Source organism: Lampetra planeri, chromosome 5 (assembly GCF_965212315.1).
Source record: "Lampetra planeri chromosome 5, kcLamPlan1.2.h2, whole genome shotgun sequence".
NCBI lineage: Eukaryota > Metazoa > Chordata > Hyperoartia > Petromyzontiformes > Petromyzontidae > Lampetra > Lampetra planeri.
Genome location: NC_136111.1, coordinates 10,184,586 through 10,328,764, shown reverse-complemented (window position 1 = coordinate 10,328,764; position 144,179 = coordinate 10,184,586). Strand labels below are relative to the sequence as shown.

General features: G+C 45.1%; 4 protein-coding genes across 7 annotated transcripts; 2 read left to right on the top strand and 2 right to left on the bottom strand.

Moving 5' to 3' along the window:
- The first annotated feature begins 29,224 nt into the window (after positions 1–29,224).
- On the top strand, positions 29,225–35,674 carry CCN2 (cellular communication network factor 2). Its single transcript, XM_078594404.1, has 5 exons — positions 29,225–29,410; positions 30,000–30,216; positions 31,935–32,195; positions 33,151–33,362; positions 33,859–35,674. Exons 1-5 carry the CDS (start codon positions 29,360–29,362, stop codon positions 34,159–34,161), a joined length of 1,044 nt encoding a protein of 347 aa, XP_078450530.1. The 5' UTR covers positions 29,225–29,359; the 3' UTR covers positions 34,162–35,674.
- Positions 35,675–37,225: 1,551 nt separating this feature from the next.
- On the bottom strand, positions 37,226–80,829 carry LOC144718837 (venom phosphodiesterase CdcPDE-like). 2 transcript variants are annotated; one of them, XM_078594402.1, is made up of 25 exons: positions 80,479–80,829; positions 77,076–77,157; positions 72,014–72,187; positions 70,937–71,062; positions 69,684–69,744; positions 68,082–68,179; positions 67,440–67,519; positions 64,342–64,461; positions 62,939–63,048; positions 62,208–62,273; positions 60,959–61,031; positions 59,990–60,098; positions 58,991–59,119; positions 58,097–58,128; positions 56,569–56,696; positions 55,314–55,383; positions 47,289–47,376; positions 45,639–45,814; positions 44,066–44,114; positions 42,745–42,899; positions 41,295–41,427; positions 40,833–40,904; positions 40,415–40,547; positions 39,057–39,207; positions 37,226–38,333 (listed from the first exon to the last, which is right to left on the bottom strand). In XM_078594402.1, exons 1-25 carry the CDS (start codon positions 80,557–80,559, stop codon positions 38,163–38,165), a joined length of 2,667 nt encoding a protein of 888 aa, XP_078450528.1. In that variant the 5' UTR covers positions 80,560–80,829; the 3' UTR covers positions 37,226–38,162. The 2 variants fall into 2 exon arrangements, with proteins under 2 accessions (XP_078450528.1, XP_078450529.1); XM_078594403.1 differs by lacking the exons at positions 37,226–38,333; positions 40,415–40,547 and having other exon boundaries at positions 39,065–39,207.
- Positions 80,830–96,458: 15,629 nt separating this feature from the next.
- RTCA (RNA 3'-terminal phosphate cyclase) lies at positions 96,459–114,689 on the bottom strand. The gene is made up of 11 exons (XM_078594389.1): positions 114,382–114,689; positions 110,149–110,249; positions 106,885–107,028; positions 105,757–105,880; positions 105,364–105,422; positions 104,433–104,574; positions 103,189–103,313; positions 102,398–102,456; positions 100,775–100,869; positions 98,614–98,718; positions 96,459–97,603 (listed from the first exon to the last, which is right to left on the bottom strand). The coding sequence occupies exons 1-11, from the start codon at positions 114,427–114,429 to the stop codon at positions 97,505–97,507; spliced, it is 1,101 nt and encodes a 366-aa protein (XP_078450515.1). The 5' UTR covers positions 114,430–114,689; the 3' UTR covers positions 96,459–97,504.
- Positions 114,690–115,093: 404 nt separating this feature from the next.
- DDX1 (DEAD-box helicase 1) lies at positions 115,094–135,132 on the top strand. 3 transcript variants are annotated; one of them, XM_078594388.1, is made up of 26 exons: positions 115,094–115,136; positions 119,038–119,089; positions 120,100–120,163; positions 120,318–120,347; positions 120,690–120,786; positions 121,512–121,559; positions 121,696–121,779; positions 122,219–122,302; positions 122,652–122,728; positions 124,028–124,100; positions 124,277–124,353; positions 124,847–124,961; positions 125,471–125,609; positions 126,187–126,247; positions 126,495–126,593; positions 126,810–126,899; positions 128,273–128,461; positions 129,128–129,179; positions 129,332–129,478; positions 130,189–130,280; positions 130,589–130,661; positions 130,793–130,865; positions 130,955–130,997; positions 131,167–131,262; positions 132,188–132,308; positions 134,448–135,132. In XM_078594388.1, exons 2-26 carry the CDS (start codon positions 119,040–119,042, stop codon positions 134,579–134,581), a joined length of 2,208 nt encoding a protein of 735 aa, XP_078450514.1. In that variant the 5' UTR covers positions 115,094–115,136; positions 119,038–119,039; the 3' UTR covers positions 134,582–135,132. The 3 variants fall into 3 exon arrangements, with proteins under 3 accessions (XP_078450514.1, XP_078450513.1, XP_078450511.1); XM_078594387.1 differs by lacking the exon at positions 115,094–115,136 and adding an exon at positions 115,230–115,387; XM_078594385.1 differs by lacking the exon at positions 115,094–115,136 and adding an exon at positions 115,714–115,800.
- Positions 135,133–144,179: the final 9,047 nt, after the last annotated feature.

The following is a 144,179-nucleotide window of genomic DNA, read 5'->3' as shown; positions in this document are numbered from 1 at the left end:
TGCCACCTTTACGCTATCTCACTCCGATGTTTTGTCAACCAGGACATGCTCGCAAGATTTCCTGATAAAAGTGAAAACTCAACATGGTGGATGGAGTCTTTTGCAACGTAAAGCACACTCTGCATTTCTTATCTGTTTTCTCTCTCACTCACTCTCGCACACTTTAGGTCGTTTCAGAGCGGTAAACAAACACAGTTTTGTCCGGAGAAGAAAATGGTCAAACATTTCAACACATTAACCTTTTGCAGGTTGCAAGGATAGCTTACAATCGCCATAATTAGCCAAGCAGAGCATGAAATAACATACTGTACCCGCAGGCGATGGAATGCCTAAAAACGCATGGTAGAAAAAAGCCAGCGGACTAAATCATCTAGAGTTTCAGCCGTTATGCATGACATTCTTACTATTTCCCAAATACAGGTTTGCCAAGTAGCAGTGACTTGCAGTGAATTAAATGGGGCTCTTTTTTAATCAATGTAGCCCCTTCTTTTACGTTTTACCATTGGTTGTAAAACAGCAATTGCAGATGTCGAAAATCATCTCAATTGGGCCTCGTTCGCAGTGGTATAACATTGTTTATCTCATCAGATTTCGGAGATTTATTTGGTATGCTTTTAGAGATATATTTTGCGCGAAAAATACTCGTGCCGTTTAGCGTTACCTTTTCTGCGCACGTCTTGTATGCATTACAAATGTCACCATTGTGGATTCACATACATGCCCCTTGCACAAGACACATTTGGAAATGTTTCACGTTCATTAAATGTGGGTGTGAATTTACGTTTTATGGGAAACACCAAGTTAACTTTTTTTGAAGTTTTATTACATTTCTGGAGATTTTGAAAGTACCCATTACACATTCAGTGCAGCCCCTAGGACGGAATATATTTTTACGTCGCTCAATAAGCCAAATAAAGTTGGGTGAAGGTAGTAAAAGTGCAGTGCAATTATTTACTTACGCCACGCTGCTGGCAGAAGGGCTTCGACTCGAGAGGGTGTTGTTGTCTATTCTTCCAGGCTCGCCAGATCTCTTTGGAATGATGTAAGTACCCACACTACCGGACCACACGTGATCTGCCTCCCGACTCACTATAATATGCCCATGCATATACTCATGGGTGGACAGAGGTGGGGAGGATTTCAGAAACTTGCACCATTGTTTGAACTGCTGCGCAGGAAGATCGAACCGGACATGACTGGATTGCACGTCCAGTGTGCTGACCATTCACCACAGCAGCATAACATATGTTGATAAAATAACGAGCCTAAATTGCTCACCTTGGTTGAGGTGAGGCACAGTACATCACTGTGAACACCGTGAATGAAAGCAATGGCTTAATAATAGCCTTGCTAGAATGGCGGTTAATATACTTGATGTGTAAAATTTGACTAAAAACTTTCGTGACTGCAGGAATTAATATTCTTGGTTCTTTCGGTAAAGTCACGTAGATAGAAAATAATGAATAAATAAATAAGTAGCTTTTAAAATGAAAGCAAAAAACCACGACGTTTCGATCGCAACACGAGTGGTCTTCATCAGGCGAAAGAACCAAGAATATACTTGATATGTAGGTGAGGATATTTAGTAAATAAATTACTCTCAGATCATCATATGCACAGGACACCCCTTGGCTGTACTACGAAGGGGAATGTGGAATTCAGTATTGAATCAGTTGAATTCCTCCCTGTAAATAGTGCTTAGTGCTGTCTCCTCGCATGTGTGAATAATCTCCAAGCACTCAAGCTTTCTCTCACGTGCAAAAAATACTCAAAGAAATAAATTGCGAAAAGCTCCGTACAGCTCCTTCCTGCGCATTTGAGAGACTTGGTACCAGGGGCTCAATTTCCGCTGGGCCTCTCCAGGTAGGGGATCCACATCCAGTGTTCATCTTGCTGTGGCTGTGGCTATTCGTCACGTTGCCTACGCCAGTTGACCAGTGACCTATAAACTATTCATCGAGAAATGAAGCCCTGCTTGTGTCTCATTATCGGAGGCTTTCCTTGGTAAGTTGAACAAAACTTAATTCTAAACTTGCGTATAGAAATACGTTCAGGAGCTTAACGTCAATGTCGAGGTCTGTTAGTCAAGAGAGGGCCTTAGGAGGAGCGTGTGTGTGTAGTTGTTCTGTTCTTCAACCGTTGAAGGAGCACAGAGTGCAGTGATTTGCCTGTGGACCATCGTTTGGGTTGATTGGCCGCAATCGCGCTATAGCTTGTAAGAATCACGATTAAAATGATTAAACAGCGTGTGAGAACGCAATAGGTGAAAGGGGGTGGTGTGACCAGGCTGGGGCTCTGTCTAGACTCTGTCGATCGGTTTGCAAATCATTCTCGTGAGGTTTGGTCAATGTCAATATTTTGTACGTTGCAGAGTTGGACCGTGACTCCATCAGCGGCTGGGGGCCAGCACTGCGTTCCGGGTTTCACTTTGCAAGTAAACGAAATAACTGTCCGTCAATTGGCACAGCACGCTGACACAAGCTGAACGTCCCCAGCTCACAACGCCGTGTGATCATCCCCCGTGCGTCATCATTTACTGCCCTTTGCATCCTCCTACTGCGTCAGTCGTGGCAGTTGTTTTGCTCGTCAGTTTCGGGTTGGTGAAGGGGGACAGCCCAGAATTCGTTCAGATACCACTCACCACTGATGTTAGCTGTGGTCAGAACTCGAACTCAGGTTGGCAGGTTCATAGGGCCATGCGTTAACTATTGCGCCATCGTTCCACCCATGTAAGTGTGAAGCGTCAACAAACAGAATTCGTGTGTCCACATGCCCGAATGGGCATCGGGCGGTGGTTTTATATTTTGACTTAAAGCTTTCGTGACTGCAGGAATTCATATTCTTTGGGTCTTTCGGCAAAGTCACGTAGAGAGGTTAAAATTACTACAAATAAAATAAACAAAAAACTACGACGTTTCGATCACAACACAAGGAAAACAGAGGGGGAAAGCTGGTAAAAGCAGACTGTTTTGAAACAGTCGGCTCTTAGCAGCTGTTTTGTTTTAAAACAGTCTGCTTTCAGCAGCTTCCCCCCTCTGTTTTCCTCCTGATTACGATCGCTTGTGTTGTGATCGAAACGTCGTAGTTTTTTGTTTATTTTATTCGTAGTAATTTGAACCCGTCTACGTGACTTTACCGAAAGACCCAAAGAATATGGTTTTATATTGTCAAGTCAAAACTCACAGTCACATTTCTCCGTGCGCAATTACATATTTGGCAGCGCTAATAACAATTGCTCACTATGACGAACCATTCGCGGAAATTCCACATTACCACGGCAGAGGGAATTCCCTCCATGAGGACAGCCACTTTTCAACTTCCCACAAAAGTGGCAGTTATTTTAGCCAAACCTGGAGTGATGATGGCCCAGGATTTCAACTCTACACCTGCGAGTGGAGCGTTCAGCATCCCACCACCACCACCCACGCAGTTAAATATAACTCTGAGACGGTGGAAAAAAACACACGCGCACGCACACGGTCGCACAAGCCGTTTTGTGTTTACCACCACGGCATCCGCGGAGGCGATGTGCTTAACGTGCCGTGGGTGCACGCGTGAGCAATTGCCCACGTGCAGCAGAGCGGCCGCATGGTTTTCGATGCTCAACGAGAGGTTTTTTTTTTGCGGAATGCAAAAGTGCAGCACTAGGGAGGGCCACGTGGCAGCCTTCTCCAGGACGCGACGAAGTTTTGCAGGTGTATTTTTGTTTGGGTATTTACATTTTGACATATGGGCTTGGGAGCCGAAATGTTGTTTCACCTGGTCAGGTTAGAGTGAATTTTCCTATTTTCTTTGGGAATGCCTGGGCAAATTCCCACTGACCTACAGCCTGCGAGTGGCATTGCAGATATATTTTTAGCCTCTCACCATATGTGCGCTTTCCATTCCCCTCCCTCCCAAACCCACGCCATCCCCCCCACTACTCCACGTGTTTATGCTGACAAAATGTAAAGAGGGCGATTTGACACAATAAACATGTCACTGGCCACCTTGCTCCTTGTGGCAATGTTTACACAAATGTAAATAATCAATGTGCCCTGAATAGCACCAAGTATTTAGGATTTTGTTTATTTCATTTTCTATATTCCACAGGGTGGACTGCAGAGTTGCAATTCCAGCACACGTGCGTTCTAGTCACAACAAAGGAACAAGACCTGCCGTTTTTTTTCTTTCATGAAGCCTCATATGCGCTCTGCATTAATGCGCCATACATCAGAGCTGTTTCTGGTGGTGTGTATTTAGCTGCAAGGCGTCTCCTTTACAATTAGCGTCTGTTCCCCCCTCTCAGATGGTCGGACATCCAATATTCTATGGAATCCGCTGCTTGGATAATTTTTAGTGAAAATGTTTTCGATCTACTCCACCGCATCCAGGCTGTTTTTTTCGTATTTGATTGCATCGTGTTATTCTTTTCCCCTCACCTCCATTAGATGTCTCAATGTGCTTTTTAACTAGAGGGGTTATTTATTATGCACATGGTTATTTTTGTTGTAAAATTGCTCTTGTGTGCACTCCAACAATAAATTCGCAACTTGCCAAAAATGCTTCAGACAGTTGAGGCACAACTCAAAATATTTTGGAGAAATTACTTGCAATTGACAGAGCCTGCATGAAAGATGTGGCCTGCATGCAAATTGTGGACTGCCATTCAGATGACTTGTCTAAAACTTTGGAGCTGCCCCTCCACTGGCTGAATTATTTTGTAACACATCTCCCTTGATCAAGAGACTTGTAGTCTCAATAAACCATCACCTGGATGAAAATAAAGACAATTAATTAATTGATTGAATATTTGATTTGTTGATTCACACATTAATGCAATCAATAGCCACATTTTCCGTATATATAATAAGAATACATTATTTACATCAAATACAACAACCACAAATTGGAGTTAACTGCTTGTTTTCATGAATTATAGTTAAAAAAACAAACGTAAATTAAATGTGTTGCTCTGCAAAAGAGAAAAGCCCAAATTCGGTTACCAGTTTTAACCGATTCAACAATGAACAAGAGAGCGGCTTGTAGCTGCCCTGCTGACAGTGAATATTGCCACTACCAACTTTGAGTGTTTTCTCCATCACCGTCGTTTTCACCCGGCTCATAGTTGTAGATGCAGTCATTAAAGAACTGCCAATTCCTGTGTTGGTTTTCCATACAATATTTATCTGGAATTGTTACGTAACAATATATTATTCAAACATGCCTTTACATTTAGAGTAATTGCTCTGGGAAAAATGAAAAACTTATGATAGGAATGTAAATATGTTTTAACACACAAAGCTTCCATTGTTTTTTTTTTCCATTTCTGCATGGCATTATTTCCACGTGTGCTCTTAGGAGGTAAATCCCAGCGTACCTTAATCTGTTACTTTTGAGGTCGTTATATAAACCTCCTCAAACTTGGCTCCCATTGAGTAGCGCTGTGTGAATTCACGAAAATATCTTGCTAACGACTATTAAGGATGGAAAAAACGCACCGTGTTAAAACAATTATTCAGTGGGAATGTGTTCAGAACTCCATGTTGGAAAGATTATATTCATATGTTGTTGCCAATATATTTTTGTTCAAACGTATTCTTACCATCAAAACATCTACAGCGGTGTAATGTTTATCTGGAGGTGAAGACGTACATTCGAAGGATGCCATAGCTAATATAACATTTATTCTGAAGCAGAAACAAACTTGTAAAATGCTGGGTGTGGTTGTAGGTTATTTATATATATATGGCATTGTGAAAAGTGGAGGCAAAAAAATAAGAATACAAATGACAGTGCTACTTTACTAAGTGGAGGTGTGAGCAATTTGGCAGTGGTTAGCACACTGGGCTATGAACTTGGTAAACCCCGAGTTTTATTCCTGGCCACGGGTAATATGAGTGGCGAGTGATATATCAACTGGTCCAGACCAGTGTGGGGAAGTATGGACATACCAACCTCTATGATCGACGTGATATTCGGAGGCCTTAATCTAGCAGTGGATTTCAATAAAATTGTATGCTAATTTATACTCTACAATGTGCACATTAATAATAATAATGATACATCTTTTTTTCGCCACAAAACCTGAGCCTCAACAATTTGTCAGTTGGGCCCAGCAATGGAATGTTTGGGAGAACCATTAATGCGTGTTTAGAATGTAAGGAGAAACCATAGTAGCCAGAGAAAATCCACTCGTACCGGTTGAAAGTGCTCAAAGTCCACGCAGACACATCAGTCGCTGCACTGCCACTCCCTTGCTCTACCAAGCAGCATGGGAGTCTTACACAGCACATGACGGTCTCTGCTTGATCCAACAATCCCACACGATGGATTACAGGTGCGCCCCACAGCGCCAAGGTTTATTGGCTTGTGCCATTTTAAACTGCTTAATGATGAGAGAAGATATAGCAAAATGTCACTTTAGAATCTGCAACTTGTGGTCGCTGGGCGCCTCAGAGGTCAGATCATTGAGCTGGCACTGCTGAGATGAGATCCTAGGTTCGAATCCAGGCAGACATCCACTTCTGATCAAATGGAGTTCTCAGGTGCAGTGAATTGATGGTTTCAGCACAGTCACCAATGACTGCACTAAACAAAATATGACATTAAATTTGGTTCATATTTAATTTGTCAAAATTCCAGCTTCGAGAATAAAACATTGTTTTGGTTTGGGTGGCAGGGTGTGTGGTGAAAGTGATCTGTGTTAACCAGTGGTCCCTTGAAAGTAAAATCAGAGGTATCCATTTTACAACATGAAGGATTGCACTTTTTCTGCGAGAGATCTGAATGGATACTTAGTTTCGTGACATGACACTGCTAGCACATTGGGATAAATATTGGTGGTAAAAAAAAAACATGCAACTTGTTTTATCCATGCAACTTGTTTTATCCATGCATTGTGGCTGGAGCGAAGAAAGGGCCCCTTCAATTATCAAGTTGCGTTCATGCAACCCCGGGTAAGACGACCCGTAAATGTGGCCTAATATTTCCATTAAAGTCGAATATTCATCATGCCGCCAACGGAGACAAACCCACGACTGTCCCACGGCGAGAGCAAAGCCACCAATGTAATTGAGCCTCCGACACGAGAACGTGCATGTGCGTAACAAGGGGCGTTAATTCATTTACAAAGTGCGAAGTGGATTAGGCGACGCTCCAAAAATAGGTTACCAGCAGACGGGCTCCCATGACAACTCTAACAGAGTCTCGTTATATGCGCTAAGTAATTGAGCGGAGTAATTGAGAGCTTCCCCAGTCTCCCGAGTCAGACCTTAAGCGCTTAGCAAACACGCACGTGACGGTGCGCCGAGGCAGACATGCCTGTCGGCAGGGCCATGCCAACGCGAGCAGACGCCCGCCATCCGTGCACTGGCACGTACGCTGCTGCTGCTCAAATACGCGGGCACACGCTATTCACGCACGCGCGCGTTTTTTTTCTCTTCCAGGGGTTTCCCGGGCTTCCTCCGTAAAAATGTAAGGGTGCTTATTTGCTTTTCCTTTCAGTTATGCAAGACTGTTTAACCAAGGCGGGAACGTTTGGCACTGCATTGTCAGGTGGTCCCGAAGGCATTATAAAAAAAAATAACGCTTTCAAATACAAATGTCATCTTGTGATGCTGAAATTTAATTTAAATGTGGTCTCGCCCCTATAAAGTGTTTCGTATTTTTTAATATATATATCATAGCTATTAATATATCAAGACCAAAAGTCAAAGTTTTTCCTTGTTCGGACAAGCATTTGGAAAAGCAAATTTTCATGACCATTCAGGACCCGTGGTGGAAAGTACAAAGTTGTGAGAGGTGCCAATCTATTTATAGGACATTCACTATTGGTTTAAAATAATTATAATGAGCAGAATCAATTATAATGGTAACCTTCCAGTTGTGATTGAGGTTCTATGCCACAGTGCCACCAAGTCTGATATATGAAGAAATGTTAACAATGTACTCTCTTAAATTTTGATTTAAAGCTTTCGTTACTGCAGGGATTCATCTTCTTGGTTCTTTCGGTAAAGTCACGTAGAAGGGAAATAATAAAATAATAAAAATAAAACATAATAAAATAATTCTCACGACGTTTCGGCCACAACGCAAGCAGCCGTCCTCAGGTGGAGAGCAGGTCTGTCGAGTAGACATGTCTGTCGAGTAGACAGACCTGCTCTCCACCTGAGGACGGCTGCTTGCGTTGTGTCGAGTAGACAGACCTGCTCTCCACCTGAGGACGGCTGCTTGCGTTGTGGTCGAAACGTCGTGAGAATTATTTTATTATGTTTTATTTTATTATTTCCATTCTACGTGACTTTACCGAAAGAACCAAGAAAATGTACTCTCTTGTACATATTCATTGCATTTTGTTTACACAAGTTTAGTATAAAATGAGTAAGCTGCAATGTGTGACTAGTTCCTAAGCTTCGTTTGATCCGTAAAAAAACTGTAACGCCTATGCCTGTCATGTGGTTGCCATTTCGCCACCCATGTCAACAGATGCAATGCTGGATGTCCGATTTGTTTTGCACAAAACCACCCATTTATTCCCAGCGTGTGAATCACAGAGGGGAGTCCCAAAGAGAAGCCCCAAAGTGACCGCCACCCATTTCCACAACCGACCAGAAATCCTACTCGATACAGCCTTGGTGTTTATTTGTGCATCTCTATCAGTCATCTGTGCCCTTCCACATTTTGCATGCTCCATATCCTCCACGTGTCATGAGCTGCTTTTAGCAACGAGGTAGGTAGCACATGTCAGTGAAGCATCAGGTACACAGGGAACATTGAGTTTCTTCCAAAAATATACAGAGCCTTTTCAAAGGGATGCATTTTTGCAAGTTGTTATGAAACTAGCAAGTCTTTAAAACACAACTCATGTTGAAATATCTTTACGTGGATCATTCAAGTGTATTGTCCCGTTATGGCTGTAATTGCGATTAAAGCAATACAATTAAAATACGTAAAAATTACGTGCTCCATGTTTTACATTTTGATTAGAAACGACTTCTAAGAGCAAAATTAAATTAATTCGTGGCTTCACATTAGTGACAAGACGTACATTAAAATGCTAGTTCTCTTTTGTCCAGCCAAAATTTCTCAACAGCTTGTTGACGTAATGCACAAACATTGGCCACAGCACAATTATTAACAACCCATATGAGAACTGGCACGTCACATTTATCCACAAAACCACGTCCCCGTGTTGCCTGCCAGGGCCTGATTCGATGTTGATGAAGAGCTGGAGCGATGATCCAAGGTGCACGGTCCCCTCTATTGACGTCATTGGGATTGGGTGGTAAGCAAGCGATGGAATCCATCAAGGCCACCTCTTAACTTCAGCCAGGATGAGCTGTGCGATGCCACCACAAGGGTGGCCTTTGTGTTTTGTTTTTTTCTCCGCTGTGTGTTTTGCACCACAAGCCACAACACGCACCTGGCTTGGAAGTGCATCGCCTGTAGATCTTTCTGTGATGTCATCGCTTTGATGCGGCATTCTTTGTAAATGAGGGAACGTCACAACAATTCCCATCATGGATTACTTAGAAGCATTTCCTGATGTTTATTCTGATACGGCCGCTATTTATTAGTCGAGCGTGCTGCACCTCCAGCATGCTGTGTGAGCTATCGCACACGGGGTTAAAGTGCCAAAATACCCATCTGTCAGTGAGACCTCAAAGGCGCTCATATTAAAAATGTAAAATATGGCTAAACACATTCATACTTATATCGCAATGTGGAGCGCAAATACGCGATATCGTAATTTCAATTAAATTTTACCTTGTGACTGTATGAGTAATGCTGAAGAGCATGGATAAGATACAAAATTGGCAAACACATAAATGAAATGAATAATAATAATAAAGTTAAAGCGCCGGCATGCTCCAATGAGCATTGCGACAGTGTTCAGCTGCAATGCTGACCCTAATCTAGTGGTGGCAATTCTACATTCATATGACGGGAGCCAGTCTCTCCATAGAACAGCCACTCTTCATGATTATGATTATTATTATCTTATAATGAAGACAATATAAATAAGTTCTGATGTAAAAGATAACGGAGCAGTCGTTGGCGCAACACACTATAAACCCGTCGACCTTAGTTTGATTCCCAGCCAGGGCTGATATCAGCGGTGAGTGACATCAAAACTCAGCCTGGGAACCCCCGCGACTCAACCCCCTTTACCAACCTGCACTGACCAGCATGGTGAAGTATGGTCAAACAACCCCCATGATTGGCCACACCACGAGGAGTCTTTCATCCAGCGATATAGTGACATAAGGCCCGCAAATATGCTACTCTTTTATCTTTTTACATTTCTCTTCAATCGCCACAAAAATGGTCACAATCGTAAACCAGCGTGCAAGCAGCAGTGCGCATTCCACTTGCGTTGGCTCTGGTTCTGCCCACAGCTCATAATGAATTCACGTAGCCGGACTGAAACCACAAGAATCGAGAGAAGCCATCCCAGCTGGTCCTAATTTACCTTAAACTACGACACACACGCCAGCAGGGGCGGTTTCTTCATTAGGGCGATTGGGCGACGCACCACCAATGTCATTCAACCACAGAGTCACGCTAGCCGTCACTGTGCCTCTGGATATAGTCCAATCAGCGTCATGCTACGTTCTGTGGAGTACCGCCTCTTTTTGGGCGATTTCCCTCCAGCTGAGAATCGCCCCGAGTGGTCCCATAGACTTACATTCAAAGATGTTTTTTTTCGAACGGGGGCTCTGCAATGCATTCTCTATGGCTTCCGGGAGGGCTCGCCCTAACGTGCTTACGTCATCATACGTGCTTACGTCATCATATGTAAGCACGTTAATCCAACAAAATTATGTCGCCACCTAGTGGAATTTTTAATAAAAGAATCATGAGTGGTTTGTTTTAATAGTGAGTATAGAAACAAACAAGATGTATTGTAAGAGTCACTTTATTTTTCATTAATATTAAAGAAGTGAAGTTGCCTTTACATGCTTAAGCTGTTAATTTATCCTTTGCATGGGTGGACCTTATCCTTATCAATCATCCAGACATTTGCCCCCACCCCTGAGAGATTTTGCAGGAGCCGCCACTGCACGCCAGTGCCACATAAAGCTTCGAACGCATCTTCCCAACATTTTTGTGAAATAACGTTATTGTCATAGTGTCCACCGCGCGGCGTGTCACCAGTCTCATAGCGATTAGTAAAGCTTTTAACGAATGTAAAATGAGTGTGACACCCTTTCAGATGTTCCGCTTTGGAATGGAGTGATTAAGCAAATTCTTGCAATCGATGGCCGCGATTCGATTCAAACTTCGACGATTCTTTTTAAGACTGTGGTGAATATTGCTGCATCCAGTGGCTGGATGATGAATCATGTGAACTCATTCCACCAACGATGTCCCTGAGGTCTTCAGATCGCCTTCTTCCAAGTAGGCCGAGGTCGAGGCTAATTTTCTGGGGTGATCGGCCTCTTGCCATTGCAGTTGCGAAGCTTTAGAACGCTTCGCCTTTGCGAAGACGACAATCAGAACCATTAGCTATATTTCAGTCTGTTTTTAAAACTCACCTGTTTGAACTGGCCTCTACACCATAGTTCTGGCTGTTTACCCTGGTTCTGTTTATTTTCTGGTTTCCATACATGGTGCATTGGAATCTACGGATTAAATTCGCCTCACAAATGTTCATTGATACTCCATTCAACATGTATCTCTTCATCACCACCAATAGCTATCATCTATCCACTCCTGGATTAAGGCCTCCCCAGGCTTTTAACATCCCTCCATTATCGTGATCATCATCAACATCATCATTTATTATTCATACCGTGCCTCCCATGCAGTGCATCTTGAGATGCTTGAACAAATGGGTATTTGATATAATTGCTACGTAAGGAAAGTATTGCATTGTTCAATGCAGTTGAGAAAATATATACACCCATCGAGAACACACGAATTTTAAGAGCTAAACTCCGCTTGAGACTCCCTTGCTGTCTACTTCATTTGAGTTGTTCATTTGGGATCTGGAAATAATACATCGAATGTATTCTAGATTTGAAGTTTTTTCGGTAAAGTCACGTAGGTAAAAAAATAAATAAAATTACTGTATCTCACTTGATACAATAATTTTGCCGTGACGGTTCCACCTGAAGACGGAAGCTTGTGTTGCCTCCGAAACGTCGTGATTTAATTTAATGTATTTATTTTCTTTTTTTACCTACGTTACTTTACCAAAAAAAACAAAGAGTGCATCTAATGTAGTTTTACTTTGATGTCCTGTGGGAACATGAGCAACAATTGCAGGGCAAGCTGTTCCACAACTTTAGCGCATTAACACCAAATGCTCCTTCATGAATTCTTAGTTTAATTCACTCTTCTTGTAAATAAAATAAAAAATAGAGTGTAATTTACCGTTTGCAAAATATTTGTGCAATAATTATACTTCAAATATCGAGGCCCTGAGTTGTGTCACAGAAAAAAGTGGCGTTTTTTTTTCTTTAAATTGTCTTGTTGTGGATTTCACACCTGATGATGATTGCATGTGTTGCAGTCGAAACGTCGTGAGGATTTGATTGTTTTATATGTTTATAATTTTATTATTTCCTTTCTACGTGACTTTACCGAAAGAACCAAGAATATGAATCCCTGCAGTCACGAAAGCTTTAAATCAAAAGTTAATAACCGTTATTTTAACTCCACATCTTTTTACTGGAATCCTGTTCACATTAGTCGGGGAGTGACATGATCGCTTTTATGTTTTTACATTTTTAAGATAAGTCTTTGCTGCGAGAATTTCGAAACACATCGTCGCCGCTTCAGTTGCTTCTTTGGAATTCCAGCAGACAAGGCGCTACAAATCGTCCTGATATTATCGCACAACAGACCAGGCCCTGAAGAAAGGGAGGTGTACGCACCTGTGAGACCTGAGCTCTTCTATGCAGGTGAAAGAATGTCGACCTCATTAGTCCGCTCCGTGCGTGTCTCAAATGTAAAATTGGAGTTAAACCGTACTCCACAAGTTTTCAAAGGCTTGGAAAATGGGAAAAACGTGGTGAGCAATCCCCGACGTCAAATGTAAACCTGCTAACCTCATTACTTGTGGTGTCAGAGAGAGTCTGGGCCTGCGGGTCTCAACCGAAATATTTTCACTAAGTATTAACACTCTTGTTATTCTTAGGAGGGCCCTGCATTCGAATGTTTGGTCATTGACATTTATTAACACCGGTGAATAGCATGGCTGGCGATGTACGGTGCGAATGAAGTTCAACAGTGGCATGCCTTGAGTACCTCTAGAGAACTCCACGTATACGAGAGAGTTGACGCTCAAAGCTCCGCACAAATAGATTAAATTCCCACACTCGATACGGTGAGCGGACCGAAGTTCTCTGTGGACCACGCTCATTTGCTCCACGACTATCTTCTGGAACCTTTCAGCCCTCACAGTCCCGTGGTGGTGTGCCACTGGTGGTCACTCATCCAATCACTCTCCAGACTCAGTTCCTCTTATCGTCCCAGGTTTGACAAGATCAGGCGTATTCAGGGCAATTCGGTCACAGCCAAGCGAGAAACATAAACAAATGTGTTGACTCTTCTCAGGATGGAGAACAATGACTTACCGTGTTTAAGTAACACTGACTTAACAGCAAAACATGCCTTATCGAGACATTGCTGACTTTGCAGACATTTGGCGATTGTCTTTGTTTCGTTCCGCTTGCCACCAGACCGGCATGTATACAATATCGCCCGATTGAAACTTACATTGGCAACAACACTGCCACTGCCAGAGGATGTCTGTCTGTACGTGATCGCACGATTCAACCGTCTGTCTGACCAGCAGGGGCACGTGTTCTACAAGGTCTTGCCAATGAAAGGGCAAATGTTCGCACAAACGATGCAATGACGGCGCAATGTTGTTGCCTTTCGTATTCATAATCGGCATGCAATTAAAAGTGTAATGCTGCACTGTGCAAGGGCGTGAAATAACAAGAACCCAGAGGTGGTTCAAGGGCTGATATGCACGTCAGAGCACGGAGCTGACGCGGCAGAAGTTTGTGTCTGGGTTTTAGCCACCACGGTTCTCCGACGCAATAAGTTGATGGTTTCAGCTCAATCACCAATGACTGCGCAGACATACAACTACAACGGGTGAATTTGTCATCGCTTAATCCGACACGAACCGGCCACGACAACTGAACATGTTTGTTGATTTTCCCACGACTAACATTGTTTTAGATTTGAAGCTTTCGTGACTGCAAGGATTCCTACTCTCAGTTCTTTCGTTAAAGTCACGTAGGTAAAAAAATGAAATAAAAAATTAATAAAAAATTAAATAATAAAATCACGACGTTTCGGAGGCAACACAAGTCTCCGTGCAGCAAATCTGGCTGTGACGGTCCCACCTGATGACGGAGACTTGTGTTGCCTCCGAAACGTCGTGATTTTATTATTTTATTTTTATTAATTTTTAATTTCTTTTTTACCTACGTGACTTTACCGAAAGAACTAAGAGTATGACATTGTTTTACCCGGCTAGAGGAATTATCGTCGAGTGTTGGAAGTGACAGGGTTATTTATCATCATGCGATGCTCTGTTTTGACAATTTCGCCATCTTCAGCCATGATCAATTGACTGCTGGAGGCCGTTGCCATCCCTCACACAATGCAATACTCCACAACAGCGGGCAACGAGCCCGTCTCATCGCTCCATCTGCACAATGGGCATCCTCTTGAGTGTGTTCCCTCCTTTTTGCTGCCACTCAGTGGTTCATCTCGCCTATCTGTCATTACAGTAGCCCTTATTCTGCCAAAGTTGACTTTTCTTACTCGCAAATATTTATTTAAGCTGCATCTGTTCTGTATTCCATGAATTCCTCTTTTTCTTATTTCTATCCCATGCATGTATATATCCATGCTTCTTTGCACATTTTTGTCATTTCATTCCATATTTTTCATTATTATTGACCATGTTTATGATCCAAATGTCATAGCAGGTAATACGCATTGATTACAAGTCAAATTCATTTAAATACCAGTGTGGAAACTGATGCGGCTAGAATCACAGATGGACATATTTTTGTTTCATAGCACGACACTTATATTGCCGCTGAAATATAACAGTTGAAAGAAAAATGTTAAATATTCTACTTGGACATCTGCAGTGCGGTTTAAGGAAGAAGAAAAATGCAAGCCGAGTCGTATCCAATAAAATGAAAAAATCTAGAAAAAGTTTACCAATGGAATCCCGCGGTGGCAAGATGTTGACTACCTCGCCTGGTATATCGGAAATTGTGGGTTCAATCCCGACCTTGATGCCTGTAAATTTGGAGTTTGCATGTTCTTCCCATGGTCGCATCGATTTTTCCTCCTGGTCCTCCGGTTTTTCCTCCACATTTAGAAACATGTATTTTTTGACTGTATTTCGCTGCTATAAATTTCCACGTGATAAGCCATTACGAAGAGGTATCATTTGTGGCCAGGTAACTTATGAAAAAGAGCAATATAGCTAAGCGAGCCTTACCTGATAAAATTTGTTAAGTTTCAACTGTTTGTTGTGTTTCGTTTGTTCTCCTTCCCACGTGGCTCTCATTAGTATGGTTGGCTACGTACGGTGCGAAAGAAGTTCAACATGCATACAAAATAAAAAAAATAGTTTAACAAAAAATGTTTCATAGTTTTAAATAGATTCATAAATGCCACTCGGGCTACCTGCTTTACTAGAAATAATAAACTGTCGTTGGATGTGGCAAGCGTTTGCTAACTGACATGTCTGGGTCACATAGATCAGATACGATGGCGGTGCGAGATTCTTGTGCTGAGAATCGCGGGCCCCCCGGATACCCAAAGTCATGCAGGGGAACGAAATGTGTCGCAGGTGCAGGGCATTATGTTGCCTCTGCTTTGAGGGCCAGCTGCTCAAATGTTTAGCACCCTGTATGAATGTGTTCGTTTTGCTCGGCGGCATTCCAATATTGATTAAAACGATAGGGCAGCACACGAACCCGTTCAATGCCTTTGACAAGTGTTGATGTCAACACAAATGGAAAAATACAATTACGGTGACTACGGTATATATATGCGTATAAATTATTGCTTTTTCTAGACATTTATTAGACGGTTTTACGAAGTTGACATGCCTTCCAATATGTGGGTTGGACAAAGGTAGCAATTCATGGCAGCGGAACAGACACGCACGCAGCTATGGAATGTCTCAACTCAAATAGTCTCTGGGGGATGTCAGATACCGGCCCCGTCTGCTGACAGTGGTTATCTGTAACACACGCAACCCACTGTGCTCCGTGCCATGAAACGTGTTCCATGCTACAGATCCACATCCAATTTCGGTTGCTGTTTCTTTTAATTAGACGGGGCACACTTTTACGGGTGACTTGTAAATGTTTACGCTTTGGCCGCTCGAAGCGAGCAAGGTTTGGGAAATATGACTGCTCGTTGGCACGTTGTGTTACCAACGCAGCCAATCTTTTGCTTCTTTTAGTCAAATGCCCCTTTATTGCACGGGGTCAGCTGCTCGGATTTGCTCTCTCCGTGTGCTTTTCCTCCGTGCCTCTTCTCTCGTCGCATCCGCTGTCCCTCACACCTCGATCCACCGCATCAAATCATCTCCCCCTCACTCTCCCCCCGACGCCTTCTGACTTGTACCCGGTGGCATCTCCATAGCCCTTCTCATTGCATCTTATTTTTTGGTTGGGTGCTGTTACACATATCTACATTCTTGATTTGAATGTATTTATATTCAGTGTCTGTGGTTGAAGATGTATTCATGTTGGGTTTCTGTGGTTGGAAATGTATTAATGTTGAGTTTATGTGATTGGAGATGTATTAATGTTGAGCGTATATGATTGGAGATATATTTATGTTGGGTTTATATGAATGGAGATGTATGAATTTTGGGTTTCTGTGGTTGCAGATGTATCCGTGTTGGTATTCTGAGGCTGGAGATGTATTCATAATGGGTTTTTTTGTGGCAGGAACTTGATGTGACTGTTGAATGTGAGTATAGATGTGTACGTATGTATGTTTAACTCTTTGCCAGCACGCGACTTCTCGCAAGGAGCGGCTGACCTGTGCTGCCATAAGTGATGCCCCACGTGCTAATTAGCCTTGCCAAGGTTGCCGGGTCAAGTTCGCACAGTGGTGGCAACTTCCCCCTGTTCGCACGCAATCTCGCACACACATACATACACAGTGGCACACACACACACACTCAGATTCACACACACATACACACAGCGGAGCACACACACACTCAGATCATACTCACACACATTCAGTGGCTTACGCAACGACAAAAATCCCCCATATAGCCTTAACAGACTGTAGGGGCAAGTGCTGTTAGCGAGCACCTATGAAGGCCGGAACGGTACACGAGGGGTGGGGGGTGGCCAGCACCACGCCCGACCGCCTTTGTCTCCCCAGTGGCGATGTTTACACACCGCACCAGGTACTCATTTGAGGCTGAGTCGACCTAGGGGAGGCGCAGGACCGGTTCAGATAATCGTCACTGGTGTTGGCCGGAATCCAACCCGGGTCGCCGGGTTCATAGCGCTGCGCGCTAACCGCTACACTACCGCTCCCCAGTGACTGACACACACACACAAGGACAAAGATTCACCAAATAGCCTGAACAGACTGTTGAGTCAAGTGCTGTTCGCAAAAATATAAAGGCCAAACACAGCACACAAAGGGGTGGTGTGGCTGACACCAACGCCCAAATCTCCCGTAGCCGATGGCCTTCAGCCAAAGGCTTAACGGAATTTGTCAGAATGCAAAACCCATGCCATTTTACATCAATGTGTCCGGTTTCTTTTTTGTTCATAAGCCTCACCGAAGCAGCATTTATGCAGTGGCTCACGTGTCCAGACGCACATGCGCACCCAGTCGCGCATATGCACGTGGCGGTAAACACGCGGTCGTGCCGATGTGGAGAGCATTCAACAACGACAGCCCTGAAAATAAATAAAAATACAGCTGCAATTTTTGGAGGCTAAATCACTTCACGATCACAATCAGCCTTGATCCAAGGCAAAAAAAAGAAAACACTATTATGGGCGAATTTTAAGTTTTCACTTAATTGGCACATTCCAGTCGTGGCAACTGCACACGTGTGTTGATATTCACGTTTCTAACGTTGATTGCCGGGCAAGAGCCAATATTGTCAAGTGTTGGGAGCGACAGGGTTATTTAACACAATGGTGATCATTATTATTACTGTTATGATGCAATGTAAAAGCATTGAGGAATAAATTCTATTTTCGATTTAAAGCTTTCGTGACTGCAGGGATTCATCTTCTTGGTTCTTTCGGTAAAGTCACGTAGAATGGAAATAATAAAATAATAAAATAAAACATAATAAAATAATTCTCACGACGTTTCGGCCACAACGCAAGCAGCCGCCCTCAGGTGAAGACCAGATCTGTTGGCGCAACACACTGTTTTGACAATCCATCAAATTCAACCGTGGTGAGGACCTTCCCAAGCCATCGGCATCCCCTCACAGACCCGCGATGCAATAATCCAGCCCACACTTGCAGAACGTGCAGATCTCATCAAATCCCGCCTTTGAGGTGGGCATCCTCTTTGGTGTGATCACTCTTGTAAATTGAGACTCGTCTCAGGGTCTCTTGAGTTCTCCACCTGGTTCACTAAAAAAAAACTTAACTTTGAATAATCAACTGCAATTTTTTTTTTAATATTACGCAATAGAGGTTGTTTTATTTTATTTTTATTTGATTTTATTTTCATTAATTTTGATGTTTTACCTACGTGACTTTACCGAAAAAACCTAAGAATATGAATCCTTGCAGTCACGAAAGCTTCAAATCTAGAAGAGGTTGCTTTTGTCTGCGTGTATATTGCATATATATTTAATAAGAATGTCGGTATTATTAAGTTGTCTGCTTCTTTTTTGAAATATGTTTTATTTTAATCGACAAAAACCCAACAATATTTACGAATGTGTGCGATTTTTAAAAGTCCATCGCATTGTCAATGCCAGTGATTCCCAACATTTCTGGACCAGCGTACCAACTGTCAACCTTCAAGCAGTTTCAGCGGACCACCGTGCAGTAAAACACGTGGTATTTTGTGAAAAGCATCGTATCGACAACGAAAATAAACTCAACACATTCGTTTACATCGATTCCGTGGACCGACAGGTTAGGAACCACTGGTCTATGCTATGTGTAAAGATATTACAAAATAGTGGCATTTTATTTGTATATATTTTTAGAGTGATGTGTTTACCTTTCCTATACTTCGCACTCCTATCGTGTTTTTGTATTGGTTGTTGTTGTAACGTTTTGACGCGCCTCTACTGGACATTTGTGAAAAATAGCTTCATAGCTCATCGGAATCCTCCAGAATAGATACATATTTTGATTGATTCTGAATAAATCGTCATAAGCAGACACCGATCGACAGTGCAATATCATTCAGTCGCGTCGTGATTTTTCTTTTGTTGCAAACATTTTCAAGGTGTGCATATGCTCTATGTATACCTGTATTAATATTTTCCAAGAAAACACTGAATCATGTTTACTATGGAAGATAAATGTATGCACAAACAAGCGTTGGACCTAAACCACGAGCGGCTCGGGAATGTTCAAAATTTAATTTAGGTCGCTCAGCTGCTACAAAGTCACCTTTTAAATTGTACCAAAATAATATTATTTTACCAACACTTAGCAAAACACTACACTGCCAGCGGTGCTCGTTTCTCTTTTGCTGCAGTCTTGCACGGCCAAAACAAACCAAAACAAGAGCTGACTCGCTCATATGAATGTTCCTCTCTTCCATGTGCAGACGCGCGATGTCTCGTCTCATTGCGTGAGTGCCCCCCCCCCATCACACACGCGCACAGACGACGTTGTACACAGGCGCGCACATCCTGACCGCCCCCCTTATTCCACTGCCCACGTGCCCCTTATGTGTTCGTCCATTGCCGCTCTCTTCCTCTGTGTGGCGGTTTGCCCACACGGCTGGATTTAACACGCGACAGCCACGCAAGCCACAAAAACACTCACCAGACACTTGGGTGTTATTTTAAAGCCTCCGAGTAAATTATGGATTTGACCTTATTGAATGAATGTCTTTATATTAGTCTACATTTTTACACCTTTCATTTACATTTCGCCAAACAAATAACATGTACTCCTATGCTCGTCGTCATTGGAGGGTCCTACCTGACAAGGGTAGAAATTCTACATTTCCATGGCAGGGACCAGTCTGCCCATAGGGCAGTAGTAATGACTTAACAGTAATAATCTACAACCCCTTTGTCATTACACCGCTATATGAAGGTCTCCAAAAGACGCGTGTCATTTATGTCACTTTTTTTACTAAACTTTACAACACTGACTGGTTCCGCTTGGTGCAGGGGGTTGGAGGGGGGGGGGGTCAAGGAACTCGAGATGCAATTGGTTGCAGGGTTTCTTGAGTTGCAATTGCTTTGCAGAGTTTCTTGAGATGCAATTGCGTTGACACGCCATGTAAATTCACAGAGATGACGTCGTAGTCGTCGTTGTTGTTGTCGTTGTTGTTTACATGTCAAGTACATTTTGTGTTAAACCCCACGTTCTAATCGCTCACCGCAGGAAAGCGCAACCGGCTCGCACTCAGCGCGGCTCAAGGAAGCGAATCGAGCCGAGAGCGTGGAAACCATCCCGCGCGGCAGCGTGTCCCGACGCAAACTTTCCCCGGCGCGCGTGCCTCTCGCCAATTACATCGACTTCCAAACGCGTGTCCTGAACAGAACCATATGAGCCCCCCCCCACCCCCACACTTTCCCCCGCAAGAGCTAAATTTCCCTGTAAGGTTAATCGCTTTGAAAACAAATCCTCACGTTCCTGCGCTATTCTGCCTGCAATGTTTACGACGTGTGCTTCTCTGGGCCATCGCGGCTAGCGCGCGTCCGTCAGTCCCTCGCGGTGTCGAGCACGCGGTTGCCCCGCGTTGAATGGGTGTCGTTTTGATTTTTGTGTTCTTGTTATGTGTTCGAGGACACTTTCTCCTTTACTCACGGGGTCGCGTTGCATCAGTGAATTATGACAAAAATAAAAGAGTGGCTGTTGAGTTGGCCTTGGCGCCAGCACTTGTTCCCGTGTGCTAAGCGATGCGCTGCCCAATCAGACGGCCGAAATCAAACGAGGTATTTATTTGCTGTGAGTTGATGGACCCGGGCTCACTCCTGCAGTTTGCTTTCACGATTGAGCCTCGTCCAATCGGACGAGCCAGATTTGTATACAATTGACAATTAGGTGCAGAGGGAATCACTCTCTCATGTATATCACCGAATAATACGGTGGCTATGTGAAGCTTAACATGGAAGGATACTGGATTAATTCCCATGACATATTTTATGGGGTAGTCAATCTGTCACAGGAGCTTTGAGAGTGGGGAAAAAAGCTTTGTTCATTGCCTAAATACAGATTGTACATTTGCAAAATAATAAAACAAATTTTTGTCAATTTACCCAGTTACTAAGCTTCACTCACCCAACTAGTGAAGTGTGGTCAAACAACCACTTTTACCCACACGGTATCTATGCACCTTCATGCAGCCACGGATTTACAAGTGGTTTTCAACAAATACGTTTCACTTGTTATGGAATCGTGGCACAATGGTTAGTGCACCGCACTATGAATCTAGCAACCTGAGTTTATTTCCTGACCATGGCTAACATCAGTGGTGCGTAATATCTGAATCTGTCCTATGCCGCCCCCTATACCAACCTGCCCTGACCAGCGTGGTGAAGTATGGTCAAACAATCCCCGATGAACGAAAGGTGTGGAGAGCTCTTTATCCAGCAGTGGACTAACAAAGTGCCGTACAAAATTAATTTTTTTGTACGTATTTTCTTTTTGCATTTTCATACAGCTTTTAAACATCAGTGTCTCAAGAAGAAATAAAAAACTAAAAACATGCAAATGAAGAATATTAATGCAACACATTGTAAAATCTGTCATGACTCAACATTCACATAAAAGTGGTGCAAACATAGAACGAGTAATATATTCCAGTGTAATACATGCAGCAGCAGCAGCACTAATCCAAGGGCTAAGAGGCAACATGGCACAAACAAGTCCTTTTTTGTTCCCTCCACATACAAAAAAAATCTAAATCCGATATTTATTTATTTACTTACTTCCCAAAGCGCTACACCGGCCTCCTGAATCGTGCGCATTTCGCAACGCTGTCGGGTGAGCGGAAACGTTCGCCAGAGTGTGCGATGTTTGTAAAAGCCCCGCACCGGGGAAGGAGGAGAGACGGGGAGGCATGCGAACGGCAAACGTCGCATCGCGGGCACTCAGCTTTCCGTGCCGATGGTGCTCGGGTTAAACGCCATAAAAATCCCTCGTGATGTTAAAGGTCACCCAGTAAACCGCCTCTCATTGTGCACTTCCCTGATGAGCATCCTCGATGGAATACAAATCACACCCCCCCTCCCTCTGCAATGACCCCTCTCCACGCACACACTCATTCCACTTGTTCGTTAGTCTCACGTGTGGGGCCTTGATGAAACACGTGCGTCTTGCCTGACTCCACCTCTTCCTGTTTCACCTCGAATTTGTCGAGAAAGCCGCTCGGGCTAATTGCCATTTAGAGATTTCTCTTTTTTTCGTGTTCAAGCTAAACTGTTACATATTTTTCCTTGTTTGGGGGCCGTAAAATTATTGGCGTGAGTGTGCCCAGAAGCGGACGTCAAGTGGCGACCGCGAGGTGCCCCATTATAAATCACAGCATGCCCCTAACCTACTTGCGATGGCGGCGGCGGGAGTGGGGGGGGGGATACCTCTGGCACATAAGTGCGATTCACACACGGCGTGCCAATGGGCTTCCTGGCCATCCGGTGTTGCGCGAGGCAGAGGACTTTTTAGCTTTATGAGTGGCACAGTTTGCAAAAAGGATAGACAGCATGTGGTTTCATATACTCGTGGCCAAATGCAAGGCGGTGGTGAAAATTTGGCAAGAAAAAAGTAGGAGAATCGCTGCCTTCGAAACGTAAGCCTTCCGGATAATATTGAAAACGTTGTATGAAGAGCATGCAACACACCTCGAAGTCCTGGAAAAAATACTGCAAAGTCACATCCCGTGCAGGTAACTGCAATATTCCGATATTAGGAAGCCACTGGAGTTGTGTACTTTTTAATCTAAATAAAAATAATTTCTTTAGAACTGCTGTTTATGTTTAGTTTGTTGGCCTTCTCCCGCACCTAGAATTAGCACGCTTGGCTACGTACGGTGTGAAAGAAGTTATGAATACACGCAGTACTACAGACATGTCACCAGGATGAATAGTAACCGGCTGCAAAGGAGAGGGCTAATAAAAAATTACATTTATAATGGACAATTCATCCAGGGATCTCAGTGCGCCATGCGCGAAGTTAGGAAATATAAATACTACAAATACTGATAAAGACCACGGTCCGACTGGACGTCAACCATCCAACATTGGACTGGATGGAAAAAGAGAAGTGGAAAAGGCGCTGGCAAAGAGATTCCAGTGAAGGAATCCATCATGTTCCAAACAGCGTAGAAGGTCAAGGGGCTACGAGACTAATATATAGTTTTTAAATGCCATGCAGATTCGTAGTTATTACTCTATTATTCGTTATCGTTAACTTTAAGAAAAACAAGGTGTGTCCCCATGCTCAAATGGGCATTGTTCGGTGCACATCTCCATTGGTAGCCCTTACCCAGGAGTGTAAATTCCACATTCACATGGCGAGGACCATCTCTCCAAAAGACAAATACATTTTGTCCTGCAGAAAAGCGGTATTCATGTGATTCCCTCTGGAGAGAGGATGGAATTAGTTGACTCATAAGAACGATTTTAATTCACGAGTGTGATGCAGGTGCTGTACTCCAGTGTCACCTGGCAATATAGATAAATAATTATGGGAATTCAAATTTAGGGTGGTGCGGTGGCACGCGTGGATAGTGCGCTGCGCTACTATGAACCTGATGACCTGGCGGGTTTGTCTCAAAGCCACGGCTCACTTCAGTGGTGAGTGATGTTTCAAAAGTACTGGGCCTCCTTCCCAACTTGCACTGACCAGCATGGTGAAGTATGGTCAAACATCTCCTCTGACTGATGCGGAATGGGGAGGTATTTATGCAGCAGTAGATTGACAAGGGGATTTAATAATTATTTTCATTATTTCGTGATGAAATGAGTGTAAAGATATTTAGCCACATTTCATTAATTATATATTTGATCACTTCTGAAAGAAAATCCACATTCCATATATTGTAATAATTGGTTATCTTGGCTCCTTTCTAGGAATTGTTTTTGTTAAAGGCACTTGAGAAGCACCGAGCTTGCAGCATCTACAAACATTTGTGTATAATTAACAGCGTATGGAAATCCACTTAACGCAGCCCATCTGACTCCTTATTGAACAGCAAGTGCTCGTAAATGCTGTTCATTAGAGCGTGTTTGCTCCTCTCGAGGGCACAAATGAAACCGCCCCATCGTTGTGTCCATTGCATCTGCTCGCCCAGCGAGCATTATCAATTAAAACAAACGCTCCCTCCTCCCATATACTGCAGCGCCAATCCTGAAAATAAAGTAAAAAATCGTGAAAAACAGCCACTGCCAATACTACAGCCATCCCAGCAGCAGCAGCAGCACAATCATCCCACCAAGTTCCCATGACTCCCCAGGTCTCAACGAGCTTTTGTGAACAGTCCGGGTCAAGTGATGCGTGGGGGATGGGGGGAGAGAGTGGTGCTGGCACTTCTCAAAGATCCCATCTCTATTCCATTACACATCGTTCAGAACAGCGTGGGCGTTAAGAGGACGGAGTGGGGGCCCAACGCAGAGCGGCTGCCCTGGTGATGATAGCGGAATGCGTGGCCACAATAACCCAACCAGCAAACACCACAAAAGCCACACAGAGCCCATGTGAGAGTCTTTGCAGAACGTTGGATAAATACAGGGAGGGCTGCTTAAAAAAATGTTGGGAAATAAATCATACCGCATTCACGAATTTATTCTAAATAAGGGTTGGTGAAAAAATATGCACGCTCGCACTTAACGAAGCATTTGGTCAAGGTTCGAAAGGAGAGTTCACCACTTTCCCCTCTAAGGCCCTTCTACATGGTCACTGTCAAGCAATGATCCATTCCTCCTGACAATGATTCATTGGGGCCTGCACGGCCTTGTCATTGTGTGGTCCAGTTGAGTTGCAAGCAGGGCACACACGGCCCCGCACATGGGTTATTCCACTCAAACATCAATCAGGACATTGCTCAAGTTGAATTTGCGTTTCCCACGTGAGAGCCAAATTTGGAAATAATTTGCACCCCATTTTAACACCAACCCATCCATCACCAAAACTGATTACGTAATAAGTATAACCCGTAAAAACAAAGTTTTTCACTATAAATCCTTTATATGCGTGGCAGCGAACTTAATATAAAGGATTTAAAAATATATTCGCCTGTGGAGGACGCGGGGATCGATCCCGCGACCTTTGGCATGGGAAGCAAGGGCGCTACCAACTGCGCTACTCCGCCACGGCCTGTGGGGGGGTTACGCTCTGGGCTCTTACACTCTGACGTTCAGCCAAAGCGATGAATGCGTTCTATTTGAATATATGTAAAAAAAAAATTTTGCCTAAAAAGTGTAAAATTTTGGGAATTTCTTTTCACGAACATTAATTGTCTGGCACAACGAGTCTGTGTGGAAAATGTCAGCTCGATTGGATCACGGGAAGTGGGTTAAAAAACGACCGAAAGATTTGCACGGTCCTAAGCAAGCAAGCAAGCACGCGCACTTAATATAAAGGATTTAAAAAAAACACTTGAATAGGCAAACAATGTAGATGATGCATGTTTTTTTGTTGTTCGGATAAACAGTAGTGTGGTATAACAAATATAATGTAATATATTATGCTTATTTCAATTTGTCAAGCTATTGTGTAACTAATAATTGAGATATCTTTATCGATTCACCATTGGATCAGGTCCTCTCCTTGCTATACCAGTCAAAAGGGTTATTTGACCATACTTCACCATGTTGATCAATACAGTTTGGTGAAGGAGTGGGTGGGGGCTGGGGAGTGTAGTGGTTAGCACGCTGGACTACGAACCCAGCGACTCGTGTTTGATTCCCACTCACGGCCACTACCAGTGACGATTATCTGAACCGGTCCCAGGCCTCCCCTAGGTCGACTCAGTCTCATATGAGTAGCTGGTGCGGTGTGTAAATATCACCACTAGGGGGACAAAGGCGGCCGGGCGTGGTGCTGGCCACCCACCCCCTCGTGTGCCATATCGGCCTTCATAGGTGCTCGCTAACAGCACTTGCTCCTACAGTCTGTTAAGGCGAAACGAGATCTTGGTCTTAGGGGCTGGGGAGGGGGGTGCTCTCCCAGGATTGGCTCAGATCTCACTCGCCACTGATGATAGCAATGCCTGGGAATCACGCCCAGGACGCCAGGTTAAATAATGCAATGTGCTAACCACTGCACAACCGCTCAACCCCATTCTATGCCGTATGGTTTACTAATTGGCAAGTGGCAAGACTATTGCAATATACTTACTATAAGCTCACGATAAATAGCACTTCTTCAAAGTACTCGTCAGAGGACTCTAAAGTACAAAGTTGGAGTACTGTCGTCGAAAGGACTCGGCCATTGCCATCTGCCATGGGCAAGACACGGCACGTGACTATGTATGTTGAACTTCTTTCGCGCCGTACGCAGCAAACCGTGCTGACCGAATGGGTGGCCAGTGGCCGAGGCTAATGACTGAATGACAGCCAAAGGGATGGGAGCACACCCGAGTGGATGAACCACTGCGGCGATGGAGTGACGAAATCAGCTCGTGTGCAGGAGCCAGATGGATTGTTGCATCACGTGACCGTGAGAGATGGCGGCTTGAGGAGGCATTCATCCAGCAGTGGATAAATGGTTGACGATGATGAAGGCAGTGTTATTAAGAATGGTTTATTTGTGCTTGTACGCCACCACCAACGCAGTCGGGTTTTCTATGATTATTCTCGAGGCAATTGGCTCCAAATCGCAAGCTCGACACGGCATACAGTCCTTTGAAACGATTCGAAACTCAATCAAGCTTTTCTACGTATACATTCTAAACAAGCAGGAAGAAATTAAAAAAATCCCCCATGCCCAAAAACGAAGGTTGGAGCGGTGCTCATATCCACTTGCCGGCCCAGATTCAGCGGTGAAACATTCCACATTCCACTGGCGGGGAGCCACTCGGACCCGTACGTTAATCATTAACGTCTCAAGCATCTGGCTGCCAACATTGGTTGGCATGCACTAATAAGTCGGCGAATGCTACCGAAGTGTGCGGCAGGTATGTGAGCAATGCGTGGAGCATGGTTTAATTCCGAACGGTTTCCACGAGTTGCCTCCACGGGTGACTCACGAAGCGGCAACATTCCTCTGTAGGAAGTCCTTATAAGGAGCCGGGCTGGAGCTTGCCAGAGGAATTCCATCATTTTTGGACAGCGCCCCCGTGTGCAATCCGCTTTCGCGGCGCCGACGTAAAACTCTCGCCAACGGAAAGTTATTGTAAGGCTGTCGATGCAAGCCCGCATGGAACGTCTGAACATTTATTTTTTCCACCCGCATTGATTGCAGTCGTGGGTGCATAAGAGGCATGGTGGCATCATATGAATTCGTTCAATTCGTTGCTTGTCTGTTGTGTTTTTTTTTGTTGAAAGCGTAACGTGTGCAACGCAGACGTGAGCGTTGCGCACGTTACGATGATGGATTTTTAAACCGACGGACATTCTTGACATTGCGAGTGAAGTCTACCTGCTCACGTGCGCTTTGGGTGGAGATGTATCTCCGTCGGTGGTCCCGAGACAGTCGTGGCAATTCGACGTTGCTATGGCGTGGACCAGGTGTTTCCCGAGGAAGTGTGTCGATGCACGAGGCATATGCGGTCATTGTGCATGCTGATGTTGTAGGAGTAACATGTGGTCTATTTTCCCAGGCACTCTGCTATCGGCCGACTCAGCCTTAAATGATCACTTGGAACGCAGTGCAAAGATTTATACCCAGGAAATAAAGGCGGCCAGTTATGCGTGGATGCTTGCCCTTATCACGCCGACATTAATAGGTGCTCGCTGACCGCACGTGATCCTGTGGTAGTCAGAAGGATTTAGTCCTCGGCTTTAAAACCTAACCACTCGGTAGCACATTTGTGAAATAGCCAAAAGGTGGCCGTCATTTATCGAATGCCACCACGCCGTGGGAACGTGGAATTGCCGGCACTGGCTCAACACCACCGGCGAAGATTTGCGTCAGGGATGCCCTGAGACTTTCTTGTGGGGGAAATCACTTTTTTTTTACTAAACGGAGAAAATCTGCTTATCGACAAAATAAAATGTGCACACACGAACACACAAATGCCCAAAATCCTCCGTGTTGACATCCAGGTGGGTGGGGCAAGTTATGTTAGCGAGCACCTATTAACGTCCTTAATACGAACTCACATCACCCCCAGTGCTGATCTTCACTCATCACACCATGTAGGCACATGACTCACATGAACCTGTATCCAGGATAGGTGTTTCTATTCCCACTGATCACTGTTGACATTGTCTCGCTTGCAACACAAGTGTTTGCATGGGAACACGCACACAATCATATTCCACGTTGTTGGGGCAATGGCTATTCGCGAGTTCTTCTTAAGACCGGCCGCCTTTCTTTCCCCAATGCTGATGTTTCCATACCGCACCAGGTATACGCATTCACTGCTGAGTCGACCTATGAAAAACCACGAAACGCTTCAGATAATCACCACTGCTGTTAGCCGTGAGCCAGGAATCAAGCTCAAATCACCGGTTTCGTAGCACGATGCGCTAACCGCTACGGCCACCGCTCCTCACACGGCCACACACACACGCGCGCAAAGCACACGTACACACGCGTGCGTGCAGGCAGACAGGCAGTCAAAGTTGATTTTTCCGTCTGGCCGGAGGCTTACGGCTTTTGGGCGGCGCATTGAGTCATTTCCCTCCTCACCCTCGCGGCACGGAGGAATGGCGCGTGTCTGGGAGTCGGGTGTTGGTGCTCCGAGCCAGGCAGATCGGTGCGAAAGTAGCATTCACAGCCCGAGCCAAGGAATGCGAACTCCCACTCCCCTACCCCCTCGTTCACCCCCTCATCCCCCGTGGAGAGCAGGGGTGGGGGGGGAATGAGAGGGGTGGGTAGGGAGCTCAAGGGTATAAATGCAGAGAGGGAACCCTCGGTGCAGCAATCGGTCTTTCCTACCCAGTCGAAGAAGCAAGAAAGAAGTGGTTGAGATTTCTAAGCTCTCTCTCTCTATATATATACCTACATCAGCAAAGTCTTAGCTGAGTGTGTGAAAGAAAAGACAGCAACCTTAGCCTCCGCTTGCGCTCGAGATCGTCATGGCAAGAATCCTCATCCTCTGCGTGGTCCTTATTGCCAGCCTCTATCAGGTAAGCGGCCTTCTGTCTGACAGCGGTTATGGGGCTCTGCTGAGTTTATTTTTTTGGTGACTTTTTTTGTCCGAGTGGTAATAAGAGTGTACATCTTTTAGGCGTCACGGTAGCTAGCGCGTTGGCAATTGTTGGTTGGAAACAAGCATGAGCCTTACTACGACGGACGTTTGCGAGATTGCAAGGCGCCTTTGTCCAGGTGTTGCGTTGTATGTTTTTTGGATACATTTCACACACACACACACAGGTGCGCCCTGTAGATTACGTGGGCGATTTGTAATTTTAAAAAACAACGCAAAGTCCGATTAAGTTGTGAGTTTAAAGAATGCCGTGTAGGATGCCCCGCGCTCAAGCGATCGCTGAGCGATGCTCATCTCTGCTTTGCAAGGTTCCGAGCGAGTAAATGTCGATTCCACGTTGCTATGGCAGACAGGCGGGAGGGGGGGGGGCAGTATATCCATGGGACAGCCACTTAATTTTTGAAACGCGGTGACGAAATTGCATTGCGTGGATTTTCTTTGCAAATTCTAACTTTGTGTGTGTCTCTGTGTCTGTGCACCACAACAACAACACATGCGCACACACACAGGCTGCATGCCAGCAGTGCTCCAATGTCTGCCGCTGCCCGAAAGAGCCCCCCGTGTGCCCCGTGGGCGTGAGCCTGGTGGCCGACGGCTGCGGCTGCTGCAAGGTGTGCGCCAAGCAGCTGGGAGACGTGTGCACCGAGGCGGACTCGTGCGACCCGCACCGCGGCCTCTACTGCGCCTTCAGCACCGATCTGCAGATCAGGATCGGCGTCTGCTCTGGTGAGAGGCGTGAACGCGCACCCAGAGCGCTCAGACACACGCGCGCACACACACACACACGCCGTGGGACACGCGGCATATACCGCCTGGAGCACACGCATGGCTCACACATGCATGGGTCACACACGCATGGCTCACACATGCATGGGTCACACTCTCTTATTTGGATGACGCAAAAACCTGAAGCGCACACGTATATATAGCCTCCACGGGTTTGTTGGAGCAAGTGCTGTTGATGAGCACTTACGCAGGCCGACACGGCACACGAGGCGGTGGGTGGCCAACACCACGCCCGGCCGTCTTTGTCTCCCTAGTGGCGATGTTTACGTATCGCTCCAATCACTCATTCGAGGCGGAGTCGACCTAATCGTCACTGGCGTTGACCCGTGAGCACAAATGGAACTCGGGTCGCCGGCTTTGTAGCGCAGTGCGCTAACCGCTACACACACACAGACTCACGGAACACATCGTCTGGATTTCACACCTGGAACAAACACATCTGGCTCACTCGTGCTTGGCTCATACACACCTCGGGGCGATTCATTGGTTGATGCGCAAACACCTGGGGGCGCGCGTACATAGCAAGCACAACGATCGCTGCACGCCTCTTAACGCGTATCTTGGGCACAGACTCACTCACACCTTGCGCAACGAGAAGACAGTGGCTATGGGCTCCACCTGCAGGGCGAATGTGCGCGTTGTAGCTTCACTGTGTTGCACGGTTCAGGTGGAGGCGTCTTCTCTTTATTTAAAAAAACTAAATTAAACTTTTTATTTCAAAACGAAACTATTTATTTGACCAGGTAAAGCCCACTGAGCTATATATCATTTTTTTTTCATAAGCGACCTCGCCACAAACGATAGCTCAACGAAGTGGCTTTATCACGTGCAAATTGAGAGCAGCCAAATACTCTCTATCATGAACGCGTGGAGGAGGGGGGGGGAAACCCGGAGGACCCGGAGATAAAATCCAGCAAGCGGGCTGAGAGACCGAACGCTCTCAAACCAGGCTTGGGAGCTACAGGGATTCATCGTGGGGCGTTTCAAGGGATACCTTTGGTGTTCATTCGTGCGCGTATTTATCCGGTGCAAAAAAATGCACCAGCTGTTCTTACACTGAGGAGAGAATGTAAACAATACGAGCGCGAATTATGTGCAAGAGTGCAACACTTGTCAGTCAAATGTAAACAAACTTAATATTTACGGGGCAAAAACAATATCCAAGTATGTGGTGGAAAACGAACGCATCCTTCGATGAAATTTATATTTAAACGTAATAAAAAGTGGTCAAAATGGTAAAGTGCCGGAATTGTAACTGCGAATGTTGTGGTCCTCCATCGCCATCTAGTGATTAGAATGGTGCACTTACATCATCATCATCACCGTCATTGGCGATTAACGCAGTCTTGCGCGGTTATAAATGTTCATATGATGTGTTGTTAGTCACTGTTGAGTACAAATACAACGCTTGGTGGCCAAATATAACATTTCCAGCACATCTTTCGAGAGGGCACTCGTTCAGCATTGCACGACACACAAGGGGACGTCTAACAGCGCATTAGTAAAATTCCTGTACAGCCTTTTCACAATCCACTACTGGATAAAGGGCTTTCCCCCACATTTTTACCCCAAAGAATACGAATTCCTGCAGCCACCAAACCTTTAAGTCCAGATTGAACTTAACCCCTTCCCTTTTCCCCTTCCTCTTGACCGTGCAGCTCGCGACGGAGTGCCGTGCGAGCTGGGTGGCACCGTGTACCTCAACGGCGAGAGCTTCGAGCCCAGCTGCAAGTACCGCTGCACGTGTGTGGACGGAGCCATCGGCTGCGTGCCGCTGTGCGCGCAGGACGTGCGGCTGCCCAGCGCCGACTGCCCGCACCCGCGGCACGTCAAGCTGCCCGGCAAGTGCTGCGAGGAGTGGGTGTGCGACGGACGCAAGGAGCCCAACTCCACGCCACTCGGGGGATTCGCCCTACCCGGTAAATATCAACAACAACAACATAAACACGTGGGGGTTGGGGTGTAGTGGAGAGGATGGGGGGGGGGATTTGCACGTGCTACCGATACACATCTGATTGAACAAAAAATGAAGCGTTCAAAGAATCAGGGATCCTCATACCAGCAGTGGAGTGATCATGGCTAATGATGATGATTAAACTCAATTGACTAATCGTCCCACCTCTACACCCAATTGACCTAGAGTTGTATTCATGATATACTCACTCGCCCATGGCATTAACAATCTGTCAAATTTCATGGGAGGTTCAACCGTGACCCATGGTGAGCTGGCAGTCCCTCCCTTCATCAGCCCCTCCCACTTCTAAATAGCCACGCCCACTCCGTCACTGGCCCCGCCCACACAGTGAGCGTGGTGCCCTTCTCGCCTGCCGCTCTGATATTGACCTCGCCTACCGCTCACGGGCTCCCTCCGCCAACGACACCCACAATGTTTACTTGACAGCCCCTTTTAAACCCACCGCTGGACACGAACGCATTCGCACAACACCCCTTTTTGCCTGTTTCAAGGCCGTAATTATAATGTATATTGGTGGGGACACAGGTTGTACTTTATTAATCCCTAATCTCTGCCATTACATACAATAAAACAAGAAAAGGTAAAAAAAGAAAAAAACAGAGCAATGTAATACAATACACTATTAGACATTATTGTAATAAATAAAAAGACCATCCTATGTGTTAGTGAATTTTTAAAATATTTTAGACAAGAAATGACAGGAAATTAGTTATTAAAATTTAGATTGTTTTTTTCTGGGGGGGGATCCCCAGACCCCCTGGAAGATTTGGTGCCCCCCCAATGTTGACTCGATGGCTACGGCCTTGATTTGTTTTAAACCACACTTTACAGCGGCGATAAAAATCACAACAACGCACTAACGCGCGCATCGCCTTCCTCCCCGTCCTCTTGCGGCGCAGCGTACCGCCAAGAGGAGACCTACGGCCCCGACCCGGAGTCGGTGCGCGACAATTGCATCGTGCAGACCACCGAGTGGAGCGCCTGCTCGCACACGTGCGGCCTCGGGGTGTCGTCGCGCGTCACCAACGACAACCGCCAGTGCCGCCTCGAGCGCCAGACCCGCCTGTGCACGGTGCGACCCTGCGACGTGCCGCTCCAGGATGTCATCAAGGTACGTTTGCTTTGGGGCAAGGGGCTCCCGGGTTACGAACGCACGGGGTGTCAGCCGGAGAATTGGAAACAAATGGCACGCGAATGCAACTCGCACTCCTCTGCGTTAGCGGGCGCACGCGAATCGCCGACGGCACTCGTGTTGGTGGGTCACCGCACACTGCGTCTGCCACCCGAGATTTGATTATTTTCTGAACTGGTTCTGGGCCTCCCCGAGGTTGACTCGGCCTTAAATGAGTACCTGGCACAGTGTGCAAACATCAGCACTGGGTCGGGGCAATATTTCCGGCCACACAACCCCCTGAGTGTGCCGTAAAAAACCTGCCTTCAACGGTAGCAGCCCACCAACAGCGGTGTGCGGCCACACAGAATCTCAACGGTGCGTCCGGAACGACACTTTTTTTTCCGTGGGTCGTATCAGTACCCGCGACCAACCCGCTTGCGCACGCATTGACCCGCGTCTCTTTCTCCCTCTCCCTCTGTCAACCTGTCCGCAGAAGGGGAAGAAGTGCATGCGCACCCCGAAGGCGGCCAAACCCAAGCGCCTCGAGTTCTCCGGCTGCACGAGCGTCAAGACGTTCCGGCCCAAGTATTGCGGGCAGTGCACAGACGGCCGCTGCTGCACCCCGCACCACACGAGCACGGCCGCCGTGGACTTCCGCTGCCCCGGCGGCGAGCGCCTGCGCCGGCAAGTCATGGTCATTCACACGTGCGCCTGCCACTACAACTGCCCCGGCGCCAACGACGTCTTCGACTCGCCCTACCAGCGGCACATGATCGGGGACATGGCCAGGAAGTGAACGGGGCTTTGCCGGCGGAGACGATACGGACAAGTGTTACCAACCATTCCCCAACCCCCCCCCCCCCTCCTATTAAGTTCACCGTGGCCCAGAGGTCGCAAACGGGGTTGATTCCTTACCTGTACCCGTACCCGGCCGCACCAGGGTCGCAAATGGGTACCCGTACCCGGCCAGGTACGGATACCCGTTCCCTACCCGTAGCCGGGTATCGGGTAGGGTACGGGTATCGGGTACCCGGTTGCGACCTCTGCCGTGGCCCAGTGCAGCTGGAGTGGCATCTGGACAGGGCCCGTGGATGAAACGAGAGCCCTCTACTGGCAGGGCAGACCCTCGAGTATGGCTTTACATTATGTAACTCAGTTTGGATGTGTTGCATGTACCCGTTTTTGTCAATCCACTGCTAGATGAGGACCTCCCTCACGCCGTTGCAGGCCGTGAGGGATATTTGACCATACTTCACCACGCTGGTCAGTGCGGGTTGGTGAAGTTAGGGGGTTGGTGGGGGTGCAATACAGCAATTAAGTTTGCTGCACTGCCCTCTACTGCCCACAGCGCCTGGTGCAGTGTTGGGCATGGTGGCCAACCACATCTCCAAGTGCTGTACAGGCTCTGGCCTGCTTGGCTTCTGAGATGCTAGCTTCGAAGATCTGACGAGATCGGGCGCGTTCCGAGTGAATGGTCCTAGGCCACTTTAGATACGAGTGAAATTTGTAATTGATGTATGTGACTCTACCCTCCAAAAAACCTTGAAACTTGTCTTGGGGGTTGTGTGAAATATGAACTTGGCTACTTATGAATGTGGTGAATAATTAGATACAGTGGTGCGTACATAGAAAACTAAATCAATGCACATTGATGGGTTAATACGTAATCTTTAATCATGATTGACGATCTTTAGGCCAGAATTGCCTTTAGTGCACCTGAACGCGTTCCTCTAAGAACACAACTTTACGACTGTAAATATTCCTACTCTTGAGTTTATACTAATTAAACGTACAACGTATAATTATTGAAGCATAATTTTGTGCAAACTCATATAGTCCCTTATTTATGAAGTTCAACCTTTTTTTTATATATAATGTAAATGTAACATATCTATGTGTTAACAAAGTGTGGTATGGTGACGTTTATGGGTCTGACATTCATTTCAAATTCTGCGATATTTGACAACTTATAAGTTATTGATCATTTGGCACCACGTGTAGCCACTTCATATCTAAACAGTTTTCTCTGATATAATAATATATTTATCATGCCTTTCTTTGGTTAATCGAGTGCAGATTTCTAATTGGTTACCTTTTCAGGATTTAGTGACATGTTGTACATATTGTATATAACTTGTACAATGTTTAACTTATGCTGTATATCAACCATGTTGCTGTCGTGTTTCATTTCTTTTGTTTACGTGCTTTTTAGTTTCAGTGTATTAATATGCAGCTTATAGGGCATACCTATGTTTGCAATGGTATTGAATGCATTTGCACTTGTGCAATAAAGTTTATTTTTGATACAGTTCGCCGAGTTTTTGTGACATTGACCACGTTTCTGTAAAAAAATTTAACCTGACTTGGTCAACCTGTGGGAATATTTGGGCTAATATCGACAAAATGTTTTCATTAAATGAAAGAAAAGGATGCCCCGATAGCCTAAACAGACTGTTGGGGCAAGCCCTGTGAGCGAGAACATATGATTCTCATGGCGGTGCCCTGTGGCAATTAAATATTTTATTTCTGGGACACTATTTTTTCCAGGGGTGTACTTAACTCCGCGACTGGGGTTCCAATCAATCCGAAATCAGTGCTACTCCACGATGTCGAAACGCAGCGAGGACGATTGCGCCGAAACCGTGAACGCTCGCGGTACGCACCGTAGTGGTGCATCGTGTACAGCTCGTCGAGATGAGTCGATTGCCGCATCGCCCACCATCAACAGACTAAAAATGACTGCATCACGGACATTATGCGAGAGCCGGGGTACTATGGAACCCCGGGGTACCGCCATAAGGTTCATATAAAGGCTGGTAAGGCACACGAGGGGGTGGATGGCAAAAACCACGCCCGACCGCCTTTATCTCAATAACATCTTCCCAATACTGACGTTTACACACTGCACCAGATACTCATTTGAGGTAGAGTCGACCTAGGGGAGGCACAGGACAGGTTCAGATATTTCTTACCGACGTTGGCTGTAAGCAGGAATTGGGTTTGCCGGCTTCATAGCACAGTGCACTAACTACCAGAGGTGGGACAAAGTCATTGTTATGCAAGTCCAAGTCGAGTCGCAAGTCATCAAATTCATGACTCGAGTCTGACTCGAGTCCAAGTCACATGACTCGAGTCCACATCTCATAGGTGGGACAAAGTCATTGTTATGCAAGTCCAAGTCGAGTCGCAAGTCATCAAATTCATGACTCGAGTCTGACTCGAGTCCAAGTCACATGACTCGAGTCCACACCTCTGCTAACTACTATACTACTTCTCCCTATTACATCCACACACCCATAGGCATGGACAGTCACACACATATACCTACACAGACACGCACATCCACAGATACACAACCACAAATCCGCAGGCATGCATATACCCACACATGTCCGCATGGAAAGACACCCACACCCCCGCACATATCCACATGAATACACCATGATCCACTGGTCCAAACTCTCATTCAAAGGGACACACAAATGTGTGTGCACACACAAGACAGCCACAGAAACACCTTCACATAGACATTCATGCACACGTGTCCATAAACACATCAGCACTACATCAGCACCACATCAGGACGCCTTTGTCTTTTCCTCTGTGCAAACGTTTACACGGTGCACCGGCAAAGAATTCAAGGGTGAGTCGACCAAGGGGAGGTCCAGGAATGATTGCTAGTGGGAAGTGAAATCAGATTTGTAGCGCATTGCGTCAATCACTACACCACTCATACTCACACACCTCCTATTAGCACGGTTGGCTACGTACCATGCGAAAGAAATTCAACAAACAAATATACACCCATACAGGCCTCTATGGACGGACGCCCATACTCAAAGCAGAGAATCTACAACATATTGAGTCACTAATTTGATTGATTTTTATTGACAGACCCAGGTTTAGAGACGATGAACATCCGCAAGCTTTAAGAACTTAGCCTCAGCGGGGAGATCAAGGGACAGTCAAGGTGTCTCACTTTTGGGGGGGGGGGGTGTGGAGGGGTCAGGAAGAGGCAGTGTCATAGCTTGTCAAAAAAACCATCTTAATTGATGGCACTGTAGCATAAAATGCACTACCCTATATATGCAATTTAACCAGGAGCGAGAGAACCAGTGAGACGTCCAGAGTGATTTTTTTTTAGCAAGGGCGACCTGGGAGGGCGAGCAATCTGGGACAAGAGATTTCAAATTTAGGGTCAGCCTGTCTGCAAATAAACTGCTTGTAAACTTCCAACAAAGTGGTACTCATTTTGTCTACTCCAGATGGATGACGTCGACCGGAATTTGAACTGGCATCCTTTAGATTGTGCATCAAATCGTTTGAGCACAGTGCTACCAAGCGAGTGTATGTGTAGGACTTGTATTATTTAGCACTCTAAACGATCCAAATTGAGTGTGACAGGATTGATATACAAACACATGGTTTTCAGATTAATCTGACGATTGCCATTCTACCTTCACACACAAAATGAAGGCCGCTCGATCGGGTGTTCCTAAATTATATTCCACTTCCAAGCAAATTGCCGGCACTTGTCTAAGTCTTTGGAGCAGTGGGTGGCGTTCGGTAAAATCTTTCAATTAAAATCACACTCATTGAAAACGAACTTGTAGACGATCGTTTGAACTAACAACACGATTTCACGGTCAGTATCATGATAAAAAAACAACAACACACGATTAATATAATTAGAGATTCCTTTTTTTTTTAAATGCCCACGCATTCAAATTTGTATTGCTGAATATTCTAAAAAGTTAATTGTACATTCTTCAAATTAAAATTACATTACTTATGGCACTAGAGCTCGGTTTCAAAGACGTGCAGGTAAGTCTTGGAGCGGAGGACTTGGTTCTGGTCACGGCTGGGATCTTGGTAGAAGCTGAGGCCGGAGAGAAGCTCAACATCGCGGACACGCGCCGTGTGAGTCCTTACTCGCTCCTCCACCCATGCTTCCTGAGCCGCTCCGGTCTGCAGCAAAACCACAGGGACAATACGCAAGGTTACTGATGTTGGCAGGCTGCGCTGGCATGGTGTGGGGTGAAAAGGTGGCATGGCGAGCACATTGTGCTATGAACCCGGCGACCAGCGGCGTTCGCATAGTTGGCATGGGTCCTGGTGCAAGAAAGGAAATAAAGTGACCCTTTCCCAATTTCCCTCCTCTTAACCCTTTCCCATTTAGATGAGGTACGTGTACGTCATTGGAATGGAACCGGAAGAAAAAGTTAAATAAAATAACTTCATCGGTACCGAGTTTGGCACCAGCTATCATAGAGTGCAGTGGTGTCGCTACAATTCTCTGCGGTGAGTACAGTGTCTTTAAATATTATTAACGCTGAACCGTTCCGAGATTCAGTGGTGAACGGGATCCAGCCTGCAACTTGCAGTCATCTCGGAACGGGAAAGGGATAATAGTCTGTCGCCTGAGAACCTCCGGCCTGTGGGCTCCAGTGCAGTTGCAACACCTGCACACGCAATAGCTACACCACTGCCGGCGACCCGAAATCAATTCTCAGCCGCAGCAAACACGAGTGGCGAGTGTGGCAAATGAACCTGTACCGGGCCCCTTCTTCCTCCGACTCGCGCAACCAAGCAGCTCGGCGAGACATGGTCAAACAATCTCCATGACCGACACGGACCAGAGGTCCTTTACCCAGCACTTGACGAAGGTCTGGCAGATGCCAAGCGGGCTACCTGGCAACTCTCGCTGTTGTCGGGGCGGTGTGGTAGAACGAAGGCGGTGTTGACCACTTGGCCCGTGCAGTTCCCAGCAGGCTGACCTTTGCAGCTTGTGAGCACCACGAAGTAGTGCGTGGGGATGAGAATGCCCGTGCCCTCTACAAACCTGCCACTCGAGCAAGCACAGCGAGCACGGCAATCACGCACAACACTCCGAATGCAGTTTGACCAACGCATATACAGGGACTCCTCGAACTACGAACGTTTGACTTACGAACTTTCAGAGATACGAACAAACCTGTCCGTATGTCCGGTTGCCTGTTCGGACCGAGAGTCGTAAGTTCAACCGCTGCGCGATAGGTGGCGGTGGTGGCATCTACATCTGCAGAACGTGAAGAGCTAGTGGCATCTATATCTGCATGAGATTAACTTTTACAGCCACGTTGTACATGCCGTACAACATGTTTGTAATCGACAGGAGTAACGTTGGACTTACGAACAGACCTCTGGAACCTAACTCGTTCATAAGTCGAGGAGTCGCTGTATAACGCAGGCAGTAAAGCGTTGCTTAGTTGATCAAATGAATTCACATTTCACTCATCTGTCACCCAAGCCCACCGTGTCTCACGTTCTTCTGGCCGTGATCCTCACCGAGAACACAGAGTTGGTTATCGTTCAAAAAAATTGTCAAAGTTCGCACGTACACACGCGTTGTCTTCTTGCTTCTGCTCTACGTGTCTCTGTCACTCAAGGGCCCCAAGTCACCTCCGCATTTACTCGAGGGCTGCAGGGTGCACCGCGACCTCTCACTCATCAGCCACCACGCAGACAGGGAGCCTCCAGGCATTGTTAAAAAAAAAACATCGTGGTGCCCCATCGAATCGTAGACTCACCAATACGACAGCACACTAACACACCCGCACACTAGCAGGGCCTACACAGTGATAATTCCCAGGGCGTGACACACCCCGGACAGCACAACAACTCCCCCCCCCCCCCAGTGCCTTCTTATGCACCTCTCACGTCCTCTGACGTGGGACGGTGGGAGTCACATGACTGCCCAAGTGTATCTGGGGGGAAGGGGTTGGGTCTAAAAAGTACCACTCACTTGCCCTAGGCCAATCATCAGCCAATGTTACTCGTTGCTATTACACAATTACCACACGTTCGTCACGAGGTGGCGCCAATAGACACACAACTTATGATAACCATAACCACACCTGTTAAACATCCACGAATGAGCCTTACAGATCATTGCGTATGGTCGTACAACACCCATGACCGAGATGGTGTGTGGGGAGTGAAGGGCTTTAAATATCTGGCATTTCTCAGATGGTGCAGGGAGGTCAGTTGAATCTGGGGGATGTGCTCACTCCGCAATTTCTTCTGGTTTGTCAGCGATGCCGTCGAAGTTGTAGTCAAAGACGGGACCGCTCACAACGTTAAGCCCATCTGACTCCACAGCGTACTTGACCAGCAGGACTTTGTGGAAGAAATTCCATAACTCTGAAAAGAGTGAAATTGGCTTATACTTAATAGTAACCTCAAAACATATGTTTATTAGAAATGAACTGCATCAAGTGCCATAGAAGATGAACATTGCATGTTAACAATCTTTATTTTTTTACAAAAAGCACTTAAACAATATTTACACGTTCAACAGAATGACAAAAGATAGCATTTAATTCAGAGAATAACTTAAACCACTAAGCCTTAAATTTGATTGGGTGTTTGCATTCCAATACGTGTAACCATCCATTATGTGACGTGACTGATCACTCGGGAACTTACTTTTAAATTCAGCGTACATGGGAGCGATGTTTCCAGTTGTAAGGCCATCCGCAATATCACTCACCACCAAATCTAGAGAGAGAAACATTTTTGCTCACGAACGAAACAACTGAAAGCAATAACGTGGAGTACGAGGAAGGCTTCTTTTACTTTTGGGGTCTGATACGCGCATCTGCACAAATCAAATGTCAGTTTCCGCTCGCGTTCGGTATGCATAAGACAAGGAAGAAAAATCTTGCGTGCACGTGGATTATGTAACGCTTTCCAACATACGAAGTCGTTTGTTAGCGGCAGTACGTCCCGCGTAGACCGTGGTCACGGCTCTGCCCGAGAGGGTACGATAGCACAATTGGGAAGAAAGAAAATATAAAAAAATATACAACAAAATCGGCAGCCTACCGCGTGTGTCAGGCCGACTTCGAGTCTGCACGTGTACACAGCAAGTTTAGAAGAGGCACTCACTGGGAGGGAAGAGGAAGCCATAGGTGATGTTTGTGGCCTTGTACGAAGTGCAGTTCGCGCTAACACCCTCGGGAAGTCGCAGGTCTGGACGCACGCTGTCCTCGATGAAGTCTGGCAGCGGAGAATTGTTGGCCTGGGTGGGCGAAGCAACAATACAACAATGTCATTGCATTGCTTCACCACATCGTCATCAGCCATGAACTATCCACTGCTGAATAAAGGCCTCCACGAGCCGGCTCCATCTCTTTCCTTTCCTGCGACGTAACGGTCCATTGAGCACTTGCAAGTGAGATGCTTGACCACAGGATTGGATTTATACATTTCAAATGCTAAATTTTCATTTGTGTTTGAAATATACTATAAATGTATGCAATTTCATTTCACCCTAATATTAAAATCGTGGAACGATGTATAGATTAATATTGATTTTGAATCTCACAAAAGATGCATTGGAATGCGTGTAAAGAGGGACGTGTTTTGATTCCTTAACGTCGCATGGAGGGAATACGCTCGAGAGCACATCCACAGCAGAGATGGAGCGACAAACTGAGCTCCTGCACAGGAGCTAGATTGAATGTTGCATCATAAGACCGTGAGAAATTGTAACGGCTCTGTAGATCTAAATTGCTTTTTATAGAAGCAAAACAAACTAAAATGAACCCAAACCATTCCTCGCAAGGGGGTGCGTTTGCATTTAGGTATTACATAGATCCCAACAAACGGTGTTGTATTGCATCGTGTATTATTGTATTTGTGAACGGCAGGTGGAGCTAGAGCGGTAGCCAACTCGCCTTTCTTCGTAAGCACTCCAAAACTTGGCTAACACTCACTGGGACGTTTCGTTTGGGAGAGCTCACAGTGAAGACGAATTGGGGGGGATACCCGAGCACAAACACGCCGACAGAGGATGGCCGTGTCACCCCCGGTCCCCCGCGCCTCTCCCCCCAACTGCCAAGCGCATTGATTTAACGTGCTCGATTACACTGGTCAACAAAAAAAACATTTTTTTCTGGCCTGGACTTTTGCAGCTGTTTTAGGCTAATTTCAGAGTGCCGATTCCAAATCCGATCTCAGATTTGCTCTATCACATCTCATTTTTATGCTATCGGCATACCCCATTTTCATTGATTTTACCCGAGATTAACTCCGTCACTTATGATTGCAAGTTGTTGCGAGTCAGTGACTGCTTTAGTGTTAAAATATGGTGCTGTATTTTAGGATAGTGTGTTTATAATATAATTTTATGTAGATATCCACATTTATTCAATATTTTTCTTCTGCAGTTTTTATTGAAAATGCAATATTTGATATCTCAAAAACCTGATGTGATAGACAAAAACTGATGCCAGATTTGGAATCAGCACCCCAAAATTACCTTAAAACTGTTGGAATACCTTATGCCAGAAAAAGAAGTGTGTTGACCAGTGTTATCAATGTGGAGGCTACGCACCGGCTTTCTGACGGTGTAGGAGCTCCAGAGCGGGCTTTTGATGTCGTGGCTGTATGCGGACACAAAGTTCTTGTGGTGCAGGAGGCAGTAGCTTTTGAGGCTCAGCGTGAGCACAGGTCGTCCCAGGGGTAAATGCTGCTGCTCAAGGAGTTGAACTGCGCAACACGAAAACAACACGCACAATCGCAGGGCTTTGCATGACAAACAACATCCGTTGGGTAAGCGCCACCACTTAGCAAGTTTGGGGGGCTAACTTACTCTTTGGTGGAGGGGGGGGGACAGAGTTGCGGGACTGGGCAGCAGGACTTAGGCGATATTAAGTCGGGAGTTCAACACATTCATCATAACACTTTGGCTCTAAAAGGAAACAGATAGGGCGACCTTTTGTTCAATGGCTCTTCTTCGTAGCAGAATGTGTTGATTTTTTTCTTTGCAAATGCACAACCACAAACATTCGTTTGTTTCGGTAGAGGAAAATCAGCAAGAGGTGCATTGGTTTGATAGGCAAAGAATGCCAACTGGAATCCATAACTAGGATTGCAAATGCATGTGTTTTTATGCAACGGGCCCCTCGGCTACAGCGTCTATCCACCGAGCAAAGCCATAGCCTAAGGAGTCTCTAGTACGTTACATTTTTAGTTCAACAGTAAAATAGTGTGTCTGTGCATTGCTTTTTCAGTGAAAGAGACGTCTATTGTTTGCCTCCTCGCCTCCAAAAGTCCGTAGATTCCACGTAACTATGGCATGAGCGAGTCTATTCATAGGACCACCACCGTTCACTTCCCCACAAAGTGGTAAAATTTTTATCGACCATGGAGGGATAATGTGTCAAGTCAACCCCCAAACAATATTTGAAATCATAACCTTCCAATTGCGAGCCGCTCTGCAAGCAAATAAAAAAATCGACGGAGGCTCTGCATGCATGACGTCATTTGTTTTATCTCGCTGGTAACTCTTGGAAACCACATTGTTTATGATCCATGAGTTTATAAAAGTCTTTTATATCCTTCTAAGGTTACCATACGGGTTTACATTTTATAGAAGTTATTTAATATTGCCAAATTCATACAGGATTATTCATCAATGACTCTCATCTATGATATAATTTCACGCAAATCACCTCACGTACCCCCTGGGACATTGCGACATACCCCCAGGGGTCTGCCGCGTACTCCTGGTTGAGGACCACTGGAATAGTCCTTAAGGTGAATGCTCTGAAACTTGGGAAACAAAAACTGTGCTGAACGTTGGGACTTTTTGTGAATTAAAAAGTGTGGACATGTTAAACATGTTCTCTAAAGAGGGGCAGCAGTCCATTTACCATCAGCGGCGGACAGATTTAACCGTTGGTTCACGACAGCTTCTTCACCCTGTAAGAGAAACAGTGGGGTTGAACGTTTACCGAGGCCTCACACACACACACAAAACACAAACAGGCCAATAACACAGCAGCTACGTCCTTGTCATGCCCCTGCAGGTACCCAGCCACGTTAACCATGTCTGGAGAAACCAAAGCTGCAGCTAGCCGGCCGAATCATCATGATCCGGGCCAACACGTGACTACACCTCCTAGCCCAGGCCTTAGGCAGGCTCCAGGGTGGTGAGGCCAGCACTCCGGGTTCTTCAGCTCAAATGTGGAAGGACTATCTGCGGCTAAACGAGATGTCATTCATGAATAAGCCACTTCACACAATATTCATGCCATCTGTCTCAGGAGAAATTTTTTTTCTTGCATATCTGGCTCTCTGTATGGCAGTCACGTGTAGAAGAGTTTGATAAATATAAAACAAAAGCAAAGTTTGTGTTGACACGTGGCTGCCGTGAATGATTTTGGAAATTACCCAGCCGGGGTAAATGCGAGTCTAGAAAATGATCTCTGTATGTCGGTGTCCGTTGTATGACTAGTCAATGCTTTACAAGCAATGTAATTGAAAACTACAGGACATAATGGAGTTTTCAAAGGAATGTAATCGAATTAGTTGATTACGTTCTTCGCATTGTTGAGCCGATCCCCCACATATCTACTTGCTGTACCGTTTGTGGGAAGACAGTATAGCGAGTAGACATGTAGAATATCTGGGTGTACTTTTGTCTATTATGTAGATGAGTGTTCTTTGGACAAAAAAAGTACTCAATACGAGATTGATTGACCATTAAAGTAAAACCCTCACGAAGACAGTCTGTGGCTCATCTGTGCAAATATTGTAATGAGCCAGGCTATGTGCTGGGAGATTGTTGGAGGTTAACGGAGCCCACCATGTTTCTGATGTCACCTTTTAGAATGTCAACAATTTTTGTCATATGGAAAGGCAAGCCATTGCCACAGGAATGTGGAACTTTCACCACTGGCTCTGGATCACCAATGGATGGGACCAATACTCTCATGCTCGTTAGAGTTTCAAAAAATATAATATTTCGTGGTGGCCAGGAGGCTCAGAGAGAATTCTCAGCCAGCACCACTGGCATCCTGAGTTTGAGTCAGGCAGCTGCCTGTAAATGACACCAGGTCCTTAAGTGTGAATAATTGATGGTCTCAGCCTGGTCACCTATGAATGCACAAATACGCATCATATTAAATCTGTTTTGAGTGTCACGTGACAACATAATTCTCGGTAGCAAGGGAGGTAGGAAAGTTCTACCTAGAATGTGTGGACCAGAGCTCACTCTCAGAAGGAGCTCTGTGATATCCGTATCCGTGGACCATTCTTTAACACGAACGGGTGTACTGCTCTGCGAGAAATCGGTTGCTTTGTCGCATGACCTAATGCTGATAACGGAATAGAAATATAACTGGGGGAAAACTATATTAATGTTTTAAATGATATAAACTGTGCTGAATAATCTAATCATGCTGTGAATGTTTTCACAAAGCAATAGCTCAAATGCATACGTACCATAGTGGTGTCCCATGTGCATCCAAGGTCGTTCGTGGAAGTGAGGGAGGTCAGAGGGCAGGGCAAGGGATCTGACTGCTCGGCAGGGAACGACGGGGTGAAGAATGGACTTCTTAGCAGGTGGTTGAGGCTGCCGTGCGTGCCGTTGTTTTTCGATGGTGTGATTTCTAGAATATCTGTAAAAAGACGAGCAATGCTTTGAGTCCATTATTTAACAATCACAAAAATATGCAAGCCAAAGAAATCGTATTGACTGTTAAGAAAATTCAGTGGGCTTAGGCAGGGCACATCGCGAGCAGGGATGATGGCGAGTGGCTGAGACTAACGACAAAGTGGCAGCCAAAGGAGGGAATGTCCACGATGGATGTCCAGCACGGAGATGGAGTGATGACGTCAGCCAGACTGCATGGTGCATGTTGTGACCTTGTGGAATGATGGCAATTTACAGAGGCTTTTATGCAGCAGTGGATAGATCATGGCTGACGATTATGATAATAATAAGTCAAAATTGTGTACCATGACTGCATTCTAATATCGTTTGTAATTAATTATCAAGATGCGTGCGTCTGACGAAGGGCGTGCTGCAATTACATAACAGTGCAGGGGTCGGCAACCAAATAACAAGAGCAGCAATCTCTTTTGAATTCAGTAAAAAAAACTCAATATAGTGGTTAGGGGCCGTCCTTAAATGACGTCACACACCTAGGGGGGGGGGGGGGGTCAGACATTTGTGACGATGTGTGACGAGGGGGGAGGGGAAATTTCTATTTAAAGCTTTCGTGAATGCAGGGATTCATATTCTTGGTTCTTTCGGCAAAGTCAGGTAGAAGGGAAATAATAAAAATAAAACAATAAATTGATCACTAATTTAATTGTTTGATTTTTATTATTTTATTATTTCCCTTCTACGTGACTTTACCGAAAGAACCAAGGGGGGGGGGGGGGGTTGAGAAATGTGACGTCACATCAAAATGCGCAACTTTAAATAAATATAGACAACACTTTCTACTCAATTAAATAGACTTTTAATACATGTTTTCTCCTCCAACATCAGAGTGCAGCGCCACATTAAATACGCACTACAATGACAATAGTTTAAAGCGATTTGAAGCATGTTTTATTTTTTTGGAGGGGGGGGCAGAGCTTGGTGACGTCATATTTGAGGGGGGGTCTGACTTTTTGTGACGCCGTGTGACGAAGGGGGGGGGGGGTAAAAAATCGTTCAAAATCGCGTGACGTCATTTATGGACGGCCCCTGAAATAAATTAATGTCATGAAGCAGTCCTTAAAAAGCCACATGCGGCTCCAGAGCCGCAGGTCTCTGGCCCCTGTAACAGTGTATAACATTTGTTATTATCATCCATAATAACGGGGGGGGGGGGGGGTGTTCGGTTAGATCGCGTAAATATAAATGTGTCGTTAAACCCACCACCACCTGACACAGCCAATTAGTAAGGTTTGTCACGAAAACAAAACGTGCCCATTGGTTACTATTTCAGCTCACACCGATGTGTTGGTAGAATAAACCCACAACATTTATGTTTTTCTGGCGATTACAACGAATTACGCGATCTACCCCAAAAAAAGCTTCATTACGGGTAATATTGGTCGCGAAAGCATTGGTGTTAAACAGATTATTACTCTGCTTACCGCACATCAGATTATACAGCTCGATATTTTCAAATGCCTCAACTTCTGTGTGGTTCTTAAACTTAGGTCCATATCCTATAAATATTGCCTGTAAAAAAAAAAGAATGTGTATTTTGTTAACTCATAATCATTGCATTTCGAAATACAGTATACATCAATGGATAAATATTAGGTCACAATGTTGTATTCGACAGAAATTTGGGCTCAGGAGGAAATTATATTAGAAGGTCTTAAATGTAGAAAATCCATTGAATGGAGAGAAAAAGTCACGAGGAAGTTAAGATCATCTTCAGAAGGGAAGAAGTCTCATGAGAACAATCCAAAAGAGGTGTGGATTGGGCACATTCTCAGAGGTGAGACATTGATGAAGAATGTTCTCGAAAAAGATGTTGGGAAAGAGGCCGAGAGGCAGACAAAGAAAGATGCTGCTTGGCGACTTGGAAGGAAATAAAGAATTACACTCATAATCAGACAGGATGGAGAGAATCTGAGCCAAAGTCCTGCCATTGGGCAGAGCACTAAAGAGAATAAGGCAATGTTAATGCAAGTGTAGTGGTGGTGTTGACGTGCGCCGACTGTGACAGTGATGGATCACGGGGCGGCGCGGGGTGCGGGGTTGGGCACGCGTTGTGGGCGTGGTGTGGACGCGCGCGCCGGGAGTGACAGATGACGGGGCGGCGCGGCGTGGGTGGTGAGGCACGCTGAGATGTGGGAAAACAGGATCGTAGCCAGCGCCCAGTGATTGGTCGAATAGGATGGGTGCTCGCAGCGACGTCCGCAGGTGGGGTATAAAGGGGGACGCGCGAGAGCACTCGGGGAGAAGTTACCCAGTTGAAGACCAGAAGACGGAGCCGAAGACCTAGTGCCCCGAGACCCCTAGTCCCGCCGTCCTTGTAGGGACTGGGGCCCTGTGTGGCTCGGAGGCGAGACTGTGGGACCCAGGGTCCGACGCCCACGTGGGTCGGGCTGGGGACCCACAGTCAAGACGGACACCCCGGGCAGGGAGTGTCCCGAGTAGCTCAGGGGCGTTAGTCGCCGAGTAGCTAGGTGGGTGTTGGTCACCCGAGTAGCTCAGTGGGCGTTAGTCGCCAGGGTAGCTAAGTGGGTGTTGGTCACCCGAGTAGCTCAGGGGCGTTAGTCGCTGAGTAGCTAAGTGGGTGTTGGTCACCCGAGTAGCTCAGTGGGCGTTAGTCGCCGAGTAGCTAAGTGGGTGTTTGTCACCCGAGATACTAAGTGGGTGTTTGTCACCCGAGATACTAAGTGGGTGTTTGTCACCCGAGATACTAAGTGGGTGTTCGTCACCCGAAATACAAAGTAGGTGTTAGTCACCTGTGAACGAGTTTGGTAAAATAAAGAGTGTGTTACCCGTGAAGTCGTCTCCCGCCGAGTTACTACATTACAACTGGCGTCAGAAGTAAACCTGTCTTCAAGAAGTATGGACACGAGGAAGACTACCCGTACCCACGAGCGAGGTCGGGACGACGACGGCGTACCGGGGACACCAACCTCGGGAGGAGAGGACGAGGAGTTGCCGCCGATGCAGCACTTCGCGGTGATGGCCGACGCTCCGCTCGCCTCCGACACCAGCCTCCAAGACGCGCACTCCCGGTTGGCGGAGTTGCTACTCGCCGCCGCCGCTGTCTTGGCGGACATCTCCGTTCCGGCGAGGGGAAAAACGGCTGCGGGGTTGGTGGAGAAAGCGACGTTGGAGGGATCCCGCCAAAAGGCGCTTCGCGCCAAAAGTCTGGAAGTTGCCGCCGTTTTTGAGGGGCCGCCATCGATTGGCGGGAAACACGGACACCACGTGGCCGGAGACCTCCGCTCAGCGCAGCCCACGTCATCAGCGCGCGCCGGAGCTCTCCATTTTGCGCCTGACGACCGAGCCGACATTTTACACAACTACAGCGGAGCGCGGGAAAATCTCTCCGACGTCGACGACGATCGGGTCCTCCAGCAAAGATTGCCCGCGCTGTCGGCGTTCAAGGCGGATGGGGGCGACTGGGGAGCCTTCCAACGAAGGTTCCTCGCTCATCAGGAGATGTCGGGGTGGTCCGACACCACTGCCCTGCGTGCGTTGCCAGCGATGCTCGACGACGACGCGCTTGCAGCCTTCACATCTGCTGCAAGGTCGTCCCGCTCTACGCTCCAGGCCGCACTACACCTGATGGCGAAGGTGTTCGGACCGCCCTCCACGTGTCGCCACCAGTTCTACGATCGGCGGAAGGTGGCTGGAGAAACGACGCTCGCCTATCGCACGGCACTGCTCGCCTTGGCGGACGCAGCTTTTCCCCGCATGGATAAGGAGGGGAAGGACGCCATGGTGACGGAGCAGCTGCTGGCGTTGGCCCACGAGTTGGGGGTCCCCATCAATGTGGCGGACGAAATGGATATCTGCTCCCTGACGATCGCCACGAGCATTCACACGTACGAGGTCCTCAAACGCAAGCTGGGGGTCGTCTGCAAATGGGCGGGGAACGCGGCACTGGCCGCCACGATCGCCGAACCTCAGCCAGCTGCAGATCAGGAGCAGGCCTTCGCTGCATCGCGTCCGGGGGAGTGGAGAACGGGAGGTCGTTCGCCCACACGTTCATCCCGCAAGCTGGAGCAACCGAAACCTACGACGTCCCTCGTCGTCTGCTACAACTGCGGCCTTCGGGGTCACGTCGCAGCCGGGTGCCGGGCCCTGCGTCAGCGCGCCACAGGACCACGTCGGGACGACGACCAGGCCCACAAGTCATCCCAACAAAACCCGGCAAGTCGCGGCACCTCACACGTTCGGTCCACAAACACGGCACATTCGGGTCGCCGCTTGGCGGTGGGGGGTTCGCGGCTGGGTGCCGGGGGTTCACTTCGGCGAGGGGGGTCCGTACACGGCCCGCAAGCAGTCGAGTGGTCCGAATTGGCCCACAGGATAGTGGCTGCGTCGGCCGGGTCGTCCGTGGTGACGGGGTTTATTGACGGGGTTGAGGTCCGGGTGCTTGTGGACACGGGTGCGTCGGCCACTATCATCTCGGACCTTATTTATAACATTCTTCCCGTCCAAAGTAGACCCCTTCTGCCAGTAGACGTGCCATTTTATGCGGCGAATGGGGGATCCCTGGGGATCATCGGCCAGATTCGGGCGACTATTTGCATTGGTGACATCAAATTGGCGGGCCCTATTTTTGTATCATCATCGCTGGCCGTTCCCTGTTTGCTAGGTACGGACTTTTTGTCCAAAATGCCCATCAAAATTCTTATAGATCAGGCCTGCATTGAGCTTCCGTCAGGTCGGCGGGTTGCGTTCTTGACGAGCCCTACCAAAATACGCACGGTTTGTGCGACGGTGCAGGCGCTGGCAACTCACACTGTACGGGTGCCCCCGGGATCGCAAATGTTGGTACCCCTTCGGTTGAGGAAACCACTCGAGGTGGGTGCGGAGGCACAGGGGGTGCTGTTGGGGCCGTCTAACAGGGCCAGAAGGGGCCTCGACTTAGCGGTTGCTCAAACCATGGTGAGAGGGGACAGTGAGCCGTTCGTAATGGTCCTGAATACGGGCTCGCGGCCGGCCGTAATTGCGCAGGGAACGGTGCTGGCTCACGCCGCGCCGCTACCCGTTGAGGAACGGCTCGTGGCTCAAGCAGATTTCACTGTCGAGTCGCATCCTCCAAGTGATGAGGGGACTGAGTGGTTGGACTCGTTGTGTGCCGGTTCGGCTAACTTGTCCAAGGTGCAATTGGGAGCATTGAGGGGTTTGCTACTCGAGTTTGCTGACGTGTTCAGCAAACATAAGTACGATATCGGCTGCACTGACTTGTTGCGCCACCACATAGCTACAGGGGACGCGGCCCCTATTCGTCAGAATCCCTTCCGGCTCAGCCCAGCCGAGAAGGAGCATGTGCAATCGGCGGTTAATGATATGTTGGCGGCCGATATCATTTCGCCCTCTTCTAGTCCGTGGGGTGCTCCTATTGTCCTAGTAAAAAAACAGGACGGGTCCTTGCGTTTTTGTGTCGATTTCCGCCGCTTAAACAAAATCTCGATGGCGGATGCGTATCCGCTCCCCAGGATGGATGAGTCGCTGGATGCCTTGGCGGGAGCACAGTTTTTTTCCACACTCGATCTGCTTTCCGGATTTTGGCAATTGCCACTCGATAACGAGTCTAAACCTAAAACCGCTTTCCGGACACCTGGTGGCCTATTTGAATTCAACCGGTTGCCCATGGGTTTACATTCCGCTCCCGCCACGTTCCAGAGACTCATGGAATTGGTTTTGTCGGGCCTCCAATGGGATACCTGTTTGATTTATCTCGACGATATCATCGTCTTCAGTCGGACTTTTGAGGAGCACCTCCAGCGACTGAGAGCGGTGTTCCTCAGGATGCGTTCCGCTAAGCTTAAATTTAAACCGGCTAAATGCTTTCTGCTTCGGGAATCGGTCAGGTATTTGGGCCATATCGTGAGTCGTTCAGGGATCTCGACGGACCCTGCTAAGATGCACTGTGTCAGCTCATGGCCAACGCCAACCTCGGTCACGGAGGTTCGCAGTTTCATTGGTTTCGCCTCCTATTACCGTCGTTTTGTCAAGCAGTTTGCCACCATAGCCAGGCCCCTGCACGCTTTGACGGCTAAGGGTGTGCGGTTTCACTGGGGGGCGGAAGAGGAGGCTGCGTTCTGCTCCCTTCGTGACGCCTTGGTGCAGGCTCCCCCCTTGTGTTACCCCGATTTCACACAACCGTTTTTGCTTGACACAGATGCCAGCAACACGGGTATCGGGGGGGTGCTCTCACAGGTGGTCGGGGGGGTTGAACGGGTGGTCGCCTACGGTAGTAGAGTTCTTTCCCCCGCCGAACAACGCTATTGCGTAACTCGTCGTGAATTGTTAGCGATTGTGTTTTTTACACAGCAATTCAGGCCGTATCTTTACGGCCGTCATTTTACGGTCCGTACGGACCATGCGGCTTTACAATACGCTATGCGCGTGGCACAGCCATCGGGCCAATTGTCCCGATGGTTGGAGGTCCTTCAGGACTACCAATTCACGACGATTTACCGCAAGGGATTGCGACACTCAAATGCGGACGCCTTGTCGCGGTTGCCACCGTGCACGGACTGCACATGTTTGTTGGGATCGGCGCGGTGCAAACCCCCGGTCGCCGGCACCCCGGGAGTTGCGCTCGCCGCCACTGACACCCCGGGAGTCGACGCCCCCACGGGGAGGGATTCGCTGTTGTCGTTGCCCCTCATTGAGTGGGGCCGTCTCCAAATGTCCGACAGCTCCCTACTTACGCTACGTCGAAAAGTTGGCGCTCCCGAGGTAGGGGATGCGCGGGTCGGTTCCTGGGTGTGCAGACAGGGCCTTTTGATGAAGTGGGACAACATGTCCCGGCGTCACGTGCTTGTTGTGCCTGTTGCTATGCGGGGTAGGGTCGTTCTGGCAGCTCATGAACGGCTCATGCATCTGGGTTTTCACAAAACGCTCGCCCTAATCCAGCGAGACTATTATTGGCCGGGGATGGGTAACGACGTGGCGAATATTCTTAAGGGATGCGTAGGGTGTGCCAAAAGAAAACCGCCACCATTGGCAGCTAATCCACCGCTGCAATCCATTCAAGTTTCGCGCATAAACGAATTAGTTGCGTTGGACATCTTGGGGCCCTTTCCTGCTACACCAAGGGGAAATAGGTTCCTGCTGGTTGGCGTAGAATACTTCACCCGATGGCCCATGGCATGGCCACTCGCCAACCAGTCGGCTGCAGCGGTGGCGGACGCCTTCGTCCAGGGTTATGTTTTGGACAAGGGCGCCCCCGAAGGCTTGCTGACGGATCAAGGAAAGAATTTTTCGAGCGTTTTGTTGCGCGAGGTGTGCGACCTGTTGGGTACAAAGAAAGTGCGTACTTCCCCCTACCACCCGCAGACTGACGGGATGGTTGAGCGTCTGAACAGGACGATTACGTCTATGTTGTGCCAACAGGTCTGCGATGATCAGGTTGATTGGGACTTACAGGTGCCGGGGGTACTCGCGGCCTATCGAATGGCCCCTCATGCGGCGACGGGGTTTTCCCCATTTTTTCTTATGTATGGGCGGGAGGCCGATCCGGCCATGGACGTCCAACTGGGGATTTCCCAGCCACGTGCAAAATCAAAATTGGCAGACCACATCAAATTTAATATCGCCAAATTGACTGAAGCGCGGGAGGCGGCGAGGTTGAATTCGCGGTCTCGGCAAATTGCGAACGAGAGATTGCATGGGCAGAGGGTGCATACGCATGATTGGAAACCAGGCGATAAGGCCTGGCTGCATTGTCCACATGCACCGTTGGCTACGTCCCCCAAGTTGTTGAGACCTTGGAGGGGACCGGTGGAAATTGTGCGGGTTGCACGACCCCAGAGTATACAGATTAAATGGGAAAAACGCCGTTGGTACGTGCACCCCTCCCGACTGAAGCCCTATGCGGCACCGTGTGACCCCGTTCTGTGCCGTAACGACCGGGCGTGTGATGTGACCGTCGACTCGGGGAGGGAGGTGTCGCAGGCTGATCCTCACGTGTCTCCACCTGACCCACCCCCAGGTGCCTCGGGCTTGACGGCTGCTGACCGTCGGGAGCCTGAACCCCGCGGCACGCACGGGTCCTCGATGCCTGGCCGATGTCTTCCTGAACCGCCGGCACCACCGGACGTTCAACCGCGTCTGGTGCCGTACGACGGACCGGCAAGGCGGACTCGGGCTAGGGCACAACAATTTTCATGAAGACGTTTTTTCTCAACACCGAGCTCGCCCGGTGTTCCCCTCTGCCGCGGTAATGTCCCGTTGTAGGGACGCTCGGAAAGAATGGGACGCTGCACGAGTCGAGAGAGAAGAGAGAAAAAAAAAAAAGAAAAAAAAAAATTTCCATTTATTTTTCTTTCTGCATACACATTGCTATTGTCACTCGCCGGATTGTATATATTGTTCTATTGTCGCGGTGGCATTGGTTGATGGTAGTGTTCGCGTCGTGTTGTGTTGTTACGTTAGTTGTTGTGTTATGTTACGGGGCACACAGGGGGGTTTGTATATTTTTATAGCAGCCGGGTCGGCTGCGAGCTATGTGGTAGGGGGTGATGTAGTGGTGGTGTTGACGTGCGCCGACTGTGACAGTGATGGATCACGGGGCGGCGCGGGGTGCGGGGTTGGGCACGCGTTGTGGGCGTGGTGTGGACGCGCGCGCCGGGAGTGACAGATGACGGGGCGGCGCGGCGTGGGTGGTGAGGCACGCTGAGATGTGGGAAAACAGGATCGTAGCCAGCGCCCAGTGATTGGTCGAATAGGATGGGTGCTCGCAGCGACGTCCGCAGGTGGAGTATAAAGGGGGACGCGCGAGAGCACTCGGGGAGAAGTTACCCAGTTGAAGACCAGAAGACGGAGCCGAAGACCTAGTGCCCCGAGACCCCTAGTCCCGCCGTCCTTGTAGGGACCGGGGCCCTGTGTGGCTCGGAGGCGAGACTGTGGGACCCAGGGTCCGACGCCCACGTGGGTCGGGCTGGGGACCCACAGTCAAGACGGACACCCCGGGCAGGGAGTGTCCCGAGTAGCTCAGGGGCGTTAGTCGCCGAGTAGCTAGGTGGGTGTTGGTCACCCGAGTAGCTCAGTGGGCGTTAGTCGCCAGGGTAGCTAAGTGGGTGTTGGTCACCCGAGTAGCTCAGGGGCGTTAGTCGCCGAGTAGCTAAGTGGGTGTTGGTCACCCGAGTAGCTCAGTGGGCGTTAGTCGCCGAGTAGCTAAGTGGGTGTTTGTCACCCGAGATACTAAGTGGGTGTTTGTCACCCGAGATACTAAGTGGGTGTTTGTCACCCGAGATACTAAGTGGGTGTTTGTCACCCGAGATACTAAGTGGGTGTTCGTCACCCGAAATACAAAGTAGGTGTTAGTCACCTGTGAACGAGTTTGGTAAAATAAAGAGTGTGTTACCCGTGAAGTCGTCTCTCGCCGAGTTACTACATTACACAAGCAACAGTACAGCGTGGCTTTACAGTAATAATAAACAAAATAAAACATTCAAATGACGTACCTGCATACTTATAAACTCATTGTCAAAGCCATGAGTCCCACCATTACATCTTGCATTTTGCGAATATTGCCTGAACAAATCACAAATCCCAGAAACAGGCACCAACACAAATTATTTATTAGTGTGATCACGTTCGTATGGTAGGGGTGGAGCGGTGATGCAATGGTTAGCCCGCTGCACGATGAACCCGGCCACCTGAGTCCGATTCCCAGCCACGGTTATCATTAGTGGCGAGTGATATCTGAACTGGTCCTGAACAATGGCAGAGCCAGGATTTTCAGGTAGGGGGGGCAACCCCTCCAGCAATGAAAAATTATACGAGTTGTTAGTAAGGACTTGTCCCTTGCTTTTTATTCGATACGTGTGCGTCGATGGCGCAGCCATCGATCGAGTGTCGAATTCGAACCGCGTTGTGTGATCGGCATCGCGCTCACTGAAGGTGAATGCCTTCAGAGAAGTCGTGTACTGTATACGCGACTGCGCACAATTCTGAGTCACTTATAACCGCTTTGCCGTTACTCATTGCCAATTATGGACTCAGACTATTGTCCTATCATCTCATAGAGTCCCTGGCACGTAATAATATGCTACACAGAGGCATTGGGGGTCACAAAATGCCGATTTATTACCAATAATCCGATCGAAATTAGGGATTTCTATCAGATCATTGGGGGAGCACGTGCCACCCCACCCCGCCCCCCACTGGCTCCGCCAGTGGTCCTGGGTAACCTCCACCTTCACCAACTCGTACTGACCAGCATGGTGAAGTTTGGTCAAACAACCGTCATGACTGACATGATGTGTGCAGTCCTTCATCTGTGTTGGGGGTATCCGGACACCCAGGACGCCCACAGTTGGCTATGCCGCTGTTGTCAACAGTGGAGAGACAACCGGCTTAAACATGTTTGTTATTTAGGGGCGCTGCGGTGGCGAGATGTTAAGTCCCTCGCCTGGTATGCGGGAGGTCGTGAATTTGATTCCGACCCTGATGGTTATATATATTTGGAGTTTGCATGTTCTCCCCGTGGTCGTGTGGATTTTCCTCTGGGTCCTCCGGTTTTTCCTTCCACATTTATAAACATGTGTTTAAATTATTTGGCTGCTATGAATTTCCACGTAACAAGTCACTTAGTTGAGCTATCGTTTGTGGCCAGGTCAATTTTGAAAAAGAGCTACATAGCTCAGTGAGCCTTATCTGATCAAATAAAAAAGATATAGTTTTTAATAGTTTTTTTTGTTAAATGCAATGCCTCACCTGGCAACCTGCCACTGCCGTTCCATAAACAAATGAATGGTCTCGATGCGGTAGCTATCACCATAGTGCAATCGCTTGGGAAGATTCCACTTCAGGTAGGGTTTAAAGTGCTGCCCTTCTTTCTTGCACTGAAATGTGAGAAACACAAATAAACATTGATGTATTTAAAAAATAAAGAATTGGCCCACTACATGCAGAAATACTGTACGGGTAAAGTAGCAGCCCTGGAATTGCTTGTTCATTCAACTGCTGGTGGAAGGGTTTTCCAGATGTTTTCGACAGAAGTGGGGAGATTAAAATAAGGTTTTCACTGTTTCCACTGTCCACCGGAAGTTTCATCCAGCTACCTCTGGTTTTCCTGTGTAAATTAAATACATTAAAGGACTATTACTGCATTAGTGGATGGCACTTTAAAACAAAAAGTTTCCACAAGTATAAGTTGTATATGCAGTCCTCTGGAGCGGTTGTGCAGTGGATAATGCTGTGCTTACTACGAACCCGAGCACCAGAATTTGATTACTATGGCGCAGATGTCGCAATCGGGTACCCGATACCCGTACCCTACCCGATACCCGGCTACTCGTACCCGGCCGGGTACGGGTAGGGTACCCGTTTGCGACCCTGGTGCGGCCGGGTACGGGTAGGCCGTGAGTCACTGGTGAGTAACCGTTTGTCACTCATTTCCCAACGTCTTGTCTCTTCTCACAATTCAAGTTCCTAGAATCAACCCACCCGCGCCTGCAACATGGCTTCATCCCAGAGGTCGCAATCGGGTACCCGTACCCTACCCGATACCCGGCCGGGTACGGGTAGCCAGGTATCGGGTAGGGTACGGGTATCGGGTACCCGTTTGCGACCCTGGTGCGGCCGGGTACGGGTAAGGAATCAAAACCCGTTTGCGACCTCTACTATGGCGAATATCAATGGCGAGTAATATCTCAACTGGGCATTGCTATCACCGACCCACGCCAACTAGCATGGCGAAGCACTGTATGGTGAAATGACCCCCATGAACGAAATGGTGTAGGGGAGGCCTTCATTCAGCAGTGGAGCGACAGAGTGGCTGTTGATTGCACTGTGTAACAATTATTGTTTTTTGTTCCTGGGTAGTAAGTGTTATTTTCTAATTGCTTACGCCTCAAAAGTACAGAAAATGGTTATTATTCCCCACAAACTTTTCTTTTGTGACCAGGATAGTGATATTTAGAAATTTACCTAATTTCAATGAGAAAACGTGTGCATTTGTGTCATTCCTTCACATAAAGTCCTGGTTACAAAAGCAAAGTTTGTGGGGAATAATAGCCATTTTCTATACTTTCAGGGATAAACAATTAAAAAATTAAACTTACTACCCAGGGACAAAATCGGGTTACTTAGTGTTATTATTCTAACAATACATTTGTTATTTTATTCTTAAGAAATGCCACTTTCTATTACAGTACTGTGCTGCAGTATATATTGATGGGTGTTATTTTCCAGAAGGGACCGACATATTTTTTAGAACTTCAAATTTATTTATGCAACTTACCGTCAGGTTTTTCACGATGCCCTCATTGTCCACTGCGACGGCAACACAAAGTGACAAAGTCATGATTTATCACACAACCTTGACCACAGCAGTATGCATTCTTCTAGAAAAAAACATTTCAGGAACAAGAGTCCAATGATCGTGTGCATATACTTAACGGTAGATAAGAGAGAACTTTGAACTTTACGCGCGGACATCAGTAATATAATGTATCACTTAATAGCTTTACAATAACACGTCCTTTTTTCCCCCCATGGGCTGGGCTTGAATTCAAACGAGGCCACGGTGGAGTGGTCTGTGCAAAGATTCAGATAATAAGATGAATTTGCCGACCACTTCCTCTTATCCACACAATGGCTCAGATCATGGGAAAACCATTGGGAAATATCCGAGACGCTACCTTTGATCCGTAAACATTCTTCTCATGGCACACAAAGTGTTTGCCGCAAATGAACCACAATACCTTGTTGATCTCGTCAGCGAACATTAAACCATCACGCCAACTCCGTTAATCCTCGCGTGGTTGACAACAAAAACGAACACACTTACTTCTAGATTTGAAGCTTTCGTGACTGCAAGGATTCATACTCTTAGTTTTTTTTCGGTAAAGTGACGTAGGTAAAAAATAAAAAATAATAATAGAAATAAAATAATAATGAATGAAAATAAATCAATAAAATCACGACATTTCGGAGGCAACACAAGTCTCCGTCTTCAGGTGGGACAGTCAGTAAATTTAGCTGTGACGGTCCCACCTGAAGACGGAGACTTGTGTTGCCTCCGAAACATCGTGATTTAATTGATTTCTTTTCATTCATTATTATTTTATTTCTATTTTTGTATTTTCACCTACGTGACTTTACCGAAAAAACCTAAGAGTACGAACACACTTACGTTTGTAGTAGTCTTGTGGGATATTTCTTGCACGGATGCGACCATAGGGGCCTTCATAGACATAGATGTTGTTGAGAGACATGTATTGATCTAAAAGCTCCACACGGTCACAGCTTATCTTATCCATCCCTGCCATCACACACACACATACACACATGCAACCATTAATAAATGTGCATATGAATAGTCACATGATTTAAGAAGTACTCTTTAAATCATGTGACTGTGATTGTGACAAGAGTACTCCCATGAGTTTTGGGTTGTGTTACGTGCTGTTCGGCACGATGCCCGAACGTTTCGCTCCACAAGCTGCGAACTTCTTCCAACAAAGATGTTCACAGCATATGGAGTGAAACGTCGGACATCGTGTCGAACAACACGCGTTAAAACCTGAAAATAATATTGGAGGGCTACTCAGCAAAACCGTGAGAACCTAATCGGTTAAAGAGTGACAGATTAGGAGCACGCATCTAGCATGCAATACAATTCATATTTACACTTAAACATATTGCAGGGTGGAGTGGTGGGTACGGTGGTTAGCACACCGTGCCGTGAACTGGGTGATCTAGCTTCCCAGCCACACCTGGAACTCTCCCTCACAAACCCACTGAGCAGTGTGGTGACATTTGGCCAAACAACCCTGGTGATGCGGTATAGGGAGACCTTCATCCAGCAGTAGACAGGCAAAGGGTTCTAATTTATTATTTATTTTGTTTATAAAATTACACGAGAGGTGCTGAAGCATGCAAATAGCAGAAGCTACATTCACTGGGTATCAACCCTCAATGATAATTTACAAAACGAAATACACACTTGGCCCCACGTTAAAATGGTGCTCATGTCTGCTTGCGATACTGTGCCGGCGATGTTTATTCCACAACCTGGTAGTAATTTTATTGACACCAGACGGATGATGGGTTGAATTGCCCCCCCACCCCCCACCTCCCTGATTGTGCTTCGCGTGTTTGGCAGAAAGAATTAAAGTGTGTTTCAATTCACCGTGATCTGCCACGATCATGATGTTGACACATTGGTGCAAGGCCCTCTGCTTGAGGCCGTCCATCAGCATCCCAATGATGCGGTCCACATCCTGCAGCGCCTCGATCACCTGCAGGGGAGGACAATGTATTGAATCACAGGATCCAGCGCTGTCGTCGCACGTAGATAACCGTGCTAATCGGAGGTGGGGTGAGGACAACAATCTAAACAAAAAAATCAGTTCTAAAGAATAAAATAAATTGTGATTTCATTCATTTTATTTTATACCTACATGACTTTACCGAAAGAACCAAAGAGTATGGATCCCTGCAGTCACGAAAACTTCAAATCTAGATAGTTCTAAAGAAAAACATTTTCAATCTCGATTGTTTAAAAGTACATAGCGCCAGTGGATTCCTAATATCGGAAGGAAGAGCATTCCAGACGGCCACAGAAGCGCATCCGAAAGCGAGCGATGCGGTCACCGCAGTTCATGGGGTACGTAGAAATGGATATGGCTCATGGAAACTTAGCAAGAGAGAACTAAAGAAGAGAATGCCCCGTGCTGGATTATGTCCACGAGCACTGTCGTGGCCCCTGCGTTAGGGCTGGACAGAGCCCACAATAAACTCTCTCAAATTACACTATGAGATCTCTTTTACCAGTGGCAAAATATAATGGTAAGTTTTTACCCTTTTAACTGGTACAAAACTTCAAGGACAGTGCATATTATTATCCTTATCAGAGTTGCTTCTTTTTGTTTGCTTTATTGACTACTTGTGTTGTGGTCATTGCAAACATGATGCCTTGAATAAAGGTGTCAGTTTTGTACCAGTTAAAAGGGTAAAAACCTACCATTATATCTCTCAAATTAGTTGAAAAAAAAAAATTAAATTTAACCAGCAAACTGATTAATTTGACACAAATAATTAATAAAAATATGCAATGTAAAGCCATTTGATATGAAGGCATCTGGTATGCTGCACTCACCTGACCACTCACGGGGCCGAAATTGTGACCTTGTCCATCAGGCTGATCTAGATAAAGAGTGTAAAAATCTGGCCTGTACAGAAAGACACAATTTAAGAATAATAATCATCCACTGTTAGATGAAGGTCTACTCGCACAGTCACTAACCATCCGTCTTGCAATGCAACAAGCCATTTAGGCTGAAGTATCTTTGTAACACTGAACTTGGTGATGAAAAGCGACATACCAACGTGGCTAGAGAAGACAGTCTTTAATCAGTGTATGTTACCTGCTATGAACAGTGACAAATACAAAGGAGCAAAAGCTACAAAGTGCACCAAGAAGCGTGCAGAGGTGCGTGTTGGGAAGACGCAGAGAGAGAGTAAGGGGGAAAATGTATCTTTGAAATTACAGGATGTTAAATTGAGTTTAAGTCTCTGCACATAAATGAAATCTCGTGACAAAGAGAATGTTATATATGTAGTGTTGTAAAGGACTGACTTTTAAACGTCTTAATGGCACACACTGTTTAATGTCTTAATACACAGTCTCTATCACACAAAGGGGTATATGGTACCCTCACCCGTTACCCTGAGGAGGTACAGCCTCCGGAGCTTGTACAGCTCCACACTCACGCTTAGCTCCTATTCTAAGGAGGTACAGCCTCCGGACCTTGCAGGCTATCTAATCTCCCTGCTATCCCAGCATCCTCTGGCTAGACCTAGGGGATCTCTCCCCGACCACTGGTTACACTGAGCCATAGCCCTGATAAGGGCTGGAAGGCTTGGTCCAGGGTCCTAGATGTCTTCAGCCGACTTGGGTCTTTGTGCAGCAGAACTGGCCAAGAGCTCTCAGCGCTCTGGCTTTTATACCTGTTCGTGGCCGGGTTGTCCAATCCCCGGCCACCTTGTGGAACCCTCCGATTGGTCCTTCCCAATCTGGCGTTTGGATCCTACCTCACCCCATTTGACCCTGACCGTTTGATTGAGCGGGAAAACCTTGTTTACGATCCGCTCTCTCACAGCTTGCGAACAGCGAGTAGTTATCACCACTACATATATAACGAACATTTGGACGGTTCCATAAAACATGTTAAAAGTTTAACATCTTTGTACTGTTCAATTAGCAATTTTTTTTCTCGAAGGCTAAGAGTCTCAAATTAGGAATTTACAAAGATAACTCTGCGTCTTGATCAATGAAAAGAGATTTGGGATTTTTTGCTGAATGTTATATATTTATCATTCATCACAATAAAAACTAAGGTGTTTACCTCCGGTCTTCTGGCAGGTCCAACCATTGGAAAACGACTTTAATCCGATTTTCATACGGATCATTTCTGTAGAAAGAAAGGGTTTTGAAAGTAGCCTTTTAATAAACAGGAGATGAAACAAACCCATTGCGAGTCGTGGAACAGCACTGCCTCTTTTGCAAGGGCAACCTGGGTTACATCAATACACATTTAAGAGCACAATATAAAAAACATTCACAGTTTAGAAAGGTAAACTAAATTTGATGATAAATTATTGCAGTACCGTGTGAATTAGTCTCAGAAAAAAAGGTAAATTATACCTATATGCAGGATAGGAAAAAAGACGAGATTTGGCATGTAGAGGTGAAGGACAACATTGCACAAAATATGACGAAATGTCAACAAACTGGCTTGGGCAGTCCTAAAACATTCAAACAAATAGGCATTGAAAACATTTACGAAAGTTAAGGTCGAAGCCGATTCATAGATTTATAATCCAACTCAGCTATGGTCGGGATTAATTTTAGATGCATTTGGAAGGCCCACCGATTCCAGAAATTAGGGCATTAACTGAAACAATTGCCACGCCAAGCCTGGTTATAAGAAAAGACTCAGATTACATCTTATATTGAATTCAGCTTACTTTTCATTTAGATTACAACATTTTTGTCTTTTTCCACCTTGCCCCCCTTATTCTGACCACGAATCAATGAGACTTCCCAAACGAAGCCTTGCAATTGCTGGCTACTCACGTGTTGTATTTTGCCCAGTAGTCAGGGTAAGTGTCGTTAATTTTAACATCAGAACCAGGCCAAAAATAGGTCCCACTCTTCAACCCTTGGTAGGTTACCGTGTTCCATATCTGAAAAGTAACAAGAGCATTTCAAATAAATTAATTCATTACCTTATTAACTCATTCATTGATTGGTTATAGTGAAAGTAAGTGAACATGGCAGGACATGTCGCCCGAAGGTTTGCTGGTCAACAGCTGCTGGATGGATTGTTCCATCGCTGGGGCGTGGGAGATGACGGTGGCATACGTGTGTATGTACGTGTGTATGTATATACACGTGTATGCGTGTATGTACACATGTATTTTGAACCTCTTTTGCACGATACGTAGCCATTTTGAAGATGCGTTTTCATTTAAGGTATGAGGAGCCTTCATCTAACAGTGGATAAATCACGGATTAGCATCATCATCAGGACTGGTCATCAGGACTGATGATGATGCTGAATGGTTGAAGAAGTAAAAGTCTTTTATCACATACGCTCCCCTCCCTATATGTGCTCATATTTCAAAGTGGAACGATGCATCATTTTGCGATAGTAACATTCTACACTATCAATGCACACATTAGGTTATTGTAGGCTGCTGCAGGGCTACACGGTGGTCAGCAGAGAGCAGTACAGCAACATTCTGTGCTTTAAAACTAAAAACTTTTTTTTATTTTACCAGGTAAGGCCCACTGAGCTACATAGCTCTTTTTTCAGAAGCGATCTGGCTAAAAATGACAGCTCAACGAAGTGGCTTGTCCCGTGGAATTGTATAGCAGCCAAATACTCTAAAAGGCATGCTTCTAAATGTCGAGGGGAAAAATCGGGAGGACCCGGAGAAAAATCCACACGACCACGGGGAGAACACGCAAACTCCAAATATACAGGTGTCAGGGGTTGAGATCGAATCCAAGACCTTCTGTATACCAGGCGAGATAGTTAACATCTTGCCACCGTGGCACCCTTTATGTGCCGCCACATCTATGCTCCCAGCCTTCGCCAACCCACACTGGGACCAGCAGTGACATTTCATCAAATAATCTCACACGTCGTAGAGAGGACCTCATCCAGCAGTGGATTTAAAAAAAACGGCCGCACGTGTAAAAGGTTCATGTATACTACACAGTCGCTGGAGGCTGCTACATCAACCACAATGGCATAAAAAAGGAGAGTTGAATTGCAACCCTGAATTATGACAGGTCATCGAAACTCGAGGGTGACGAATCCTTCCGCTTTGACCTGTGACTTCCCAATCGTGGGTTGAGATTTCATGGGCAAAGTGGACGAGGCGGTTGTACCACTTGTGTGTGTGTGTGCGCGTTTGCATGCGTGTGTGTTGTGTGTGCTGTTGTGTGTGCAGCATGTACGGGTTTCCTACCGGCTGGCCGCCCCACCATTTCGGTGTGACAGATTCTTCATTGCCAAGAGAAAAGTGGGCATTGAATTTCACGTCATATATGTTGTTGTCCACAATCCCATGGGACTCGGGATACATGCCCTGATGTCAGGTTACAAAAACAAAACAATCACAGAAAATTAAATTGGCTGTAGGGTTATTGACTTCGCAGTAATGCAGTTCAAAGGCAGAACTGTGCGTTTTAGCATAATATGCGCCGTAATTGCAATTCTTAATTTAATTGTCCAATCATCGGCCGCGTTGCGATATTGAAGGATTACCTCCCAGCGCAAAGGGGGCCTTCAAGCAGTGTGCGCATGGCGAGGCGTAAAAATGTTCCTCGGAAAACACAAACTTCATTCACACATCGATAAATGTCAGACTCCTTGTTTTTAAATCAATGGTGGTCATCTCAAATCAAATTACATTCCCTTTTGTTAGCCAAGTGATAACTGCACTAAGATCTACAATAGCTCATACAAGGCAAAATATGTGTCACTTAAACTCTCGATGGGAGTTATGTACTATTTAATATAATTTGAAGTGCTGTATTTGAAGTTAACATTTTAGGTGTTAATGGGTATGCCCATGTAGGAATAGAGCATACATTGAAATGGTCGGTGAAATACATGTAACACCCCACCGTTTTTAAGAACTTCCATGCACTGGGCCATGACCACCTCTCTGACACTCATCGCACTCTAACCTCCACCACACACTTTCCACTCCAGCAACCAAGGCTGTTTCAGACCCCGAGTCAACCTTTTCGAAGTGGGAGATCACTCATTATGCACTCTGCTCCCTCCATAATCTTGATATCCCTTTCCCTACCCAATTGAAGATTAACTGAGGACGAAAAAAAAAAAGGTCTGGTTTTCCTTTTTTGTGCCAAAACCGTTCCACACCTCTGATTTATAATTTACGAGTGTTACACAAGGCTCGGACGGAAAACTGTTATCCGATCACTTGATAGAAGGCAACGTAAAGACGTTGGGTCGACTTACACTGCTTTGCTCACCACCGAATCATTCCAGCCACTCTCTCGCCATCATTCAGTCACTTCTTTGTCAATCTTTTGTCACTGCAACCACCGCCACTGTTCACGTAAACGTCACATCTTAACAACTTCACCAATGTCAAGGAATCAGATTCATATCCTTTATGCCCATGAAGCCACCATTTGGCAGGACAGAAGATTAATCGTCATCCTACTCTCCTCGAACTCCCCGGCATCATTTATTTACCCAAGTTCCTATCAACCCTGTACAATTCCACAAAATGTGTTAATGATTACCTCATATGGCTGCTCTTGGTTGCTGGCAATTTTGTACGACACACCTTTAAGCCTATGCTAAATAACCCCGATTTATTTACACACATTTTTGAGTCGACCACCCAATTCCACAATGCCAATTAGCTGGATATTTTCCTTCCACTGCAGCACATGATGTCAATAATGTTATCGTCATCCATAATGGAGGCCTTCACAAGCCAATACAAGCTAGATAAAACAGAAATCACCTCCGTGCTACAGGTGTGAGGTTGGCTTCAAAAAACGGTTCCTCACAACTTCCACAAATATAATGGTAGCTTTCAGGATCGCCAAAGTCAACTCCTGTCACCCACAGCACAGGGCTGACTTGTGTTTAACAGATCTCGCACTGGCTTGTTATGGTTTGCGTAACGTCAATGTATCGCTAATACATATACAGTCACTCTCTCTGGAGAGCTCTGCCTTTCCCTTCACGGGCTTCTTGGTGTGCGTAAGTTGAGTGCACGAGTCGAATCCACAAGAACGGACTCCTCTGTTGTAAATGACCACGAAATAAACGGCAAAACTTCGCGATGGAGTCGCGTGGCATTGCGATCACACAACACAGCGGAAGCCACGAATGCTTCCCAGAAGCCCCATGACGATGTGCTGGGATTCTGTTAGCCAAAAGCTTCGCTAAAGGTATTTTGGTAGTTGCAAACTTAAAGATAACCTCTCACCTGTAGGCACTGAGGGTCATTTGTGATGAATATTTAAAGTAAACATCAGCTTGAAATGCAAGGTTGAAATGCTGGCCACTAGTTACTTGTATAGTTAAGTACTCTTTGGTTCTTTCGGTAAAGTCACGTAGGCATAAAAAAATATATATTTTATTTTATACCTACGTGACTTAGCCGTGGGAAGGGTAACTTCACCTCTCCGACCGTAAACTTAAATAACTCTTCCCGTCTAAATTTGAGTGTGTATGAAGCTTTACTGCATGACACCTAATAAAAGTGTTAACATTTAACATTATTGACTTAAAGCTTTCGTGACTGCAGGAATTCCTTTTCTTTGGGTCTTTCGGTAAAGTCACAAAGATAGAACAAAAGAATAAAAAGAAAGTGAATAAAAAAAAATAATACAAGTCACGTGGGTATAATTTATTTATTTTTATTTTATACCTACGTGACTTTACTGAAAGAACCAAAGAGTATGGATCCCTGCAGTCACGAAAACTTTAAATCAAGATTGTATACTTAAGGTTTTGCTTTTATCATAATGCTTGAAGTGATCTTCAACAGGACGTGACAGAAGGATTCCGAGACATCGGGAAACAACTGGGACCCTCTCTCTCAACTCTCAATGCGACGTCGTGGCGCCAACGCCACAGTGGACAAGCGGAGGTCGAGAGGGATGGGACTTGTACCAGGAGCGTGTGATCGCGTGCGTCGTTTTTAAAAGACCAAGCGAAAAATGCTGCGCAATTATAATTTACCAGGTAAGGCCCATAATTAACAACGATGACATATTTACGGACACCCCGCGTATGCAAAAATCATTAAAAAAACACTTCAAATAAGCTTTCTACTCTAAGCAAACGAATTTGAGGAAAGCAAACTTTACAATGCCATTAGGCTCAGGTGATTTTATTTGCTCATTGCAGAGCTGTGAAGCTTCATAAAACATCTGCATGTGCGTCACTTGTACTTTAAGGGAGGGGTGTTTTACTGTGTAACTTACCGATAAAGTACACAAATAAGCAATATTTACGTTGTAAATTCCATTGTTAAGAGGGCATGAGCAGGAATATAGTCCTAGCACTGACCGTGGTGATGGTGTAGTGGTTGGGGAAGGTCTTGGTCGGGTACATTGCCCTCATGTATGGGGCATGTGTGCCACAGGACCCTGTTCGAATAAACAGGTTAGACAGCAGGTTCGATATTCATGATGCACACTCTACAGCCGAGTGTGGTGACACACGATGGTAACCTGGTGACTCAGGAGTCCGGGGCTGGTGGATTGTGCTTTGATGATGAGAGACGCATTGGGAGGTGCATGAAGGAGGGAGTAGAAAAAGTACATTGCTAACCTACTTGTCCAGAATAAAGTTTTTGTTTTCGGTTAGTTCGCGTAAATATAAATGCGTCATTAAACCCGCCACCACCGGAAACAGCCAATTAGTAAGTGTCTCCCTGCTTACGTTAATGTGTGGCAGTGTTCATCTCTGTTGGTGACTCTGAGCCAGTGATTAAAATGATACTTTCCTATGACAGGGGCCAGTCTACACATTGGACAACTACTTTGTTGGGACTCATTCAACTGATCCTCACCACGAGGATGGCTCAATCCTCAACATTGATTTGCGAGTCGAGAGCTTTAGCCACGGTACCACCTGGCTGTACGGCGTCGTTGGCTCTTAATAAAATGTTTTGAGGGTGAGGCAAATTATAAAGTGACAGTAACTCACTGAGCTTCTGCAGGTTGGGCACAAGAGCGGACCAGGTCTGGAGGTACTCGGCACGGAAACCATCCAGGGAGAACAAAATGAGAGGCTGCCTCTTGAACCTGCGACATCAAACATGGCACACAGGGTAAGATAACTCTCTTAATCTACCCACAGCAGTGAACAATGATCAGTATATTTCGATTTAAAACCTTCGTGACTGCAGGGATTCATCTTCTTGGTTCTTTCGGTAAAGTCACGTAACTTTAAAGTCACGTAACTTTACCGAAAGAACCAAGAAAATTATCAGTATGGTCCTCCAATGTGTTTTTGGGTTGTACCACGTGTTGTTCAGCATGCTGTCTGATGTTTTGATCCACGTACAGGATGCTTCTTTAGGAGCCAAATTTCGTTTCATTGTGTAAAATAAAAATAGAACTGAATTCGGTCCCTGAGGAAGTTCCAGGATCATGGAGCGAAATAACAGATATGGTGGCAAAGAACACACGGTACAACCTGAAAGCACATCGGAGAGCTGTGCAGCACAACTGTGACAACATATGCTTCCGTAACTATCGCTATCACACAAGTCTTGTTTTGCAGAGCATGTTGTACATCGCGAGAGCTGTTAAGCGGCAGATTAAACACGGTGATAGCCATGGGAAGGGTAACTTTACCTCTCCGACCGTAAACGTAAATAACTGTTGTCTTCTAAATTTGAGTGTGTATGAAGGTTTACTGCATGACACCTAATAAAAAGTGTTAACATTTAACATTATTGCCTTAAAGCTTTTGTGACTGCAGGAATTCCTATTCTTTGGGTCTTTCGGTGATGTCACGTAGAACAATAAAAGAATAAAAATAAAAATAATAAAAAATAATAAAAATATCACGACGTTTCGATCGCAACACAAGCAATCGTCATCAGGTGAAAAAAGAGGGGGGAAAGCTGCTGAGGCAGGCTGTTTTAAAGGTTTGAAATAGGTGTAGCCCAAGGGTCATAAAACGAAGTGGGTGGGGTTAGTGATGTTAAAGTGAGAGAGATTAGCATGTCAATGTATTCTCATTTTTTATATTCACTTTATTTTCATTATTATTTTATTTTTCTATATACGTGACTTTACCGAAAGACCCAAATAATATTTAACATTATTTGCACGAAAAAATGTTCAGGTCCAATGGGCGCATTCCATGATTGCTGTGTACAATGAAAGTGTATAGCATACCTTTTCTCGTATAAATATAAAGTGAACAACTAAATACATATTTTTTAAAACTAACTTTTTTTTTCTCACTGTCGAACACAATGTTGTAGATATTTCCCCCCTCTTTACACTACACAAGTGTTGTATCTTCCATCGTGTTACCTTTTCTATTAATGTCCCCTACCCGATCTCTCTCTTTCCTCTATTCTTCCTTCTCTCTCTCTCCTACGTCTCTGTCACTCCTTAGCCGACTGCTGGGGACTACTACGTGTAACTTTGTTATATGTCGGAAATGTGTAAACAGTTTTGTGTTTCTGTATGTTGTTGAAATATAAAAATGTATTTGACATAAAATAAAAAAAACAGTGCAGACATCATTATGAAAATTTCCAATGCAAGTATTGAAATTATGCATCCTCACCCCGCGGGACATTTTGGAGTGCTAAGATCTTCACAGGGTTCTGCCACCCACGTTTTGGCACCTGTCCATTATTGGGAGGACACGGGAACAAAAACCACAAATTACTTAAGAGCTCACATTTTAAATAAATATACATACAACGTCGTATGCATATGTCCACAGTTGAAATGTGTACAGAAAGTGTGGGATTTAAACCACAATAAAAACAAATATAACAAAAGTGAGGGGGATTGCGTCGGGAAACAAAAAAAATACTTTTTCATGAGCCTACAAGAACTGCGAGCTATGCAATGTATAAAGCGCTGCAAGGGTCAATCAATTAAACCAATTCATCAACGATAAAGAATCTATGCTGGAGCGGCATAATGGTTGCACGCTCGGCTTGCAACCCGGAGGTCACCGGTTTAATCTCCTGACGCAGGCCATTTGAAACAACGCTTGAACGTTTCTTATATCCTCCCGACTCTGTCCACCCAGCAGTATAAATGGTTACGCCACAGTTAGCGTATCGGTAGGTAACGTCTAGATTTGAAGTTTTCGTGACTGCAGGGATTCATACTCTTTGGTTCTTTCGGTAAAGTCACGTTGGTATAAAATAAAATAAATTTATTCACGACGTTTCGGGTGCAACACAAGCGTCCGTCATCAGGTGGGACAACCACAGCAAGAAACAACCACAGCAAATTTCTTGCTGTGGTTGTCTCACCTGTGTTTGTGGGTAATCCCATCTCTTCCAAATTGTCTGACCGGCGTAGTAGAGAAGGCCAAACTACCCTCTAGGGGGGCTCTCTAGAGTTCCCTCCGGTGGAGGCCCTTCTGCCGGCAGCCATCCTGGCCCCAAAGACACGGGGAACTCAGTGCAGCTCAAACTCATTTTGAGCCTCGTGTGTGGAAAGAGTTTTTTATGCAAATAGTATGTGAAAATTGTACGCTGTTTTTTACACAAATACTAGATTTGCATTTCAACTAATGTGAATACTCAAATACTCAACAAATGCATCAGTTAGTTCCAGCCTACAATGATGTCACTTTACACGAGTTGTCCTCTGTTAGTTTATGTATGTGTTTGTCGAATTTCTTTTGAACCGTACATAGCTCACCGTGCTTATCGGAGTTGCGACGGGGAGGGGGGGGGAATAACAAACTCGGTACAAAAAGCAGCTCTAAAGAACTCCCGTGCATTAGTTATTGCCTTGGAAACGATTTGCGATTCTCACTCCATGTGTGCTTCCACCCAGCCAACGCTGCATTACCTTTACAGGTGGTCATGTAGTTGGTACAGCAGTCCTTCTTTTCCACGCAGTCATCAGAGCAGTGGCAGCTGCTGTTCGCAAGTCGCTTCTCCCCACAACGAATCCGCGTGCATTCCCAGGATGTCACTGTGACAACGGCGTGGCAGTAGCAGCCAGACACGATTATAAGCAGACGCACAGACGTTCAAATACATCAAAAACGAACGAGAAAAGTCCTTCACATTTGTGGATTTTGTAACACTCTCCAACATGTTTGTCCTCAGAAGTATTTAATCGGCGATAATACCATTACTTTAAAAGCTGTACAACTAGACAATGTCACACGGTGCATGGCATGTGATGTCGAGCGATGATATCGCACGTCATGACATCACTTAAGGGCAACGCTTTGATCAATGTGGCCATTTTTGTAGCGGACAAGTCCCAAACCTCAACACAACTTTCATTAACATTTAAATCATCATGGATGAACTTTCTGAGAATCGTCATGACCCCATGTCACAGACAAACAAATGGAAAATGTTATATATGTGTAAGGACAGTACGGGGCCTAGTGGCCGCAAATAATTATTGCAGCGATGAGGACAGGCAGGGTCACTGGGTGAGAAGTCAACGCGAGGGATAGAGCTGGAACCCTCCGGGGCGTTATAGTGAGGCAAAGGAGAGACTTCGGGGAAAAGGGGCGTGGCAGAGCCGAGGGGAAATAAAAGGCAACGCGGAGGGGGGCTCGGGGCTGCTGTGGGGGATTCGGGGTCCGGACCGTCATCGCTGTCATCACGGTGGATCGCCCTCGTCATCTTGGAAGGCTGAGAAAGAAGTTATATGTCTTCGCCGTGGCTACTACATCGACGGCACCTATATAGTCGAGTCAGTTATGTAGTGAACGTCGTGTAGCAGCTACGTAGAGTCACGCAGTTGTATATAGTCAACCTGCGTCCACCTGATAACATGTCATCAAGACGGGTGGACTGTAATATATAATAAATATATATATAAAAAACTTCAGCAAGACAGCATCTCTGAGTGCTACATTACATATGTATATTAAAAATGCAATACACTGGAGGGCATACGTACAGGGCAGCAGGCATAGGTCGTAGTAGTCTGGGCAGCAGTTGCCGGCGTCCTCACAGGAGGAGTCGCACACGCAGTCGAGCGACGCTGGCTGGCTTCGCTCATTGCAGCGGCCTTGGCAGGACTGCACGGGCAGCTTTGGGGTGGCCTGGGAGGACGACTGGGAGGACTCTGCCACTGTCAAGAAGCCGTACAACAACGTCAGCTCCAGTGTCAAAGGCTCAACATGCAATGGAGACAAAAACGAATACTTTACGTATATTGAATGAAATTTCTGTTGAAAATAAACATGTCAATTTGGTATTAATCGACGAGTAGAGTTGTTCACCGATTCACTTCATACTCTTACAAATGTTGAGGCGTAGAACCACGCGGAGACGGAGCTTCGTGTAAGGGCTTTCGCCGTTTATTAACAAGGTTTAACACTCGGCTCACACCAAAGGTAGGTGTTCGCTATGCTCGGTCCTTCCCGTGGACCCCCAGGCTCTCCTCGTCCTAACCTCGGCTACCCCTTGGGCTCTCTCACTCGGGTCGGGACGGGGGTTCAGCCAACGCCGCCCGACCGAGGAGAGAAGAACCCCACTTCATGCTCAGCTGGTACTCATAACCTTCTTCGAGCCCTACTCTCGGCTATCCCTTCGGCTCTCCCACCCGTCGAGCCCGGACGGGGATTCAGCCAACACCATCCGGTCATGAGCGGGGGAGCCCTCTTTCAGCCGATCCACACCCCGAGCTCCCCCTTGGGCGGCTCCTCCCCTTTTCTCGGACCAGCCCCCATTCTTGAGGGTGTCTCCTTACAGCGCCCATGACATGACGTCATCACACCTTACGGTGCCCATGACATGACGTCATCACACTACTCCTCTACACAAATGTTTGGCAACTTTACCATCCTTTTTATTGTGAAAACCCTTTACGATTGCACCAGATTGGTTGTTTCCTCTAATATAAAGTACAAATTAGCTACCATGTTGCAAGACAGAATGCTTCGATTTTCATCACAATGCTCAGCTTTTGAACTCCCTCCCAATATCCCTTTTGTAAAGTTCGCATAACCTCGCTCAATTCTAGAAGTGTGATGGTTCAGGCTTTTGGATTGCGCCTGATAATAGTTACAGCCCCTTTGTTCGTGAACTGCTGCATGAAGGCCATGTTGGCATTATTTAATCGTAATTCACCACGCTGGTCAGTGCAGGTTGGTGAAGGGGAGAGGCCCAGGAACCGTCAGATATCACTTGCCACTGGTGTTAGCCATTAACAGGAATCACATTATATTTTGGCAGTGGTGCATTTTTTCTTCCTCGGTCAGTTATATTTTTTTTATAACACATAATTTGTTACATTATAAATGTTATTTAAAAAATGTTACATTATGTTAAAATAAACTACTCAAAATAAGGTACGAATCTAAAACCACTGCAGAAACTAGAAATTAACACATTCTATCCTCTGTTAAGCTTTTTCTACATGCATGATGTTGTATATGTTGGTTATCAAAATTTTGATGTGTTGTATGCGTGCGTGGGTGAAATTATTATGTTGTATATGTGGGTTATGAATATTCAGTGAAAATAATAATAATCAAATGAAATTTGGCCAAATGTGTAATTATCCGGAAAGATATTAATTTATGTAATTATGCACATTTAATTATGCCAATTCGAGAGGTAATTGTAGTAATTATGCGAGTGGGTGTAATTATGATAATGCAAGTCGTTATGATAACCAGACCTCGCCTCGGTGACGAGGGTGGGTTATCGATCGGAATAAGGCAATTAATCGTATGCAGTTATGCAGGTGTGGTGTAAGTATGCAAGATTAACTTAGATTAACTCGGCATCGTTGTCTAGGTTCGTCTCATTCTCGCTTATTTTAGGTCCCCGGTTCACCCCGTTATCGCTTTAACATTTACTGAGTATGTATTAGTGTGTTTATTAAGGTCACCAAGTTCAGATCTCAACGCAGAAGCAGATCTTATGCATAGATTTCAGGAAAGAATCACACAACCACTTCTGTATTAATCAATTTATTACTAATTCAACCTCAACTATGATATAGTATGCGAACTCTCAATCCCGGAACGTCAACACGGCATCAATACAGTATCATCAATGATTGTCTGATTTCACTTTGACAATGGCACATGTATCCCGCATAACGCGATGGTTGTTAGTGAGAGAGAGTCGTTAAAACATGCAAATACTATGCTAAGAAAAACCTTAACTTTAATGAATGATTATACTCAATATTGTTCACGCAGTACCGCCCTCCTTATTGATCATACGCAACCCTTATCACGTTGTTAGCACCTTGGGTCGCGGGACAGTTGAATATTCTGTAGAGGATGCGAGTACGTGCGGCGATTATGACTGAAAGATACTTGAAAGATTATACGGCGATAAAAAAACACAATCAAAAACAGTTATTATTCTTAAAGGCACCAATCTCAACAGATACATCGGCAGGTTATCTGACAACAGAATGGCTCGGAGTAAGGGCCTGCGACGGTGCTCCTTTTCCGAAGATCGTTATCTTATACTAAGTTTACTAATTGGGGACCAGATCACCTGATAAGGATCTGGTGGGCCACCACTCCCCACGTGAGCGTGGCTCGGTGGAAGGAGGTGCCAAGAATCAATTCGTATTGATGGATCTGTTGGGAATTTATGCGATTAAGAGTACAGCCCACTAAATATTAAAGATAAAAATTACGAATACTCTTATAAACGACGGATGGCCATCACTCGGTCTCGAGTGTTTTTGAGTGGTAAGAGTTGTCTTGAATAGTCAGTGTTCGGAGTCGGTTCTTTATGTCAAACAGACGCCTGGTGGTCGTGTGGTGAGGGGGCGGTGCGCGTCATACATATCAGTCGCTCCCCTGTCACCGTGGTGAATTGGTTTGGATGCCCGGTCGGTAGGTGGCGCCCACAGCTCGCTCGCAGCGTGCAGTGTTGGGTTGTCGATCAAGGGTGAGCACAAAGCCTCGTCGCCAAACCGCGACGCTCGCCACTCCGGCGGCAGCAGAGACCTCCGACTCGGCAGAGGTTGACCCACGCAGGCCGAGTTGAGCTGTCAAGCGGGTCTTGCCCGCCTGCAGAGGAGATGGGGAGCCGCTTGAGTCGAGCCCCGAGAGCCGGCTGAACTCGGCTGAGTCCCAGACGAACTGAAGAGTCGAGCCGACCCGCTGGTCGCAGCTCGCTCCTGAGTCGACCCTCCCGGTCGAGCTGAAGATGAGTCGAGCCGACCCGCTGGTCGCAGCTCGCTCCTGAGTCGACCCTCTGGTCGAACTCCTGAGCCGACCCTCCCGGTCGAACTCGGCTGATGAGTTGACCCTCCTGGTCGAACTGATTTCCAATGCTCAGGGTCCTTTCTTTTATGCCGAAAAATCCCTTTAGACCCTGCCCACAAGGCGGGGTTTCTTTTGATTTACTGTGTCAGGATCTGTCCGTGTGTAGGTGTGTCCATGTGTGTGTCCGTACGTCCGTGTGTCCTTGTGTGCATCACCCACGGTATATTCCGTTGTCATATTCCCTCCATAAAATCCACGAGCAAACAATCAGGTGTTACAAATTGCCTCGAGGTCGTCTCTCTGTCTGGGTGCGATATTATCTCTTGTTTGGCCTTCTTCATGAACCAAAACACAGACGTTACAAATCGTCTCATAGGCACCTTTGTCCGTGTTGCACCACCTGGAGGGAGGGGCACACTCCCTCCGACCCTCACTGACGCACAAAGAAATGGGAAAAAGTTTAACATTTGTCCCTTACCATTTCACAGTTATGATTCTGTATGTAACCTAAGGTCTGTCATTTCCCATCGTGGTGCTTGACTCAAGTGGAGGTGTTTCCCCGAGCGTATACACTCCTATCCCGCGCTGCGGGGATACAAAGACGGCCGGGATCTCCTTTTCTCTCCGACCCTGGGTTTAACATCGCTCTTTTATTATGTATTTTATATTCGACCTGGTGGTGATTCATCCCGTTATGCTTCGGGTCGAGTTGTATATAAAGTATTAAAGTATGGAAATAACATTTCATATCAATAACTTTAGCCTACCCTGTTGTTAAATTCCGACTTTAACGTGGCTTTAATAGCAATACAGAATAATTGAGCTTTTTGACTTAACTAGGCGAACACGAACTTCTGGTGACCCCCGCAGCCTCGCTGTTCAGCTGAGCCAGCATCCTTGAGAGAGGCACAACACCCTTATTCTCGTCTCACTGTGGTCATCCAACCTTCTGCTCTGGGAGTGTGATTAATTTCAGGACAAGGCCCCCTCACGTTCAGACGTGCAGGGTTGTTAATCAGCTCCCCCCCTGTGTACACAACCTTGAGCTGGGTTTATCTTGGCTCCCTCAGCTGCAGGAGAACAAGGCGTATTTCTCCTCCCTGTGTGCACGTGTTCCAATTAGCTCGAAATCCCTAAACACACAATCAGTGATGACCCCCGGCCTTCTGTGGCCGTGATCCAGACAAAGGCGCCTCTGCTTCCTTCCATTGCCTTCGAGTCGACACTGCCCCATTATTCGCCCATATGCTGAGGTCATAGATGATTGGGCTTTTTGCCTTAACTCTGTCTGGCTGACTCTCCCACTGTCTCTGCCCTTGCACGGGTGACAGGTGCCCGTTCATCAGGCCTTATCTTTCCTTGAAGCAAGGTTGCAAATTCTGCCATCCTAGCCCTCCTCCCGTTCATTACTCAACAACACCTGGTGTTTTGCAGCCTGCTGCTTTTTGGTGTGTTTTCATTCATTATATATCAACCTTGGAAGAAGGCTAGGATACAACAATGATCTATCAGAGCTCTCCGAAGTGTTTTCCTGTTTGTACCACGCGTCGTTCGGAGTCAAGGTCCGACGTTTCGCTCCACGTGCTGGAAGCATCGTGCCAAGCAACGCACGGCACACCCTGAAGACACATCGGAGAGCTATAAAGCACAACCGCGAAAAATTATGCCGTTGACTGAAAGTGTTCGCGATGGATAACACAATGTGTATATGTACACCGCATTCACATTTTTTATACCGAGACAAGTGGGTATTTAACTGTGTGTTGGGTGCCTTACCTTTATTTTTATAGTGGTTTAACTGTACTCCAAGACCAAGTCCCAAACTCAAGGTTACCACCACAAGACATGCAGCAAGCACCTAATGGAGGACAATAGATCATTTAAGTCTTCATGAAGCAGAAGATTAATTCAGCATTGTTATTGCTTAAACCCTACAAGCCTTATCCATAAAAGTATGCATTAAAATACACTACTTAAAATGTGTCAAAATGCAGTTCACTGCTCAGGGAAGACCATCCCTTTGGGGCCAATAGAATTAGGACCACTTTGTGAGATGTTTCCAGTGGCATGCTATTGACAGACTGGGGTCCACCACAGTTATGTGGAATTTCCACCACTGGATCATGAATCATGGGAGCTATGAGCGCATCACACCAAAGACTCGATGGCCCCTATCATACCCAAGTTGCCACTCGCTACATCATGGTACCACACTCAACAAAGATCTCATGTTAAGAGTTATAATAAAACAGTATCGAGGCTTCAAAAAATAAGAAAAGAGAATAAATGAAATGACATAAGCCAATAGGAGGCTGGTACAAAATGTACAAGGATGCAGGATTATTCGATTTTGAGAAAAAAAAACGCAGATCAAACACGTTACAATCAGTGTTCTTGCATTGCCATATGAAAATAACAAAATGTAGAGGTCATGTATGCAGGAGGTGGATTGACGGCATTAAGGAGGACTAAACAGAGAACAATATGGGTCAACAGGAAAGCAATCGCCATGACCAGAGAAAGGGAGGAGTGTACAAATTCGTCTGGCCTCATCGTCAGACATCACGTGACGGTTGAAAATTAGTGTTTTGCACGGGGTAGGACATCTTGAAAAAAACTTTCCAACATATTCTTTGGTTCTTTCGGTGAAGTCACGTAGATAGAATTTTTTTTTTAAATAAATGTTTTTTTTTATCAAAGCAAAACGAACCCCACGACGTATCGATTGTGTTGCGATCGAAACGTCGAGGGTTTTTTTGCTTTAATTTTAAATTTATTTTATTTTTATTTTCTGTCTACGTGACTTTACCGAAATCACCAAAGAATATGAATTCCTACAGTCACGAAAGTTTTAAGTCAAAACTATCCAACAACAACCGGTCGCGCCACTGTGACTATCACGATGGTTGTTTTCTCTTCCTGGGTGCTTAATTGCCCACGTCAAATCAAAGTGATGACAGTGTGCGAGCAGAGTCAGTGAAGCGGTGAGGATTGTGACGTGCCACAATGCCACAACATGGCATGGTGCGCGTAATATCAAAACAACTTCTCGGAGTGGCAACATTCGCTTTGCCAGACTGGCAAAGTACACGTGTGTACGTGACGGCTTAACTGGAGTTACAAATGCGAGTTGACTGTGTGTAAATTTATAAACAAATGGCCCTCCTACAAATATGTTGTAATTCACTTGCTCTGGAAACCGGTTCACATTAGAATACTTTTGTTATACAGTACTATTTTAAAGTGGTTTAACACCATGCATTTGCCAATCCTCTATGTTGATTAAAAGTGTGACTTCAACCAACCGGCCAATGTCATCCTAATTATTTAGTGATACTGCATTGGCAGTGGTGGACAAGGACAAATAAAAAAATTCTACAAAATTATTGATAATATTGTGGTTAACCGTCAAACCACGGCAGCATCCACACATCGATCGGCAAGTGTTTCTTCATAACGTGCACTTAACTTGCTCTTTGCACCCTTTGATAAGAAGCGTGGAGAGGTGGCCTGTGGCCAGATCAACCAGAATACGCTCCAAATAGTCAACAAACTAAACACACAAAGCAGTTAAAAAAAAAATTATATCTCGAGATCTCAGAAACTGAGAAGGTTTCAGCCTGGATAATGATTGGATGTGCGATGACCATTCGCAAACAGATACATTCACATTCGTCATGAACATTGGCTTAAAAAAAAAAATTATCGCCGACGTTTTAGGAATTGGCCCGTCATCGTGGATAAATCAAACTATTTTCAACATTTTTTTTACCAGGTAAGGCCCATTTTAGCTATGTAGCTCTTTTTCAAAAACACCCTGGGACACAAATGATCGCTCAAAATAGTGGCTTATCATGTAAAAATATATTGCAGCCAAATCCACTAAATGCACGCTTCTCAATGCGAAAGGAAAAATCGGAGGACCCGGATAAAAATCCATGCGACCACGGGGAGAACGTGCAAACTCCATTAGCTTTGGGGTCGAACCCATGATCCCCTGTATACCAGGCGAGGTGGTTAACATCTCGCCACCGTGGCGCCCATAAATGATGCTATCCACCTTCATTTGTGTGCTATGAAGAATGGCCATTGCCCAAAACTTCGCCGATTAAATGTGTTCATTTTAAGGCAGTGCTGCAGAACGAATGTGTTGATATTTTTGGTTGTTATTGTCCTTGTGCACCATTGCCAACAACAGCAGCAGCAGCATCACAGGTTCCCATGAGCGTCTGCGCAGCTGCGCTATGTCATGGCAGCAGAGGGCAGAGCATCTCAATCCACGACTGTACAGCACTATGCTTCTGTCTTCCCACATCGGTTGCTTCTCACCGTCACCAACCCGCGCTGATCAACATGATGAAGTACGTATGGCTCAATGACGCCCAAGCGACCCGGAGCGTCGTGGGCGGACCCCAATCCAACAGTGTGTTTACAAATTGACGTGCCCATATTCACGGGGAAAGTGCATACGTGGAACTACAGCTGGGAGACAGAAAGAGCAAACATATGGGCGACGGAACACAGGCAGGTTGTGACATCGTATCGAGTGTGAAGAAAAAGTGTGTGGGCTTGAGCAGGACACACATCCTGGCTAGAAGGGTTAAATAAGACAGTGAAAGATGGGAAGCCATTCATCCTGTGGCAGATAGATCCTGGCTACTGTTGATGAGGATGACTGAACACATACTCTTCACTCTACAGAGTGGCCCAGGTGTCTTATGAACCCCCCCCACCCCCATTGTATTCTCTGAAACGTAATATACGGGTGTGTAATGTAACGTAAACTATATAAAATCAAATGAAAGTTAGGGGGTCACAATTAATTGGGATTCACAATAAATCTGCACCACCCTCCACATTGCATTGACTCAATTGACAGCGGAGTCCATCAGGTGAGCGCAGGGAACTCGCTCGCTCGCTGCACGTGCGCGCACGCTCCAGGCAAGGCGCTCATCAACGACGCGTCTCATGATGAAGTACTCGAGACGACCTTTCCCATTTACAGTCAAGCAACTCGCGCCCTGTCCATACTTCACCGTACTGGTCACGCGGTGGGGGGGGGGCAGAACCGGTTCCCATATCACTCGCCAGCGACTATTAACCGTAGCTTTGATTCAAATCCATAACGCGGTGCGCTAATCACAGCGCCACCGCTCCACCCCCATGCCTCTGTACTCACCAGTACACCGATCTTGTAGGGTCGAACCTTGTCCTTGGTCGGCGTCACCGATTGGTAATCGATTTCGTCCAATGGCAGCATCGAAACCGAATCACAGCTTCTTAACAACAACAACAACAGCAGCAGTGACAACAACAGCAGCAGCAGCAGCCCCAACGACAAAACAATACTCAGCAAACACGCATCTCAAATCGGTCAGCTCTGCGGCTTCTCTCGCTCCGTCTCTCCACAATCTGTCTCCCCTCCCTCGGTGTCCTCACGTTACTGCTCTCCCCGCGGATGTTATGCGGCATGAACCCTGCCCGCAACACCCTCCCCCCACACCTGCTCCGCCTCCGAAACCTTTGTGCTTCCGACAAAGATAAAGTTCCCCCGTATAGCCTCAACAGACTTTTTTGGGGGCAGGTGCTGTTAGGGAGCACATTTGAAGGCTGGCACGGCACACAAGGAGGTGCGCTGGCCAGCACCACGCCCGGCCGCCTTTGTCTCCCCAGTGGCGATGTTTACATATCGTGCCAAGTACTCATTTGAGACCCTGGACCGGTTCAAATAATAATCCACACACATCCACACGATCAATACTGACACGCACACACACCTGCCCTACTGCACACATGTATGCACATGCGAGCTTGCAGGAACAGATAAATTCCACGTGCAGTCAAATACGTAGAACGCTGGGAAAAGTGCTCTGAGCAAACACCTATTTATTATGTATTCAGTATCCAGGTCGGCCGCCTTTGTCGCCCCAGTGTCGATGTTTTTACAGCGCACCCAGGTACTCGTTTAAGGCCGAGTATTGCGTGAACTTGGAATTCCCACCAGGACCGGTTCGGAGACTGCTCGGACTGATGGGTGATCGCCGTGGTCGAGCATCACAACTCAGGGCAGGTTCGCGGCGCCCGAAAGCCATCGATGAACTGAACGAAACTGGATTTGAAGCTTTCGTGACTGCTGCAGGAATCCATACTCTCTGATTCTTTCGGTAAAGTCACGTAGGTAGAAAAATAATAATAATAATAAAGGAACACGACGTGTCGGTCGCAACACAAGCGTCCGTCATCAGGTGAGAAATAATGATCTGCTGTTGTGGCTTTATGTAGGCACGGGAGGGGGGGGGTGTAGAGTCGTGGCTGCAGGAGTTCACGGGGGGGCTAGGGGGGAGGGTTTGTGGTGTGCAGGGTATGGGTGGGGGCTGGAGCAATTGGCATGTCAATGAGCTTGAATCAGTAAACGAAAACAGCACGGGTGAGTGAGTGAAAATCACAGCAGTGAAAGCTTGACGTGGTTTATCACGTCCTTCCAATGATTGAGCTTTCGTGGCTGCAGGAGTTCACGGGGGGGATAGGGGGGAGAGTTTGTGGCGGGTAGGGACGGGTGGGGGCTGGCTAATTTCTGGCATGCTATTTTTCCAGCCCCAACCTTACAAACCCCTCTCCCCCGTGAACTCCTGCAGCCACGACTCTACACCCCCCCCCCTCCCGTGCCTACATAAAGCCACAACAGCAGATCATTATTTCTCACCTGATGACGGACGCTTGTGTTACGACCGAAACGTCGTGTTATTTTATTATTATTTTCTATCTATGTGACTTTACCGAAAGATCCAGAGAGTATAAGCGAAATGTTTTAATGTTATTTTACCAGGTCAGGCCCACTGAGCCCTATAGGTCTTTTTCAGAAGCCACAGATGATAACTCAACGAAGTGGCTTATCCATTGTGGGCATTTATAGCAGCCGAATACTCTAAACGCGCTTTGATTCTAAATGCATAGGGGCCGTCCATAAATGACGTCACGCACCTGGGGGGGGGGGGGTCAGATATTTGTGACGATGTGTGACGATGTGTGACGAGTGGGGGGGGGGGGGGTTGAGAAATGTGACGTCACATCAAAATGCGCAACTTTAAATAAATATAGACAACACGTTCTACTTAATTAGACTTTTTAATAAATGTTTTCTCCTACAACATCAGAGTGCAGCGCCACATTAAATACGCACTACAATGACAATAGTTTAATGCGACTTGAAGCATGTTTTATATTTTTTTGGGGGGAGGGGCAGAGCTTTGTGACGTCATATTTGAGGGGGGGGGGTTAACTTTTCGTGACGCCGTGTGACGAAGGAGGGGGGGGGTCAAAAATCGTCCAAAATCGCGTGACGTCATTTATGAACGGCCCCACACCAGGCTAGGTAGTTTAAAATCTCGCCTCCACGGCGCCCCCATTAATACAGGAACACACAAGTACACGCGTTGAATACAAAAACCCCACAACAGTTTCCACACACGGGCTGTTGGGGAGAAGTTGCTGTTTGCGCCGATGGAGGCTGGCACGATGCACCAAGCAGTTGGTTGCGGTGGAGTGGCTGGCGCGGTGGTGGAGTGTGGTTCGTGCGCTGCGCTACGATCCCACTCACAGCCAACACCAGCGACGACAATTATCTAAACCAGTCCAGAGCCTCCGCTATAGGTCGACCGAGCCTCAAATGTGGTACATAGTGGGATGTTTAAAACATTGTCACTTCTTCCACCATTGGAACCTCATTTGCCAGTTAAAAATATGATAATTGTTTTTTTTACCCTTCTATCTGGCAACAAAACTGACACCTTTTTTTACAAGGAGTTATGTTTGCATAGACCACAATAAATGCAGCCAGATAGAAGGGTAAAAAAACACTTATCATATTTTTTACTGGCAAATGAGGTTCCAGTGGTGTAAATGCTTACCCCGAGCTCTCATACTCTGATGGTGCATTGTCTTTGAGTTGTGCGCCTTTTGGCGTCATCTGGTCCAACCCATGTGAGACTAGGCTCTAAGGAAAGCTGTCTCGGGTGTGGACCAATCAACTTCAAGGACAGTGCATATATTATCAGAGTTATGTTTTTTTGTTTGCATTATGGCTGCAGGTATTGTGGTCTATGCAAACATGACTCCTTGTAAAAAAAAGGTGTCAGTTTTGTTGCCAGATAAAAGGGTAAAAAACCAATTATCATCGTCACTTCTTCTTTCGTATTGCCGATGTTGATGCAAAGTAGCAACTACAATTGCACATTCAGGTGGTTAAGCCAGGTAACAGCGTCAGGAGTTGACTTTTATTGCACCGTACGTAGCCAACCGTAACGTGTACTTCGTATTTGTGGATGGGGCATTGCGTCGTTTATCTGTTGGGTGGTCCACAACCACACACTGCAGAGTTGTACATTTTCAATTTTTGCATCAGGTATCCGCATCTGCTATGGTTTGTGCGGATGCGGTTTTACGGTGTACCATGAGCCACCCACCCCCTACGTGTGCCGTGCTGGCTTTCGTAAATGCTCGCTAACAGCACTTGCCCCTACAGTCCGTCGTCGGAGTGGGCTGCACAATCTCATATATAGACACGCAGACTCAGCGTGCTGGGCTGCCGCGGTCTTTGCAGTACACCCCACGTGTTGCAACATGCAAACAACACCGCTTCCTGCTGCTGTTGCTGAACACGCACCTCGGTTCACGTATCGCGAAATCTCCTTCCCCAGGGGAAACTCCACCTAACTCCTTACGGCCTTAAAGCATCTATCGGGTTTCACAACACCACCAAAAAACCCGACGTTTATCTTTCTTCATTTGAAGCTTTCCTGACTGCAGGAATCCATACTCTTTGGTTATTTGGGTAAAGTCACGTAGGTATAAAATAAAATAAAGAACCAAAGAAATACCGAAAGAACCAAAGAGTACGACGTTTATCTTGTTTAACAACATGCGGGTGGTGGTTTGGCAGCTTTAGAAGCAGGGTTTCTATAATTTCTAGCCTCTCCTCACTCTCTTCACCTTTAGAGCGACTCCTCACCGTTCGGCATGTAATCTCAAGTCGTTACACGCTGCATGCACTACGGCACGCGTGACACACGCGATCACACACACACACGTTCACACGCGATCACACACACACACGTTCACACGCGCGCGCAATATCACCGTGTTCATTACCAACTAGCGCAAGCTACTACGCCAGTTGGGGCGTGTTGAGCAATCATCGGGCGCGTACGGTGTGAATAACGCCATTTATATTCGAAAGGCAAAAATTAAAACTGCTCTGCAATGATATAAAACTCCACGCATTCGTCAATATCGCTTCCTTAAAATAAAACAATGTGTAATAGTCGACGTTTTGGGAAATGACTGTTCTTCAGTTAGATGATGTTTTGGGCAATATTGCTCCCCAAAAACGTTGCCTGTTAAAAGTTTTAATTTTGAGGCGGTGTTATTGACGAATGTGATCAAAAAAAAATGTGTGCTTGGCTGCCTCTGCCAACACAGCATAACCAAAGACATGTCTGCAATATTATCATGTTAATATTATTACGCACAACTCCATTTCCGTATTTGAACGTCCCAAATTGATACATTATTACACTTGATTATGTGCACACTCTTCAAGTCCTTGGCCTTTTTGGGCATGGCCGTTTCCTTCACAACATCTCTTTGCCATGCTCTTTCCACTTCTTTCCGTCCGTCGCTGCATCTCTCAACCGAGATAGCTTCCATTCGGTCTTAGGTTTGATGTCTAACACCCATTACGATCATGTTCTTCCTCTTCCCCAAGCGCCTTCGAGTGTTCCCTCCATCACTATCCTTTCGCAGCCTGTCCCTATTAATCCTGGTCACGTGTTGGAAAGATTGCAGTTTCCTTTCACTCAATGTCTATTCTTTAAGTTTATTCCAAAGCCATAGACCAGTGGTTCCCAACCTTTCTGGACCCGCGGACCCTATGAACCCTCAACAATGTTTCGCGAACCACCATGCAATAAAACGTGGTGTTTTGCGAAAAAAATCGCATCTCCAAAAGTTCTGTGGATTAGTTCGCACAGCCTTGTGGATAATCAGTGATTCGTGTGTTGGGAACCACTGCCATGGACAATTCAATAGACGTTCAGTCTGTGGAAAATAAGTCTGGCTGCTATTAAAACTATTCAATCTAATTGAGATAGCTACCACATTTCTGAGAGGCTCAAAGAGGGACATACAGTGAGCTGGTTTTCCCTGCCTATAAGTCCCGCCTTATTTCTCATAACCACGCCCACTCCATCACTAGCTCCACACAGTGAGTGGCATCCTCGCTCTTTCTGACGTTGGCCCAGCCTACGCCACTGACAATCCCACCCGTTTCTCGGGTTGCCCCGCCCATTGTCTGCATCATCAGTCTTTCAGGATGCCAACAACATTTGTCATCTGGGACAAAACCCAGTTTTTGACAAATTATTCAGGGGGCCACCGGGCACAGCCTTTCTGATACCACCAGGACTATTCCAGCCAAAGATAATACGCTTTATGGCTTTAATTGAAAGGGATTGTGTGTACGTGTGTATCACACGCGATGGGTAGTGCACTTTTAATTTGATTCATGGCCCTCCTCATCCCATGTAGTATGTTAGTCAATAACAGATAATCCACAGTAACCACCAGAGGTGGCATAACTTTACTGGTTTCAATTTGTGTATGTGGCCAATAACAGTGAATTTCGTGATTTACCATTGGAAATGAGTGGCCTATGAAATAATTCACCATCGTTAGCCATGTAAATACATCGGTCTTCTAAATGTTGGCCACTTCGCAATCACGCGTCTGCAGCGAGTGAGTACTTGTATTTGAACCCGAGAAGACTGGTAAACATGTAAACGCGTGCCGCGGTGGTGGGTAGCAACGACTGCATTATGGGCAACGCCGCATTACATTGTTGGACAAATTCACGCTCTAATTATAATTGGCAATGTAATTATTTCAACAAGTGAGCATTAACAAAAATGTAATTGCCTTCCGATGCCAGTGACCTAACAGAGAGGAGCAATCATGCAACGTGCTGCAGTAGTAGATCGGGCATCATATTATGTAGGTCACATGAGTTATAGAGGACGTCTACAGGGGAGATGGAGTAATGAAATCAGCTTGTGTACAGGTGCTAGACGGATTTGTGGCATTCTAGGCTCATGAGGAATGCTGACAGCTTTGGTAGGCCTTCGACCAGCAGTGGATTGATGGCTGCTGATGATCGTGATATACAAGTATGTGATAATGTAAATGTAATTGAAAAGGTGCTCAAATATATGAATGCACACCCAGCACATACATTGGCTATGACTAAATCACCCTGAACGCGTCCGATCTCGGAGGCCAAGGATTATTGAGTCATGTTAGCACTGGGATAAGAGACTGGAACTACCAGAAGTTGTACACTGTAATATGGTCATGAAATGGCGGTTCAGTCTTTCACGAATGGATTTGTCGGTGCCTCCGCGGTGGTTAATGGTAGAGGTCAAACATTTCAATGTGGGGCCTTGCATAACGTTTATCCTTGATACTTGGCGAGGCTTTCGTGGGTATATAAAATAGAACGTAATATAACTATTACTAGGCTCATATACCTTAAGATCCACAATTGCTGTACCTGCAATGCAGTTCACCTGTGGAACGCACACGTGCATGTACGCATGCATAATAAGGAAACACGGTATACTTTCGGTTTAAAGCATTATATTTGAGTTTTTTCTTTGTCATGTGCGCAACTCACAAACTTCCATGTCCTCATGTTCTCAAAGGAATTCCTTTCAATACGTGGTGATTCTGGAAGTGCAAGTTTTGGCCACACCTATGAGGCAAAATATCATGACTGACTCACGCAAATATACAAGCCCTTTACCAGTACAGTATACTGATGTATGAAGGCCTCCATGCCATGCCAAACATGTTTTTTTTTTACTATACTTCACCATGTTGGCTAGAGTAGGTTGGTGATGAGGGTGTGGGGGTGTGGGGACAGTGCTAATGTTAACCATGGTGCAGGAATCAATCTCAGTTTGCCAGATTTAGAGTGCAGTGCGCTAACCACTGCGCCACCGTTTTTCCACTGACTCACTCAGTGCACAGATACTTACCCCTAAACGTATCGTGTGCATCAACTGGGAAATCCCCAGTTCACTGTTGTGCATGTGGCGTCGCAGCAGAGTGCTCGACTAACAATTGGAATGTTTGCGAGTTGAAATCCTCGTTCAGGGTTGTGGAGGGGATTAATCAAATGAGTACCGTACGACTATGTGGCCGTCCATAAATGACGTCACGCGATTTTGGACGATGTTTGACTTCCCCCCCCCCTTCGTCACACGGCGTCACAAAAAGTCAGACCCCCCCCTCAAATATGACGTCACACAGCTCTGCCCCCCCTCCCCCCCAAAAATATAAAACATGCTTCAAATCGCTTTAAACTATTGTCATTGTAGTGCGTATTTAATGTGGCGCTGCACTCTGATGTTGTAGGAGAAAACATTTATTAAAAAGTCTATTTAATTAAGTAGAACGTGTTGTCTATGTTTATTTAAAGTTGCACATTTTTATGTGACGTCACATTTCTCAACCCCCCCCCCTAGGTGCGTGACGTCATTTATGGACGGCCCCTTTATTGCGAGCCAACAGTGGATTTCCAGTGACGAGGCTGCCCGCTATCATAGCAATTTAGAATTCCCACCGGTGACTCAACGGGTATGAGAGTCGAGCAATACCAAACACCTCTACTAACTTTAAACTCGTACCGGGGGGTATGTCCACGGTTAATAAATCATGTGTGCATGTAATGTTCACCGAAAGTCAAGCTTGTTAGGAATTTTATGACGATGGCTCGTAGCCAAAAGCTAACGTGGCAGAAATGACACAAAAAAGTGGCTCAGAAAGCTCCGATCAATTATTAATGAACTTTGATTGTTTGCAATAAAAGTTGACTGGCATACAAAGTGTTGGCAAAGACTAATGTTAGCATGCACCCGTTTTTATTTACACCATGTATTATTACCGCGCAACGCACTCTAATAACCCACAGCCCTGTAAATCCACTGAAAAAGCAACTGGTTCCAATGGAATATTTTTTTGCAAGCCATTCGACGGCATCTGGGGGAGCTAATGTCTACCGTGGCATGAAATCAAATACACACTGCCGAGTTTGTAACCAACGAGTGCCATTGCAATACTATTACACATTTTTTATTTTATTTTTTATTTTACCAGGTAAGGCCCACTGAGCTATATCACTCTTTTTCAGAAGTGACTTGGCCACAAATGAAAGCTCAACGAAGTGGCTTATGTGAAAAATGTTTTGCAGCCAAATACTCTAAACGCATGTTTACAGACATAATTTCTATTGCCCTCAAAACCTATTCATGTTATTCAGCGTACCTAGAAAAGTTTATATTTATAATGTATAATAATCTACGACTCTTTGTCAATCCGTTGCTTCGTATGGCAGATGTAGATGCAGAGCAACATCGCTGTGATGTCTCCTTCGCATTGGTGGATCTGGCATTGTGTCATTCTATGTTGCATGGTGTGTTCTGGGTGTCCACAGTCGCACACTGGACAGTTTTTAATTTTCAATTTGTGCATCAGGTATCCGCATCTGCCATGGATTGTGTGCATGCGGTCTAGAGTGGACCATGAGCTTCGTGGAAGATCAAACCCAAGCATCGTCTGCGTTTGGTCTTTCACAAGGTGTTTGTTTGTGAGTTCTATTGAACTCCGTTCAGCTCCCCAAGCTTCATCCGGGTTGAACTAGCATTGTTGAAGGTTAATCGCATGGGTTCAAAAGGGCTTTGCGTGACTTCAAGCGATTACGAGGGAGGTGGTCCTGATGAACGAGGTGACTGTTTTCCTCGATTCTCAGGACTTCCTGGACGATTGCAGCTGTCCAGCGGATGGGTGGGGGAGAGATCTGTGACAGAACGGGCAGCCAGAGCATTGGGGTCGACTTGAGGGTTCCAGTGACACACCGCATTGCAGTATTCAGTTGGACATCGACAAGTCGAGTGGGACTACTTCTGGTCCACACTGGTGCACAATACTTGGCTACAAAGTACACATTGGCCATCGTTGATGCCCGTTGCACTGGTGCTGATGCTCCCCAGCTTGTGCTTTCCCGTGTCTGGACCAGGTTGACCATAGTTTTGATCTTGGCAGCTACCTTTTTCGTGTGGTCGTGGAAGATTAGCGTATGGCCCAGCTTCACTCCGAGATAGATTGCCGCAGATCGCTTTCAGAGTGTGTTCGGCGCTTCTATCATCAAGATGAAATGCAGTTCCAGTTGTTTTGTTCGGATTTGGCTTGAGCCTCCATTTCCAGAAATATTCCCCGAGAGTGAAGACATCCCTATACCGCTTCGATCATGAGGGTTGTTTGACCACAGTGCATTCCGCAGGTCAGTGCAGGTTGGTGAAGCGGATCTGGATCAGGGCTGATTCGTATACGTTAGCTGTGGCTGGGAATTTGACTTAGGTCGTCAGGTTCATAGTACGGTGCAGGAAACACTGAATATATCCATTGGAACACGACTGTTGACTTCCTCACAAACTAGTATGTACTTTGTCGACTCCAGAGGGATGATGGACTGACCTAATCCCCAACCACAAATTTCCCAACCACAGCTGCTCTTAGTGGAGGAGTTTAAGTATCTTGGGGTTTCTTTCACGAGTGATGGTAAGTGGGAGCGGGCGATCGGATGGCGGAACGGTGTGGCGTCCGCAGTGTTGCGGGCACTGCAAAGTCCCGTGGTAGTGAAGCGGGAGTTCTCAAACAAAGCTAGTGGTTTACAGTTCGATCTACATTCCCACCCTCACCTATGGTCATGAGCTCTGGATCATGACCGAAAGGATGAAATCGCGGGTACAAGGGGCCGATATGAGGTTTCTCCGCAGGGTTGCCGGGCTCACTCTCCGTGATCGGGTGAGGAGTTCGGTAATCTGGGAGAGCCTCAGAGTCGAGCCGCTGCTCCTCTGGATCGAGAGGAGCCAGTTGACGTGGTTCGGGCGCCTGGTAAAGATGTCCCCTGGTAGACTCCTCCTGGAACTCTACCGGGCAGCACGCCCCACTGGGCGAAGACCCCGGGGCCGGCCCAGAACACGATGCTTGCGGGACTATGTCGCTCAGCTGGCCTGGGAACGCCTGGGAATTCCCCAGGAAGAACTAGAGTCTGTCGTCTACTGAAAATGTTGCCGCCGCAACCCTCACCAGGACAAGCGGACTGAGAAACGAACGAAGGAAATTTCCGAATGTGAGTCTCTACCGTTGAAAAACGTGACCAGAACGTGTATATGATGGTTTTTCACTCGTAGACGTATTGCGTGTCACAAATTAGCTGTGCTTTTCATTCCAAGACAGGACAATATAATAGAAAGCTTTTATCAACATTCGCTTATGAAGCTCAGTCTTTGAATCTAGAGGTAACCTTATATTTGTATTGTATAAATGGTAAAAATAAAAGGACAGTATGTGCAACATGAACGTAATGTGACACCTTGTTGTAATTACAAACATGCTGTTTTCAGATGAAGCTATTCACATTTCCCCCCGAAACAATGCATTTGACTCGAACGTCGCATTCATTTTCAGTGATAAGGCAGTGCAGTGCATTTTTGCGGCACATTGTTTTGATTTGTGTGAACTGATTTCCTGGTGTGAACAATATCATACATTGCTGTATGCAAATCATTATACTAGTTTCTCATTGTGGGCGGTATAGCAGCACTGTAATTGCTCAATCGAATATGCAAAACAAAACATTGACAAATCAGACATTAGCCAAAAATAAGTATGTTCATATACTCGCTTTCCCAACTGATGACGGACGCTTGTGTTGCGCCCGAAACGTCGTGATTTATTTTATTTTATACCCACGTAACTTTACCGAAAGAACCAAAGAGGATGGACTCCTGCAGTCACGAAAGCTTCAAATCAAGTATGTTTACGTAAAATGTCCAGCTCCTCCCAAACAGACTACTGTATGAATCATCTGGTTGCTTTGCACCACAGAAAGGGAATGTTCATCTCCATTCTTTAGCTTTTCCCTTACATGGCAGCAATGCCCTTGGATTGCCATTGAGAATGTGAAACCTGCATGAACACCATTGGGTTTGATAACAACACATGCAGTCCGACAATTGATGCCCTCACCGAGTTGTAGACAACACCCGTGTGACCCGTATAGTCACGCTCATTGGGTTTTTAAGTTTCGTGAAAATGTTGTGTGTATATATGCTTCGAGTAAACAGTTACACATTAAACATTTCCATAACAAAAATCTGACACCAAACAGAAACCAGTCTGTGAAAATGCATCATTAGCTTCGGTCAGCTGTTTATACAGCTCTAAATGCAGTCCTGTTGGAACCAGAATGACGTTTGGAAGGTTATAGAAATATTTGGCTGTAAAGATTACAACAAACCCTTTTGCACCTTCTAGCACAACAATGTGAATTCAATCAGCAGATTAACATATTTCTTTATTAAATAAACCATTCAGTTTGTGTAATAGGAAGTCCTAAGTTCGATCCCAACCCTGTTCTCCCAGTGGTCGCATGGATTTTTCACTGGGCCCTCCGGGTTTCCCCTCCACAATTAGAATAAAAATGCGTTTAGAGTATTTAGCTGCTATAAATGCCCACGTGATGATAATCCACTTCGTTCAGCTGCTATCATTTGTGGCCAGGTCGCTGCATACCGCAGAGGGCCTTACCCGGTAAAATAAACATATTTTAAATAAAGTCACGTAGAAGGGAAATAATAAAATAATAAAAATAAAACATAATAAAATAATTCTCATGACGTTTCGGCCACAACGCAAGCAGCCGTCCTCAGGTGAAGAACAGGTCTGTCGGGAAGACGCTGCCTTGCTTGCGTTGTGGCCGAAACGTCGTGAGAATTATTTTATTATGTTTTATTTTTATTATTTTATTATTTCCCTTCTACGTGACTTTACCGAAAGAACCAAGAAGATGAATCCCTGCAGTCACGAAAGCTTTAAATTGAAAAAAATATTTTAAATAGTTATGTTTATTTTACTTTTCAGATTCTGGTACAGGCTTTTTGCGAGTACTAAGTATGCAGAAGGTCTTGGTATGGGAATGTGCCATTTTCACCACTGGCTGAGGGCTGCCGGAACGGAGATAAACAGTGCCCATCACGAATCACTTGAGCGAGAAGACCCTGTGACTTGTGAAAGATCGCATGCACACTTTGAAAGTGGACTTCCAGACCGCACTTATCATGTGTTTATCAATTAGAAAGCACACTGCGAAATTGTGTGGTGAGATACAGCCACAACTCGGAAAAGGAACGGAGCGTTTAAATAATGATACTTACATTTATATTGTGCCCATACTATATCTATGTAAAAAAAATGTCCCAGTGCACATGTTATATAGCCCAGGACACCCCCTAATGGCAACTCGTCCCTGTGCGACACAAGGGGAACACAGCAAGCGAGCATTCGTCTGCCAGAATGGGGTGATGCTCCTATTGGTTATTCCAACGAAGTCATTATTAAACTTTAGGCTATTTTGCCGGCACACGTGGACAATTCTTTGTTTAACAATGTCAGGGGATCTTTTCAACGTCCACTGTGAAGCTGACGGTGCATATTTATTTTATAGTAATTACACCCGCAGTATTAACTGGGGCGGCCAGGACCTTTTAACCATGAACCACCGCAACAAATGCCAAACGCACTACTGCTTGGTCAAGGCACTGGAGGAATAGTTTGTCTTATAAAGAAGGATAATTTTGGGTTGAATAGAAAGTTTACGAAGAAAAATGACCATCAGCATGGACTCAATAGCACTTTTCCAACGTGCGTTTGTCCTCGGAAGTTGAAACAATTATAATTAAAGAATGCATATTACCTGCTATGACGTATTGATCAGAATCATCGAGAATAATGAAGAAAATGTTATACTAACTGAAAGGTGTATAAAAAAAACATGGAGAGATGCACGCTTGGAATTATATTGAGATGGGAAGGGGAACACATGGATGAGAATACATATCCATGACAAAGACTTGGTCACGTACCGTAACGTAGCTGGAAGGGATGATTGCTGATGTTCAGGATTAATGAGTGGCAGTCAAGGAAGGAAACGCGTCCAAGTGAAATCTGGATTATGAATAAAAAAAAAATCTCCCACAAATTACTCAATTGCAATATTCATAGCAAACAGTCACGTAACATACTGCAAAGACTGGGCAGGACTCTCCTGAACGAGTCTAAAGACTCGGCGAGGCTTTCCTGGATAAACAAGTGTAATGATGCATCATCGTTACATCGCAAGGGCATTGGAGGGTGGGCAGCTTGACGAGGCCTTAATCCAGCAGTGGATTGATCACGGCTGACGATGATGATGATGATGATGAAAGCTTCCGAGCCGGAAAACAAAGATGACATGACGCGCACGTGCTGTGGCGAGATAACGTCTTTGTCATCGGGATGTGAGTGATGTAATCGGCATAGAAGAATAAGAAAAAAACATCGTGAGCGAAATAGCCCTCCTTTTACATCCTTCTGTGCCTCGCTTCAAGCTCACACCTTCTCTGTTGCCCATTGGGCAGCCCATTGAACAATTTGCCCCTGTATTATGCGTGGTGAATCTCTTATAGCAGCACACATTAATACTAAGATTGCGTTCAAATTGGATGTTTTAAAGTTATCGTGCATGCGCGCTCCAGCTCCCACGTTAGCCGTGGTCGGGAATCAAACATGTTGCGAGGTCCAGCGCAATGCTGAACCGGAGTTTTTATATGACCAGATTTTGCACGAAACACAAATAAATACGTAGAAGCAGATTCTCACTTTAAACAATTAAACTATTCAACTACAGGAAATCCTGTATTCGCGAAGTATACGACTTCCCTATTCGCGACTCACCGGACTCACAGTATTCGGGAGCGTACGAAGTTGTGCCAGACCGTAGAGTTTTTACACTTGAAACTGTCTGCGAAGATTACGCGCGCGTAGTCTTCGAATCACGCAGTAATCCCGCTCTGAACTCGCTATTGTGCACTTCTACTTCTGTGCGTACTTGGAGCGGACTCGTTCATTTTGGTTACAAAGGCGTCGACTGTGAGATCCATTGAAAAGAACGCGAATGCAATCGGGGAAAGTGTTGCGGCTCGTGCTCCCCAGACTGCTAAAATGTATAACAACTGCGCGTTGTTTTTGTCATCCCGCTGAATTCATCACCACCACCTCCGTCAAATCATCATCGGTAATGAAACTACATATTGATATTTATAATGTATTATTTATTTTTTGTAATAATTGTTATTAAACATTTACAATTCCCCCCCCCCTTCCCTATGTTCACTCGTACCAGGAAGGTAACCCCATTTTCCCCATTGGAACAAGGTTCATGCATTCGCGAGAACATGCAAACCCCAAATAAACAGGCGTCAGGGTCAGGATTGAACTCACGGCCCCTGTATACCAGGCGAGAAGGGCATTAACATCACGTCACCGTGGCGAATGCACAGCAAGCACAACCAGTAAGCATAATGAGTAAAAAGATACGGTAAGCAAGTTCCAAACATGTCATGAAGGTGGGGGGTGGATTTCGATTGCCGAATCAACATAAGCCAATGAAATGATGCAGGTTTTATTGCAGACAGTATAAAAGGACCTTTGACTGTCAATAATTCTGACTTTAAAATTTCGTGACTGCAGGAATTCATATCCTTTGGCTCTTTCGGTAAAGTCACGTAGATAGAAAAGAAATAAAAAGAAAAAAGAATAAAAAGAAAAACCACGACGTTTCGATCGCAACACAAGCGTTCGTCCTTTTCCTGATGACGACCGCTTGTGTTGCGATCGAAACGTCGTGGTTTTTATTAAGATTATTTTTATTCACTTTATTTTCATTACTATTTTCTATCTACGACACTTTACTGAAAGAACCAAAGAATATCAATAATTCTGTCCATTTAGATTAGTGGAAGCAATTTCAGAAACCAATATAAATTAAATACGTGGTTTAAGTCACGCACACTAAGTTTTACGATCTTTAATAGGGAATGTTGGTGTATAACTGTTATCACTGTACAAGAGCATTAATGTGCAAGAATCAATAGGTATTAAAAGCTAAATAAAATAACCGATACATACATTTGAGTGCGCAGGATAGATTTCTCACTATTTTTCTTCACCCGTCACAAATGTTTCACAGAACCCGTGACGCAAAAACACTCTTGAACAAGAGGCAATCGGACAACCCCAATGCGGCACTTTGCTGAAAATGGAGTTGAGGTTCGGCGATTCCTTCCTGGATGAAGGCCACCGCTACATGTAACGACTTGTACCATATACAGTATAACACTTTCACTCGCATATAGCCAAATGTAGCGATTGAAAATTAGACCGTCTATACTAATAGAAAGCTCCTTGTCAATCGACTGCTCAATGAAAGGCATTTCCTCATCCGTGTCTATCATGGGGAATGTCCAACCATACTTCACCGTTCTGGTCAATGCGTATTGAAGGGGGCACACTCAGCACCGGTTCAGATCTGTCGTCAACGACGTTCGCTGTCCCCGGGAATGAAACTTCTGTCACCGGGTTTATAGCACATGCTAATCACTGCGCCACCACTCTAAATAAAATAAGCGCCTGTTTAATTACACACCTTTTGGAAAGGCTTGCAACGAGCTTGTGAACACCAATGTCACACCATGTCCTTTGATCACCAAATCAAAACACGCACTATTAAGTGCAGTTATATCTAATCGAATTTTATATTTATATAAGAGCGCCTTCCTTCAAGGCGCTTAGCTTGGTTAAAAAAAACGGTGCCAATATGATTTAGATGGCAGGTGCGTGCAAGGGTTGTGGAATGAGTGACCGCGAGAGGGTATTTATGGATCACGAAAGGGAGTGATGGGAAGGAGTGGAGGGAAGAGAATGCGCAAGAGAAGATGCGAGCTTTAAGAAAGGAACAGGTGGTTAAGGAGGGCGACTTCTTAATGTACAAGGCAAGTTCATTCCAGTGGAGGGGGTTGCAAGGAGAGAGGACCAAAAACGGGATTGGGCACAGGGAGGAGGGACGGAGGTCCAGAGAAGATTGCAAAGCAGCATTGTTCACCTTTTCAACTGGAAACACTTGCAATTGAAGAGCGCAAATGGAAAACTAAAGCACAAACCGCAAACTTTAAGTATGTCAGACATTTATTTCCAAGTGCTGCAGGAGAAAGGTCAAGTATTTGGCACTTTATTTACATACATCTCTTTCCAATACGCGGACTAAGAACATTGCATGTTTAAGTGTATATAGTTCAAGTGCATTTTTAAGCATGTATGGCATTCATAATCATTTACTTTCAACGTTAAATCGGCATGCACAATGATGCTGAAATGTGCACACAAACACCTTGTGGAGATGGGATATTCATTGAGGGACAGAAAATAAGGAACACATGAATCGCAGAACAAAATACAATTAGCGACATCATTTTGACTTAGGTAAAAAGGCTTGGGTAGGGCTCAACGCTAGAAGGGATGATGTCCGATGGATGACACTGGTAGTTGAACGGCAGTATGATGAGAAAACAAGCCTTAGAGGATCACCACCACGAAGCTGGGGCGACGAGATCCGTTTACTGTATGTGTAGATGAATTGCGGTATTGTAGGACTGTGGGGAGGGGGGGATGGCGAGGAAATGGATAGGCCTTCATACAGTAATGGAGAGTACATGGTTTATGATGAACATGATCATAAAATAGTGCACACCTTATTTTGTCGCACGTAAACAAGACTATCGAACACCAATTAGCACGGTTGGCTACGTATGGTGCGAAAGAAGTTCAACATGCATACATAATTTATTCCGCAAAGTAAACTTCGAACGTTATGCCTATACACATAGGATATTTTGTGTACCGTTACAGTTAAATGGTTTCTCCTTCCATTTCAGTGACGATGGCAGTATAAATAAAATGCAAAGGGAGCCTCCAATACACATTGGGATCAATTTGCCTTAATGTGTCTCTCAGATGAGGGTTTGATATATGTTTTCAAGACCGTGGACAACTGGGAATACAAACAATGAAGACACCATTCGAAGCACATTCCATATGACTAAAGAAATTTGTTAACAAATGAAAGACAATGGGCACATAATGCTGATACCACCTTGCACGCAAGTTTTGCAGTAACCATTCAACAGTGCCTCAGTGATGAAATCAAGGGCACACATTCAGATATTTGGATTGCTCGCTCCCATCCCTTGGCACTCGATGATGTAAGCATCAGCATTGGGCAGCTGACTCTCGGTCTTGCTCACTGTAAACCTGGCCTAAAGGGACATTAAAATGGAAAAACAAAACCACGATTCACAAGATGATTTCAAAACAGCTTGAACAGACAACTATTTTCATGCAGCTTCAACTCATCGTCTCTTTCTCTTACCTTTTTGGTTCATAAGCATGCCATATTCTATTACTGGCAATTGTATTTAAATTGTATTTCAATTGGCATTAATAAACAGATGCTGTGTTCATGGTCAAAGAAACCCAAGCCTTTGAATATGTAAACATTTCAATGAAGAGAGCGATGAGCCTTTGGTAACATAATTTATTTTCTTGTTAAATGCCGCGGTTTTTAAAATGGTGAAGAAAAAATGCTACTTTTGGCAAGATGACATAACCAAGATGGAAACGTTAACTAACATGGACGCCCGCTGCATTGGTAGCGAATATTTGCCATCTTGACACAATCTGACAGGTCCACCTAATGGTCAGCAAGGAAGTTCCTGAGACCATTTGCTCCTTGTTTACGATGAGCTTCTGGGCTAACCAGGTCATTCAATAGCAAAGCACTCTGGGGCCCTCTGCCCATTGAACGCACCCCAGGAAGAAAGCATTTCTACCCATTGCTAAGTGCCACAATTGGCGTCGAGCACCAGAGTGCTTGTTTGAGGGGAAAATCACTAACGCTTTAAAATGATGACATCCAACAGCGAAGGACATTCACCTATCTTCTTGGTTCTTTCGGTAAAGTCACGTAGAAGGGAAATAATAAAATAAAAAAAATACAAAATTATAAAATACAATTCTCACGACGTTTCGGCCACAACGCAAGCAGCCGTCCTCAGGTGAAGAACAGGGCTGTCGGACGCTGTCTTTCCGACAGCCCTGTTCTTCACCTGAGGACGGCTGCTTGTGTTGTGGCCGAAATGTCATGAGAATTGTATTTTATTAGGTTGAATTTTTATTATTTTATTATTTCCCTTCTACGTGACTTTACCGAAAGAACCAAGATGAATCCCTGCAGTCACGAAAGCTTTAAATCGAGACATTCACCTACCGGGGTCATCGCCTCTGAAAAGTGGATGGCTGTCTGTGTGTGCAAGGTGATGGGTCCAGTCAGCACTCGGGATGTTCCTTTTGCAAGCGCCATGAAAATTATTATCTGTTGACAAATGAAAACATGACTTGGAGTTTGGGTTACACCGTAAAGCACAAACTTAGTCGAACATTAGCCAGGCAGATTCAAGCTAATGTACATATGAACCTTATGGCGGGATCCCGGGGTCCCATAAGGCCCTGGCTCCTGCATAAACTGCGTTGCGACGTCATTTTATGTCTGTTGAAGGCGAACGATACGGCAATCTATTTCTCTCGACGAGCCCTACACGATGCGCTAATCAAAGTTTTGTTTCTTTTGTGCATTCGTTTGTGTGCGCGGTGGGATAGAGTTGCAAAAATAAATTAATTACGATTTTGACTTCCGTTTATTTGGGACCCCGGGGTTCCGCCATAAGGTTCATATGATGTGTGTGACCAAGAAGGACCAATTCCACGTTAAATATATTGCATACTCGCCTTTTTCCCGTCCAAGGACGGGTGTATTGCAGTAAATCCGAAACTTGCAAGCGAAAAGCAGACCGCAAAAAGCAGACCGCGACGTGATATTCATTGCATTCATTCGTGTACAATTTGTAAGGGCGCGGTGACACAGACTTATTTCATTTTAAGGTTATAATCCCTTGTTCATCATTACGCCCTTTTTACTTTGATGTCTCAATAGCGTTACGGAGATCGCGTGACGTGAGAGTTCTGCCTTTGCAGCTCAAAGTCGACTGGCTCAACATCCCAGGAGAACTATTCCCAAAGGGCCAGTCAGACTTGGTAACGTTCACTCACATAAACACCAGCGGATGCACAAATGCTTCTTCATGTATTTTAAATTAACCAGTTGGTTTGTTTAGCCCATTCAGTAAGACATTGCGCTCAGGACAGACAGCAACATGAATGCGATCCTACAAAGTATTTTACACAATATCTACAAGGCCCATTCGTGGCAGTGTAAAAAGTCACATCCTTAAATGCCTGGTCCTAATAATCAGGATTAAACCTACAAATGTTTACATTACTTTGCATGTATCAATATTTCATGTTAATATTGCACAAACAATGGTAAACATAAATTGCTAAATAAGTAATACAAACTGTTCATAATTCAAGCACCTAGCAAAAGATTTCGGCCTCATTGTTCTGGCATGCAGAGGCCTTCATCCAGCACATTATTGAAAAAGAGCTGTAAATTATTATTTTAGTACCAATGTGACTTGCACCCAACAATAGTGTCCAATGATGCTTAAAGAATAAAATATAGACAACAACCTCAAATGTGTTTTTTTTACGAAAAACAACAGGCAGCTAAGCACTGAAAATACTGAAACAAATCAGAATGACAACGTGCGTCAATGTACCAATAAATTGATTGCATCCGGCTTTTGTGAGCATTGTCATTTGGATTGTTTGCAGGAAGGGCTGTCAAGGGTCTGAATATGTCCTCCAAAATGTTGTTTTTAAAATTTGGGCCCGGCTACTGTTGTGGTTATGACCTCTGCGAAATGAAAAATTAGCGACAAAGCTGGGCGGGCCACACGTGGACTCACCGCTCACCTCCTGCTGCTGTGCGGCCCGGTTCCTAACAGGCCACGGACCGGTACCGGTCCGCGGCCCGGGGGTTGGGGACCCCTGCTCTAGAGGGTATTCTGACCAACTCCACCAAACCGGCCAGACTTTTTGGCAGAGAATTTCATCAAAACAAAGCCTAAAAGTTAAACTAAAATAGCTTAAAATTAAATTCTACACAATTGCCGTCTATACACTGCAGAGAAAAATTATGCATTTTTAATCCTGTTTGATGCTTGTAGTTTTGTCATCGTGATCAGCCTTAGTCACAGCTGGATAAACAGCTCTTTCACAATTCTGTGATAAAGTAATCTTGTATTCTTAAACAGCTATCCAGGTTTCCCTTGCTTATTGCGGGGTAAGTTTGCGCGATTTCGCCTATATGCGGCTAACCTATTTCGACCGAAAATGTGTAGAATTCGGTTTGAAATCGCTCGTATGCGGCTATGCGATTCGGACGTGGGACATGTTTACTGTATGCATCTCCCGCGTAAAGTGAGGGAAACCATTATTTTAAACGTCATATGAACAGAGTAAGGAGCGACCTGGTCCTGCAGATGTTCGTCCACACAGCCTCCATGCCGGATATTGCCGAGGAGCATTTCGGCAGCATTTGTGCCGAGTTGTTCAGGAGTCACGCCTGAAAAGAACAATAACATGCAAATAAAACATTACATCTCAAAAATACACTGACATTTAATCAGAATATTTATGAATACTGAAGGAATACGAAGAGCTATAAAGCTGAGAATAGGTTTTCCCTTTTTTTCTGGCCACAAAACAAGTGTTAAGATGTTAAAACAGCAAACTGAAACCTTTTTACAAGGAATCATGTCTGCATTAACCACAATGCTTGTGGTGAGAATGCAAACAAAAAAACACTGATAAGATATGCATTGTCCTTGGAACGGATTGGTCCACACCAGAGACAGCTTTCTTTTGAGCCTCGTCTCAAACGGTACAACAACAATACAACAACATGACAATAGTGGCAAGTACAAGAAAGGTAAACAAATCACTCGAATCTGGCTGTCGCCTGATGAAGCTAGTTGTAATTACTGGCGAAACGTCGCACTCAGATTGTAAATGTTGTGGCTTGGCTCTCCAACACACCGGTGTGCCGTACTAGTGACGAATTGGCATGTTCTCTTTACGTGACAACCCTTACTAGTTGGCCGTGTCGGGTGGCGACGGGTTTTAACGACACATTTATATATTTACGCGATCTAACCCAAAAAAGCCTCTATTATAAATCACTCGAACGTACAAATAAAACGTAACCATTGTCATCCTACCAGGCAAAGCCCACTGAGGTATTACGTTTTTTTCCCACAAGCGCACTGGCCACAAGTGACAGCTCAACAAAGTGGCTTAACATTCGGAAATTTATAGCAGCAAAATAATACAAATGTAAAACAAATGTAATGAGGGAATACACCTGTGATTTTACAATTCATTTATGCATATAAAGCTGAGGAGAAAACTGATCGACATAACATAAAAAAATTAGAACAGAAAAAAATCACAGAAATGTGTCGTTAAGCTAATTTGTATTTAAACAGTTAATTGAACAAAGTTGTGCATTAACAAAATATAAGAATACCTTACGCATCAATATTTGGCACATATAATTTATTTCGTACAGATTAAATGTAATGTTTGCAAAAATGTAACTTTACTAAAGCCAACAACAAGGGAGACTGCTTCAGTGGTTTGGAAAATACTCGAGGCAGACCTAAGGGAGCAGGGGAAATGTGACAACAATCCAAGTTGTTCAAATGCATGAAAGCCGAAAGGAATAAAAAATAACACGCTTTTTTGGCCTGCAAAACGGTAAAGGACAGGGCCCTGGAACTGCTTGCTCATGCCACTGCTGGCGAAACCACTGCCACAAGAGGAAGCTCTGCAGGATATATTGGCCCATTCTTCTATGCTGCCCATGAACTTTGGAAGCGGCAATACCCAAACATTAAACCCCATCACAAGTGACCAGCCGCGACTGCAGTTTATCCATTTATACTGATGGGTGGACAGAGGTGGGGGGGGATTTAATAAACCTGGCCATTGTTTCAACTGCTGATGGTGAGCTTTGGATTGCAAGTCCAGTGTGCCAACTGTTACACTATCCAGTGGGTCTTGAATGAGGAAGATTATTAGTTTCACATTACCTCGCCTTCCAAGTGCATCACCTGCGAAGATGCAACCAGTGCTCGTCTCTGCAAAAACGCTACAAAAGTAAAAAATACAAATCTAAAATCATTACATGGCATTTCACAATCATGCACAAAACTTAACATGCACTATGGCCACTTAATATATCTGCTAATGAAAATTTTTAAATTGTGCATTTTTTTTATTATCACCCATTTCGGTAAAATATAGCTTCACATACCGAAGACGTGTTTATTGTAACATTTTAATGATGGATTTTTACTTTTGAGAAAATACCTCTCATTAAATAGGCTGCCAGATAATAAAGCAGCAGTGAATGTTGATGAGTCAATATATAATAATATTATCCATCAGAATTTACAGCCCTTCATCAATCCTTTCCTCAATGAAAGCCTCCCACACATGGTGGTTGTTTGACCATACCTCAACACACTGGTCATTGCTGGTTGGTGAAAGAGTTGCACCCAGAACCAGTTCAGATATCAATTGCCACTTATGTGAGCCATGGCCAGGAATCGAACTTGAGTGGTCCAGTCCATAGTGCAGTGCGCACTAACCACTGTGTCCTCACTCTACCCCCATATAACTGAATAAAGTACACCAATTTACAACTCATTCCATTAGAATGTTCTACGCAATGCGTGTCTGTACAAGAATGACTTCTCACCCACTGTAGCGTTAATCTCCAGATTATCAGAATTCCCCTCTGAGCAATAAATAAGGGAGGATTCTGGACGGATGTCGGTTTGCGTGGCGGTGTTCGTGAGTGTGCTGAGCAACAACTCACATGATGCCATTTCCATTGCCGAAAGCACCCTCCCTGGGCTCCTGCACGGCGCTAATGTTAACGCTGATGTCACGGAACTCCTGCTTGAGCTTCCGCAAAGCAGTTGCTGCGGCGTCCTTTGCCATCTGCCAGAAATAGGATAAAATGTAGATGTACGTAGTGTTTAAATGTATCTCAAGATGCTGTACAGAAACAATGGGCGTATTTATTTCATGGTGGGAGGCCACCAAGTGTCAGCAGAGGAAAAAAGGAAGCTTTTCAGCTGGGACTTGAGTATGGGTAGGCAGTCAACAGCATGGATGGCTGGGGGAAGTTTCAGACGATGGGGGTAGCAGGAAAATGAGTGACCTTCGAACTGACCGAAAGATGATGACATTACATGTAAAAAAATACTTCATTTAAACAGATATCATTTTTAACTAGAAACTTGTGATAATAGAGGTTGTATTGCTTTATTATAATTATCATCTTCGGAATGTACATATGATGCATATAAATTATACTAAACGTATCTTTGAACAGCGCGCTTGCCACCAAGTCATTGTTAGAGTTTTCAGTCTTCAAAGTTGCAAACTGAAAACTACTGCTTTCATATGGAAAAGGGAAATTACCAACATTATATGTGGCTTAAATATAAAGTTGCTCCATTCTCCTTGCCAGATGAGAAAAGTAGTAGATTTCAGTTTGTAAATTGTGCAGCCAAACATTCATGTGACAGGTTGCTACAACACCAACAGAGAGCATTGCTGTTGTAGCAATAACAGCAATGGTATCTGTTTGGAATTTTGCTCAAAATATCCTATGGCATAATGAACAGGAAAAGAACATCAAGAGACCATGTCAAAGCCAGAGGCAAAAATGTAAAAAATTACCAAACCATAAGTTATTGTAATTGTGGTTCCTTCCTGTGGAGCCGAATACTCGTTGTATAAACACACAGGGGCTGATTTATGTGTTAGAGGAAAGGGAATTCCTGCTTGCCATTTGGAAGACAAATGACCAATTGGCCTCAATGTTCTGCTACTTTGTTGTCTTTCTGCTGATGTATAGCAAATATAACACGTAAATTTGGCCCACAAACTCATCAGGTTGTCATCTGGTTAAAACTAAAGGCAATTACATCTGCGTGGACTCGATCTGGGCGATGTTCACGATTCCTATCCAACATATCCTTACCCATGGTAATTTGTGGCAAATTTGGCTACGCGACGATCGGTGAGAGAATAAGCCGTAGGAAGTCTCACCTTGATGGGAAGAACACCGGCTACGTAGGCCCTCCCGTATATCTTTGTGATGTCTCCTCGCTCAGTCACTGTGATGGGTTCTAGGCTCCGAACTGGAGCTGTGCTCAAAACCAACTCCCCGCCTCCTTTGGGCTCGTAACCCCTGCAGTGACGTACCAAAGCCAGTTTACCATGCAACCTTCAAACTAAACATTGGAAACAATGTCGAAATAAATTCAAAATATTTTTCCCCACAAACTTTTTTTTTACAGAATAAATATTTTATTTTATCACCAAAGAACAGTGCACAAAAAATATATATGTTGTACAATACAATGCTTCAACATACATGTTCCCCACTTTCACAACCCTGGACTGAACGGCATCGTGAAGTGTGTTCATATAAACCTAAAATAACCCCCCACAACAGTGTGAGGAAGCCCTCCTCTAGCAGTTAATTGATAAAAGGTACTTATCACTAAAAGTGTTGACACACAAAACATAATGGTCTAATATTAACACAGAATGATTATAGGTTCAAAATAAGAAATGTATTTTCTTCGGCATACCTCAACTTAACGCTGATAACATTATTCAGAAGGGTTCTGCTTGAATGAATTTACCAATGCCTCATTGAAGATTCTGCATGTGGGAAGAAACTGGTGTACCTTGAGCAAAGCCCAAGTCAATAAGATGGCAAATAAGTAAAATGTGGCCTCCTATTGTGGACCCAGAGGTCACTGGAAGGGACCTCAGGGACATCTCTGTGGTATCCTTACATGGGTCATTCTTGAACACAAAGGGTCGCGCTGCGCTGCGAGAGGTTCGAATAGAAAGTTCATCTCATGACACGACACCGATTGCCCAAAAAGAACAAAAACATTGGAGGAAACCAACAGACATAAGTAAAACTGAAAAAAACTAAAAAGATCGCAAAGAAGGTAATTCCAACCGTATTCTGACGTCGCAGTCGAATTTAATCCCAAACTTCTCGGCAAATGGCTTGAAGACCTGCAAACAAACAGGACTGCAATGTTTAAGTGAAATGTGATATGGAAAAAAATTACTGACAAACCATGACACATAACAACTAGTCACGAAAAAATACTTCTGGTTAACGTTAATATATTAATTCAACTAACAATATTCGTTCGATAACATGTTTGAGAATGTTTGTCGATTCATGCCACATTACCACAGAGCAGCTTACATTAACCAACCAATTAATAATATGTATTGCATGAGGAAGTTGCCCAACCTGGCCAAGTAGTAAAAGACATCTTGGAAACTACCAAAGCATTCTGCATTAGTGCCTGAATTTACAAAACCGAAAAGACAAATTCACCGTGGTCGTGTAGTCGATCTGGGGCGCGTGAGAGACATTGGTGCCTCCTCGCAGGGTGAGCGCCGAAGGGCGAGCAGCAAAGAGGATGCATGGCAGCGTAGACTGCACCATCAGACACACACTCCTGCACACCCAGGGGGAGAAAAGTGATAATTTTGCTAAAGAAATTAGTGATGAAAATATAAGTCAACTAAATATGTATTTTTAGTAAACGATGACTATGCGGAAAGTAATCAAGCATCCCGATGATTAGGACTACCCACCAAAGACCAATGCATAAATGACATTGACAAAACAAGCCGTAGTGGTGAGATGTTAACTACATCGCCTGGTATACAGGAGGTTGTGGGTTCGATCCTGACCCTGACATTTAGAAACATGCTTTTAGAGTATTGGGCTGCTATAAATTTCCACATGATAAGCCACTTCGTTGAGCTATCATTTGTGGCCGGGTCGTTTCTGAACAGTTATATAGCTCAGCGAGCCTTACCAGGTAAAATAAAAAAATAATTAAATTGTTTACTCATATGCCCATGACACCAATATTTAATAACTAAGAGTGTTGACTAAATGTTTCACCGCTTGAGCCGAGTGGACTAAGATAATTTCTATGCCAAATCCAGACTAAGACTCAACGAATATTCCACAGGTTTTCATGGACTGGACTAAGACTGGGACAAAAATAAAAAAAATACTGGCCAAACTCACAACTCGTGGCACACTTACACAGCACCAGTATGGGCCGACACAAAGACAAAATCCCCCGTATAGCTTTTAACAGGCTGTTTGGGCGAGTGTTGTTAGCGAGCACCTTTGAAGGCCAGAACGGCCTGCACCATGCCTGACTGCCTTTGTCTCCCCAGTGGCGATGTTTACACACCACACCAGGTACTCATTTGAGGCCGAGTCGACCTAGGGGAGGCCCAGAACCGGTTCAGATAATCGTCACTGGTGTTGGCCGTGAGCAGGAATCGAACCCAGGTCACCGGGTTCGTAGCGCAGCACGCTGACTATAACACTACCGATGGGTGTGGGCCTACACCCCCATCGAATAATGCACAAGCAGGTTGGAATTCTGGGCAATGACACATTTGTTCGACAGATGTAAGTTGTGCAAATTAATCTTACCCCGCTGTCTGTGTGTCAGCACGGTGGGAGCCACCCTGGATTTGCCCAGGATACAGCGTCACCTCACACGAGTTGATTTCTGCACCCACCAAGCGTCCTCCACAGAGGTCCCGCAGGGTGGAGAGTCCCATCAGGTGCTGTGGTCTGCACAAGGGGCCCACATTTTTGGTTGAGTAATGAAAGTGTGTGTGTGTGTGTTAAGACTAAGGGTTTTAATCATCAATAGGATGTTCTCACAGGATTTCCACATAGAAAACTGATAATGGGATCCTGAATTTGGCAGCTGGTGTGTTGTAAGTAATCTGGTAACCACACTTTCCACAACAAGTGTGCTAAGTGTTTGCTTATCAGGGAGCAGAGTTGCACACAGCTTCATTATTTTCTGACCCAGTAATACTCGCACATTTAGCTAACAGCCAATATCAGTTAATGTGAAATGTAAATACACGTAACTATACAACTACTTCACACTTCATAATTTTGTAAAATTTTTGAAACTATCTTGGGATGTCAGACTTGAATGATTAATGGAATGAGATATTCAAAGTCTTAATTATAATCGAAAATAATGTCAAACCCTGGAGTTACTTCTCAATGAAAATATGAAGAAGAAAAACTCCACAATTTGTCAAGGAATAATTTGAGCTACTCCAGACACAAAAACGAATTGGAAGAGCCAATAACTGCTGAGAATCAAGATTATTTTACAAACTTCAGAAATAAAGTTTAATTCGCTAAAAATATACTGCATACAACATAAGTGTAAGCAGTTATGTAAAATAAAAATTAAAGCATCACCACATCAATGTGACCATTGAGGTTAGCTACTTGACTCAGAGGTCAGAGCACTGAGCACCTAAGCTGGTTCAAACTGGGTTTCAGCTACCAATTCATTAATTAATTGCCTGATGCTGGCCACTAATGACTGCAAAAAAATACCACTAATGACTGCAAAAAAACACCTATTATTTGAAATTTGAGGCTAAAACATATTTTCGCGAAATTCTAATTAATGTAATTTGGCTTAATTCGAGATCTGAGAATAAAAACAGTTATACGAATCTCACAGTACTATGAGAAAGTGCAACCTCATCATGTGTAAAGCATGAAAAGGCCACTTGCAGTATTTTTCAGAAGTTCAGTTTAAATTTTTTTTTTAACCATTCTCATTCACATGGGGTGCACTGCTCTGAGATTTCTGAACGGAGTATTAATCTGATGAAATCATGCCGATAGCCTAATTAGAATTGTGGAACAAAGACCAATACATATTTTAAATTTAGAGAAAGAACGTAAGCATCACAAAAGACTGCCTCATTCTGTAAGAGTTTTAATTACTCTTTCACCTTTGGACATGTAACTTAAGTAACCTGCTATATATGAGAAAACAAAAGCAAGTCATATACTGTGTATATGTCATTCAAGTACAAGCTGCTCTACATCAACATCAGCGATATTAAGTAGCACAAAAAGAAATAAATAACAATTTCAAATTGTCGCATTAATGAATGGACCTTCCAAAGACAAACAATCTATGCAAATGGTATTACATTCTGGAATCGGCAAGATCTGACATTGCACAAGGTCAACAGAACATTGCACACAATGAGGCCAAAGTTTAAATGACAAAAAGGCTCAGGTTAGTGTTCAGACTGTCCACCCATTTATTGTTCAGAGGTGTGTTCACTTGAAAATAATTAACAGACTTTCCACTTAAGATAATTGTTTATTCGGGTTGTCATATCTTCTACCAATAACCATAGATGACATCAGATTTAAAGCATATATGGGATAGACAGATGCTCTACTAGCCACCATACTTTCATTAAAGTACAGTGGCTAGTAAGTCCTGCGTTACTATAGCAACATCACTGTTGTCTACAGATCAAGTTAGAATTCACAAAATTTCAAAATCATATGCCTTAAAGCGTAACAGTTTTTTGCGTCATTCATAAGCAAAACCTGCATGAGGATCAAAACAGGTTACAAAATAACCCTAGCCACGTAAGGGCCTGCCAACACTCATCAACTCAACGGGGCTGCCGAGTGATTTTTTTTTACACGGGAGTTAAATGAGGCACCACTGACCTCATAAGTCTCGGCTGGGTGAAATTTCTGATTACTCATTTTCATGACACTGGGTACCAAGCTGGCAAAAAAATAGCCCAGTTTTGGTTCAGAAACCATACCAGAGCCCGAGTCTGAGACCCCACGTTCCATTAGCCAAGTGGTTCCAAGGGTTCAGCCCCTCTCCAATGTCCAATGTCCAACCCTCACTACCATGTATTTTTTTAAACAAATTTAGCTAAGAAATTTAACTGAGCAGTGTCATGATGAGCATGTCTTGTTTCCATGTCGCAATTGATTCTAGTGTCGGACCGGGTAAAAGTGTTGTTGCATCGGATGATAAAAAAACTACTAATAAAAATTATGCATATGAATCGGTTCTATACACCTTTCCAGGACAGTTTGTCCTCGGAAGTACTGTATCTAATTAGCAATGACAGCTAGACCTTCAAGCGGCAAAACGTGAGACGAAGTCATATTATGACGTGTGATGGCATCACTTTGGCCAAAAAGACTTACTCATTATTGCAGTTTTTTTTGGGTAACTCTTTCAATTTGTCCAAGAGCAACATAACTTGAAACTAACATGTAACTTATTTTGATTGGATAAAACTTAGCTGGAAAGCGTGAATAAAAATAAAAGAATGTAGGGTATCTATTTATTGTAAAATGTAACTCCTCTAATGGCCAAACAAATGCAAGCATCTCAATTTCTGAAAGATGCTCTGGATGGCCATATTTAGAACTTCAGATTTTCAGTGCCCAAATGCATCTCAGGGAAAGCACGGTGACATCAGATTTCACCGAGTCACACGATTAACTGATTTCTGACGAGACACAATTTGAGTGGCCCTCCACTTCACAATATCGATAAAAATCTCATTCTTATTTCTGCCTACATTGTATTACATTGTGTTAAATTAAATCTGCGTCGGTGTCACTCTGTAGGTTGATCGTCTTAACGAGAAGCAACTGTGTAAAACTTCCGACTCCATGACTTCCTAACAAAAACAATGCACAAATATCATCGAGTTCACTACAGATAAGCGAATTAGAATGTTGAAAGTTGCATTTATAGTTCACTCGTTGCAGTAATAACATAGTACAACACGACTATAATAGCGCTTAACAACAGTTATACATTGAACAGACATGTCGCCTTTAAAGCCGAGCAAAGGGAGAGGGGAATGTCCTTGCCTCAGACCTGGCTTGGGGCGTCCAGCCCGGATCTTGATCACGTGGATGGGTTTTCCAAGGATGCAGCTCAAGGCTGAGGACACCCTCAAGATCTGTCCTCCCTGAAACGTGAATAAGTGCACGGTCCCGTTCATCTCAGAATTTTCTTAAGCTTCGACTACCGCGGCTTGTCAAAAGAAAAACGAGAAAACTTTTTTTTCAACAGGAGATGGGAAAACAAAGACATGAAAGATGGTCTTTTTCACGAGGGTTTCCTGGATTAAATCATGAGTTTATCTTCAGCATCACGCAGTAAAACAAAGCTGAACATGGACATGAATGGAAACGGAAAAACTAAGTTGAAATTTGAAAAAAAAATGTGGAGGAATGCATTATGTTTGGCACCCTAAGCTCGTGCTAGAAATTCCATATTTCTATGACAGGGTCCAGGAGCTGTGGCGATGCAGTGATTCACATAGTACATTATGAACCCAGCGATCTGAGTTCAAATCCAAGCCATAGTTAATGTAAGTGGAAAGTGATATCTGCATCACCACCCTCCACCAAAATAACTCCCATAAGCAACAGTGTGGAGAGACCATCACCCAGCAGTGGATTAAGAAATAGCTGAAAATGCATTTACATATTACGATAGGGGCCAAATTCTCCATTTGACAGTCAAAACTGAATTCCCAGTGTTAAAAACTCCACAAGGATGATGCCCTATGTAGACCTCTGATTGGTATTTTAACTCACAACCTCTCAATGGTGAGCCCTGTATTTTGGGCTCACAATTGCATTATGCAACGGTTGCATAATACTAATGAGGCCAAGATTACCATCAACCAGATGCATGGTTAAAAAAACAGTCTTAGCCACTCATGTCCATAACCTAATCCTATACACCCTAACTCCTAACCTCAAACTCTAATTCCTACCCAAATAATCTCAATGACCCTTAATCCTACACAACCATTAAAATAAGTGGTACCCCTTTTAAGTTTATCAACTAAAAAGCTAATGAAGCAAGAAATGGAAAGGACCATTCACGGGTAAGCACAACCCAAAGAAGTTCTGATTGGACAAACATCCGGTACGTGATTGGATACAAATGTGTAGGGATAGTAGTCGCTCAAAAAAACACTCGTACAAAAAAATCTACAATTACGATTTAACGTGTTTTGGAACAGTCTTACATTTGGCTATTCAGCAAATTACTTTAAATCTTGATTAATTTGAAGTTAGAGTTTTTAGCGTGTTGGAGAAAACTAGGCATGGGGGTATAATATTGAAAACTCTTTTATTCCACAGATAACACACACTTGTGCTGCAGTGCCATCTCCTGGTCAACTTGCGTGATTGACCACCCCCACTTATAACGTCGTAGATTACAGATATGTGCGGCCACCAGCTTTCAGGCAAATGCAGATGAAAATTCTCTGTAATCAAGTTTTCAACATGCTGTTTTAGGTGGGTGAGACTGACTGAATAAGTGAGACCCATTGTTTACCAAGACGATCCACAAATAAACTGTAGTGTACTTCACATTTCACTGAGGCAAACAGACGTGGCCTGCAGTGGACCTCACCCAGCAGTGGCTTGACAAAGGGCTGAAGATTTATTGAATTTCAAACCTTTGAAATATTTCATAATGCACAGCCCCTTGTCATTTAATCTACTGCTGCATTTAGATGTTCCCATACCGTGTCAGTCAGGGCGTTTGTTTGACCATACGTCACTACACTCAACAGTGCAGATTTGTGAAGGAGCGAGGTGGGACAGGATCAGGTCAGATATCACTCCCCGCTGATGTCAACCGTGGCCGGGAACACAACTCAGGGTGCGTAGCGCAGTACATTAACCACTGCACCACCGCTCCTCCCATTAAAGTCAACAATCGCTCCATACATTGCACCAGGATGAGATTGCCAACACTGTAATGCAATGCCTAGGAGAGCTCACAGCTGTGTTCCCATTAACAGTCACTTATTTGCTTAGTCAGCAAATGTCCTACCAGCTGTGCAGACGCGACACCTATGGACAGGAGGAGAAACTACACTGCAATTGACCTGACACCAGCAATACGCAACTGCATGGCATAATTGTAGCAGTGTTTGATATTGAATTCCCATTAGTGTTAATCAACCACGATCAGTCTGCTGCTGGATGAATGCCTCCCCGAGCCATCGCCATCTTTCACAGTAATACTCCATGTAGCTCCTGCACATAAGTTGATCCCATCGCTCTGTCTCCATGGTTAATAATAATCATGCAATTTATAACGCGCGCAAATTTGCGGACGTAACGGCCGCAACTCGGAGGTGCGGAGCCAAGCTCAGTCACTCGAAAGCGTGGTTGTAGAGGCGAGTTCTTAAATGTCTCTTGAAGGAGACGATTGAGGTGATGCTGAGAATGTGCAGAGGGGTGACGGCGTTCCAGACTGTTGGGGCAGCCACCGAGAAACAGCGCATAGACGTGACCGTCCTGGATCTTGGTATCAAGAGGAGGTCGGGAGTCGCACTGCTAAGGCATCTGCCGTGTGCTGTGCTGCAAGTCGTCAATAATGAAGAGAGGTACGGGAGGCAGGCAGATGTTAAGGCATGGTGGCATAGGCAGGCGATCTTGTATGTCACCCTGCTGGCAATCGGGTAGCCAGTGGAGGGCACGGAGAGAGGCAAGCGAGTCGAGACGGGGATGTAGTCCTCTTACAGCGTTAACTATCCGTTGGCTGCCAATCCGTCGCTATTCTAGATCCTTTACTTTCTGGAGACGTACCCTGTCCAAGCCTACTTACTTAATCACAACCAGTATGCGATTCCTGGAATCACACTTAACAGGCAGCAGGAGGAATAATGTGTAGGGATATCTCCACGGACATCAATGAGATCCTTACGCCGGTAGGTGGAAGCTCCACAATTCCTGTGTTGGAAACCATCCTTTTGACAGAAAACCCTCACTGTGGGACCTTTTTGCCAGTATCAATGTGCTAACACCAAATAGATACCCATTTGCAAGGCGTGAAATCTGCAATAACGTGCGGCAGAGCATCCAAACAAACATGCTCTGATAATATATGGCATTGTCTTTGAAACCGATTGGCCTACAGCAGAGACAGCCTTGTTTATGGCCTTGTCTCACCAGTGTCAGACCAGAGAACACCAAAAGGCGAATACTAGAGGCAATGCAAGTCTCAAATGATTAATATCGCGGGTCGAGCAGGTACATCTATAGGACCACTTTGCCATTGTTTGCATGTTTTGCCACAAGTACGTGTGGTTAATGCAGCCTTGATGCTTTGCAATAGGTTTCTATTTGGTGTTTGAACATTGAAAACTTGTACATTTGTTTTCAACAACCTCACTACCGGCTTGCCACAAATTCGGTCGCTAATTTATCGACTCCGGGAGGACAAATACCGCCTGAGGTGCTCTCTGGAGCTCCCTCTGATGGAGGCCCTTCCGCCAGCAATGACGTGGCATGCAATTACAGGACTTCACCTTTACATTACACGAACACTTCAGGGACAGGTTTGCCTTCTTTTACGGCATTTACATTCACAACGACTTCTTAAACCAGGTCAAAAACTCAAGAGATCAGGGCAGCCTCCTTTGCCCAGTGACTTTGATCACCACGATTACCAAGGCGACGACAACGCAACAACGAAACGAATACAAATCACAGCGAAAGCAACACAATAAACCGCGTTAGATGAGAAATAAAAAAACGCATTGAAAAATCCATCGGAGGGCATCTTTGTAGGAAGTCGTCAATGTCCGCCAGAGTTGTGTTTTTTGTTTGCATTCCGACTGCAGGTATCGTGGTTAATGCAAACATGACTCCTTGTAAAAAAAAAGTGTCAGTTTTGTTGCCAGATAAAAGGGTAAAAAAACAATTTAACACGTAGGCTTTCGCGACCAATATTATTCATAATCAACACCATTCTGGAGAATTGCCCGATGATGCTGGATGCAATTACCAGCGAAACGTCGTACTCAAATTGTAAATGTTGTGGTTTCACTCTTCAACACACGGGTGGGCTAAAGCAGTGAACTATTTGTCTTTTGTCAACGTGACACTTTTTTACTGATTGGCCGTGTCGGGTGGTGGAGGGTTACGACACATTTATAAATAACGCGATCTAAACCCAAAAACGTTGATTATGAAATTTTTTTTTTATCATATTTTGCTACTGGCAAACGAGGTTCCAATGGAGCACAATGAATTGTTGCGATGTCAGCGTTGCGAATATCTCACCCCTTCCAGGGTGTCGCCGTCGACGTGCATGGGCTCACGATCACTCATCGTCGTCGCCGCCGCCGCTCGTTGTAACGCAGCTGCTGCTGCTCCTGCCGCACGAGGCGGTATCGACGAGGCGGGTTGCCGCCCGCCAAGCGAAGCGGTCGAACGCGAAACGAACGACGGCAGTCGCCGCCACACGATCCAGAGCGTCTCTACGGCAAAACGCAAAACTCTGCGCGCTTGGCGCGGCACCACCGAGCTCCCGTCGTCGTCGCGCGCGTGTTAAAGCGATCGCTCAGCAGGGCGTGACGTCATCGTGCTTTAACAACTCGGTCACACGCGCTAAAGCAATAGTGCAACTGGGCGTGACGTCATCGTGCTTTAACAACTCCGTCACACGCGCTAAAGCAACAGTGCAACAGGGCGTGACGTCATTGTGATTTAACAACTCCGTCACACGCGCGCGCGTTAGAGCGATCGTGCAACTAGGCGTGGCGTCATTGTGCTTAAACACCTCCGTCGCACGCGTTAAAGCGAATGTGCAACTGAGCGTGACGTAATTGTGCTTAAACAATCGGCGGGCATCTTGAGTGAGGCAACACACGTGGAAGTGGCGGAGGGGGGGGGGTGAGTTGGCATATACTGGTCATCTCAGTCAGCTACAATTCATTGCACCTGCTGGGTTCTTGATCCCGAGACCTCCATTCAGCAGCGATAACGTCGACAACTTCACGTGGCCTCAAAAAGTGCACCTGGGCCTGCTGTCACAGGTGCCGTAGGTGACGTCACCGTGTGGCGACACGTCGCGGGGCGTCGGTGGTTGAGTTGTAGTGCGATGACGTCACAGAATCATTCACACGACCGCCACGCGTTCAGATTTCCCAACGCGAATGCGCGCCAACCTGCGCCCGTCTTCGACCAATCACAGCGGCGGCCTCTGCGTATCCGCTCTAGGAAATCTACATCGCGATTTATTTTTTTTAGACGCCACCGCATGCAGCAATCATGACGGCTTTCTCGGGTGAGTTCGTGGTTATCAAGGAATCGTTATTCGTGATACTACAACAACAAAACAAAGCACACAACCTCACTACCGGCTTGCCACAAATTCTGTCGCTAATGTATCGACCCTGGATGACTAATACCGCTTGATGTGCTCTGTGCAGCTCCCTCTCATGGAGGCCCCTTCCGCCAGTATTGACGTGGCAAGCAATTACAGGACTTTACATTAATACTTGAGGAACAGTTTGCCTTTTTTACGGCATTTAGATTCACATTGACTTCGTTAACCAGGAGAAAACTCAAGAGATCAGGGCAATCTATTAAAAATAAATCTAAAACGCTACGGAAGCCCCCCCGGGTCGCGGTTTACAAATCGCGATTTTTTTTTATTTTAGACGCCACCGCATGCAGCAATCATGACGGCTTTCTCGGGTGAGTTCACTGTGAAGAAAGGAATTGTTACTTGCGATACGACTACAGCAACAACACTGACGGCGTTTGTAGAGAGAACTTACTGCGTTGGGATTGCCTACGAACAGCAATCGTGCGACGAATTGTGACTGTGTTCTGTGGCGTCGCTATATTTTTGCGTTATGCGCCTTAACTGGGTTAGGCCAACGCGAATGGGTCTGTCAATGCGTGTGTCTCGATACGGTGGATTGTACAATTGCACCCCTTCGTCAATCCACTGCTAAATGAATCGTTGAAGGCGGGCAGCGTAGTACAGAGTACGGCTATGGGGTTGTCTTCCGTGATATTGTGCCGTACAATAACACGTGGAAATGCTGTCCAACGCAAAATACTTGTATACTGTTGTACAGAAATTCGCACAAATTTACACACAATTGATGAGACAAATGACCGTCAAATAAACGTGAAAGTGGGTGAGATGGTTCCTTACTAAAGCTGAAACGCCAAATTAAAGTTTTTAATGGTTTTCTTTGCTAGGTTCGAATTAAAATACATTGTCTGAGTGGGCCAAACGATTAGTGGACATCGTAGTTTAGTTATTCACATTGTTACATGAATACCGTAATAGTTAGTGCCTCTTATCCAGTAAAGCCTCGCTCAGTCTTACCGTAAGGTTTGCTTCCAGGAGGGTGCTGCATTGCGATGTTTGGTCACTTCCATTGATTAGTTTATTGCTTGTGTAAGAAAACGCGTGTATACGACTGGGTAACACAACTGCACAGATTGCCTCAATTAGATAACAGGACCCTGCGGGGTGGGCTGGTAGGAATAATACTTAGTACCGGTACAGGGATATCGACCGGGCTGGGTGGGGAGGGGCTGGGTGGGGAGGGGCTGGTCACCCCGTGGTGTCCTTATAAAACTCAACGTTTAACCTACTCACGCCGGCTTGTGCCCGCCCTCACAGTCGGGCATATTTGCGGAATACACCATGCCGCCGTTGACCCTGGCCATTGACCGAGCAACCCAACGTTCCTACCAGCTCCCTCCGCAGGAATGTGTTCTATGTGCCACTCAATCCGTATTTAGCCGCCTATTCTGTTGTTCCACTCGGTCGACTGAACGGGTTTAAGGCAGTGACTGGAGAAAATGTGTTGCCCGTAGTGTGCAAAAAACTCATGTTGCTGTGATTTGCTTACTAATGTAAAAGCGGGGGTGCTGCATCATTGTTTTTAATTATAATATCACTCAAATATTGGTGGGGGGAGAGGGCGGGGGGGGCAGGGCTGGGTGGCGCGTCTTACTTCTCGGTGGTTTTGTTTGTGTGTAGATAATAAATCGCAACAAAATTGAAGCAGAGAAGTGCACCGCCTCCTACACCAGTTGACAGCCCCCCCCCAACACCACCCCTCCCACCACCCCTCCCACCACCCCTCCCACCAGCCCTCACCACCCCCCCACCACCCCCCACCACCACCCAACCCCACCACCCCACCACCCTCCACCACCACCTTCTGCACTAGGCCTCGCGAAGCCTCCCGCATTAGGCCTCGCGAAGCCTGCCGCACTAGGCCTCGCGAAGCCTTCTCTGCAGTAGACTTAGCGAAGACTTCTGCACTAGGCCTCGCGAAGCCTCTGCAGTAGGCCTCGCGAAGCCTTCCCTGCAGTAGGCCTCGCAAAGCCTTCTCTGCAGTAGGCCTCGCGATGCCTTCTCTGCAGTAGGCCTCGCGATGCCTTCTCTGCAGTAGGCCTCGCGAAGCCTGCCGCACTCGGCCTCGCGAAGCCTTCCCTGCAGTAGACCTAGCGAAGCCTTCTGCACTAGGCCTCGCGAAGCCTTCTCTGCAGTAGGCCTCGCGAAGCCTTCCCTGCAGTAGGCCTCGCGAAGCCTTCTCTGCAGTAGGCCTCGCGAAGCCTTCTCTGCAGTAGGCCTCGCGATGCCTTCTCTGCAGTAGGCCTCGCGAAGCCTGCCGCACTAGGCCTCGTGAAGCCTTCTTTGCAGTAGGCCTCGCGATGCCTTTTCCGCAGTAGGCCTCGCAAAGCCTGCCGCACTAGGCCTCGCGAAGCCTGCCGCACTAGGCCTCGCGCCGTGCTTTTCGTGCACAAATAAGGCGATTAAATGTATCTCGTCTCTGTGTTAATAAATGTATCTGTGTTAAAAAAACGTGCTGCGTTTCAGTAAAGTAAATTTGAAGCGCAGTTTAAAGTTTTGCCGTGAGGCGCCGGAAGCGAAGGCCATCTTGTTTAGTTCACAGATCGCAGGGGGAGCGGGCGGCCATCTTGTCGGACAGGGTCATGCCAAGTGTTTGCAGTAGGGGGCGATGTTGATACACGGACGGACGGACGGACACATTAATCTATTGGTGGTCTGGTCCACTTCGTTCCTACCAGTATAACCTGCCTATAGTATGACATCCCTCGCATAAGGGGTCATCCATTTAGTACGTACGCATGGAGGGGGGTTAACCCAAATGCGTACTCTTGCGTATGGGGGGTCTAGTATAATGTACGTACCCATAGGAAACGGGGGGGGGGGGGGGGCGGTGAAGCCTCGATAATAATTTGTCTACATTGGCCTTCTGCGTGGATTAAATTCGGCCGTTCTATAGGATTCAGGTTGGGGGGGGGGGGTGTAAAAAGTCCGCGTGCGTACAGGGAGGGGGGGAGGGGTCAAGTTTTGACAGATTTTTGCGTACTTACTAAATGGATGGCCCCTATAGACGTACATTTGCGAAATCGTTACACACTTTCCAAAAGGGGGCGATAAATAATAATTATTTGACCACTAAAACGTCTCGGATGAAATCCACGCCCCAGATATATTAATGTGGCAATGAAAATAAATAAAGCACTTTTTGTGGGCGGTTTTGGAACGTTAAGTCATATCTCCTTATTTGAAAGGTACTGTTATGGAGATTACTGGTGTTTAATCGCTATGTCAGTTATTGTAATGATATCAGCCGTACTCAGTATATTTCTGGATGATGGTCTTTTCCAAGTGATCGTCATCGCATGATCTTCTGACACAACAAACCACCCAGCACCTACAACACACGAGCTGATTTCATCATTTTATTTCATTGGTTAACGTTCTTGTAGACATTCCATCCTTAATATTGACCATCATCTAACTCTACCAACGTCTCTTGCACAAGCCCACTTTTTACCGTTAATATAATTTGCTATTTGCAACAAGAGCCTATTAGTATGCACACGAGATACATTTGATCAATGTCTAAATATTCACCTCTGTTTCCACAGAGATGGGTGTGATGCCCGAGATTGCTCAGGCCGTGGAGGAGATGGGCTGGCTGTGAGTCCACATTCTGCACACATCCTACAACAGCATCCTTCATATCGTCGCTCTGTTTTAGCATATATTTTAGTTGAATACAAAGCACTTACTAAAACAACAACAAGCGATAGAGTATAAACAGTACATGTGTGTACTTAAAGTGCAGTAATCGCTACGCTTTTTTGCTGTTTAAATTTATCAGCGTTATGTTTTAAATATTCGCGGCTGTAGAATGCTACTACCTGACAAGAAGTCGTGAGGCATGGAAGCGGTGTAGATAGTGAAAGCGTGAAAGTTGATCTCCCACAGTGTGCCTTTACACGCGAGTGCTGTCCTTCACAATGTATTGGAATGAAGATATGTTTCTACCTACTTGACTTTACCGAAAGAACCAAAGAGTATGGATTCTTGCAGTCACGAAAGTTTCAAATCAAGATGGAATTAAGATATTTATTCATTCATTGATATTTGCACGTTTAAATAGGTTTATGCTCATTAAAGATAATTTAAATCACTAAATGTATGCATTCATTAATATATACATACAGTTTATAGGTTTAAACTTAATATATGTTTATGCACCCTAACACAATTTTCCACAAGTTTAAATATTAATATTCGCGGATTTAATATTTGCGCTGTTTTCTAGGTACGTATCGTTTACTGTACAGCCCTTTGTCAATGCACTGCTGGTTGAAGGCCTCCCCATGCCTTGTCGGTCATGGTGGTTGTTTGACCATATTTTGCCACACTGGTCAGTGAGAATTAGTGAGGGAGTGGCTCAGAACCATGTGAAATATTACATACTCGCCACTGATATAAACCGTGGCTGGGATTCGAAATCAAGTTACTGGGTTTGTAGTGCATTGCTCTAGATGTCTGTACAGCCTATGATATGCCATTTTGTAATATTTACCTCATTTTGTAATATTTACCTCAAATTAGGATATTGAGACAGGAATATGATGCACAAGATGTCAGCAAATGTATTGAAATCCTGCAATGTGCATCTCCACTCCACCCCTCAGACTTCCAACAGACATTCAGGCGGAATCTATTCCACTCATTCTTGGAGGTGGTGATGTCCTCATGGTATGAAATAATTTCAATTGACTATGAATTACACTACAAAATAATGTACACAATGTCAAACACATTAGTCTGCACTGTAAGACGGTGGTTTTCTCTTGACTGTTGTACGTGGCCGTTTCACTTTATAAACGAGTTTGTATTTTATATTTTTTAGGCTGCAGAAACCGGCAGTGGTAAAACTGGAGTAAGTAAACACCTGAATGATTTTTGCACGTGCATTTTATATTTACTTTCTACACCTTTACTAAAATCGCAAACTATTTAACATTTTCTCTCAAAATGTCGTGTTTATTGCCACTTGCAAACCGAAAGATTTATGCTGAAAGCTGCTGATTTGTAAAACCTTTTACCGCACACTGATTTTCAAAGCAAAAAATTGCTAAATGTTTTTTTCATCAAGTGGCATGATTAGCTTTGGAAATTGGTATATGGTAACAAAAAAAAAATCGTCAGCCTACTGCCTAAATCGGTAGTGTTGGCAAGTTATGCTTTGCCTGCATTGTGATGCTGTTTCCTAATCATTCAGGCATTCAGCATCCCCGTCATCCAGATTGTGTACGAGACTCTGAAGGACCAGCAGGAGGGAAAAGGAGGAAAAGTTTCAGTGAGTTCCAAACCAGCAGGTAAGCTTCTGATCAGCAAGACATTACTATATCGGATGGTATCAATCAGTGTGTCTTCCAAATACTGGGCTAATTCAGGGGTGTGGTCCACTGATATATATATGTTTTATAAACAAGCCCATTCGCACCTCCGATTAGCAAGGTTGGCTATGTACAGTGGGAAATAAGTTCAACATGCATACATTCCATCGAGACCATATTTATATCCCATTTACAGCTGATAATATTCATATCGATATTTATACGTAAAAATATATATTATGTGGCTACAATAAAGAAAGGTAAAAATAACACCGCTGAAACAACTAAAAGTCACAAGCCATGTCTGGAATGGACAATGTTTCATTAATGCTACAGTGGATAATAAACTGGAACTGCCGGGCATGTGACGTTACTTCGCAGCATGGAAACATAGCTAAGATACATAGCTAACCATTGCTTTTCATGCTGTTTAGTTCTTGATCTTCTGCAGTGCGATTTACATTTTTAGCTTACATTTTATGGAGTTTCTCCCAGTAATCTGTCATATGTGGGACATGGTGTAATAGGCAACATGATTTTAATGATACTCTGTATTTATTTGGAATTTTAAGACTGATATTTCCAATCCTAAAGCAACCTGAAATAATGTTTAATAGAGAAAAACACAAACTGTCATTATTTTAAAATACATGTGTAATGAAAACAAATATTGCTTCATTAATGCCCTTTCCTTGCCTCTTTAGTGTTGAACAAGTGGCAGATGAACCCATATGATAGGGGCACTGCGTTCGGTGAGTACCTGTTATTATTGCAACATTTTGATGTGTTGTGCACATTTCTAATTGATGTAATTGTTGATGAATGTTTATGCTTTTAATGGCCTTCATGTGATACGAAGATTGCACGTCATTATATGTGTACTTACAGCAATTGGGCCTGATGGACTCTGCTGCCAAAGCCGAGAGTTCAAGGACTGGCATGGCTGTCGCTCCACTAAAGGTGTCACCAAAGGTGAGCAAAGCCATCTATTACTTGTCATGCATTGCAAGACGAGTACATGCATACAATCCTTACAATGACATTGTTTACCCTGAACACATCTTCTTTCGTATGGTGGGGAGTTGATCAAAACGTTTATATCTTCATGTCAAGGTCATCGAGCCAGTTGGCGCTGTCTGTAATGGTCCAAAATGGTGACAGTGAATGATCAAAATGTGCAGTGCTGGACAATGTGGTCCATGGTCTGCGATTCATCACCATAGTCACACGGTGGCTATTCATTTTCATCCGGGGCAACTTGCAGCATTTACTACATGAAAAATTATTGACAGCATAAATTTAGCTTGAATTGTGTAAAAATATTTTTTGACATACTTCATAGAGAAATGTGCAGAATTTTTATGTGCTCATTTCAAGATCTCACTGCAATGTTCCCAATGTTCTCTTCCAGGAAAATACTATTATGAAATAACGTGCAACGATGAAGGTTTGTGCCGTGTGGGTTGGTCCACAATAAAAGCTGCTCTTGACTTGGGTAAGTGAGATGCCTGTCGGTAAAATATTTTTGTTGTACAATCTTTAATTCCCTATGTTGTAGTGGAGACACAGTGCCATTTTGGTTTGTTAAATGTGTCCCCCAATTTTGTCCCTAAATTCGTTTTTATTTTTACCTATTAAGACCAAACTATCTTTTAAGTGGTGTTTTAGATAACTAGATTTTTCTTTTTTTTTTACTGTTACATTACATGATTACTTCATGTAAAATTTGTTTCGTAAAATTAAATCAGGATTTGTATTTAGCTGTGATTTTTTTCCTTCAAATTATAATTACCATGCTCAAGACACCCAGCACATTGTTACCGTGTTGCTTGCGTTCTGTGAAGGCACTGACAAGTTTGGTTTTGGGTTTGGTGGAACGGGGAAGAAATCCAACAACAAGCAGTTCGACACTTATGGAGAGGTAAGTAAAATGTTATTCATATTCTTTTAAAGTACTAGTAAATATAAAAGTATGCTTTAAAGGGCCAATATGTTCACACATGAACAATGTTATTCTATAATCAATAATGATGACTCTTGTCTTTATGAATGCTCACAGAACATATATATCCAGTGCTATGACTCTATAAGCTGCATTTATTTATTGCACCGTGTCAATTAGTCCAAAATATATTTTGCAGCTAATGGCATGCTTATTATTTAATCAAACAATTTGTTTAAATTTAACGTGCTCTCATAATAAACAAAAAAACAAATACAGGTGTGCATTTCATGTGTTCCCAATTGAGAAAATGCCATGGCCTTGCGTACTTATTTAGCTACTTGATACCCATAATGGTGGTTATGTTGCTGTGCAAAAACGAATACATTAATTATGCCGGATTAATACGGTCAGACAATTGCTATATGCAGAATGCAAGACAGTCATATCACTCTGTTTAAAAATGGTTTAATGAAAATACAGAAAAGCGAAATGAGAGTGGGTATAGCGATTCACCTTCCTGGCAATAAAAACAAATTGTCACTAATCACTGTCATTCAGTTAGTCTTTTTAAATCCTTTATATTAAGTTCGCTTGCTTGCTTGCTTGCGTGCTTGCGTGCTTGCTTGCTTGCTTGCGTGCTTGCTTGCTTGCTTAGGACCGTGCAAATCTTTCGCTCGTTTTTTAACCCACTTCCCGTGATCCAATCGAGCTGACATTTTCCACACAGACTCGTTGTGCCAGACAATTAATGTTCGTGAAAAAAAAATCCCAAAATTGTACACTTTTTAGGCAAAAAAATTGTATTTTACATATATTCAAATAGAACTCATTCATCGCTTTGGCTGAACGTCACAGTATAAGAGCCCAGAGCGTAACCCCTCCACAGGCCGTGGCGGAGTAGCGCAGTTGGTAGCGCCCTCGCTTCCCATGCCAAAGGTCGCGGGATCGATCCCCGCGTCCTCCACAGGCGAATGTATTTTTAAATCCTTTATATTAAGTTCGCTGCCACGCATATAAAGGATTTATAGTGAAAAACTTTGTTTTTACGGGTTATACTTATTTACATTGTGATGAAACTTGTGGCATCTGTTAACTGCAATGGTCACGTGAACCTTTTACATATAACATATGTGATTCTTGCACGTGTGATTCAATGCATAATCGTGAGCGCAAGACTCGATGTGAATGCATCGTTACATTTCTACTAAATGATTCATAATTCAATTTTGGTAAAACCGAAATGTGTGAAAATCCTCGTTTGTTTATGTATTTTAGTCATTCACAATGCATGACGTTGTGGGATCCTACATTGACATGGATGCTGGAACCATCAAATTTGCCAAAAATGGTAAGTTGTATAGTGACAGCATGAAAACATACAATACAATTTAGGTTGATTTAATATTTTAAAATAACTGGCATGTCATCATTCTATAACATGCAATTGTTTCATCTGTAAATGCACATGGCAATGTCACATGGCAATATAAGTTTTTAACCCTCTGTTGATTATTTGTCTTTTAGGCGTAGATTTGGGTTTGGCATTTGAAATCCCTCCACCTCTGAAGGGCCAAGCTATGTTTGCTTCCTGTGTTCTGAAGGTAACAACATTAAGTGATTTACTTTCTTCATATTTATCGAAATCATTGGAGTTATGTTTCAAAATAATATTTGAGTATTGGCTTGTTATTGACCTTAATGATTTTAAGAGTGTATTATTCCCACCTGATTAACACGGTTGGCTACGTATGATGTTAAAGAAGTTCGGCATATATACATGTCACAGTATTTCTTCACATTGTCAGCAGAGGGCAGTACAGGAACATCCATCGTTGACCTCTACTCGGTTCTCAGCCTTCACCAACCCGCACGGTGACTTAGTCAAATACATCGCCTTGACCCACATGGTGTGGAGAGGCCCTTATCTAGCAGTGGATTGGCAAGAAGGGCTGTACATTTACCATCATAAAATCTTCCCTGGGAAATACACTTATATGTTCGATGTTATAATTACCAAACAAGCATACACACCTACCAATACAAATCATTGCTTAATACTCTATTTAAAATAAATGCCCTGCCTCTACGCTGTAGAATGGAGAACTGCAGTTTAACATGGGCGAGGAAGACTTCAAGTTCCCACCCAAGGATGGCTACATCGCTCTGGCCAAAGCACCTCAGAACTGCACAGCTACATCCGAATACAGAGGTGAGTACTGCATCGAGTGGATGTGTTTTCATTGAAATAAGTGGTCCTGGAGAAACAATGACACAGGTTATTTGACATACAAAATGCAGTAGCAGCAGCAGCAAGGCCCAGCCACGAGCACTCAGGGGTACAGATTATACCGACTCCTTAGGTCCCGACGAATGCTATCTGACTAAAGTTTAAAGTGCTATTGCATTAGCACTGTGCTATTTTTTCTGTACCATGGGGTCACAATAACTCATAAAAATAATCCAATTTAAGTGAAATATTTGTATAAATTTGAGTTGCTGTTCAGGTCTTAGTCTAGAAAAAAAACTGGGTAAATTGATAAGGGTTGCTAAAAACTCTGTAATAAAAAAAAATCGGCATTAAATGGGTAAGCATTGTCTGTTGCTTGATCTTCCAGAGATGTTCTGTGACACAGGTGTACTGCTTACTGCAAGCGAAACCATATCGTCCGCTCCGTGAACGGCAACACTTGGCATGTTCTCTTTTTTTGTTCTACACAGGCAGCACGGCCATGGCACAGCCCAAGAACCAGCCCAACGCTCCCAAGGCTCTTATCATTGAGCCATCGCGGGAGCTAGCAGAGCAGACCTACAACAACGTCTGCCAGTTCAGGAAGCATGTGGACAACCCAAAACTGAGGTATACAACTGCACAAAAACCCCTTTAGTCCACTCTTTCCCAGGTCTTACTCAACACTTTTCAGCCAACCCATGTTTAGTATATGGGGAGCGTGGCACAGCAGTTTGTACACTGCTATGAACGAGGCTATCATGGCTTACGTTAGCAGTCAGTGATATCAAAACTGGTACAGCTCCTTCCCCACCACCACCTACCCGACCATTTCACCAACCCACATTGATCAGCTTGGATGCATGGTCAAAACAAACCCCATGACTGACACGGCCTTCATCCAGCAGTGGATTGGACAAAAGAAAACTATTGCGATTCATCTAATGTGCTGCTCAACAACGTTTTACTAAGTGGCACTGGTCAGCACCTGCCTCACAATCGGAAGTGTGTGTTTTAATCCTTTTTTTGGATACTCTCGATTTATTCGGGGAGTTTTAGACATGGGAAGCTTAGTTGCCAGTAGAGATGATTACTGCCCCATGCTTGTTTTAGTGTGGAAATATCTTTGTCTCTCTCTCTATGAATACCAATGTAGGACCTAAATGTCATAATTACAGCAATGCTTCTTTTACTTTTTCTTATTCAGAGAATTGCTCATTATCGGTGGTGTGGCAGCAAAAGATCAACTGCAGGGCATAATCGATGGGGTACGTCTTTTTTGCACCTATTTTTTTTTATTTCCATGAATAAAAAAAACAATAAGTTCAAATGGTAACTTGACACCGAGTGTAAATGCCTTTTCCTGAAAGGCATCCGAGTTTTTTTTTTATGCTACGTATCATCTGTTGAATGTGGATCCAAAGAAAAAGTGTAAGCTTCAAATAAATAAGTGACACCAAAGGTACACACGAGGAATGTATTATTATGCTGTGCATGTTTGGTATGTGCCTTCAGGTTGACATTGTTATTGGAACACCTGGCAGAATTGACGATCTCGTTTCAACTGGCAAGCTGTCAGTCTCCCAAGTGCGCTTCTTTGTGTTGGATGAAGCGGTGAGTGCGGCCACTTAGTGGATTATTTATCATTAATTATATATGTAGTGTAATTAGTTGAAGACAAAGCTAATGAATGCAGCAAACATCACTCTTTTAACATGAAAGCAACACTGGAGCCTACGTGCAAAGCAATGGAATAATAGAATACTTGTTTATTCACCATTGTGCTCACAGACAATAATACATTCATAATGTTGGCTTTGGCTTTTGCAGGATGGGCTGATAAGTCAAGGAAACCTTGACTTCATCACACGTCTCCACAGACAGATCCCTCAGGTCACATCAGATGGCAAGCGACTGCAGGTTTGATGGACGCTGGACTAAATAACACTGGACACAAAAATTAATTTTAACCGACAGTCAGCTGCACCCATGATAAGATAATATAGTGTGATTGTGTGTTTTTGTTAAATGCTTTGCCTACGATTGTGTAATAAGTGGCTCCGACACGGTACGTAACTTCAAGGTATTTATTAAATCTTCGGTACAGCCACTTCTCTCTCTCCGCGGATGTCGACCCGCTCTCGTGGCTGCGCTGCCCCGTGCTACGTGGCGCTCACCCCGCTCGCTAACGCACCGCTGGCTGGCGGCGCGCTAGGGAGCGGCTGGAGGTCGAGCCGCCCCGTGGTAGGTGGAGATGGTGGGCAGCAGCGATGGGGAGCTCCTCTTCGATCTCCAAACACCGACCCCTAACGTTGCTGTACCCCCGGCTTATATTCACTCCCCAGAGGCTAAGCCCCGCCTCTGGCCACGCCCCTCCTGGAACATTCGAGAAAGTTCCAGAGGCTTCCCTGCTAGAGCTGCCCAATCACCTTTCGGTAAGGTCACGTAGCTCTGCCTTATTATTTATTTTAATTTTTCTACCTACGTGACTTTACCGAAAAAACCTAAGTATGAATCCTTGCAGTCACGAAAGCTTCAAATCTAGAATCGATCACCTTTCCCCCAGATAGAAACCCTACTATGGATAATCCGTGGACTGTATCAGTCTGTAACTGTAACCCCCACAATAATGCAGGAGATGGCGCTCTCTTATTACAATTGTAATTAAGATCTATACTGTATACCATATGCACCGTAGCAGGACACCGTTGAAACGGAGCCTAATAGCTCATCGAGCCCTTCCTGCTTAAATAAAATTTAATCTAGCTTTTGTGACAGATATTGGACCTCATGCATGTGGTTGCTGGTTTGAAAATGAGCAAAATTTGCACAAATGTATGCCAGCAAGTGCTATTTTCCTGCTAACACGTGCATTGGGCCAAGTGGTTGCTGTATGCCACACAACAAACAAAACCTTCCCATGTTATGCAGCATCTATATAAGGAGTAGGAAACCTTTTCCTCTCTGAGGGTCGAATAGGGCTTCTAAATAACCAAAGTGTGTCACATTAACACACACAACTCTGTTACTTGTCACTGCAAGAGGCCTTTGTGGTGCCAGAAGTTACTGAACGTGGCTCTAAAATGAGAAAGTGTTGTCTAGTAAATATGATTTGCCTATTAGTAACCAATTAGTGCAGTTCCGATGCTTGCAGCGGTGTAATTTGCGGGCCGTTTCAATGTGTGGCCTTTGTAGCTATTGTCCCTACTGAATAGAGTCCTGGCCTGTAGGTTTCCCACTCATGATCCCAATCCTTTCACCTCATCATGTGTGTCTGCCCCCGCTGGCTGCAGGTGATCGTGTGCTCGGCCACCCTGCATTCCTTCGATGTGAAGAAACTGTCCGAGAAGATCATGCACTTCCCAATCTGGGTGGACCTGAAGGGGGAGGACTGCGTGCCCGAGTCTGTGCACCATGTGGTGGTGCCTGTCAATCCCAAGGCCGACCGCTCCTGGGAGCGCCTGACCAGCAACCGCATTATGGTATCAACTGCAGCAGTAGCAGCAGCAGCAGCAGAAGAAGAGTAGTGCAGTTGGCATGGGCCTTTTTGCAAGGAATTAAATGGGTGCCTCCTTGTCCAATTTCTTTCCCCCCCCGACACTTTGCTCCCTGTCCCCTAGGCCCCTTTGACCCAAGGTCCCCGGTGCAGTTGCACACCTGCACGCTGGTTGGTTACGTCATTGATTCACAGGCAACCGTGATGCGCATGGGAACCGCAGACCAAGGCACCATCGCCACTCAGCTATTTGGCACACAGTGAACAATTCTATTGCGATCACTTGTACTTTCTGTGGTGAATTACATAAATGTGCCTTTTTCCCTAAGTAAAAGAAGTGGAGCAGTCCTTATGTCAGTTTGCAGTCTTGAGCCAGTGATAAAAAAAGTTTTTGTTAAAGATAATTTGCATAATTTGCCATATGCCAATATATGCCTTTGTCACAACCAAATCCAAGTGACCTGTGTATACAAATTATGTAACTACAAGTGCCGATTTTCCCAAACACAAACTAAATCTTGTTGTGCTCAGTAAAGTTGAATGAATCCCACGCATCATTTTTGCTGTACCAAAAGTTTTTTTATGAAATGTTCGACATATTAGTTGGCACTGACAAAACGTAACACTGCAATACACTTGTTCCACATTTCAGACAGATGGTGTGCATCAGAAGGATAATACAAGACCTGGAGCCAACAGCTCTGGTAAGTTTTTGTTTTTACTTTGATACTTTTAAAATGCTGAAAAAAATACACCTCAAGACAAATTTAATCTGACAGCATGCCTGTGACCAATGTTAGCACACGCTGAAATACTTGAAAATGTGACAACTGGCTCGTTCGCATGTCCGCTGTAGAGATGTGGTCAGAGGCCGTCAAGTTACTGAAAGGCGAGTACGTCTTGTGTGCCATTCGTGAGCATAAGATGGACCAGGCGATCATCTTTTGCCGTACCAAACTCGACTGCGACAACCTGGAGCAGTACATGATTAAATTTGGAGGAGGTATGTGCCACACGTGCTTCCGTTAAGTCTGTTTTTGTGAACACTTTCTGACTAATGTTGAAAGCATGCATGCATTAGCTCTGCCTGTCTGTAACAGCGTATGATGACTCTTGAAAAGATAATCTTACATCTTCTTTATGATAATTGTTGCTGTTTGCGACTTGGCCTACAGAAAGCCAGTCAAATTGATATTAGGGCTGGCCAAAAATTTGGCAACAAAAACGACTTTGCATGTGACATCTCACAATGTCAAACATCGAAAAAGACTTTGGAAAATATTACATAAGCCATGCATATGCATGATCTTTCTTGTTTGTATAAGTCTGAGCTTACATGTGAAATACAGGATGTTGCGATTCAGCACTGGCTTGTAGTTTTTGCATGTGCTGTTGGGTGATGGTATGGTTAGAATGCTTAAATTACATGGGAAAGGTTGTGAGTTTAATTTTTTGTGGGGTGGGGGCATTAACTGATCCCTCTAGGGTCAAAATCATTACAAACTTTTTTAAAAGTCAATATTGGTAATGCATTCAATAGATTTTGCCCCTGATTTTGGAATGTGTAATTTTCCAGGATTGGGCTCCATTCTGTCATTGGAGATGAGCACCATTCTACGATCACTCTAGCAGGGGGAATTCTTCGACTTGCATTTTTGGTGCGCTTGTCATATTTTATGTTTGCTGTACCAATAAAGTTGCCTCCACTCGCAGGGCCCGACAAAAAACAACACCAGTACTCCTGCGTTTGCCTGCACAGCGACCGAAAACCAAACGAACGCAAAATCAACCTGGAAAGGTTTAAGGTAATTACCAGTTATGCCATAAGTGTTGAAGGGGTTTTAACCAACCATTATTTAAATTGCGTAATGTATGAGGCTGCAACGTTAAAACTAAAAGTTAAAGGGAATTTCTTGCTCATGCCACTGCTGGTGGAAAGAGGCTTCTGAGAGGGCGCTCTAGAGAGCCCTTCTGGAGGGTGTATTTGGCCTACTCTTCCACACTGGCTAGACATCTTGGAAGAGGTGGGAATACCCACACCTTACCAGATTGCACGCAACCTTTCAATCGACTGCCTTTAATATTCCGTTTTTTTATTTGAATTCCTTTTCAGAAAGCGGAAGTGCGATTCATGATCTGTACTGATGTTGCAGCAAGAGGGATCGATATTACTGGGATTCCTTTTGGTCAGTCTTGCCCACAGCACCATGACAAATATAAAAGACGCTTTGGCTTTTCACGAACAAAATACCACGCCGGGGTTGTGTATCCGTTTTAGTGTCGAGGACTAATCGTGCAAAACGTTGTGCACTTTCAGTGATAAACGTGACGCTTCCCGACGAAAAGCAGAACTACGTCCATCGCATTGGCAGAGTAGGCAGAGCTGAGAGGTACGGTGTGATGCGTATAGCTCTTAAACATTTTCAAACACATGTACTCTGATGTCCAATATTGAAACTTTTTGTTTTGCTTGCTTTAGAATGGGGTTGGCCATCTCCTTGGTAGCAACGGAAAAAGAAAAGGTAAGTAAACACGTTTTTGAACTTTATAACTGGGCGAGAACTGTGAGACATATGTCTACTTTGAAAATTACAAAATAATTTCGCGTCAACAAACAGTTAATACAATGGGAGTAAGTCACGAGCAAACTATTTAGCAAAGTTGCAAGTTTGACTGTGATCACCCGCACAGGTGTGGTACCACGTGTGCGCCAACCGCGGGCGCGGTTGCTACAACACGAGGCTGAAGGATGAAGGTGGCTGCACCATCTGGTACAACGAGCAACAGGTGAGCGTGTGTACGGTACAATTTATGCGGTATTGTCAATTCACCGCTGGATGAGGGGCCCCCATTGCCATGCTGGCTTTGGGGATTATTTGCCCATAATTCATGCTTTTTCGTGTGGGTTCGTGGACGTAGAAGTACAGTAGAGCAATGCTTTTTGCTTGCACTTCCCTCTACTGCCCGACACATCCCACAGCCCTACGATAACTTGTTCATGAATTGTGGACACCCATCCAGGTACTATTAAGGCTCAACCCCTGCTTAACAAGGTGCAATATTTTTTCGCACTTGTCGAATTGTAACGAAATGCTTGCATACAAAATAGAAGAATTTGAAACACTTATGCAGATGGGATGTAAAAATTTTGTACAAATGGCTGAGCAATATACTTGCCCGACTTCCCTCTACTGACTACCTTGTAGCCCTGCAGGTTTGGAGTTAAGAAGCATGGTTGTGAGTGACGTAAATTCCAATTATGTTTTTTTTGTAAGCACTGGGAAACAACAATATGGAAAACAATATAGTTGAGTCTTTACTTATGATAAGAAACCCGCAAAAAAATATCAGAATTTGTCTCCCCAAATATTGGGGGGTAATTTTCTTTATTTTTTTTTTACGTAAGCCTAGGAAATGTATGTGGAGGTTTTCCGGCATATAGAGTTGAAATATGGCACAATATTATCAATAACTGACATTTTCAGGTTATTTTTTTGAAGAGTTATGCTAAAGCCAAGAGAATGTGGGTGAAAGCCACTGCAAGTTGTTGCAATTAACTCCTCTCCAAAGCCCTGGATTGTAGGCATGGTTTCAGATGATAACTTTTACAAATCGTCTTTCTCATCATATACTTCAATTTTAAGAGAGACTCACAGTCTGAGCCGCTTGAGTGAGATAGTGTTCTCACCACTGCACTCCCAAACACACGCAGCTTCTAGCAGACGTGGAGGAGCACCTGGGCATCACCGTCCAGCAGGTGGAGCCAGACATCAAAGTGCCTGCGGATGAGTTTGACGGGAAGGTGGTGTACGGCCAGAAGAAAGCAGCTGGAGGTATTATAACCACTCCAGCCACGCACCCGGCCTCCTTTCATAGCCGTCACCCAATAACTCTTATCACTGAACGCCTTCATGACTCCACTCTGCTAATAATTGCTTGACTCCTCGACTGCTTCATCCTGAGTTCCGTGCATGGCTGTCACTACTTGATGCTTTGATCACTGTAGCCATTGACTCCCTAAATCTGTCACCTCAAAACTTGAGATGATCGATCGGTGCTGCTAGTCTCCTAACTATAACGGCAACCTGATTTGTAAAAAAAAGGAACCACATTATTGTGCTTTGGTCCTCGAGTGCTATGAATCAGCACAACAAAAATATAATCCTTCATCTTCAAAAGCCCTTATTAGCCTTCCTCCCACCTCTGTGTTGATCTCCTTTCCCTCAACTGACCTTTGTGCTGCTTTTACAACAACAAAAAACACCCTCATCAGTATATCAATCTCTGCATGAGCTACATAGTGCCATAAGGGTGAAGTGTTTCAGTTTCCATGCATGTGTCGAATAAGCTTTGGTAAGAATCCCTTGCCTCCCGTTTGGAAAACACGAGGAAGTGCTGCGATTGCTTATTTATGGTTATTAAAGCGTGGCGATCACATTAACTCCTCCACTCCTCCCTTCCTCTTGCTTATGAAAAATGTTAATTATTCAACAAGTAATGTTTGGAAAGGGATTACATTAACCCTGGAAACTTTATCTGTTCGTGGAACTTTAAGCTTCCGCACGGAGTGGTTTTTTTTTTTTACAGAGCAACACAATTTTTCCCGACCCAAAGTGGAAACTATTGATTTTATTTCAAAACCTCTGTGTGAGCCTAGAGAAGCATCAGGGGTTGACAGAACAATGTGCTGTAACATGGTAATGGAATGGAGACATGGTCCCCCCAAGGCAGGGCATCGAGCATGATATGAGATCATAAACCTTTCCTAATCTGGATATTTATTTATCCTGGAGTAATACGATGAGCTATGAAGCTCTTTTACTGGTAGGAACCTCCTGGTTACACCAGCCCACAGGGGATTATTGTGTTCGTCGTGCAGGGAGGGCTGGGTGGGGAGGGACGGGCTGGGTGGGGAGGGAAAGGAGGGGCTGGGTGGGGAGGGGAGGGAGGGGCTGGGTGGGGAGGGTGGGGTGGGGCTGGGTGGGGAGGGTGGGGATGGGTGGGGAGGGGAGGGTGGTGAGGGGCTGGGTGGGGAGGGTGGGGAGGGGCTGGTCACCCCGTGGTGCCCTTATAAAACTCAACGTTTAACCTACTCACGCCGGCTTGTGCCCGCCCTCACAGTCGGCCATATTTGCGGAATACACCACGCCGCCGTTGACCCTACAGATGTCCAGTCGGGGTGGGTCAGAAAGTTGCAACAACAAACGATAGGAGTGCAAAGTATAGGAAAGGTAAGCAAATCACTAAAAATAAATCAACTGAAACCAAACGTTTTATTTTACCAGGTAAAGCCCACTGACCTGTTCTTCTTCAGAAGTGACCTGGCCACAAATGATAGCTCAACGAAGTGACTTACGTGGAATTTTATTGCAGCCAACTCATCTAAACGCATGTTTCTAAACGTGGACAAATAGCAACTCATGATGCTACAATTTAAAGGGACTCGAGAGAAATACTGACATTTACTAGCCATTATACCTGATTGTGCTATTGGCATCATGTCATAAGAGGAAGTATACATTCAGAGCTCTCCCAGGGTAGTGTGTCTACCCACCATGATGGAGAACAGCCAATGGAAATAGATATCACAGAGCTACCTCTGAACTGTATTAAAATTACCATTGTTCCGCACAGCATTTTCCCACCCTCTCTGCCATGCGAGATTCATATTCATCGCAGGACAGTGAAACTGACAGTGAAACTGAATTTTGCATTCTTGGAGCGAATTAAGTACAAATTGTTGGAATGTATTTGTATGCACTTATTGGTGAACAAGCTGTGATGATCAGCTCACTATAATTGAGAACCCAGTTTAATCATGATTTGGCTACCTGGAATCAAACCCATGCACTCAGTGTTGCCAGCCCAAATGCTCTGATCTCTGAGCCACCTGGCTATATCACTCAGACTGGCCTTTAAAAGGCTCACGCTCACGATGGTGTGAATGTTTTTTTTTTCTTTCCCCACGGCAGGCAGCGGCGGCTACAAGGGCCATGTGGACTTGCTGGCGCCGAGTGTGCAGGAGCTTGCCGCACTTGAGAGCGAAGCTCAGTTGTCTTTCCTGCAACTGGGGTTCCTTCCCAACCAGTCGTTCCGCGCCTTCTGAGCTAGTGAGCATCTTCATGCAACACCTAACGTATTCTCCGAATTATGAGATGCTCCGGCAAGTAAGACGCACCCCAAACTTGCGCCTGGTTTCATTCAAGTTTTACCAATCTAATCTCGCATACACACCTAGCAGATTATTAAAGATTCCCCGACTTTTTCTTTATATTACAGCGGGAAAAAGTGCATCTTATGTCGCGGAGAATATGTTACACTTGGGAACAAGATGTCCGGAAGTGTGTGTTAAAATTAATAAGGGTAAGCACAGTGGCTAAAACTTGTGACAAAAAAACAATGTCATGCACTAAATTAGAGTTGTGATATTCACGAGTTCAGATTTTTTTTTCCACAAATTCACACGGCACTTGTTCGTGGGTTGTTACTTTCAGAATGTAAAGTGCATTATGTGGATGAACTAAAAGGCCACGAGGGATTTGTAAACATCTTCTATTTTTTTCCCACCGCTAGGTAATGGCAGGCATTGTTCACTTTTAAGATGTACGACTGACTGCATTGTTTTGAGCCCAGCTGTGAATAAATCATAAAACACAACTACTGCATTTACTGTCATTACTAAAAGTGTGCATTATTTTGCTTTGACAGCAATTTTTTCATTGCCTTTAAACCCTCAGGGCAGGAGAAATGTAACTGAGATTTATAATTCACATCATTTGATTAAATTATTTAAACATCTAGTTTGTATTCCTATGGACATGTAAGCCTCTTTTTCAGGTGGTTTAGGTACAAAATCTGAAACCTAAAATATGCAGTCAAGTGTCAACAATTCAACACAAATGACTGATGGCAATAATAAATTGCCTAATCCTTGAATGGCCACGTGGCCATGGGGAAATTCTGTGTTTGTATATTGGTAATCGTACATGTACTGTGTACAGCCCTTTTGCCAATGCACTGTTGGATGAGTGCCCCCCTCCCCATGCCTGTGTGGGGTTCTCATTGGGGTAATTTCAACCGTAACTCCACCACGCTGGTTAAATGCCGGTTCAAGGTGGGGAAGCATAAAACAGGACAACAATGGGTTTTGCACCACTGCTTTTTTTCTACCCACGGCACATGTTTCAACTGAACATATGTTTTTGTGAAAATGCATCGCAACCACCGACTTTCATGCCACGCAATGCTCGGCAATGCAGTTTGTGCACTTGTAAAGTACTGCACATGGTGGTGCTATATTCCCAGAAAAAACGTGCATGCTGTTGTGATTTTCCCTTCGGCTACCAACGCATAACAGTTGCATATTTTGAATTAAACAAAACTGTTCTGCACTGCAAAGCAGATAAATTAAGAAAATCTAAAAAACTATTGTACTAAAATGTTGCAGTTTCAAAATATATTTTGTTTCTATTACATATGGACCGAATTCTTTGGCAAGATGTTAACTTGCCTGTGCGTGCAACTCGTTTCTACAATAATCCATCGAGCTTGAACCTGTTTCACCCGAACAATCCGACAATAATTATGTAAGTTCACATCCCAATTGAGCGTGAACTTGGATTTAAACTCGGCACATCATAAACTCGGTAGTTTATAAAATTTGTACAACTTTGTGAGAAACATAGCTTGTCCCCTCCATCGGAATGTTATTTGCTCACCCATATTTCAGGACGGCCATCAGAGATGACCACCGCTGAATCGTCGTTTGAGTATGGAGGGGGGGGACACCGGTAATTTGACGAACCTGATCACGTGCTGTGATCAGCTGCATTTTTCCTCGCTGTTAAGTCAATTGAAGGAAGGAAGACGGAAAAAAACTACAGTAGCGACAATGACGAATACAGTATTTTGCTGTAGCGATGGAAGCAGCCCATAAAGACAGCTTGGCAGTGCCGCTGCGCAGGAGCTCCGAGTTGTAAATTGCGCCTCCTGCGCTAAGGGACACACGCATGTTACCACGTTTCCTGTTTTTCCACGGTTTTTCGCAGCAAAGAGGAAGTTGTTGAAAAGAGGCCACCGGCAAAGAGTGCATGCACGCGTTCCACCTTCCAAACGGGGGGTGGTGGTGGGGGCCCTGACTATTTCGGACAGAGCTGGCATGGCAAAATAGGACCAGAGGCACTTAATTTACATACAAGTTCAGAGCCCTTTTGAAGCTCACTGTTTGATGAGGGTCTTCCCATGCCATGTGGGTTGTGGGGGTTATTTCATCATACTTCATGCCATACCTCACCAGAATTAGCTCATTCGACTTATGTAATCTAAGTTACACCCCTTTATAAAGCCATTGCTCACCACCATGCTTTTGGTCATGGAGGTTGTTTGGCTAGACTTCACCACGCTGGGCAGTGCCAGTTGGTGATATGAGCACCCAGGACCAGTTCAGATATCACTCGTTATTGATATTAGCTGTGGCTGGGAATCCAACTCAGTTTGCCAGGGGGCTTACAACTGCGTCAGAGTAATGGGCAGTGCACATTCTTATTGGCCGTCCTCAGCCAGCAATGAAAGTTTCACGTAACCCGTTATCCAGAAAAAGAAAATAAACACCACCAAGACTGGAGTCGTGTTCTAGATCATCTCGCTCAAGTTCCCTGGTCAATTTCTTCTGGAGAAATCAAGTGTGGGGAAGGGAACCAGTGTACCTGGAGAAAACCCACACACGAGATGACACGAATCTTATCTAAGCAACAAGGTGTCTTCAACAGCAAATTTAAAGGAATCCCAACATGGCAAGATATCACTTCATGCAGCCCGTTTTTCACCCAGCTAAGAAGTCAGTGCAGATGGATCGGGAATCTAATAGCTGCAGTACTGCAACCTTAATATTCACCTTGTATCCTGGTACGGTGGGTGAGTCAAGGACTTGTGGTGGGAGGGGGGGGGTTGCATTAGCAACACAGTTGTGTGCAAGCAGATGTTGAAGATGTCGCAGTTAAGGGTTTGAACACAATGCCTGGGAAGGAAAGGGGTGACTGTGGCTTAGTGGTGGTAAGTTTATCTCTGAAGCTCCCCTGCAGAATTTTCCATGTCCTCAAAGCGTCACATCCTCCACAGCTTAAAAAAGACAGGCTTTGTAATTTAATGTTCTATTGCAGACTCTCTCACTCGTCAAGTCACAGTTAAATTCAATAGAACATTTATCGCTGTTCGCAATATTTCCCATGTCTCCCATGGAGACATTTGTCTTGATGGCCTTTCACTCAGTTTTAAACAACTTGTGTTTTTTTTTACGACATGCAGGCCTATAGAAGCCAGCATGGTACAGCAAGTAGGTTGTAGACCTATTAGGATATTTCGATGTGCTCTTCTTGTCATGAATAGATTTCCACTGGGCACACTGGTTAGATGTGCTTTTTATTCCACGAAGTAGTACACTACACTAACTACAGGACGACCAGAGTTCAATTCCTGGCCAAAGTTAACATCGGTGACAAGTGATATTAACTGAACCTGTGGATGCCTTCCCACCCAAACCCCACCCTTCGCTTTGACCGGCATGGTGAAGTATGGTCAAACGACTCCCATTGACCAACATGACATGGGGAGACCATACAGCAATAACAAGACAATGGGCTATGAATGATCATTTATTAATATTAACATTCCACAACCATTTTTACAAGTGTACTTTTTTTTCTTCCAAAAAGAGGATAAGCAGTTAATACTGCTTATTCTCTTTTTGTTATTCTGTTCAAAAATTGTGGTGATGATGATAATAATTTGCTTGCTTAGTACTAAAGAGAGGAAGTTGGTTGAGCACCTGTCTCTTTCGAGTAAATCCATCATCTCATTTGATGGGTCTGGTGACCACAATTACCACAACATCCTCACCCCAACAAACGGCAAGTGCAGAGTTCCTTTGTTAAAACATAATATGATTTCACCGTAAATTTAGCTACTCCTGAGTGTGGAATTAACACATGCTATTCATTAAGACTGAAAAAGATATTACAATTAAGCCAGACTTGCATTTAAGATATGTGCATGGAAGTATTATATCAAGAATAAAGATAAGCGAGGGATGATATGGCAGTGTATAACAGCGTGCATCAACACTCACGACACATCGTGATGCTTCCTAAGTTGCCGTTAAAATCGTGAATTACCACCAACTATCTTTTCAACTTGAATTCTGGCTCGGTGCCATCGCTTTATTTCAAGTGTCAGGATGCACGCGAAGCCAAAGCGTTCGACCCAAGACGCATCAGCCCCTGTCCTCTCGTCGACCACACGGTCCGGAATGCCAACGATGTCAAATGGGCTGTGTCCAGTCACGAGGAACGGTCATTAACGGGCCTCTCGAATAGTGGCTCTAATGCATCCTGCACGTGTGCCGACGTGAGCTTTTCAGCTGCTTGATTGTGGATTTGAAACGCTTCACCAGCTATGCCCTAAGAGCAACACGGCCTCACGGCTTGAAGTTCAAAGCGTCCACGGAGCGGGGTTCAAGTCCAAAGGTGGCAATTCGGCGCAATAAATCTCAACCGCTGGTTGAACAGACCCCACGAATGAATAACTCGCACTGCTTTCACGGACCCGGAGGCCAGCGTAACGGGTGCCGCGGCCGCATTTTAATCCGCCGATGGCTGTGTGAACACCCAGCCGGCTATGTTCTCAGCTCCGCTCGCCACCCATTTATTACCGTCCTGGCACTTTTCAATTAGCCATGACAATGCCCGCAACGCACGGGCGGGTGGTGGTGGTGGTGGGGGGCGGATAGGGGACCCGCACGCCGGTGGCTCATAGGGGCCGCAGCCCACGGAGGGAGCCAGAGCCTGGGTGTTCCTGTAAACGGATCGGAATGCGTTGAAACGGCTTGATCTTTTTTTTCTTCCCCGTGTGCGGTGTCCTTAACAGCTAACTGCAGAGATAAGCCCCGGCGTGATTTTACTGCACAGCGAGAGGTCGCGTGCACAATGGGTTTTTATATCTCGGGTTTGAAAGAGTAGTGCCCTAAAAAAGAAAAAAGATGCAAATTGTACCAAATATAAGTTTACAGTGGCTGATTTCGTGCGATGTTGCTGCGCAGGCACAACGCGGGTAAAAAAGCATGGGTAACCACTTTTCCTTTGATCCACCTAAAAGAGTCAGTAAAGCTTTAGGTTCTGTTTGCCCACTAAGATGGCATTGACCACCTTTGAACCATAAACCCATTTTACTGTCCTATAAAAGGGGCCGTCAAAAGATGGTCAACTGGAATACATTAGTCAAATATAGTAAAATGTTCAAACCGTGTGGTGGTTAAAGTACTTGCCCGATTCCAAACATTATGAAGACATAAGGGACACATTCATCTTGAAATCCCTTTACGCTTACGATGCTCCTTAAAGGACCACACAGACAACCGGTAAGCTTAATTGAAAAATAAACAAACAACGATCAAAAAGAAGAAGAAAAAAACACCATTGCACATTAGAAAAATGTAAATAAACAAGAAGGACTTTGAAAACGCCACCCATTTTAATATCAGGCAGTCGTGCCTTATTGTCAAACGGAAATAAGCAGTTGTGTGTTGTTTTGGCTGGTTGGTGAAAAACAGTGTGATGAATTATTTTCCCCCTTTTCTCTTCAGATGTATTTCATCTCTTTTTATGAGATGCTTTTATAATCTTTAAAACAATAATACACTGCAGGCTGCAATTAAACATTTGCTGCATATAAATTATACATATGTAGTCCATGTAATCGCGGTTGACGTTGTGGTGCAGTGGTTGGTGCAGTGCGCTATTGGGCCTTTTGATCAGAGTTACATTTCCGGCCATGGCTAACATCAGTGACGAGGTATCAAGTGACATCTGAACTAGTTCTACCCCCCCACCCCACCTTCACCAACTTGCACTGGTCAGCAATGTGAAGCGAAGTATGGCCAAACAACCCGATACGGTAAGGGCAGCCCTTCATCTAACAGTGGATTGACAAGGGGGTATCAATTAATTTTTTTACGAAGAACATTTATACAATAAATAACATGTTCACAAAAAACACAGATGTCAGCTTGCTATTATGCATTGTTGTATTTGCAAGAGGTACGCGGAAAACTAGTTATGGTCATACCACCATTTATATAATAGATTTCCCGCGATAGAAATCTAGAATTCCCGTTGTTGGCTCACAGACGCGGAACTGAGCGAAGCTTCAAATGCTTCTTGATCATGGTGACACTTAAAATTAGCTTTTATCATTAAAAAATTAAGCATTTGCGAGTATTACTGTGTATTAAGTCAGCCCTTTAACATCCACTGTACAATAGGAGGCACGCTTTGGTATTTCATGGCAGAAATTGCCATGTGGCACCAGGATTCGAACCCAGGCCTCCATGCTCACCGGCTCGACGGTTAGCACGCTGACCACAGGGCCAGCCCGGCCGCCTCAAACGTTTACCTAATTGTGCCACACGCCGCTACCTCGGTGCAAAGCTTTCACTGGTAATTGACTGTAACCTAATGGACTGCTATTGTTTTCTATTTACTTATTTTGAATTGCAATGGTCTTCGGCTATGAAATGATTTATTATCACCATTAACCGAGAGCCCTGAATACACAAACTACAAATACAACGCTTCCCTTTCCAAACATCGGTCTCTCCAACTTCAATAACATAACCACTAACCGGCATCCATGGCAGACAGAAACACGCCTCACATCAACTCACATCAGCGTGGGTTTTTTGAGAGTGGGCTTCGGGCGGGAGGTGGGAGAGGTGAAGGGGATGGGGGCATTGCTCGTTTCTAAGGTCCCGGCCCCTACGCTCAAGAGTTTAAAAGTGCGGGAAGTGAATTAAACGTAATTAGCGCTAATTGAGTCTATTTAGGGGAATGGAAATGGGAAGGGTCTGTGTGGGTAATGTCAAACAAACAGCTGTGGCGTGGAGGGGTTACGGGGCGAGGGATGTGCTGATGTAGCCCTTCCTTCGAGACGCATGCTGCGGACCCTCGCGGAAATGCGCCATGCACGCCATGAAAGGAGTCGGCACGGCGCAGTGCGATGCGACGCGACGCGGGAGGCGCTCGCCGCGGTGCGATGGTCAGCAGCACGCTGCGATTTGCAACCCACAGGTCGTCGGTTCGATAATGGGCAACATTATTGAACTCTCTCCTCCGGTCACCTCCTCCTCTTCCCCACCACCCCGCCCCCCCCGCATATGTCCACTCAGCAGTATAAATGGCTACATCTCCGGAAAGTGGTGGGGTAAAGTATGCAATGGGGTAGGGTGTGGAGAATATCACCTCTTGCAAGGTATCTAAGGGGCACCACGGTGGCGAGATGTTAACTACCTTGCCTGGTTTACAGGGGGACGTGGGTTCGATCCCGACCCTGACGCCTGATGTATGTTTGGATTTTGCATGTTCTCCCCATGGTCCCGTGCATTCATCTGCAGGTCCTCCACATTTAGAAACCTGTTTTTAGAGTATTTGGCTGCAAAACATTTGCACATGATAAGTAAGCCCCTTTTGTTGAGCCATGATTTTTTGTGGCCAGATCGCTTCTGAAAAAGAGCTATATTGCTCAGTGGTCCTTACCTGGTAAAATACACATCTACAGTTTAGTTTATGTGGCCGGTATGGAAGAGTCAGCCAGATAGCCTTTAGAGGTGCTGTCTTTAGCTTCATCTCGTACTGGCTCTTCAACCACCAGTGACATGAGCAAGCAATTGCAGGGCTGCACCTCTACTCTTTATAACGTGATGCGACATTCATTCATGAAGCGTTTAAGTACAATTGCATATCGGAGGGTGGGTGGGTGTGGGGGGGGGCATGAATTATGATCATCTATGAGCAGTGGAACAACGTGGTTGGCATGGGCCCCCTCCCCCCCAACCCCCATTGTCCAATTCCTCCCCTCTTCGTACCTCGGTAACTGGACGCTTCCGGCCTGTGTGTCGCGGTGCAGTTGCACTTCCTGCACACTCAATAACTTTCATCACTTCCTTGGTGAAGAGGAGCTGTGATGGGAGAAAGCAGAGAGTTGGGTTATTTTTTAAAGGAAAAAAAATTCGATGTGGTGGTAATAAGTCTACAATGCGGTATTGGTGAGCATGTATCATGGCATAGAAACGTAGGAAGTGAGGTGTAGAAAGGAATTGGGCCTGGACGTGAACGCAATAGACAGAGATAGCGAGTTCCAGAGTTAAGAACAGCAAAGTGTAGCCACTTGCTTCTTAAACATGTTAGATGTGTGTCACTTTCTCAAAACCGTTTAACACTCTAAGATATTTCCCGGTCTAGATTATCACATGCACACGACCCCGGGACATTTTAGCTGCTTTGTTGCTAAAAAAAATGACAATAAACGTCACGTGGACGGCAGCTCGTGCGTCAACATCTTTCAAGCCCGACTTTTAAAAACACCACTTTAAGGCCATAAGCACACACGGCAGGTGCACTTCCTTGAGGTCACGCGGACACGTGCTTTTACACTACTGAAAGCTTTGAAGATGTTTCACAAACAAGTCATTGAGAGAGTGAAGGGGGTGGGGGAGTTTGTGGAACACAACGTTCTTGAACGTAAGATTGTGAACTCTTTCCCGAAGTAAAATAGCCCCGACATATACAAGACGCATGAAAGCAGTGTGATCGTGGCCACAGGCAAGGTTATATCTATATATATAAAATTGCAAATCTGTCTGTCTGTCCGTCTGTCTGTCTGTGTGTGTGTCTGTCTGTGTGTATGTCTGTCTGTGTGTCGCCGGACCATACGCAGTTTCATTGGACGGCGGTAAATTCATCAAAGTTTCACGTCCTCTTCACTCCCCCCCCCCCACCACAATGTGTGCAATTACTATTATAGGGTCGGTAGATAATAAAATTATAGCGATTAGACAGTATTATTGTAGCGCGGGGGGGGGGGGGTAACGGCCCCTGTACCCAGCCTCAGCCGGGTGGGCAATTTAGGCGAGGCCGGAGGCTCTGCACGGTACTAGGCCTCGACACCCCACCACACTATAGGCCGTACATATTACTGCACAGCGGCCCAGGAGATCGTGGCTGGGGGGGGGGGGCAGGGGTAGCAGCCCATCTGTGTATATATGTAAGGTTATTAAGAAATATATTTTTCACCCGGGCAACGCCGGGTACTTATGCTAGTTCTAATATAAATCTAGTCTTGACTCGTGCAGATAGGTGACTCAAATGAGCATTGCAACTACGTGTGGTTTTCACGGTGGTAGAGCTCTTTCTGATGTGTTTTCGGGTTGTCCCGCGTGTTGTTTCGGTATGAACCTACGAGGAACTGGAGGCAAAACGTCGGACAATGCGCGGTACAACTCTAAAACCACGTCAGCAACTGAACAACTCCCGAGCACGCGGTGCGAAAGGTCGAATATCACACCACAAAAAACTAACATCCGCTCACTCGAGCCAGGAAACACATCAAGAGAGCTGTATCAAAAAAATAAACGGGGGGGGGGGTGGGTGGGGAATTGTGGCTCTCCCACCAACGCAATAGCGGACAACAACAACAACAAAAACCCGCCGCTTGTTTGAAGTGCGCGCTGCGAAGCGAGCCCGTGGTGGTGGCGAGCACCTCCTGCTCGGGGCAGGAATCTCCGAGCCTCCCGTAGCGCGCGTCCGTGAATCGCGCGATTCACGGACGCGCACACGGACGCACGACCGCTCAGTGGGGGGGGGGGGAGAGGGAAGTGA

Excerpts from the sequence above, each read along its gene's own strand:
- CCN2 (XM_078594404.1), top strand. The coding sequence starts at position 29,360 with ATGGCAAGAATCCTCATCCTCTGCGTGGTCCTTATTGCCAGCCTCTAT. Across the intron at positions 29,411-29,999 it reads TTATTGCCAGCCTCTATCAG|GCTGCATGCCAGCAGTGCTC; the intron begins GTAAGCGGCCTT and ends GCACACACACAG. Across the intron at positions 33,363-33,858 it reads CGCTCCAGGATGTCATCAAG|AAGGGGAAGAAGTGCATGCG; the intron begins GTACGTTTGCTT and ends ACCTGTCCGCAG.
- LOC144718837 (XM_078594402.1), bottom strand. The coding sequence starts at position 80,559 with ATGCTGCCATTGGACGAAATCGATTACCAATCGGTGACGCCGACCAAG. Across the intron at positions 68,180-69,683 it reads ACTCCAAAATGTCCCGCGGG|GTTCAAGAGGCAGCCTCTCA; the intron begins GTGAGGATGCAT and ends TTGATGTCGCAG. Across the intron at positions 55,384-56,568 it reads CGGCAGTGGCAGGTTGCCAG|GCAATATTCGCAAAATGCAA; the intron begins GTGAGGCATTGC and ends TGATTTGTTCAG.
- RTCA (XM_078594389.1), bottom strand. The coding sequence starts at position 114,429 with ATGAGTGATCGTGAGCCCATGCACGTCGACGGCGACACCCTGGAAGGG. Across the intron at positions 110,250-114,381 it reads ACGGCGACACCCTGGAAGGG|GGAGGACAGATCTTGAGGGT; the intron begins GTGAGATATTCG and ends TTCACGTTTCAG. Across the intron at positions 100,870-102,397 it reads TGATGCACTTGGAAGGCGAG|GCGTGACTCCTGAACAACTC; the intron begins GTAATGTGAAAC and ends TGTTCTTTTCAG.
- DDX1 (XM_078594387.1), top strand. Across the intron at positions 119,090-120,099 it reads GTGGAGGAGATGGGCTGGCT|ACTTCCAACAGACATTCAGG; the intron begins GTGAGTCCACAT and ends TCCACCCCTCAG. Across the intron at positions 122,303-122,651 it reads AAAAGCTGCTCTTGACTTGG|GCACTGACAAGTTTGGTTTT; the intron begins GTAAGTGAGATG and ends CGTTCTGTGAAG.